At 37.2% G+C, this 125,676-nt stretch overlaps 4 protein-coding genes across 6 annotated transcripts in view; all 4 read right to left on the reverse strand.

Annotated features, from left to right (window-relative positions):
- Positions 1–14,685, reverse strand: part of LOC306869315 (cytosolic arginine sensor for mTORC1 subunit 1-like) — a gene marked incomplete at its 5' end in the record, with an annotated part of 15,904 nt that extends 1,219 nt beyond the window's left edge. The window contains 8 exons of the mRNA XM_079416017.1: positions 1,619–1,713; positions 2,676–2,758; positions 2,847–2,957; positions 3,346–3,469; positions 4,195–4,330; positions 5,802–5,995; positions 10,892–10,962; positions 14,573–14,685. Coding sequence (XP_079272143.1) covers positions 1,619–1,713; positions 2,676–2,758; positions 2,847–2,957; positions 3,346–3,469; positions 4,195–4,330; positions 5,802–5,995; positions 10,892–10,962; positions 14,573–14,685 — 927 coding nt within the window. The remainder of the gene's footprint in view (positions 1–1,618; positions 1,714–2,675; positions 2,759–2,846; positions 2,958–3,345; positions 3,470–4,194; positions 4,331–5,801; positions 5,996–10,891; positions 10,963–14,572) is intronic.
- Positions 14,686–16,635: 1,950 nt separating this feature from the next.
- LOC306869384 (protein NipSnap homolog 1-like) lies at positions 16,636–21,633 on the reverse strand. The gene is made up of 10 exons (XM_079416146.1): positions 21,072–21,633; positions 20,655–20,782; positions 20,174–20,219; positions 19,765–19,859; positions 19,183–19,253; positions 18,966–19,106; positions 18,264–18,295; positions 18,073–18,167; positions 17,886–17,969; positions 16,636–17,049 (listed from the first exon to the last, which is right to left on the reverse strand). The coding sequence occupies exons 1-10, from the start codon at positions 21,149–21,151 to the stop codon at positions 16,985–16,987; spliced, it is 837 nt and encodes a 278-aa protein (XP_079272272.1). The 5' UTR covers positions 21,152–21,633; the 3' UTR covers positions 16,636–16,984.
- A 2,779-nt stretch (positions 21,634–24,412) lies between these two features.
- LOC306870506 (uncharacterized protein) lies at positions 24,413–40,747 on the reverse strand (the record flags this gene model as incomplete). The annotated part of the gene is made up of 10 exons (XM_079417814.1): positions 24,413–24,526; positions 24,608–24,703; positions 24,849–24,927; positions 25,273–25,388; positions 25,766–25,875; positions 31,812–32,018; positions 33,858–33,990; positions 34,846–34,988; positions 36,202–36,310; positions 40,589–40,747. The coding sequence occupies 10 exons, from the start codon at positions 40,745–40,747 to the stop codon at positions 24,413–24,415; spliced, it is 1,266 nt and encodes a 421-aa protein (XP_079273940.1).
- Positions 40,748–50,083: 9,336 nt separating this feature from the next.
- Positions 50,084–104,799, reverse strand: nos1 (nitric oxide synthase 1 (neuronal); the record flags this gene model as incomplete). 3 transcript variants are annotated; one of them, XM_079417562.1, is made up of 27 exons in its annotated part: positions 50,084–50,206; positions 50,563–50,757; positions 51,050–51,198; positions 51,626–51,747; positions 51,838–51,925; positions 54,176–54,386; positions 56,424–56,593; positions 60,164–60,357; positions 62,233–62,311; positions 62,806–62,944; positions 63,882–64,056; positions 65,542–65,658; positions 65,893–65,951; positions 66,206–66,310; positions 68,799–68,943; positions 71,363–71,448; positions 73,667–73,861; positions 75,368–75,469; positions 76,210–76,384; positions 78,103–78,242; positions 78,562–78,703; positions 89,097–89,188; positions 89,347–89,509; positions 90,051–90,196; positions 93,422–93,553; positions 101,082–101,208; positions 104,093–104,799. In XM_079417562.1, 27 exons carry the CDS (start codon positions 104,797–104,799, stop codon positions 50,084–50,086), a joined length of 4,278 nt encoding a protein of 1,425 aa, XP_079273688.1. The 3 variants fall into 3 exon arrangements, with proteins under 3 accessions (XP_079273688.1, XP_079273687.1, XP_079273686.1); XM_079417561.1 differs by having other exon boundaries at positions 93,422–93,556; XM_079417560.1 differs by having other exon boundaries at positions 93,422–93,559.
- Positions 104,800–125,676: the final 20,877 nt, after the last annotated feature.

Below are 125,676 nucleotides of genomic sequence, written 5' to 3' on the forward strand. Positions count from 1 at the left end.
TATATATATATATATATATATATATATATATATATATATATATATATATATATATATATATATATATATATATATATATATATATATATTTTTTTTTATAATTTATTTTATTGATTTATTTTAAAATTGTAATCCAGATTTCATAATCAAATTCCAAGAATTAAGTACTTGTAATTAATTACATTACTCTTTAAAATACTTAATTTAATGTAACTTTTTTAACTGTACATGATGCATCACGATTATATATTATGCAAACATTGCTTTGACCCAAAATGTTTTCTTGAAGCCCCCCCTAAATTTATTTAAATAATTTAACAACACATTCCAGACCTGCAAACTCAGAGAAAAAAAGGTGACAGTGTTGGGGGGGGGGGGGCGAGGCCGACACTGTGAACTCAAGTAAGTGATAGGCGCATGACACTAAAATAAGAAAACAACAAAAGAACCAAAACACAAATTATATTATACTGAAAAACCATTTATTTTTTCCTTCTTAGCCTGGACAAGGGTTTCACAAACACACACGCACGCAAACGCCATGGAGGGAAACTGAAAAACATTCATTGTCTTTCATGAAAAACATACTGAAAAATAGTATGTTTTACTGAACTTAGCCTGGAGTCAATGAGTCCTCCTCATTCAGCTCCCTCATTCTAACTGTAACATCTTATATCAGTTTCTGTGAGGATGTGCGCATTCCTAATCTAACCTAAGGACTCATCTAACCTACAACAACGACAAACCATGGTTCACTGCAAAACTCAGACAGCTCCGTCAGGCCAAAGAAGATGCTTACAGAAAGGGGTATAAAGTCTTGTATAAACATTCAAAACTATGAGAAATAAGTTAAGTCAAAAGTAATCAGAATACATTATCTGAAATGTGTAAACTAAAAGATTTGTTTACTAATTACAATTTTAGCTATGCAATTTGCAATCAATAATGGACTACAATTTGTAAGTAATCCACCCTGCACTGTGAATTGCCAATATAGGGCTGCACAAATATTGGGGAAAAAATAGTGTTCTTATTTTGTCATTGTGATCGCGATTTGAACTGCAATGTTGTGATTCACCAATCAAGTATTCCAGGGAGTCTTGTAAGACAGCTCATTTTAAAATTAAATGATAACGATGATCTAATGATGAGGAAGAACGATCCACTGACCAATAGGGAACCAAAGAGTTTCTGCTAAATCACTTGACAGTTTCCAGGAAAAAAGGAAAGGAATAGGAAGCAAGGACAACCAGATGATCTGATTTCACATGACATCATGGAAATAAAGAGAGGCGGTGTTGTGAAATCGTCCAATCAGATCATATTCTGGAATTCTTCTGTTTCCTATCCTTCTGTTGCTCAGAGTCACAAATATCACAAATGATTCAAATGTATTAAATATAAATGCGGTAGACAAGACAACATCTACAGACTGAATATCAGCAGATCATTATCACAAAAAAATGCACCGGGTGATCAGGGACTTTTATTACCCTGAACCTGTGTATTCATTGCATTTAATGTGGTTTTTGCAGTACATTATTAATGCCCTGTCGACTATTACACAGAGCTAAAATTTTATGTTTGTAAAAATAAATAAGGGGGCAAAATGACTTACCAAAGCATGATCAAAGCTGAAGGTGCTAATGTAATAAGCTGATATATCACTTCCTGCAAGAGGCTGAGAGATCTGAGCGACTATCCCACATTCATCTGAAAGAAATAAATAAAACAAGACAGAGAGAGTGAGATAATGGCAAATAAGTGGGAGAGATGTGACTTTCTGATTCAATCTGTTGTGTTTGTTCACTCATCTATCACTCAGTTGAATAGATTTCGCTGTTGTATGGACTAGTGATTGGATCAGACAGAAAAACATTAAAGGAGCTATTTCTATATACAGTACATAAGCATCCTAACTGTAACAGAACCTCACACAAGTGACTGATTTTAAATGCTATACATAGTCAGTAGCTATGTAACAGACCAAAAAATGCTCCAAAATGTACATGGGAGACTCAAGTAGGCCAGAAATTCCCAATTTTTTTTGTCAGCCGAATATTTACTTGACATCTCCCTTGAATCTCAAGTTAATATTTCAATCATTAAACAACACATTTGCATGTTCATGGTTCTCTAATGTTGGTTAATGGTCACATGATAAGCATGTAAACAAATAAAACATTTAATCTTTTTTAGTAGATATTTTTCCTTTAACTCTAAAAATAATAATAATAAATAAAAAAACAAATATTGGTTATTCAATCATTTTATTTAAATTAAATGACCTTTTATTTAATATTAAAAATTATTTTAATTATTAGAATTGGAACTAAATTACATTAAAATAATATGAATATTTAAATACATAAAGCACTGAGTAACATTTATTAATTAGGATTAAGTTTAGGGTTTGGTTTACATTTGTAATTGTGCATAATTTACTGTTATTAACAAGGTAAGCACATGTAATCCTGTAACCTTGAAAGATCACATTTTTCTATTGATACCATGTAATGCTGAATGAATCACAAGTATATTTATTATTTTAATTCCTGGGGTTTTTTCCTTCGTTTTTTTTCTATTGCTTGCTGCAATAGATTCTGGCATGGCTAAATGATACATGCTGCATTCAAATGACCAAAAGATGGTATCTGAAGGTGAATGACGCTCACCGAAGCCGAGAGGCTGCCCTCCTATTCTCACCATCCTCCAGAGCTCACCAGAGGAGCTGGTGAAGAGAAGATCAGCGGGGAATCTGACAGACAAACATATTTTCATATTTAAATCAGCAACTTGCAAAGCTTTGATATGATGATGTGCCCATTACTCTGTGAGGGTCTTACTGTCTCTGTGCTTCTGTGTCCATCACCAAAGAAACATATCCTTCAATCAGAGAAAAGGAGAAGAACTTGATGCATTCCATGGCCTGATCAACACTGGTGCCCTCTTTAGGACTGTAGGAGAAAAACACGTCCAATTAATTAACAAACATACTATTTAACCTATTGTTATAATTTAATATGCATAGGGAAATAACTGCACATGCAAACAACCACCAAAAAAAAAAAAAATCCTTTAATTGCAATTTATAAGAGACACTGAATTATATTTAGAAGTACTAGTTTTACCTCTTATTTCTTCCTACTGAGAAAACAAATTGTATTTAAAAAAAAACAAAAGTCACATAGTTCACCCCATCTTTCCCCTAAAGTGTAATGTGAAATATTAAAACAGTATTGTTCAGCTAAGGGTGGTGCTGAAGAGGAAATACAAAACTCAAAGCAGTGAAAACTGAGATGCAGACAGCATCACTGCATGAGTTTGCAGCAGCAGGTTTCATACCTGTTAGAATAAAACAGAACGTCTATGAGGGTGGTGGCGATCGCTGGCAGTGTGTCCGGATCCAAGCTCATTACACAAAACTGATTCTCCGGAATCAGCACTGGATGAACTGTTGCATGTGGAACTGAACACACACACACACACACAAACAAAATAACAGTTTAAAATGGGAAAAACTATACTACTACTTGGACTACTAAAACTTGTTTTGTGGTATTGAATTTAATAATGTGTCGATGCAAAACACTGGAAATATAATCAATTATAACACACTACAAAGTGTTAATACCATCAGATAGTGTATTCATAGATGGACTATTCTTAAAATATCAATTTCACATATTATGGCCTTTTCAAAATCCCATTACATTAATTCAAATGTTGTGGGTCAGTTTTTTTTTTTTTTTTTCAAGAATTAACACTTATTCAGCAAGGATACCTTGGCTTAAATTGATCAAAAGTGACATTTTAGATTAAAAAATTCAGTTTCAAATAAATGCTGTTCATCTATGAACTTTCTATTCATTAAAGAATCCTGGAAAAAATATAATCGCTTTAAATATTGATAATAAAGAGTGTAATAATAATAATAATAAATGTTTTGTTAGCAGCAAATCAGCATATTAGAATGATTTCTGAAGGATCATGTGACACTGAAGACTGAGTAATGATGTTGAAAATTCAGATTTGATCACAGAAATAAATTACATTTTAAAATATATTCAAATAGAAAACAGTTACTTTAAATTGTAATAATATAACACAACATTAATGTTTATTAAATATATGCAGCCTTGGAGAGACTTCATACCGACTCCAAACATTTTTTTTCTTTCACTGCTGTCTCACCCTCTCTGCCGTTTCGCTGAAGGCCGTTGCAGGCGTCCTGACTGTGGACCGGCACCGACTCTCCTCCCTCCTCTCTGAAAATATTAAACTCCTCCACCAGAGTCTCCACCACCACCGACAGGTCCTTCTCTCGCACCTACAACACAAACATCCCATTTAGCATGTTAATAACTTACATTTTTATACAAATCACCTAGCATGTTTGTTCTATACTTTACTTATATATTGTTACTGCATTTTTAATATATGTTAGCAGCACTTGTTCCCAAACAACAACACCGCAAATGCAATACATTAATCAAACAGTTATGAATGTTTTTGTTGTAGCACCCCCTATGGGGGACTATTTGGTGTGCACCTTTAGTGTGTGGTTTCCTTGCACAAAATTTTTGTAAAGTTTGGACTTTGCATTCAAGAAATATTATTCAATTAGTCAGTATTAGGCCAGTTTCATTGTACACTTTAACTGGTTTAATTTTAAGTTATTTAATCAGATATTTTTACAAACAAAACTTCATGCAAAGAAAAGTTGCATGTAGGCTTTCCTGTAGCTCAAATAGTAGAGCATGGCGCTAGCAACGCCAAGGTCATGGGTTCGTTTCCCAGGGAAAGCAAGAGCTGATAAAATGTAAAAACTGTAACTTGAATGCAAATGTAAGTCGCTTTTGTCTGCTAAATGCATAAATATAAAATTTCATTAAACTGGAGTCAGGGTTGGCAGGTTTTCACAACAAAATCTGCCCAATTGCTACTCAAAACTAGCCCAAATCTAGCCCAATCGCATTTCGAGGGGGTCCCCTGGTAAAAATCATCCACGTTATTGGGGATTCAACCTGTGGCTACAGTGTTAAAGTAGCTCAATTCTGCGGGAAAACCGTGGACTTGGTAACACTGCCGGCATTCGAAGTATACATACAAAGTATTTCTAGAAATGTAGCTTAATGTGCCCCTATTATGGATTTTTGAAAATTGCCTTTCATGCAGTGTGTAACATGTGAACTAGTCTATGTGAATGAAAACATCCTGCAGAGTTTTAAATCTGAAAGTGCTCCGGGTATAAAGTTATTGTCTCTCAAATCAAAAGATTTGACTCTGAATCATTGAAGTTGTTTTTAAAACGACTTCCAAGCTGTTTCCTGTTGATGTCAACATGAAACATTAGCATATTGCCCGCCCACTTGTTGACCTGGGAAACTTGATTTTTGTATTGGTCTGAATGAAAATGCAAATTCATTCTTTGCCACTAGGTGCCACTTTTGGAGGTTAGAAATAGCGTTTTCCCCAGGTAACGGCTGTACACAAAGCAGCACTGAGCTCACAAACACTGCTTTAAATGAAATCGACCAATCACTGCAGATTAGCGTCACGCAAAGGAGGGGTTTGGAAAAATTAATCGTTTAGCGAATCGTTTGGGAGTCATTGAGCAAATAAGGTATAAATAAATGCCTATTATATGAAAATGAAAGTGTTTTTTGACCTTGCATGCATGTGAACCTGTTGTTGGGGACTTCCAAAACCAAAATATGAACCTTTCATAACCCATAATAGGGGCACTTTAAATTAGATATGTGTGTCAGTGATCACAGAAACACAGCAGACTCGTTTACCAGAATAAAGTCGGTTTGATAGGTGGAGAGCATGAAGACGGACACATGCTGCTCGGCCAATGGAGCGATAACGGATTTGGCAATCTTGGTGACGCCCACGGCCTGTGAGCTGCTGGAGGCGTTGCCATTGGAGACGACATTGAGCGGGAGCCAAGTGGAGCCCTCCACCTGCAAGTGTTCAGACGGCTGGAGATCTGGAGGAAGAGAACGTGATAAAGAGGACATACAGGAGACTGTGTCAATATATAAATATACCAGTTTTAAACTGGTGTTCATTTCCTTAACATTTTACAACATATTTGCAGAAAAACGTCAACTGAGAAACTCATCCTGCACTGTTTGTGCTACAGACTTGAACTGGTTGTTGAGGAGAGGTGTGCTATTACTTTTCTAAGTGATCAAACTTGCGATTTTCACCTGGTAGTTCATAATACCTGGCATTGAAAGAGGAGCCACCATTAGGTTTGAGAAAAAATATATACATTGATTCAGAAAGGATGTATTCATTTGATCAAAACTGACAGTAGAGACATTTATAGTGTTTCCAAAAAAAAAAAAAGTATATTTGAAATAAAACGCTGTTCTTTCAAACTTTCTAATTACTAAAAGAATCTTGAAAAAAGTATTGCAGTTTCCACAAAAATATTTGTTTTTCCACAAAAATAAAATTTTTCAAACAGTTATTTGAAATTGTTATAATCTCACAATTAACTAAATTAAAACAAAAAAAACTGTGAAAAAAAACTTTGAACTGTTTTGCACAAGCAAAGCGCAGTCATTTTCTTCAGATAATGCAAAAATATAGTTGCATTACGCTGCAACAAAACACCTATTAGACTTATATATTTAACCACAGAGCAAAACAGGAAGTTGCCTTTAAAAGCTGATTCTGTTAACACTAACAAATCCGGACTCTATAATTATTCACAGAATTACAGCAGGAAGTTTCAAATGTCTTTGTGGGCAGGCTTGCCACTTTGAGAGTATAAGAGTTCAGAAGTTAGCAGGGTCCTTCTATAACCCATTAACACCTAGTTGAACACAGCACAAAGCTAGCAATGAAAAACTCAAATCATATGTTTTGGACATGTACACCTCTTAAAATGAGACAAAACATCTGGTTTTCATATCAGAACACCTGCAAACTTACACTATCCAAAACGTTGTGTCTACATAGTTATTTTACCCTTCCTGTGGATTATGAGAAGAGGAAAGCCGTTTTGCTCTAGAGTGGCAGGGATTTGACAGCATAGAAGAAACAGCTGTTTGGGTCAGGGACAGAGGACAGGGCTACGGAGAGCCTCTACAATAACAGCCGTGAACTCAATGTACCATCCCACCTGTCCTCTGATCTATGCTCTACATAATAGAGAAATAAATGTTTTTCTCAAATACACATTGGCCACAATTATTGGCACCCTAGAAATTCTTATGAGTAAAATATCTCTGAAGTATATCCCCCCCATTCATATTCACAATTTTGAGCAGTCCAGGGTGATTATGAACATGAAATGATCCAGCCATGGTTTCCTGTTTCACAGAAATATAAATAGAAGGGAAAACAAAGCCCAAATTCCCTTAATCATCCATTACAATGAGAAATACCAAAGAATATATTTCTGATGTGCAGCAAAAGATAATTGAGCTTCACAAATTAGTGAAGTGGCTTTAAGAAAAAAGCGAAAGCAGTGAAAATTCCCATTTCCACCATCAGGGAAATAATTAAGAATTTCCAATCAACAGAAAATGTTACGAAACTGCCCGGAAGAGGACGTGTGTCTATATCGTCCTAATGCACGGTGAGAAGGAGAGTTTGAGTGGCTAAAGACTCTCCATGGACCACAGCTGGAGAATTGCAGAAAATAGTCTCGGGGTCAGAAAACCTAAAAAAAAAAATTGTGTCAAACAGCACCTACATCACCACATGTTGTTTGGGAGGGTTTCAAGAAAAAATTCTCCTAGCTCATCCAAAAACAAACTCCCGCATATTCAATTATCAGACACGTCTGGAACTTCAAATGGGACTGGCTTCTATGGTCAGATGAAACTAAAAAATGAGCTTTTTAGCAGCAAACACTCAAGATGGGTTTGGTGAACACGGGGATAAAAAGTACCCCATGTGTACAATGAAATATACTGCTGTATTTTTAAATGTTGTGGGCCTATATTTCTGCTGGAGGTCCTGGACATCTTTAGACACATGGCATCATGGATTCTATCAAATACCAACAGATACAAAAAAAAATCTATAAGTGACTGACTCTTATAATGGGCCATGTTCTTCTAACCGGACAATAATCCAAATACAAACCTCAAAAACAACACAAAAATGGGTCACTGAGCACAAAACCAAGCTTCTGCTGGCCATTCCAGTCCTCTAACCTGAACCCTGTAGAAAATGAGTGAGGTGAACTGAAGAGAAGAAGCACCAACAAGGAGCTGTGAATCTGAAGGATCTGGAGAGATTCTGGATGAAGGAATGGTCTCTGATCTCTTGTCAGGTGTTCTCTAACCTCATCAGGCATTATAGGAGAAAATGTAGAGCTGTTAAACTGGCAAATGAAGGTTTCAAAAAGTATTGAATAAAAGGGTGCCGTTAATTGTGGCCAATGTGTATTAGAGAAAAACATTTATTTCATAATGATATTTCCTCCCATTTTAAATTCTTATCCAATGAAAGGTTATATTTTTGTGATTTTTTTAAATAAAATATCAAAAGGATTAACAATGCAGATTGATTTTCACTTTGATCATATTTACAACATTTGACCAACGTGCCAACATTTTTGGCCACGACATACATTTATTTATTTATTTAGTCATTTAGCAGACGCTTTTATCCAAAGCGACTTACAAATGAGGACATAAGAAGCAATCAAAGCCAACAAAAGAGCAACAACGTGCAAGTGCTATTACAAGTCTTGGTTAGCCTAACGCAGTACAGATAATTATTATTATTATTTATTTTTTAGTTTTTACATACAATATTAATTATTATTATAATTCGATTTAAAATGATTTATATGTAATAATTGTAACTGCATTTAATTTTTTTTTTTTTTATATATAATTTTATTTTTAATCAAATAAATGCAGCCTTGGTGAGCACCAGAAAATAATAAATAAAAACCTTACTCCAAAATTTAGAATAATATTATATTATTATATGTTAAACAAAATTATACGGAGCTGAAAGAAATATATTTATAATTTGTATTAAATGTTTTCTATAAATAATTATATGATCAATTATTTGGTTTTTAAAGAATTTAGGCTTACTTGATACAAAAATTGTTTTATTAATATATATAAAATACGGAAGAAAAAAAATTGTATTGCTTGAAATACATACAGCAGAATTTTGAAAAATAAAACTTATGTACCAAGTCTTGATAAAACGTCACAAATTTCCATATTTTTCATATTTCAGTGCAGTTTCAAGCAATAAATGGATCAAATAAAGAGTAATTTACATTGTTGGCATTACATTTAACCAATCATGCAAATATGCAATAAGAATGTTAACCCAGGTTTTGGGAATGTACAATGTGAAACATCAGATTCTAAATCTCCAGGAACAATTGTATAGGGTGACAACTAGGGATGCAACGATTATAGATTTTGCTGGTACGATTATTGTCTGATGAATAATCACGGTTTTACGATTATGACGATTATTAGGCATTTATTCATTTCCCAACATTAATAATGTATAAAATCACATGAACACTCTTTAGATGTTAAAGTGTTATTTATTGCTGGATTTTGAAACAGAAATAACACAGTAACCAACAATACAGCACAAAATAATAATAAACAACAAACAAACAAAAGTCCATCTCTCCCATTAGAATTAAAAAAGGTGACCGCTGCTCTGTAAACATCCATGACAGTATTTATCTTTTGAAAATAATGAACGAAAGAACAATAGGTAGGTCCCATTTGTTACCATTAGTTAAAGCAGGTTAACATTAACTAAAAATGTGCAATAGATAATTGTTGCAGTAGTTAATATTCTTTGTTAATGTTGATTAATAAAAAATGTTAGTTAATGTTAGCTCCATTGAATTATATTAAGACAACTTTTGATTTTATGATTTATTATTAAAAGTTTAAATTAAGATAGCATTATTAATAAATCTAAATTCTCTATTATAGATCAGTGGATGGGCCATGTTTTAGCTTAGAAAAAATGTTTGAAAATAAATAGATCATTAAGTCTTTAAGTAAGAGTTATTTGATGCTATTGTGAAGACTAAAGCGAATATAAATATCTAAATGACTGCGAGTGTGAAACATTATTTACACAGTTTTAGGAAAGTAGCGCAGCTGATTTGTTTACTGGGTTACCGGGGTAACGGCAGCGCCCTCTAGTGGCGAATGTGCGTCATTCAGCGCGTTTTCACTTTAACTCGCTCAGCTTTTCTTCTCATCTGTGCTCATTTAAATTAAACCGTAGCCTTTTTAAAGTTCTAAAGTAATCATATGAGGCTGCATCACAATTTTTCCATAAATAAACAGAATAAATTAATACGTTTGTTATAGGCTACTGTATAAGTTAGGCTGTTTTGTATTTTGTTTTGTATTCGCACTTGTGCTCCTAAATACATTTTCCAGTTCGCACACATCTATTTTTAGTCGCAAATGCGAGTGAAATGCTCGCACTGTCGAGCCCTGCACACTACTATCGACAGGCATTTCTTTGGTGGAAATAAAGCTTCGCTGTTTAGTCCCTCTGTCATTAATCTAATGCGTGTAGTAGCCTTCGTGTCTCTGATAAGCACGTAATTTTAAGCTGGTGCACCACTAGTGTGACTGTTTTCATTTTGCACAAGCTGCAACAGGTCAGCTCCGTGCAACAGAAACACTCGGTTTTGTGGAACCTTTACGATTAATTAACCGTGACGTTTTAAAGCGCGGCTAATCGCGGAACCGGTTAATCGCTGCATCCCTAGTGACAAGACAACATAGCTATAAATAAAATTATATAATTCCCAGTATATTCCATGAAAATGTGTGTCATTATCAAATGAACAGAGAAGAGCCTCAGGACAGCAGTTCATGTGTGTGTGTGTGTAAGTGTGTTTTACCTTTAAATCCCTCCTCATCGAGGACAACCGTGTAATTTTCCGGAGTCTCTGTGAGACTGAAAAATTTGCATCTGTGAGAGAAAGAGAAAAGGCACAGGAGAGAAGGAAAATAAACAGAGGGGGAGAGAAAGAAACAAAACCAAACAGACATATCAGACATTGCATAATGGGATGGAGAGAGAAACCACATCAAACCCCTCTGCAGAAAAAGTGAATGTCATTTTCTCTTTCACTTGAACTTGGAGCCAACATCTGAAATCCATTCATATGATGCTGCATTCCGGTTTGCTGTGATTGATAGATTTGATGTGCTCAATGTGCATGTTAAAAAGGGAAAAGTTTGTGTGAATTGGTTTCTTTACAACAGGTTTGACCCAAATTCTTTAGGAGCCGGTCCAGGAACCCAGAACAACATGCTCCACTTCATTCAGTCTTGTCTATTGTCTAAGAGACACAGAGCTGAGAAGCAGCAGCAAATGAGAATCATGGGAAAAGAACTGTTGCGCAGTTTGGGCAAATGAAGTCCAGACTGGTTTACTTAATTTCATCTACCAGCATCAAAACGACTAAAAGATGAAGATTAGTTATGTATCATGGACCATGTAGTCTAACTACATTAATTATAGGTTAATAATAAAAATACACTACTGTTCAAAAGTATGGGGTTGGTGAGTTTATGTTTTTGAATGAAGTCTTTTCTGCTCACCAAGGCTGCATTTATTTGATCAAAAATACAGTAATATTGTAAAATATTATTATAGTTAAAAAAAAATTTTTTTTAATTTAAATATATTTTAAAATGTAAATAATTTGTGTGATGCAAAGTTGAATTAGAAAGCACTAAAAACTCAATCAGGCATTGAGACTCCAGTACTTATCTTTGTAGTAGTCCGCTAACAACGAGCACTTTCTAACTTTCACTTAACTACTGCAGTTGAGGGAGACTCCGCAGCCGTTATCTGAAGGAAGAGCTGTGATACTGTACTGGCACTCTGGCAGCCACACACAGGTCTTCATTCACACAGCTGAATCCTGTGCTGTCTGCAACTCAGCACAATACAATCCACACCCCAGCGACTGAGCACATCAATCCAAGGGCCGACCAGAAGGGAAATAATACACCCCCAACCTCAGAGCTAATTCAGCACAGCAGCATTGTGTCAGCTAGTCTCACACTTCCTAACAACATCTAGACAGAGCTCCCAGGGTTCAACCTCCTGTAAGCGCTCCAAAGCCTTCTGGAAAACTGAGAAATATAGGAGTGGTGTTAAACCAACATCCTCCAGAATGGTGAGAAAAGGGAGAGAACTAGGTTCACTGTATTAGTGCACTCTATTCCAAGTCAGAAAATTGATTTCTGTGAGGAAAAAATTAAGTGACAAGGTCTTCTGTGAGAAGAAAATTTAAGTCGTTATTTACCAATAAATCTTTACGTCAACTCTAACTGTCCTAGGTACGTTCATTATACACACACACACACACACAAACACACACACACACACACACACACACACACACAAACACAAACACAAACACGTTTGTTTCTGTGAATTGTGGGGACTTTCCATAGACTTCAATTACTTTTATACTGACCAAATTATATTTTTGTATTCCCTAATCCAACCCTAAGCCTGTTTGCAGTGTTACACTTTCAGATAAACATAATTTACTATTTTTACCATTTTTTTTTCCCTCGTGGGGACCCCAGGCCGGTCCCCACAATGTCAAGAAATATTCAGGTTTTACTATCCTTGAGGGGACATGTGGCCCCCCACAATGTAGCATAAACAAGTACACACACACACCTGCACAATTTGTGGAAAAAAAAAAAAAACGTGCAATTGTGAAAAAAAATAAATACAAATCTAGATGTGCTTGTCTGTAAAATGTTGTAGTGGTAATGATCATAATAATTATTATTATTATAAACTACTATTGCTTAAGTGACAAATAAAATAAATAACTAAATAAAAAATAATATTTCACTGTAAAAAAAAATATATAAATTTTACAACTGTACATTTACAATAATAACTGTGTTCATCTTAATTTTCAAATGTTAAACCAGCTAACTTTTATTTTGACAGAAAACCACAGGGAGCCATATCATAATTTAGTTTATTTCGATTAATCAACCATGCATCCTTAAAAGATTATATCTATGTAAAATATTTCATCTTAATTAGCTTATATGGTTGATTTTTGCATTTGTACGGCTTCAGTTGCTCCTGATTTTTTTCATAAATTTAAAATAAATTTCAGTACCCAAGTTATTGAAGAATCAAAATTTGTTGGTAAAATTTTTTTTTTAATTTGCATTCTCCAAATGAATCATTGAATCATTCTCTTGAGTGAGATATTTAAGGACTCCGTTCACAAAACCATGTCGAATAACTTTTGAATAAACTTTTTCTGAATAAAATTGTGATCCGAGTTCACCTCAACTTTTATGACTTCAATGGTGCTTTTTTTTCATCTTGAAAGACCATTATTCAAAATTTCTCCACTGAGTTCAACATAAAAAGTAAGTCATAGCCTACAGGTTTATGACAACAATAGTACAAATGGTGACAGAGTCAAAACAAGCAGATGCAGTAATAATTTTCCAGATGAGATCTTGTTGTGTTTGTGTGAGTACGCCTTATGTCCTTTAAAAGCACAACTGAAAAATGAAATTTGTCGCTTACTTAGGCTAAGTTTAGGCGATACTCTTTAACACATCATGCTTGGTGTCATGATATCAAAACGGACATGGCAAGTTTGAATATGCTCATGTATGAAGAGTATCTGAGAGCTACAGAGGAAACAAAGATTCAGTCTGTTCCTCACTCAAAAGATATTGTATTATTTCAGACAATTTTGAATATAGCTCATTGTTTTTTTATTAGACTATAAATAATCTTTTGTTTTTATATTAATTATAACCCTAACTTTTATTTAAATGTTAAAATACAGAGTATAACTGAACACATTACCAGTATTTATCTGTAAAAAAAACAACGAGGGATCTCAGTGAGGGTGATGGCATTAAACAAAACATTATGGCCTACTAACAAGTCAACAACCAACATGGGTTATTTAATTACCAGTTATATCTAAAGTGAAGGGTGGCCAATAAATTATGATATAGCCAATGCCAACACAGAATTTAATGTCAGCAAATAGGACACACAGAAAATTACTTAAATATCTTTATTTACCAAAAACGCAATGTGCTTTCTTTAGTTAAATTATTAGCTAAATTATGCAATATTTAGTTTTTATCTAATGAAAAAAAAAAAATCCATACATTTTTAAGTTTGTCGATTATTTTGGGGGCAACTGTATATGCAATGAAAAAAGTGCAACTTTGTAATTTTAGTGTTTTTATAGTTTTTTACTTTGTCCCATGTTAACGTAAACGCATAGCTGAAGCAAAGAAATTAGTGACTTTTATGAAAAACAGCCTGCTTTAATGCAGTTTCGAGTGTAATTTTAAGAATAAGTTAGTGCACGATCTGACATTCTTTGGTCATTTATCATTTCTACAAACTAACCAAAACAGGGTGATGCTCTTACTTTGCAGTTGGACACATTGTAAACAAGCACGCTATAAACTTGGATTGGTGTCTTAAGAGTCATTGCACCATCACGCGCGTAAAAACATGTTTGCAAACTCATACAGGCGTTGACTGATCTTACCTCGTCCTGTTTCTGAGAAATATCAGTTTGATTAGGGGGTGTGTGTACTGCTGAAGCCCCGTTTTGCTTATTGATGTGACCCGTAATTTATGGTCCAAGATGTGCAGGTCCATCGTTTACTGGTCCTCCAGGAAGACGGCGTGAAAATGTGTTGTATGCAGCGCAGGTGGGCGCGTTAAATAACGCAACGCGAGACCCCTGTGCTACCACCTAAAACGCTTACATTGGCCACGCGCTGCTGGGAGAGATTCGATGTAATTCGATTCGAGAACTAATAATTGGAAAGTGCATCTAAAATTCTGTATGCAATGGGAATTTTTGTAGATTAAAAATAGTTTTTAATCTCTTATGTTCAAGAATTAACAATTATATTTTAAAAGACATTTTATGAACAAATCCATATGAAGTCATCACAAGTGATCGTGATAAGGCGAATCTGAGCAGCGCTGAGTAAAGTAACAGACATCACGCGACAACGCCGCTTATAGTTCGCTTCAGCAAATATTAAAGGCAGTCATTTACACCAGAAAATGGCACGGAGAGAAACTGACAAAACATTGATTGTAATTCGGACTCGGAGAATATGACTTAAAAATCCATCGAATCTGAAAACATATACGTCGTGAAGCCCCACCCACTTTGGAAACCATCGTTTCACGCTTAATGCCATTCTACCAGTTTATTGAACAGCAGACGGCCCAGTTGTGACACACGCCCCCTTGCTCTTAAAGGGACAGAAGCATTTATGATGAGTCGGTTTCACAAACAAAACAGCTTAAGAGGGCCATGAACTGTTAATTTGATGACAGTGAAAATATCACTGTATTTAAATGAATTAAAATATTAATTAAAATAAGGTCTTAGTTATATCAAATCGTCCAAATAATGTTTTTGGCATTTATGTAATATCATTGCCATCAAATTAATGTGATAGTTCACCCAAAAATGAAAATTCTGTCATTAATTCCTCACCCTCGTGTCGTTCCAAACCTGTAAGACCTTTGTTCATCTTCGAAACACAAATTAAGATATTTTTGATGAAATCCGAGAGCTTTCTGACCCTCCCATAGACAGAAAGGGTCCTACCCCGATCGAGGCACAGAAACGTTATAAAGGACATTGTTAAAATAATCCATGTGACATCAGTGGTTCAACCGTAATTTTACAAAGCTATGAGAATATTTTTGTGTGCAAAGAAAACAAAAATAATGACTTTATTCAACAATTCGTCTCCTCCACGTCACCCTGGCGCCATTTTGGACTGTATCATGAAGCATGCGCATGCTATGATCTAACAACATATGCGTGTGGTACTGCTGACACAGAACAGGCCTCGTTTACGTTCAGATCAAAGTACACGCATACGTTGTTTACGTTAAGATCATAGCATGCGCATGCGTCATGAATAACAATTTTTTCTTTGCGCACAAAAACTATTCTCGTAGCTTCGTAAAATTACATTTGAACCGCTGATGTCACATGGGCAATTTTAACGATGCCCTTACTACATTTCTGGGCCTTGATTGTGGTAGGACCCTTGCTGTCTATGGGAGGGTCAGAAAGCTCTCGGATTTCATCAAAAATATCTTAATTTGTGTTCCGAAGATGAACGAAGGTCTTACAGGTTTGGAACGACACGAGGGTGAGGAATTAATGACAGAATTGTCATTTTTTGGGTGAACTATCCCTTTAAGTCGATGGGGAAGTCGTGGCCTAATGGTTAGAGAGTCGGACTCGTAATCCAAAGGTTGCGGGTTCAAGTCTCGGTCCGGCAGGGATTGTAGGTGGGGGGAGTGAATGTCCAGCGCTCTCTCCACCCTCAATACCACGACTGAGGTGCCCTTGAGCAAGGCACCGAACCCCCAACTGCTCCCCGCAGCATAAATGGCTGCCCACTGCTCCGGGTGTGTGTTCACGGTGTGTGTGTGTTCACTGCTGTGTGTGTGCACGATGGATGGGTTAAATGCAGAGCACGAATTCCAAGTATGGGTCACCATACTTGGCAGTATGTCACTTCACTTCACTTAAGCAATTGTAAAGTATTCTTCAATAGGCAACCAGCTACACTTGCAAGTTTTTATGTACAGTGAAAATGGCCATGGTAACATCAAGTATTATTAAATCAAAATAATTTATTATGGTGTAATAAGAGACTACAAATCAACAGAAATTAACACGACAACACAGAAGTCTGTCATTGTAGCTCTCAGATTGGCTTCAACACTGACACAGTTTTGCCTTCTTGCAGACTTTAGGTCCAGCTCTACTCTAACACAACTGCCTGTCTACTTCAAGAGGACCTGAAGACCTTGATCATCTGCTTCAGATGTGTTTGAGTAAAGTCAGAACTAAACAGTAGATCTCCTGGTGGATAGTGTATTTATCATCATCACAGGTGAAACACTGTTGATTTTACTGCAGAGGTGAATGTTCCATGGGAATCATAATTCTCGATTCCATCTTTTGGATAAAAGGCACTGTCAAAAACAGAAATAAACAAGTTTGAATGTATTGTACAGTTGTACTGAAATCCACCAGATGGCACCGTTTACAAAGAGAACACTTTGATTGTGCTTTGAATTGCTTACTATTTCTGCATTACTCTAGCACATTTTGTTGGAATACCCTGAATTTCCAAATTTCCCTTTTGACTCATTTGATCAGACTGCCATAAGTTAACACATTTTTACAGAATTTAAAATAGCATTTTTTTTTTATTTCGGAGATAAGTGGATGACATTTGCTGAATTAAAAAATGTGGCAATGAAGGATAGCACAGTTGGAAACATTTATGGTTATGATTTACGGTTGCTTATTAAAATATAATCTCCTGTTCAAAAGTTTGACAGTATGTAAGACTTTGTAATACAATTTGTAAAAGTAGTCTCTAATGGCAGAAAATACAATATAAACAGTAATATTGTAAAATCTTATTCCAATTTTAAATAAACTATTTTTTTTATTTACCAAATTCTTCAGTGTCACATGATCCTTCAGAAATTATTTCAATATGCTGATTTGCTGCTCAAGAAAGTTATTACTATGTAGAAAACAATTGTGCTACCTAATATTTTTGTGGAAAATGTGACTTATCAGAATTATATGATGAAATTCAAAAGAACAGCATATTATTTGAAACAGAATGTGTTTAACATATTTGAAAGCATTTGAATGGTAGTGTATAAGGTGCTTTAAAAAAACGATATGTGCACATACTTTTTTAAACAAACAGGCATTATAAAGTATATTATGCCGTAATAATCAATACACCAATATTGAATTCCAAAAACCTGCTATCTTTGTTTTTACTCACTTGTATAGTGCACATTGGCATCCCAGCCCTCTTTTAACCAAGCAGCATTTCTGGTCTCTTCTCTGGACTGCAGGTCTTTATAGGCTAAAGCACATTAACAATATTCAGTACAATTGAGAGATTTTAAAGCACTTAATAAAATGCAATGATCAGAAGAAGATGTGAGCTCAGTTAAGGATTTTCTTACCCCATAAATGATGAACAACATACAATTCACCGATCTGCGTGAAGAAGCCGCCCACTGCTTCATTGTTTTCCTGTCTATATTTGATTGCTCGAGCCCTGGAACATGATAAAATAGATTAAATATGCAACATGGTGATATAATATCAGTATTTTTTCCTTATGTTGAACTGTACAATTCACACACAAACTTACCAGTTATTTCCCCATTCGATCATTGTTCCAGGCTTGATTTAGAAATTTCAGGACAAACAAAACAGAAATAAGTTACAGGAAAAGCTGAAAATGTACTCACCCTCAGGCTATCCAAGGTGCGAATTTGTTTCTTCATCAGAACAGATTTGGAGAAATTTAGTATCACGTCACTTGCTCACCAATGGATCCTTTGCAGTGAATGGGTGCCGTCAGAATGAGTGTCCAAACACATCAATTAGGTGTCCATCACTTAAGCAAAAAGCTGCTCGTTTGTAAGAAACAAATCCATGATTAACATGTTTTTAACTCCAAACTGTTACTTCCTGCTAAAATATGAGTTTTCTATTCATAATAACTGATATCTCCAGTGAAAAAGTTATTTCTTCTGAATCAGGAGGGATCAAGCATCGCTCACAAGCCCAAAGCATTTTCAAACAAATGGATTTTGATGGGATAGGAAAACAGGGGATGGACTTTTTCACTGAAGGAAGCATTATCATGGCTGTTGAAACTCTCATTCTGACGGCACCCATTCACTGCAAAGAATCCATTGATGAGCAAGTGATATAATGCTAAATTTCTCCAAATCTGTTCCAACGACGAAAGAGCTCATCTTGGATGGCCTGAGGGTGAGTAAATTTACTTTTAAGCTGTCAAATAAGAAGGTGTATATTTAAAACAGAACAATTAAATGGTATTTACTACTAGTTGGTATGTTCTCAGTTCATAAATGTTGGGGCCGCTTCTGGGCGCAGGCTCGTTCCAGAAACTAAACTCCAGAAGAAGCTGGTTGCTTCGGGAGATCAACATTTTACTTCTCTCTTTTCGAAATGCAAGATACGCCTACACAGAAAACATTTTGATAAAGGACACAATACATAGATTCTAACATCGAAATTTTAAGAGATGTGTTAAATACCGTATTGCGGTTGAGTTTGCGCAAACAGTCTGTTAGAGCAGGATATCCACCAGAATACCTCCAGAGATGTACTACAAACCCAAAACAGCATGTGTCACTATAGTACTGTAAAATGATATATAAAATAGCTAACAGATATTTAAGCAAACCAAATCTGGTGCTTTAAAAATTCAGTAAGTAAACACTACTTTTCAAAGGTTCGGGGTCAGTAAGGTTTTTTTGAGAGAAATTCATATTTCATACATTGATCAAAAGTGACAAAGACATTTATAATGTTACAAATGATTTTTGTTTCAAATAAATTCTGTTCTCCACAATAATATTTAGTTGGAAAACTGAGCAGCATATCAGGATCATGTGACACTGAAGACTGGAGTAATGATGCAGCAAATTCATCTTTGCGTCACAGAAATAAATTGCATCTTAAAATGCATTCAAATAGAAAACCGTCATTTGAAATTGGAATAATATTTCATAACATTACTCTTTTTACTGTGTTTTTGAGCACATGAAAGCATAAGAGACTTTTTTCAAAAGCATTATAAAATACCATACTAACAATTATGTTGTTTTTCATCTCACCTGCTTGATCCTGTTCACCATACCAGGTGTTCCAGCTTCCAATGACTTCACATGGATAACTTGCATCACGATGAAGTTCTTTCTGTACCTCATCCCTTAAAATAGACAGTGAGAGCGATTTAGACAGTAGGAGTAATTTAGAAATAGTTCTTAATTTAAACTTGTTTTAAACAAACCACAAAAATAATATACAGTTAATAGGCTAAACATACATAAAATGGTTTAACATGCAGTTTGCATTCCTGTTTTGGGAAGCAGGACATGTCGGTACTATTGATAATAAATCACAATCACATAGGACAATCAAGGAACCAAAGTACATTACATTTAGACATGGCAGGCCTGCAAGTGTCATACTGAAATCAAGACTGCACTTTATCAGAAATTGCAAAATCAAAAGGGTGCTTACGACATTTTATTGTATGCCTCCATGCACTCTGGCTTGACGTTGTGAACTGAAAGAAAAAACAGGATTCGAAGATGTCAGGAAAGACAAACGGACCAGTATTTTGCAGTATTAAAAACATTTTTTCCTAGCTGTTCTACTGTAGTTGAAGTGAAATTCCTTGTGATTTTATCACTCAAATCAAGCGTTTATTGAAATATCACCCTCATTTTTCTAAACCCAATTTTCAATACCATTCTCCATACAGCTGGTCTCTTGAAAACAAAAGAATTCTACAAATAAACACTTTGCAGGCTGATTTATTAAAGCAATTAGTATAAAATAAACAGTTTAGGCTGTTTTCTGGGGGAAAACAACAAGCAAGCACATCATTCATGCATGCAGATATTTTTAGCAATTCCCATCAACTATTTTGCATGCACAATTTCTCCCAAGGCCTAAACATTTGAGCGCATCCTTGAAGGTTTTAGATGGATTGCCTCACACTGAATCTTGTAGAGGTTGCTGGTTTCTTTCTTGGAGAGCAGATTGGAGTGGGCATCTTTCCTGGCATCCACTTTGTGTGCAAACATGGAACTCAACCAGCCTTCATCACTTTTATTCGCAAAACCTCTAAAGATTCACAAGCAAAACTGTTTCAGCAAGTGTTTAATAAATATATAAGTGATGCATCACAAGCTGCAAAGCATAATATTATAGAAAGCTTGTACGCACATGGGTAGTTGATGTGACATTTCAGGCAGTGACAGCAAAGGCCGGCAGTGTGACATGCTAAATTTCCTCTTAAATAATTATTATGCATAGCCTACAGTTTTAATGGCTTAATGTTAACTTTTATAGCTTAATAGCCCATCTTCCCCTGCAGTGCATATGGTGTTCAAAAATTGCAAATGCATATTACCTGGCCAGCCATGTTGAATGCACCTTGTTAAGGAAATGCTGCTGCCTGTTGAGGATATGTAGAGACCGTGTTGTCGCCATTATTCTCTCGTGTTGTTTGTAGATTCGCGTCTATATGAAGTTGCAGGAGTTGCGACACGCGCTTGTCTGAGTTAATGTTTGACGCGCGCGAACAGTTGGACTTCAGCTTCATGTGCGCCTTTGATTCGTTAAAGTTCAGAAACTCATTTATCACGATGATTAATCTGTTGATATGGTCGCTGATGTAATTAAAAAACAGTCAAAGAAAACCAAAACTTTTCAAACAAGACTAAACAGGTTAGCTAGTTTCAGAGGGTTTTGGGGGAGGAAGCGAAGAAGAATGAAATCCGACAAAAATGAAATAGGCAACAACTTTTGCTGCCTAAATATTTAAATTAAAATCAGAATCATAAAGCTAGCCTTAAAAAATAATAAAAATATCTTAAAGGGAACCTATGCAAAACACACTTTTAAGTGAAGTGAAGTGACATACTGCCAAGTATGGTGACCCATACTCGGAATTCGTGCTCTGCATTTAACCCATCCAAAGTACACACACACACAGCAGTGAACACACACACACTGTGAACACACACCCTGAGCAGTGGGCAGCCATTTGTGCTGCGGCGCCCGGGGAGCAGTTGGGGGTTCGGTGCCTTGCTCAAGGGCACCTCAGTCGTGGTATTGAGGGTGGAGAGAGCGCTGGACATTCACTCCCCCCACCTACAATCCCTGCCGGCCCGAGACTCGAACCCGCAACCTTTGGATTACGAGTCCGACTCTAACCATTAGGCCATGACTTCCCTCAAAAGGTGTTTGAACACAGTTGTGTGGCTGCAGTGTGTGAAAACAACTAGCCAATGTTAAAAATCCACCAACTAATTTTTTTATAAAACCAATAAATCATGAACAGTCTCTCCAAACAAGCTGTTTTAGATTCTCCCTCTGTTCACGTCACTGAGGGGGAAAAGCGTGTGTGACGCTCTCTGCCCTATTAGCATAAACACAGCCCTATGTTTTGGGATGCACTAATGAACACAGGAGTCGCCATAATCTCCCCCCATCTGAGCCGCTGAGGACACTGTGGTTAAATTTAATTTTCGATGGAAATATCCCAGAAAAAAATCGGTAACGTCCCCTAAATGTTTAGGAATCAATACGTGCGCGAACGTCAGCTCCAGACAAAGTATAATGCGTTTGTTTTCCAAATTGCCTTTCTGAAAGAGCTTCTTGGCACGCTGTAAGGCTAATTGCTAAAGCTATTATTGTCTCTGCCTGTTTTCACTGCCGCTGCCTTCCCAGAATGATCGTGAATAGGAATGTGGTAGTTAAAAGTTGCATATGAAAGCAATGTTATGGAGTTATTTTACTGCCAAATGTCGAGAGCGCTTTTTTGTAGCGCGAAAGTAGATTAATTTAATGCGCGAGGGCGAATCACCATGCTCCCACACGGATTTCCTTTGCTCTCGCACAAAACCGGACTCTCGGATATACGCTTCTCTCGCACAGAGAGAGCGCGCGCACTTAAAACGTGTCTCCTCTCGCTCAAGTGTGCGTGTGCACGCTCAAACTTTGTCCTGTGCACTGGCGCATCTCTCCGTGCTCTTGCGCTAGATATGAATTATTTTCACACCTGGATTAAACGTCAAAAGTTATCAAGCAATCAGATTTTTCGACGACTGACCCGATGAAAATACTAGGCCTACGTGAAGAGGGAACTGATCCTGGAATTTCTCTACAATTTAATAATATTTAGTCATATCAAATAGGCTAATAATAAAATGTGACATTCTGTAGTTTTGTCTCATATTCATCTTTTAATCACATTTGTAAATGTCTTGACTCCACAGCCAACAGAGCAATTTTGTCTTTACTGTTCCAATACTTTTGGAGGGCACTGTATATAGCCTATATATATATATATATATATATATATATATATATATATATATATATACACATACATACATACAGGATTTATGCAAATCCGCGTGCGAGATATATTAATATTAATCTACTTTCGTGCTACAAAAATGTGCTCTCGACATTTGGCAGTAAAATAACACAAAAATGTGAGTCGATCGCTTGAAGTTGTCGAGCTCATAATAGTGGGACTTATAAAGTTTGTGATAGCATGAGACCAGCTATGTTGTTATTTTTATCTCGCCGTGCTCCCTGTCTGTGCAATTCATAAACGCGAATTTATTATCTACAGTATAATCAGATGACTGACTTTCAAACCGAGTATGTTTTCTGTAAAGAAATCAGGCTTGTACTAATAGGGGAACGTTTATTTGCAAAGGCTAGCACTGTTTTTGCCGGAGCATGAGCTCTTGAATCTCCGCCCTCTTCTCCGGGAGCACCAGCTCATTTGCATTAAAGCAACATACTCAAAAATAAACCGTTTTGGCTCACACCCTAAAAGTGACAATTTTAACAAGCTATAAAAATGTATCTGTGAGGTATATTAAGCTAAAATCTCACATACGCTCTGGGGACATCAGAGACTTATAATAGGTCCCCTTTAAACCAGCCTAAGCTGGTTTGCTGGTCCTAGCTGGTTTCTCATCAAGGGGTAGACCTATATAAACCCTAAATATTAAAAACATATATATTTGTAAGTGAATTATTAATATTTTTATACATTTCTATTTAGAATAAATGCTGTTCTTTTTAACTTTATCAAAATGTATAACATGGTTTCTACACAAAAATGAAGCTGCACAACTGTTTTCAACATTGATTTTTAATAATGCTTTTAAATAATATTCTGAAGGATCATATGTCACTGAAGACTGGACTAATGATGCTGAACATTCAGCTTTGCTTCACAGGAATACATCATGTTTTAAAATAGCCTATACTCAAATAGAAAACAGTTATTGTAAATTGTAATAATATTTACTGAATTGGTGATCAAATAAATGAATTAGACTCATTTTGAAAACATAAAACAAAATAAAAAAAATCTTACCTACCCCAAACTTTTAAGTGGTAGTGTAGTATAAAATAATTAGATCATTTCTGCTTGCTCCACACATCATCTCATCCACTTATTTTGTCAGTAATATTTTAAAGTCATGGTCACTAATGTCATCAAATCTTTTTCTAAACATTATCCTACCAAAGCGTTGTTCCCTTAACGCCGGAAACCATGATCCATCAACTATGACTTGATCCAATTTACCATGTGGAGGAGTGTGGAGCGAGATTCAAATCAGTTTAGAGTCTAGGTTTTATGCAAGTTCAGAAATACATTTGTAGTTCTACATGCCTACACGATTACAACTGAATTGTCCAGAATGTGTTTCTGAATAAAGCTCAGCTCTTTTTAAGCACTGCATTCATTTTTCCTCCATGTTTCACTTGAAGGTTTGGGAGTGTTTCTTTGGTGCTTTCGAATAAGTCTTCAAATTCCTGGTTCACGCAAATATCCTACGAGAAACTGAGGTTAGAGATACGCAAAACCAGTAACGAAAAGGAAGCATGAGAAATGAATGGGAAAGATTCACTCACAGAGAAGTCTAAGAACTCTACTGCAGATTCTGGGTTTGCCTGAACTGATTTTAAAATGGCGAAGCATCCCGCTGACTGCATTGGGTTCCTAGACATCTGGATCATACGGAAAACCAACAAAATTAGTCATAACAAAGATAGAAATGCCATAAATCTCTTGTGACGCAGACTTAAAAGTCTAAGCTTAAAAGCCATGCTTGCTTCAATAATTTCCTGCTGTTACTATTTTAATCTTTCGTACTTTGAGAATTCGTAGAGTCGTGTTCACTTTGAGGCCCAGCGTAAAATGGATGGCTCCTTCGAGCGGTATGCGATTATTGCTGCAGACAAAGAAAAAAAATATTTTAAGCAAGTATTTGAGGTACTTTTATTCTAGCTGTCAGTTTGTCGACTGTTTGCAAAGTCTGGTGTTTGTTGATTTCACCACTGCAAATAAATCATGAATAACTGTGCATTGTGAACATTCAAACTAATTTAGCAGACAAATGTTGAACAATTTCAACTGTCTAACATCTCATAATTACGGCAATAAATGAAGGACTGTGTACATGCAGAAAAGAATAGGTAAGGTGGCCCTACAAAACATTGACTCATAGGTGATGCATGTCCAGCTTTCCATAAATACAGTTACAGTATAATATATAATCATACCGTGACAACAGTACCTGATGTTCAGATCCTCCAGTGTATTGTTGTGTTTGAGTGCTTCCTCTAGAGCCACGGCTCCTTCTTTGCCCAGGCCGTTGTACGACAAATCTAAGGTCCGCAAGAAGATATTTCCCTTCAAAATCAAATTCAACAGAATGACTACAGTAACATATGTGCAGAATTTAAGTTTTTCAGAATTTTGAGGGATATTACTTATTTACATATTACTTGTTTAATTTTTCACCACACAGAGGCCAACTTTTAATTTGTTTATTCTTACAGTATTAGTTACAGTATGTTTTCACAGTTAAACTGTTTTATCTCAAAAGATGAAGTCAATTTTGATTCCTCATGATAAGACTCCTTTTACTGCATAAGAAGCTGGACCAAACAGCATTTTTTCTATATTTTGGTTGTTAAATCCTGACTTGATCAATGGATGTTAGGCCAAAGTAAGTTCTTACATGATTGAGTGATTCTGGCAGAGGATGGACTTTATTTTCCTCTTACCTCCAGGCCTTTAGCAAATGCAATGGCTCCTTTTCCTCGAATGCAGTTCCAAGCCAGATTGAGTGACTTCATTCCTGTGTTCTCGGCAATAGCAGCACCCAGGATGTCCCCTGAGGGATGGAAAAAGATGGAGAAGAGCAGCATAGGGGAGTTACTGATATTAATTCAGTGTATTATTGTGTCTCCCACTTACAATTTAATATCTGTATGATCTAACTGGATATTAACTAGTAATTTAGGCTAAAAATATAATGGTCCCTGTGTGAACAACTCTCTTTCTAAACATAATATAATATAATCAGAAAAAAACACATATCAAATTAAAATGGGGAATTTTTTTTGTGATGAATCTCATTTCCGACCATATTACATACAGTACACACATATATATATTGTGGAAACAATTCACAATATTACTGTTTTTACAGTAATTTTGATCAAATAAATGCAGCCATGGTGAGCATAAGAGACCTCTTTCAAAATTATTAAATAACTTCTTTCTGATCCCAAACTTTTGAACGGTTGTGTATTATGCATATAAATAGCATTTTCTGAAAAGCTCTTAGAAGAAATAAAAACCTCAATGAATATCATATTTGATATACATAACTGTATCAGGCCTTATTGACTGTATTTGCAATGGTCACCAGGGTAGCCTGCCAGGAATAAGCAAGCAGTGTATGATTATAAAAAGAAAGCCATCCCCATATGTAATATGAACAGAGATGTGCCAGCGGAATCTGTTAAGGATGTATGAATCATGGCAGGTCATGGAGGAGTTCCTCTTGATGATTATATGCAATATTTTATTGAGGTAATTTCCATATCTTCACACTCTGTCATTCATGCTGACAGCTATGGGGCTTTAGGGCTGTATTCTATATCCCTCATCATACTGGAGTTTCTGATCATTTGAGATCCAGCCCTCTGGATATAGCAAATATGAAGATATTGTGCTTGTGTTGAAGCAGAATATCATTTCCAATTTGCATTGCAGTTAAGAAGAGAGCACTTAGCTATAAAAAACAACATTATTTTGAAGAATTGCATTTCCATACTTTCCCACAGAAAGATATGAATAATCTCTGAGATGTGTTTGAAGACAACAGATTTGAAGGTTTTTATCAGCAGGTTTCATCACCGACCCATTTATCAAAGTATTAAAAATAACATTGTAGTTAAAGGTTTGTTTAAAAGCAAATTTATCACTTCTCAGTAGACATACAGTACTACATTGGACCATCTGTGTCCACGTAGCCTCATCAATACACCTCAAGCAATTTATCATTGACAGCAGAAATACAAATATGAGCACAGTAACTTATATTACACTGGATATTAAACAACAGTTCCGGTCTTTGGGTGTGTTTAACTCGCACGTTACATACAGCAGAGTGAGTCACTGAACGTTCACTGAACGTTCGAATCGTTCAAACAATGATTCATTCAAGAACAAAATGGGTAAACCACAGAATCATTCATTTAATCAATTGGTATAAAAAAAAGTTTCATTTAGCAACACCTGTTACTGTCACGAATCCGGTTCATGGCCTTCTGTCCGACTGCCACAAGACGTCGACTCTCCATCATTGACTCTCACACCACGCAGACTGTTACATGTCACTACAGTTCCCTATCACCCATTGCACTGATTACACACTCACAGCTGAATGCAACCACACATGCTTTATAGCCTTGGACATCCTCTTTCTCACTGCCGAGTATAGTTTAGCATATATACTCTTCTAGCGATAGCTACATTACGGAGCCATTCCAATTTTCCGGTCCTAGTTTCTAGTTCTAGTTTAAGTCTAGTCATTTTGTGTTGCCTTGTGGTCTGGTTCCTGATCTTCTGCCTGTGTATCTTGGATTAACCCTTTGCCTGCTGTTTTGGACTGTGTTTGCACCTCACCTGGACTATTGCTTGTGTTATTTGGATTACCCCTCATGTCAAGCCCTCTGGATATGGTTCACCGATCGTAGATCCACGCTAGCCCTAGGAATACTCTTTGCCTTCCCTGTGATGTACCTGTGTTATATGACCCTTGCCTGTTTCTTGACCACCCTGTTGTAAATAAAGCCTTGCACATGGATCCGCACGTCTCACATCTCATTCGCCCCGTAACAGAATACTCGGCCATACAAGGATCCGGCAGCTTTTCAAATGGACATTGGCCAGGTATGGACACCGCAAGAATATTATAAGCCCTTAAACAAGTCCTACGATCATTGGGAACTATATGTGAGAATTTTTTGCCATTGCTCATTATTCAGATTTACCAGACATTATTTTGATTGAGTTTTTCTGTGATGGCATTAATCAACCTCTTCAGTCTAATCTTAGACCGAGGGTCCGCGTTCATCACTGAGTTGTTTTTTGGACTTTGCTTTGTTGACTGTTGGCTCTCTATTCACTGTGGGTGTCGCAGAAGAGGAACGTGACACCGCATCTATGACTGAAATGGTGACTGCACCAGAGCACACTCACAAAATGGTGGTGACAGCGGAGCCTGATCGCAAAATGGTGGACACAACAGCACCCCGTCATGTCACAGCTGCCAATCCTGAGTCAGGCCAAGACACCGCCGATCTTCACGAATCCAGTCAAGTCACAGTTGATCTCCTGGAGTCCAGTCAAGTCACAGTTGATCTCCTGGAGTCCAGTCAAGTCACAGTTGATCTCCGGGACTCCAGTCAAGTCACAGTTAATCGTCCAGAGTCTCGTCACATCTCAGCTGATCGTCCAGAGTCTCGTCACGTCTCAGATGATCGTCCAGAGTCTCGTCACGTCTCAGATGATCGTCCAGAGTCCTGTCACTTCCTGTTTGTCACACCCAGATATTCAAGGTCAGTCCTCCGGTATCCCAGTCTGGTATCCAGTGTGAGGGATTCCTGAACTGATTCCCCTGTCTGAAGTGCTTCCCATGATGGAGATTGCTTTTTGGTGTGCTTGGGCTGCATCCAACACCACAGAACTTCCAGAGGTGGTGGCTGACACTGCAGAACCTCCTGAGGTAGTGGCGCTCGCTGCGGTGTTCCCCGAAGCAATGGTGCCTGCTGCAGTTTCTCCAGAGGTGGAGGCGCATGCTGCAGAACCTTCCGAAGCGGTGGTGCTCGCTTCAGCTCCTTGCGTGGTGGTGGCATCCAGCAATGCACTTTTAGCCTGTCATGTCACGGTCGAAGGAACCGTAGATGAACACTGTACCTGTCCTGTTAAGGATGATGTTAATGAACTCTACCTGTTTCCTGATGTTACTACTGCAGAACCTCCAGAGGTGACGGCATCTGCTGCAGAACCTCCAAAGGTGTCAGTGGTATCCATCTATGAACTCTCTGCCCGTCCTATCATGGCTATGGAGGCCGTCTGTGAATCCTCGCCCTGTCCTGTCACGGCTATGGAGGCCACCTGTGAATCCTCGTCCTGTCCGGTCATGGCTATGGAGGCCGTCTGTGATCTCTTTGCCTGTCCTGTCACGGCTATGGAGGCTGTCTATGAACTCTCTGCCTGTCCCGCCATGGCTACGGAGGCCACCTGTGAACTCTTGCCTTGCTCTGAACCGGCCGATGAGGCCATCTCCGAACTCTTGTCCTGTTCTGAATCAGCTATGGAGGCTGACATTGAACTGTCTGTCTTGCCAGTTTCTGTCACTGAATTGTCTGATTATCTGGTCTCAGTCAACAAACCTGATTTAGAACTTTCTGCCAGTCCTGTTTCAGTCCGTAAGTCTAAAGTTGGGCCATCTGTCTGTCCTATGTCAAGTAATATGTTTGAACAATGTCTGCCCTGTTTTAGTCAAGAAGTCTGTTGTTGAATCATTTGTCTGTCCAGTTCCTACTAATGAGTCTGAGGGTGAATTGTCAACCTGTCTAGTTCCAATCAATGGTTTTGATTTTGTGTTCGCACCTCACCTGGATTATTGCTTGTGTTATTTGGATTACCCCTCATGTCAAGCCCTCTGGATATGGTTCACCGATCGTAGATCCACGCTAGCCCTAGGAATACTCTTTGCCTTCCCTGTGATGTACCTGTATTATATGACCCTTGCCCGTTTCTTGACCACCCTGTTGTAAATAAAGCCTTGCACATGGATCCGCACGTCTCACGTCTCGTTCGCCCCATAACAGTTACTCAGAAATGGACAGTGCTGGGGACATTCTAAAATGCTTATCGTGAAAAACACTTAATGTGGCTTAATGTATTAAAACTGCGTTTTTAAAAGACCAAACTCAGTAAACACATTATTAATAAAGCATACAATGTACAGACTAGCAGGGTTCAGAATAAAAATGCAACCGTTATAAGGAAAACGCTTAACGTGGCTTAATGCATTAAAACAGTGTTTTTAAAAATACCAAACTCAATAAATATTACTAATAAATCATGATATGTACAGACAAGCAGATATGACTGCAATGCATTTAATTACACATTTAGCGTTTTCATCCCATACAAAAAAAAAAACTTTAAAAGGAAAAAGCTTAATGTGGCTTAATGCAATAAAATAGTGTTTTTTAAAAATACCAAAATCAATAAACATTATTAATAAATCATAATTAATAAATGATTAAGCCATGTTAAGCGTTTTCCTTATAACTGTTTTCTATGGGAAGAAAATACTTAATGCATAATTAAATGCGTTGCCTTCGCATTTTGGGCTAATCTGCTTGTCTGTACATAGTATGCTTTATTAATGTGTTTACGGAGTTTTTTTTTTAAAAACACTTTTTTAATGCATTAAGCCACGTTAAGCGTTTTTCACATTAAGTGTTTTAGAATGTCTCCAGTGCAGCCAATTTCAGAATTTTGTCATCAAATTTAGTAACTTTCTCACTTTCTCACTGCAACTTTGTTGCGGTGAATTTGTCCGCTATGTTTGTTTCGATTTTACAGCACATTTGGACCTAGTGATGTTACGTTTGAAGAGGAAAAAACAGAACATTTCACATTAAAGCAATGTACCAGATCGATTAGTTTTTGCCAAAAGCACGTAATTTATGATGCCCAAAGCTTTGTTTGCTTAAAAATGACATAGGGTAAACGTACCTATTAAGCTACTTGATGTCTTAACCAATTGATATGTTTGTTACTATATACTGTACCTCTTATAATTTCAAGTCAATCAGATCATTGCACGCTGAGATATGGGTCTCTATGTGTTCACACTGTCTGGCGGCCATTTTGAAAGCTGTCTAAAAACTTTCACCAAAAGAGGAGCCCCTTAAATGTGCATTTTTTAGATGTTTAAGCCTTTATTTATGATTGCTATAGGCATATGGCTTATATAGACCGATCAAAGATTTAATTTATGAATTTATGTTTCATTTACCATGGTGTACTGGCACTAAAATAAGTAAAACAAAGTATAAAAAAAATAAAAAGTTATTTCAATTAGCTATAGCTATTATTTCTCTAAAATAAAATAAAGAACAAGTTGAATATTCAAAAGTAAAACAGCAGCTCTCCATCCTTGCACCACTGAAGGCACCATCGCTGCACATTTATATTTTTTCCTTCATTTAAAAACATCACATTTTGCCATGCTATTTTTTCAGTTTCATAAATTTAATAAAGCGTTGAAGGTCTCCAATGGTTCCTGTCTAAGTACCCTGCCAGTTGAGAGTCACTGCACTGGGCAACTCATCCTTTGCTTCGTGAACTGAAACTAAATTATCCAAATTTGCGTCTAGACATTTTTATTATACTCTGTAGTGCTATAAAATCATCAGTATAATGAACTGCTCAAAGTAAGTGAAACAGACAGATTGTAATTGAATTCCCATTGTGCAATACGGCATTAAAGGTGAATGTTCTTTTTGTTATGCATGTGTTGGGTCAAATCTCAAGCGTTTTTTTTTCTAGTACTGTCCTACTAAGTGGCCATGAAACTGTAGTCTTCCAGTCCAACTGTTACACGTAACCATTCAACACGTGGCAGCCAAATGCCTCAAAAACCACTAAATGCCCCTCTAAAAGCAAAGTTGTTCAGAGGTCTGCAGTAATCAAGCGGTGAACCTTTCATCAGCAGCTTTTCACATCATCTCACACCTGCTATTTCTCCGAATCTGTTGTGACTCAGGTCGAGGTGCTGAAGTTTCTGGTTGCTGATCAGAGCTGGGGACAGGTGTCTGGCCGCTCGCTCGTCCAGATGGTTCCCGGAGAGGTTGAGAGAGAATAGGGTAGAGTTTTCCAACAGCATGCTGGACAGAGCCCTGGCTCCGTATTCACCCATCCGGTTTTCAGACAAATCAATTTCTGGGATGAAAAAAATAGGTTTTACAGTTCATATCTTGAGGGAGTGCTGCAAAACCAACCGTATCAACCAAACCAAATTAACCAAAATTCACAGTGAATGATGGCTAAAATGTGAATTTAAATTGTGGACTATGAACCTGTTTATATGTTGTTTTGAATTGGATATTATCTATTACATTATCACCAGCAGACTCTAGACATTTAAACCTCATTGTATGTGCTCAGATCAATGTAGGACAGCAACAGTTAGATATGACAAACTTTGATGTAGGCTTGACAAATCCTTTGTCTGAAAGTTTTAAATAACTTTTGAAGTTCTTCTACACAGAGAAGTCAGAGAAAGTCAATAAAACTTTGCTAGCATGATTTAACACATTGCTGGAATCACCATGTGATGTATTGCAATCTTCATAACAATAAACAGTCTGACTTGTGATGCAGCCTGAAATTAAACCACATCACATTGGTTTGTCTTGCCAGAGGAGAACTGCCGACTGAGCCTGGTTTTTTCCCCAGTTTTTTTTTCCTTCTCCTTTTTTGTCACTGATCGAGTTTGGGTTCCTTCCCACAGTCGCCTCAGGCATGCTTAGTTGTGGACACTTAATATTTAGCAATATTATTGAATTGAGTGTGCACCCTGCTGAAAAAACTAAAAACCATCACAGAAATTCTAATGGTTTCCACCACAAATACATTACAAACATTACAAACCATCAACTATTAAGCATTAAAACCATTAAAAAATGTTTCCTGTACCTTGTTTTGGGACTGTCACGGTCACCAGTTGAACTGCACTGCATTTCCCAGCATCCCTCTTGCCACTCACCTGCACTCCATCATAAATCACTCACACCTGACCTCTATCAGGGAATCCTCCTCACCTGTTGCTGCCAATCAAGCTCCCTATAAACAACACTCGATCCATACGCTCATTGTCTGGTCTCAAGATTACAAGCTCTTTGTCTGTCTTATCATGCACCTGCTGGATCCCGGTGACGCCGTAGATATCTTCCACCCATTGATCCTCCAAAAAGGGGAAGATAAGGACTGTTTATTGAACTTTGACATTGCCTTCAGTTTGTGAAATTAAAGAAGCTCTTACCTTACTCATCCTCATGCCTCTCCATCCAGTGTGTGACAGGGACATATTCCATTTAGTGGTTTTAACAAGCCACCAACAGAATAGACCCACAGGTTTCCATTAAAATCAATACAATTCCCCTTACAAACAGTAAAACCATAACAAATTCTGTAATGGTTTCTACTGTTTTTTCAGCAGATATGGATGAGAGCTGAACTGGGCTGGATGATGACATCACAGTTTTCTACAGGGCGGCTTTCTAGCTGAATTAGTCTTCTTTCATATTTGATGATCTTGTCATTGAACTGAATCAACACTGAACTGACCCCAGCTGAAAAACATGATACTACTGTATTTTTTTAGAGTTGCTTTGCAGCAGAATGTAATTAAAGTTTTTAGCATGTTGCTAGCATAATTTAGCACACTGATAGAATGATGCTTTGCTAGTATGTTTCTAGCATAAATTAGCATTGCATAGACATTTTCAACCCACCAAAGGAAGTCTCTGGAAATTCGGGCCTGTTTTGAAATAAGTATGTTGGCTTTGTTATGCCACCATAAAGAATCTTGCAAGATATTGCTTTCTAAAAGATTCCAGACTTGTCCAACCCCCATGTTCTTCTATAAAAAAAAACATGGCAAGACTGTCTCACAGAGGAGATCAAACAGACTTTCACACTACTTGTGAATCGCAAATAAAAGTCCAACAGAAAACAAGGCAGTACTGTGATGTTGTGTGTGGGACTGCAGGAAGTCACCTGTGATGTAGCAATTCTCTTTGAGCATATCAGCAATGGCAGCCCCGCCTATTCCCTCCATCCAATTATCTCGCAGATTGAGCTTCAGGATGGAGGTGTTGGTTACTAGGGAAATGGCCAGAGCTTTGGTACCCTGCAGAGGAAAGTTTTTAAGATGTTTATCATATCTTTTGTTATTCGTATAGAATGCAGCAGTCAGGCTCTGGGAGTAAAAATGGACCTACAGACCTACTGTGAGCTATAAAGGTTGTTAATTGATGGTATATGCTTTTGTTGTAGCCATCAGTCCGTATTATTCCAACTTCTTAATAAAACATTTGTTTAACTTTGAAATTCTTAGTGAAAATTACATTACCCATCATTCCGCAATACAATCTCCACCAATCAGACAACAGAATGACACCAGAAAAACTCTTATAGTGCTCATTAAGCACAATAAATGATGTAATAAAGTCTCTCAAACTACATAAATGTATGTATATATGTGCATATTTTACAGTGAATGTAAAATATATGGTTTCTATAGATATAATCAACATCTTTAAATCATTGGTTTTACATTTCGCCATCCTTAAATTAAATGTTATTCGCATTGGTTCAGGGGAAACTGGAAATTATTTTCCTTTGCATTTTTGAATAGTTATGTGTACTGGCGATAATATTGTCAAAAATATCTTCATTCTCATGGATTCGCAAAAACAAATAAAAACGCTGTATTATGCATGCAGGTCAGTAGATGGCGATATCACTTATACTACGCATCTGCGCGCAAACACTAACACTACTTATAGACTATCTCTAAAGATGTAATATGCGTGCTTGTGACAACCAATTCAAAAATTTGCATTTTCATAGTGTACATGGAGATGATAACGGTATCGTTTTCAAAAGTTTGCATTTAAAGGTTTAAAATGCATTAAAGGTTTTCTATCTTCAGTTGAAAACGGTGTCGAGTAAATGCATCCTAAATCGGTTTCTTTGCTCTCACCTGTGAGCCAAGGCCATAATGCATCATGTTGAGTTCACTCTGGTTCATATTTCGGAGGAAGTAGGATACTGGAATTACATTCAGCATCTTACAAGCCTCTCTGTAGCTTGACTGTCCTGTAGGGTCATATGCTCGTCTTTCATCTAGAACATAATCAGAATACCTCTAATTCTTTTGTTTGATAAAACAGCTCTTATGCACATAAATTATGCAAAACGTTATTGACAGCTGCAATCATGATACTATGTTAATTTCTCAATCTATACTGACAAACTCAAAATATTTAAAGTATAAAATCTATAATCCTATAATATTCTGGTGACTGTTCTTGTCCTGTTACTGCGGCCCGTTTCAATATATTTTCCATCTGAATTAATATGAATAATAATTATTATTATTATTTATAATGCTCTTTTCTCATACTAAAGTGCAAGAAATTTAAATATAATTGCAAAAGAATAAATGCAATAATAATAATAATAGAACGAAAACATTGAATAACTGTTTACAAAAGCAATAAAACATCTCAAGGAGGTACCATTCATGTCTGCCGCACAAACTGTATGAGACAAGTCATGCACTAAAATTTAAAATACAAGGTTAGAGTTTTGCTATTATCATTATGACTTATGAGTGAAACCAATAGTGATGCTTTCCTTAGCAAGCACAGTTAATCAATGCAGTCTATACAGAAGATAACCAATGTGCCGTATACTCACACATGCAACCTTTACAGCTCAAATGAGATGAACTGGTGTGGCTTTATAAACTAAATATGACAACAATGTATCATTGTTTCTCATTGAGATGCGCAATTATCATGAATGTGGAAAATTCCCAAGCCATTCATTAAGCTATGCGGAGGCAAACAGCAGTAATCTAGCAGATGGCTATCTCTAATAAGCTGAATAAACAGCCATCAGAGAGATAGTGAGAGATGGATGAAGCCGTGATTTATGTATATGTAGAGGAGTGTGTAGGTGTTTCGGTATCTGCAGAACAAGCAGGTGAAAAACGAGAGAGGGAGAGAGAGAGAGAGAGAGAGAGAGAGAGAAAGAGAAAGAGAGAGAGACCTGTCTGAAATTACAAGCATGACTCACAGCCGTTTGCCTGTTTTATTCCCCGTTGAGTGGCAACATCATATTCTGTGCCCCTTAGCTCTTTGACACCCTCTATCAGAATGTGCATCACCCACGTCCCCCCGTCGACCCACTCTCTCTATCTCTCTCTCTCTACACATATTCACACTTTCACTTTTAATAAAAACTCTCACCGTGAAATCTGTCGAGTTCCAGATCTGTGTCAAAATCACTGCGTCACTGTTAACACACTCTTCCTCTTGCTGCTCACCATTACCTGGATGGATACCTCCACCTTCATCAACCTCATCTTCTTCATTCATATGATCTTCATCCTGACGGGCCATTCTTGTCTTTTGATGCTGGCTGGGCGATCTAGACACTCTCTATGCGGAACAACGCAGAGCATACTCTGATGAGAATTCACCAGTTCACCAGAGTTTTGCAAAATGAACCCATTTAATTCCACCGGTCACAACAGTGAAAAAGGTTTTCATTTATAAAGCTCTAAAAATCTTACTGATGTTTTAGTGCACTTCCTGCAAATATAGAAAAAAAGGGCCTCGATTAAATTCGTGCAGTTTCACATGGTAAGTGCAAATTGTCACATGACCAGAGCAGTTTACTTCATGATGGCTGCGTTAAAGCTCCAAAACTAAAGGCTGGTATGTTTATGTTAACAAAGATATGACAAAATGTTTTGGTACAAATTATCTTTGAGGTGTCTAGTATTAATATATGAATTCATATATATATTCAGTTTTGTTGAGTGTGGTCATAGAATGAGTAAACATCTTGATGGTCACAATAGTAACCAGTGGTATAACAGTGAACTTGGGTATACAATATAAAATACAATTAGAGTTGTTACTGAAAATTACACTAAAATGTTGCAATGACAATATTGCACTAAATTGAAAGTTCTAATGTTACTGTCACACTTCACACGAAGTCAGGAAATCACGGAACAAGGAGACGAGCAATTCACAAAAACGAGAGTCTTTAATGTCCAACAGGGACCGTAGGAGACACAGGAACACATGGATAGACGTTTAGGACCGACAAACACTAACTAAATGGACAGGCTTATATACACAGGATAATTGGGGAAGAAGATGAAACACACCTGGAATCAAATCAACATGAGGGAGAATTTGGGTCACATGGAACACATGGGGAGCAAAACACAACAAAAACAGTCACAATCCTGACAGTTACAAATAAGTTACAATTTTAATGTTGTAATATTGGTAGCACTAAAATACAAATTTGATGATATGTTACAAAAAATCTATCTATCTATCTATCTATCTATCTATCTATCTATCTATCTATCTATCTATCTATCTATCTATCTATCTATCTATCTATCTATCTGTCTATCTGTCTGTCTGTCTGTCTGTCTGTCTGTCTGTCTGTCTGTCTGTCTATCTATCATCACGGAAAGCACTCGAGAAACTGTATCTCTTCCGCGGCTCGGCACGCTTTCAACTCGTTTTTTTTTTGTTTTAGTAAGAGCAAGAACCTGTACGACATTTGCGTTACATGATTTGGCTGATTTTTACGTAGAGAGCATGACAGTGCACCGCATTAAAAGAAATGATCATTCATGTTTTCATAACTGCTGGCCAAATTCAAAAACTAAGAAACTAAAACTAAAACATATTTGAGAGCAAGGGGGCCCCCTGGTGTTTCAGGGGCCTCCAAATCCAAAACAATGTATCTGTGGTGTCCTCTTTTTTTTTTTTTTGAAGTTGGAGAAAATCAAATATTCTATAAGGCTCATCTAGCCAGTTTAATAAAGCTTGGGGCCCTTTCAAGATCATGTTTCACTGCCGGACATAGACTGAATCTTAGTTCTAGCTTTTTTTTGTCTTCCTTTCAGTTAAACTCTATTGTATGATACTGATTGTGCATTTTCATTGTTTTCCTGTTCTGCTTTGTTTTCTTCTTTGTAACTTTGTCCAAAAACTCATAAATAAAAAATAAATAAATAAATAATGCCAGAATGGGAAATAATTTATAAGCCACCATTGGAGACATTCAATGGAGAATATTGCACGGTATTATTGCAGTAAATGCTTTTGTGTCTATTTTAAACTCTGAAGTTACTGATGCCTGTCCTTTTTGTAAGTGTAGAGAATTGGGTTTCATTGTTTTCTTAGATGTGAACGATTGATTTCATTATTTGTTTTTTGTTTTTAAAGAATTGTTTGATTTGCTGGGAGAAATTTTCTCTGATGTTTGTTTCATTTTTGGAGTGAAAATTGGGCAAAAGGAGAATAATATTTGTAAAAATTTTAATTATTTGTTGGGACAAGCTAAAATAACAATTTATGCAACAAGAAAAAGGAAAATGGAACAAAACAATAATCTTGATGCTCTTGATAGATCTATCTATCTATCTATCTATCTATCTATCTATCTATCTATCTGTAAAAAAAAATCTGTAAAATTTACGGTAAAAAACTGGCAGCTGTGGTTGCCAGAATTCTACCGTAAAAAATACGGTAGCAACGTTTTAGGTTTTACAGTTTTAAATTTACAGTTACAGTTTTAAATTTACAGTTAAATACCGTAATTTCATTAACTGATATAATCTTAATATACCAACCTATTAAAGTACTGTAATCCGTTTTGTTCCTTTGAAATATACTGATAACCACCAAATGCAGGTGATGATGAGAAAGTCACATGATGAGCCAATGCCCATCACAAGCAGCTTTTAAACAATAGCACATACAGAAGGTGCACAGTGTCATTCACACAAGCACTAAACACCATCATGATGAGACTCATTAAACTGAAATATGCTATATTAATTTAACAACATTAGATGTAACATACAACCCTAATAAACATAACTGATAAGAAAAAACTAAGAAGAAACATAGTTATTTCAAAGAAAAAACGTCAAATTCAAACAGAATTTGAAATGGAACGCAGGGAATTCTGGGAACGTCAGTTTACGTTTTTTCCCTGTAAATTTTACAGGAACTTTCCGTTAACCATGTAACAGGTTTTTACCGTAGCATTTTCACAGTTTTTTACCGTTAAAATCACTATCATTTTTTACAGTGATACTATCTATCTATCTATCTATCTATCTATCTATCTATCTATCTATCTATCTATCTATCTATCTATCTATCTATCTATCTATCTATCTATCTATCTATCTATCTATCTATCTATCTATCTATCTATCTATCTATCAGCCCAAAAACATTCAAACTTCAAAGGCTTTTTAAACATCTTTGAAAACTTTCAAACAAAAATTTGTCAAGCCAACATTCCATGGCTGTTTTGGCAAACTCTGCTAAGTTAAAAATTACACTTGAATTTCACACAATCTTACCATTCACAAGCCCTTTTACTTACAATGTGACATATTTCCAAGTGAAACATACTGTAAGGCACAAAAACCATAGGGAAGGACTTTATTTTATTTATCAGAAATTTATTGGATTTTGTAAACTGGTCACATACCAGAATGAAGCCAGATGGTTTGTGGTGAGGGGTTGCAAAGTTACTGTATGTGCCCACTTGTGCTGAGATGAGCGGGCGTTTACAATTCATTCTCTATGGGAGCTGAGCGACAGGCTCATGCGGGGGATTGACAGCAGAGCGAAGCAAGCAGTGAGAGCATCAAAAAGTTGAGACAACCTAAACTTTATACAATGACATGCAAAAAAATAAAATAAATAAATACATTTAAAAAAAATTAAAAAGACAGATCCGGGGCCCAATCACATTTCAATAATTTGATCAAAATGTAATGCTAGAGCAGGAGTTTTTTTTAAATGTTTTTAAAAGAAGTGTCTTGGGGTCACCAAGGCTGTGTTTATTTGATTAAAATTACAATAAAAACTGCAATATTGAATTTAAAATAACTCTTTTCTGTTTGAGAATATTTTAAAATTGAATTTATTCCTGTGATGCAAAGCTGAATTTCCAGCATCTTTACACTATATTCAGTGTCACATGATCCTACAAAAATCATTCTGATTTGCACAACAAACATTTCTCATTATCAATATTGAAAACAGTCATACTGCTTAATATATTTGTGGAAACCAGTTTTTCCAGGGTTTTTTTTTTTGTTTGTTTGTTTTGTTTTTTTTATAAATAGAAAGAACAATGTTAAATATAAATGTTTTGAGCAGTTTAGTACATCCTTGGACTTTATTTATTTAAAATTATTGACCTGAAACTTTTGAACAGTAGTATATTATTTTCTTCAGATTTCTGATACCATTTGGACACTTTTATGGTGGCTAGACTGTGGTTGGGTTAACAAACGTTAATTAAATATACACTTTATGTTTACTTTAGGCATTCAAAAATTAAGTTAGCATTTTTCCAACCAGAATCATGCATATTTATTGTACTGAAAATGTTCATAAACCACACTGATGACATTCACACTTCCCTTTTTTACATAGTTGGACACGTACCAAGAGATTTGGGATATCAGAAACCAGTGTTTAAAATATCATAGGCCAAACCCTATTCCTTCCCCAACCATAAAATCTGATTGGTTTAATAGATATGGAAAATAACTTTCTTCTTGGCTAAATGACATTAAGCCCACACATCCTCCTCATGTGTTTTCTATCACACAAGCATATGAAACTGCATAAAATCTGAGCCGGGACACTCACTTGGCCATCCACACTTCCTCTGCTGTAGAGACTCCTGGGTCTGCTGACCGGCCTGCTTGCGATTCCTCCCAAATCCTCTTTTTTTCCACCTTCATCTTCGTCATCTTCACAAACTGAAAGAAGAATACTCTCTTTTGTCACTTTTTTGCCCACTACCATTCTATATACGTCGTGTGAGTTTGTGATTGTTTGCAAAATTAATGTTGAGATTGCTTTGATCAAACTAAATCAAATTCGATTCACTCTGGTTTCCCGAGCCAGACAGGATCGATATCCCTAAATAAAATAAAATCTATGACAAAGCAAATCAGTGCAGTAGTGTCTCCTGTTGGCCCAGACTAACCTGCTCTGAGGGAAGGTTGTATTTGACCGACAGTCACTTTGACTAATTGCAGAGCTGTATTTTTGGAAGGCTCATCCAATCAGCTGGGGAGCCTGAACAGTGAGGGTGGGCTATTGTTCAGATCATTTGTTTTGTTGACTGGTTGCCATGGTGTCATTTCTTCTCTCATAAAGCTGCACTCAATCTGTTTCTGCAGTGAACGGTGAGAGAGAGAAACAATTATATAGAACAAAGAACATACATCTTTTTCTCTCACTACACAGTCAGTAGCTCTCTATAAAACCTTATAAAATATTTAAAGCTATTATAAAATTATATATAGTAATTATATGGCAATATCATATTCATATTTTTAGATTTCATTTTAATTTATTTTAGATTTAAATAAAAATAAAAAATAACCAGATGCTCTCTACACATAAATTGTGTGTGGGTGTGTGTATATATACAGTGGTGTGAAAAAGTGTTGGCCCCCTTCCTGATTTTTTATCCGAGTTCCAAGACATTCTGCTGAGCAAAAATAACATAAAGGCTCGTCTCAGTTTTGCCAGAAAACATCTTGATGATCCCCAAGACTTTTGGGAAAATACTCTGTGTACTGACTAGACAAAAGTTGAACTTTTTAGAAGGTGTGTGCCCCATTACATCTGGTGTAAAAGTAACACAGCATTTCAGAAAAAGAACATCATACCAACAGTAAAATATGGTGGTGGTAGTGTGATGGTCTGGGGCTGTTTTGCTGCTTCAGGACCTGGAAGACTTGCTGTGATAAATGGAACCATGAATTCAGCTGTCTACCAAAAAATCCTGAAAGACAACGTCTGGCCATCTGTTCGTGACCTCAAGCTGAAGCGAACTTGGGTTCTGCAGCAGGACAATGATCCAAAACACACCGGCAAATCCACCTCTGAATGGCTGAAGAAAAACTAAATGAAGACTTTGGAGTGGCCTAGTCAAATTCCTGACCTGAATCCTATTGAGATGCTGTGGCATGACCTTAAAAAGGCGGTTCATGCTCGAAAACGCTCCAATGTGGCTGAATTACAACAATTCTGCCAAGATGAGTGGGCCAAAATTCCTCCACAGCGCTGTAACAGACTCATTGCAAGTTATCGCAAACGCTTGATTGCAGTTGTTGCTGCTAAGGGTGGCCCAACCAGTTATTAGGTTTAGGGGGCAAGCACTTTTTCACACAGGGCCATGTGGGTTTGGATTTTGTTTTCCCTTCATAATAAAAAAATTCATTCAAAAACTGCATGTTGTGTTTACTTGTGTTATCTTTGATTAATATTTAAATTAGTTTGATGATCTGAAACATTAAAGTGTGACAAACATGCAAAAAAAATCAGGAAGGGGGCCAACACTTTTTCACACCACTGTATATATATATATATATATATATATATATATATATATATATATATATATATATATATAAATAAAACATTTAAATATGAATATAAATTATAAATGTAATATTGACATTACAAAATAAGTATATATATATAATCCGAATTCCAGAAACTTTGGGACGTTTTTAAAATTTGAATAAAATGAAAACTAAAAGAATTTAAAATCACATGAGCCAATATTTTATTCACAACAGAACATAGATAACAAAACAAATGTTTAAACTGATAAATTTTACAATTTTGTGCACAAAATTCAAGATTCAAGATTTTTATTTGACACACAATTAAAAATTAACTCATTTCAAATTTGATGGTCTCAAAATAGTTGGGACGGGGGCAGGTTTACCATGGTGTAGCATCTCAGTGCAGCATCGAGGTTATGAGTTTCTGGAGTTTTGGTGTTGGAATTTTGTCCCATTCTTGCCTGATATAGGTTTCCAGCTGCTGAAGAGTTGGTGGTCTTTGACATATTTTTTGTTTAATGATGCACCAAATGTCCTCTATAGGTGAAAGATCTGGACTGCTGGCAGGCCAATTCAGCACCCGGACTCTTCTACTACGAAGCCATGCTGTTGTAATAGCTGCAGTGTGTGGTTTTGCATTGTCCTGCTGAAATACACGTCATCTGGAGGGGAGCATATGTTGCTCTAAAACCTTTATATACCTTTCAGCATTCATAGTGCCTTCCAAAACATGCAAGCTGCCCATACCGTATGCACTTTTGCACCCCCACACCATCAGAGATGCTAGCTTTTGAACTGAACGCTGATAACACGCTGGAAGGACTCCCTCCTCTTTAGCCCGGAGGACACGGCGTCTGTGATTTCCAACAAGAATGTCAAATTTGGACTCCTCTGACCATAGAACATTTTCCATTTTGAAACAGTCCATTTTAAATGAGCCTTGGCTCACAGGACACGACGGGCCTTCTGGACCATGCTCACATATGGCTTTTTGCATGATAGAGCTTTAGTTGGCATGTGCAGATGGCACGGCGGATTGTGTTTACCGACAGTGATTTATGGAAGAATTCCTGGGCCCATTTAGTAATATCAATAACAGAATCATGCTGATGAGTGATGCAGTGTCGTCTGAGGGCCCGAAGACCACGGGCATCCAACAAAGGTCTTCAGCCTTGTCCCTTACGCACAAAGATTTCTCCAGTTTCTCTGAATCTTTTGATGATGTTATGCACTGTAGATGATGTGATTTGCAAAATCTTTGCAATTTGACGTTGAGGAGCATTTAAATTATTACACAATCTTTTTATGCACTCTTTCACAGATTGGAGAGCCTCTGTCCATCTTTACTTCTGAGAGACTCTGCCTCTAAGACATCCCTTTTTATAGCTAATCATGTTACAGACCTGATGCCAATTAACTTAATTAGTTGCTAGATGTTCTCCCAGCTTAATCTTTTCAAAATGTCTTGTTTTTTCAGCCCTTTGTTGCCCCCGTGCCAACTTTTTTGAGACCTGTAGCAGGCATCAAATTTGAAATGAGCTCATTTAGTGGATAAAAGTGTAAACTTTGTTTAAATATTTGTTATGTTCTATTGTGAATAAAATATTGACTCGTGTTTTGAAAGTCTTTTAGTTTTCATTTTATTCAAATTGAAAAAAGTCCCAACATTTCCGGAATTCGGGTTGTAAATATATATATATATATATATATATATATATATAGTACACACACACACATGAACATACATACATGCATATACTTATTTTGTAATGTAATGGCAATATTACATTTATATTCATATTTAATTATTTTTAGATATTATATATTTTAGATACACACACAAGTAATATATATGTATTTTGTATATCATTTCTGAAATATTTCATAAGAATTACCACTTACTTTCATTTACAGCATATTCTTAAATCATTTATTTTTAATCTAAAATGTAGGAAATATAAGTATATTTAGTATTTCTTTTGCAGAGTTCTAGCACATTTGACATTAAAAAAAAAAGTAAATAAATAATAAGATGATGTCTGCTACTCTTGCATGGAAACAGTCTCTCCATTGCTTCGGTTTCTCATAGTAATCCAATAGAAAAACCAAACTGACATTTCAATGAAACACACCATAATCTCCCGAGCCATGAAAGTGCAACCTCTGACCTCAAATTTTCCATTCACATATACTTTCATGCATTACAAATGTCTTAAATAAATTTTACAGTGCATATATTTGAACAATTTCTCACTTAGAAAGAATGGCAAAGAACTTCAAGTCTTGACATACAAATGTTTTTTATTATTAAGTAGATGCAAAGTTCTTGCAGTATATGCATTAAAATGGCAAATGTTTCAATGTTCGAAGTTCCACAATAGAAGATTCACAGCGGAAATTGATCGGAACAGTTTCTTTTAGCAGCAGCAAAGAACAAACACAAAAAAAGAAAAGAAAACCCCGTAAGCTTCTTCTTCTTCCAGTCACAGAGGAAGGACGCGATCACAACAGTTAAACAGACACAGGTTAAGAGAAAACAGGACGGTAACATCATGCATTCAGAACAATTCTTCAGGTTCCCCCAAACTAATTAGACATCATATTCACGTAAGATATTACAAGCAACTCAGAGGGACAAAACCAAATCAATACCCATAATCAAAATACATTCTTAAAAAATTCTCATACATATTTTATATTTAGATATTTACTGATTTTAATATATGCATGTGTGTGATTCTTTTTTGCCCGACTTTTTGTAATCACAGAGTTTAAACGGTGCAAAACCCAAATGTGGGGAGGGAAACATTCAGTGTTAACAGCGTACATACAACAAGAATATTCTCCTACAGAAAGACAACAGAAAACAAAGTCCCTCAAAATCAGATTACCTTATGTAATATTTTTCATGCCGGAGGCCACTCATAACTCAAAAGTTTTCAAAGCAAATCTGAAGCGAGCTAGGATCTAATTGAACGTACATTTCAGAAAGCAAAACAGTGACTTTTCTTAAAGGATTCATTCCCGGAAAACTATCCTTTCAAAGCCATCAAAAAGGCATTGCATGCAAAAATGAACTATGCGCCGCATTGATTTTTTGCTCGTTGTTGCAAGCGGTTACCCTTTAATACGAAACGACAATACAACGGTTGGTCTTCGATCTAAAGAAGAGATCCAGGTCTCCGTTTGGAGTCAAAGAGAAGGGTCGTCACAGCCGTGTCTCAGAGAAACAGGGAAAAAGGGAAAGAGGACGTAAAATAAACCAAAGCAGGTGCATCAACTCTTTCATTTTCAAGGATGTTTCATAAAAGAACCAACCTAGAGAGATTTTTCAGTCTCCTGAAAGTCTTTTCTTACAGTTAGCTCGAGATAAATGGATACTGAAAGATACTTAAAGGTGGTTTCATCTTAGTTTTTTATCAATCTTAAAGCCACTGTATGTAGTTTTGTGTATTTTTGCAGTATTTTGACTTTATCTGAGTTTATATCTCACAAATTTATAATTTGCAATTGTCAGATATAAACTCGCAACACTGAGGGAAAAAAGTGTGTGAAATTATGAAATAAAAAGTCGCAATTAACCTTTTATTTTTACTCCGCGATGGAAAACAAAACAGAATTGCACGATGAAAACTCAGAATTCTGAGAAAAAGGGCAGAATTGTGAATAAACTCAGGCCCCATTTACACTAGTGCATTTTCATTTTAAAACGCATAACTTTTGCTACGGTTACGCCTATCATTTACAGTACTCCGGCATTTTCGAGGTCGAATATGGAGACTTTTGAAAACGCTGCAGACCCCGTTTTAATTTGAAAACTCCAGGGTTGCGTTTCAGTGTAAACGGACCAAAACGGAGACTTTTGAAAACGATGGCGTGGCTGCCCACATTCGCACTGCGTATCCTTGATGACCGTGTAAACAATAACAGCTTTCCTGTAGCTCAAATAGTAGAGCATGGCAATAACAACGCCAAGGTCATGGGTTCGATTCCCAGGGAAAGCAAGAGCTGATAAAATGTAAAAACTGTAACTTGAATGTAACGTAAGTCGCTTTGGATAAAAGCGTCTGCTAAATGCGTAAATGTAATATCATGCTGATTGTTGTACCCATAGATATGTATGGGTAGATGCCTTAATCGACCGCTACCAGCATGTAGACGCGTCCATCATCAAAATAATAGGGAATCTACCTATATAAAACTATGGTTGTACCTGCATGAATGGTCATGTGACATGCATTTTTGGTTGTGTAGTGTAGACGGAGATCGTTTCTGAAACGCAGTGGAAATGTTTTAATTCTAAAACGCCGTTTTAAAGGGGTCCTATTATGCTTTTTCACTTTTTGAATGTTAGTCAATGTGTAGTGTGTATGTTTTGGGCTTAAAAAGATCTACAAAGTTACAAATCTCAAAGTCCACTCCAAAGGGAGATATTTTGTTTTTAAAAATCCCTTTTCAAGAACTACAACGAACGGCTCGTTTGGACTACAGCTTTGTTTTCCGGTGTTTGTGATATAACAAAGCGGCCCATTAGAATATCATTCAAATAAATCCCGCCTACGGAAATTTGAATGGTTGGCAGGTGGGGAGAACGGTTGGTTGAGCACTGCACGTTTCAAAATCGAAAGCCGGTGCTGGTGTTTTTATATCACTGTATTTCTGATGGAAACAGACTGTCTTCAGAAAGTTTTGGATGTCATTTTCATTTAACTTGCATGTAATGTCTGATAAAGCAGCGTTTGTGAGCGGAGCGCTGCTTTGTGTACAGCGTTACCGGGGAAAAGCTTCGATCTCTCCCGCTCCAAGAGCGCCTCCTGCTGGAAGAGAATGAATTTGCATATATATGCCGCCACAAATAGTGTAAGTCTGTGAGACTATGGTATAAATAAATTCAACTGTATAACAGTTTCACTGCAATTCATGTTATAATGTTAGAATTAAAGAATAAGCATAATACATATTACCATTGCACTTATCTGTACAAAGCAAATGCAGTTATTTTTAAGCTGTTGTTGACATCCTATGTAAAACGTGATTTAGCCAAAAAAAACAACAAAAAAACACCAACAATAACGTTACCATTTTAATATGTCTGACAATATCCGTGCTTGCAAAGGTTTTGCGCGATCCTCGTTCAATATTATCGGGGTCTGAACTGATATGGCAATATTGATGAACTTGCTGTTTTGGCGAGGGGCGGGGCAATACTGAAACACTGTCTAAACTGTTCGCCAATCACAACGCACTGAGACAGCTAACCAATCACAACACATTTCATTTTTCAGAAGGCGGGCCTTCATCAAACCCGGAACTAATTGAGTCATTTGTGCCAGGCTGGGGAGAAAGGTATTGTTATAATGTAAATTATGTGAAAAATAATGTGATTTTCGAACCACCAAGCATAAGAGCCTGCTCTAGTACAACCCCAAAACAAAATCAAGACTTTGTAAAAGAGCATAATAGGACCCCTTTAAAACGAAAACGCGCTAGAATAAATGGGGCCTCAGTAAACTCATGTACAATTGCGATATATAATCTCAGAATTGTGAAAGGTATACGCAGAGTTGTAAGAAAAAAATAGCAAGATAGAAACTAAGAAGAATTTTGACGTAAACCTGGAATTGCGAGAAAAAAAATATATATATAATTGAATTATAAGTTTATATCGCATTTCTTTATCTTTCCAAAATTGCAAGAAACAAAGTATAAATTATGAGATTACAACATTGCAATGTCCTTTTTTATGTACTGAGGGTTTTTTTTATTTATGAAATGGGATCTTAACCCACTTTTAAGGCCAAGGACAGCGTGAATTGGTCTGCTTAAAGAGGTCTATGTTTGGTTCTTTTAAACAGATTCACCTTCTGTAAACACGAGCATGTCCTCTCTTTTTAGCATGGATAGAGACTTGGTCTTTCATCAAAACATGCACAATAACCCCGAGCCTCACTATCCAAACCGCAAACTTCCCATCTCTTAATAGTAAAGTCAATATCTACGCATGTTGTACATGAGGAAAACCACTGATCTTGCTTACACTTAAAAAAAGGCAGGCCATGTCTAAGTGCAAGCAGCCCATTAGTCAGGACAAAGCATAAAGACACATAAAAAAGTGCATTCAGAAATTCAAGTGAAAGGTATTAATGCAGATTTTGATCATAGAGATACACATCAAACAAGACCTAGCAAAGAAAATGAAATATTCCATAAAAAATAAAATAAAATAAAAACTGACAAAAAAAAAAACAAGAAAAAAATAATTTTTAACAGACAAACTTGGCACAGTTTTCGCGAATCATGGTTGGTGTCCCATCATGCTTCTGGTTGGCTGATTAGAGCATGAGCAAAAAACAGTGATATATGGACGGAAAATGTGACTATGGACAAAACACCCTGTAAAACGAAGAAAATAAAGATTAGATGAGATACAAATAGAGAAAAAGGGTTGAAATAGTATACATACATATATATATATATATATATATATATATATATATATATATATATATACATATAATAATTGCAATAATAATAATAATAATACATTTACATAATTAAATGCTGAAATTATTTAAATATTTGCATAAGCAAATATGTATTTACATAAATCTATTCCACAATGTATACATGCTCATAATTCACTATATTTATTTATTAAGTTAATGCACTTAATTTTTTTCAAGATTTAGAATACTGTTCAAAGGTTTGGGTTCTGTAATATTTTTATTACTGAAAGAAAGAAATACTTAATTATTCAGCAAGGATGCACTTAACTGATCAAAGTGACAGGCGTTTGCATTATACTTCTTGAGCAGCAAATCAGCATATTATGATTTCAGAAAGATCATGTGACACTGAAGTAATGATGCTGAAAAGTCAGCTTTACATCACAGGAATATATTATATTTTAAAATATATTCAAATGGAAGACAGTTATTTTAAATCATAAAAATATTTTACAACATAGCTGTTTTTGCTATATTTTTAATCAAATAAATGCAGCCTTGGTGAGCATAAGAGGCTTCTTTCAAAAGCACTTTTTGAAAACATTACCAACCTCAAACTTTTGAACAGTAGTGTATTTTTCCTATTTCATGCCATTTGTCATTTACATAAGTAAATGTGGGCTGTAATTGCAATTAATTTGATTAATTAATCTGCACATCATGTAACTAATTCCATTAAACACAGTAAGCAATTAACAGCTCAAAAATAAACACCTTTCATGCTTAATGTACGTAATTAAGCTCACATTTCGTAACGTTATGCATTAATTGCAACATTTCATGTTGATATTTAATTATTTCGTGATATATAATGTTGCCCACTATCCAACAGAGTACCAGCTGACAAATGGCGAGGGACCGTGAGGTAGCTCTCGTCCTCCAACAAAAGGACTTTCATCATAAAACATCAAAATAAGTGACACCTCTCACAGGAACTACGGTGGCCATCCGGCAAAAGGGACAGTTAAGCGAGCACTACGGTTAAAGCACTTCTGTCCCTACCTCCGCTCTCACAGCGAGTGTGCGATGAACAAGCTCTTATCTGTGAGAGCACAAACAGAGAATAGCACAGCCACTCTCTTCTCACTAATCCTGTTACGCTGCAGCCTCTTCTCAGCCTCCGTCTCTATGGTTACGGCTGGCATTCAGTGATGCTGGTCCAGAGGCTGTATCTACAGTAATCTACACGGCATAAGGTCCTCCTACAAGCATGGATAACCCAAGGCGACTCAAGGAGAGAGGAGGACGGATGGAGAATAAGCAAACAGGACTTACTCATCCGTGTCTTTCTTGCTCTCTTCGATGTATGCAATAGACTCCGACCTTAGACGGTTGGTGACCTCGTAAGTGCGCAGGGTTACACCAAAGATGTCCTCGTGATATCGATTCTCATCCTTCAATGAGAAAGAGGAAAACACAGTTTGAAAAAGTAACTGGAACTTCTCAGGTGACCTTCTATTGCACACAAAGGATCAGTTTTAAATAAATGACCTAAAGGAGCCACTAAATACAGTATAAAGTTTGAAAAAAAAAACATTAATCAAAAATACATAGAGACCTTGTACTTGATTTACCTTTACACATGAAAGTAGAAAATAACTAAAAAGCACCTTTTTATTCTATATATAATAAAAATATATACGTAGAAAGAAATATATAAACTAAACTAAACAAAGGCTCATTTTTAAAAAAGCGGCTGAATAGCACCACTAACTACAGTCTGAAGTTTGGAAAAAAAGTGGGATCTAACCCTTAGTTTGCTGATATAGAAGCCAGCATCTTCCAGAGACATGTTTCCATGCAGTTTAAAGATCTGCTGGACTGTTTTCAGTACGTCTCCAGCCATGGTGACATCTCCACAGACGTAGATATGCCCTCCTTCTTCTCGCAGATATTTGTACACCGTTTCAGACAGCTGCTCGCGAAGCACATCCTGGACGTATTTCTGAGAGGATGAGTTGAAAAAAATAAAAAACTGTGAGGTAAATGACTAAATAGATGTCTATGAGCCACATGGCATGGTTCCGCTGTTATTTGATCAGTAAGAAATTCTTTGCCTTGCTCGCTGAATTAAAAAAAAAAAAGGAAAATCAAAGACTTTCTTCACAAAGGTCCATTTTTAATTTCCTATTAATCTCTATGATTCACTTGAGCAGCTAGCTAAACCTTTGCTATTGCTGGATCATAAATGGATTTAAAATATCCTCTCTTTTATTGCCAAGGCATCATATTCTAACCTTTGGTCTCCCAGGCTCTCTGGAGTATGCGGTGTAAAGCTCTTTAAACACTTCCTTGTTCTTGGCCTGGATGGTCTCTTCCTTGTAAATGTGGTCAATCTGTGACTGCCGACAACCGAAAACCAAGATCATGGGGCATGCCTTGATTCCTGATTAAATAAAACATGCCAAAATTAAGATTTAACTCAACAACAAATGCCAAAATATATTAGTGATAGTGTAAGTACATGTAAGTTTGTTAATTGTATCCAAATTGTTATTGTAAAAAATTTTATTAAATAAAAAATCAGTCAGAAAATGTCACTGAATTTGAAAAAACTAAATCAAACAATGCTAGACCTTTCTCAGATCTGGACATTTAAATTAAACATTTAAATTTGAGTTTCAAGTAAGTTTCAAGCAAGTACAAGCAACTGAATTACATAAAATAAAAACTTTAGATGGATGGATACATACATTTTTTATTACTCTACAATTGACTCGACAAAGCAAATTGATCAAACAAATGACACTTTCCTTTCTCAGAACTGTAAATTTAAATGCACAATTTAAAATCAGAAGCAACCAAAAGCCTACCCTTGTTTTCAATATCATACAGTCTCTGTTGCCAGAAGCTTCTGAATGGAGCAATTCCAGTGCCTGGACCAATCAGAATACACGGAACCTGGCTGTCTTTTGGCATACGGAACGTCGGAGCCCTGAAACAGATAATACATCCTTTGATTTCATCAAATTCACAAGAAAACTACCATCAGTGGACATATTTGAGAAGTATATAAATGCTTTACCCTCTGACAAAGCACGGCACCATATCGCCTTCTTCCAAGCTATTGAGCCAGGAGGAACACACTCCGTGGTGCACAGGACCTTCTCCATCTAGCCGGAAAAAAACACATAATCCTTTAACCTGACACTCTCTGACACCGATCTAACGCCTAGCAATTTAGCACTGTGCAGGGCTGACATCACTTGCTTCAAATGGAATGAAATTGCTATATTTTAGCTGTCAATTACACCATTATGCAAATAATTACATGTTTACAATGCATTTAAAATGTGATCACAGTTTCTCTTTCACACATGTTAACTAGAAAGACTTAACAGCAAATGAGCAGATCTAGAATTAATTTGATCATTTAATTTTCATGTAGTCCCTGTCTTTAAAATAAATGAGCAGCTATTAGATGAACAGTCAGAATCAGACTAATACCACAGACAACCAGCCCAGTTTCTCTTTCGACAATACAGATTATTCACAATTCATTAGGCACTTCAGTCAAATTGCTAATTAAGTTCATAGTCTCTTATTAAGCACCCAATTATTCACACCATACCGCTGAGTTTTCAGGCCGTATGTCATTGTAACTGTTGAAAGTGAGAGGCTGTTTAGCGTGACTCTCACAGTTTGAGATGAGTGATAGAGAAGCACTGGAAATGTTTTTAACACTTTGAAGTGGATAACATCGATTAAACAGCATCAGGTCCTGTTTACACCTGCTTTGAACATCTGGTGTTGAAGTGATAGGCAGAGACGCATTAACGTTGGTATGCTGGTACAAGCAGCATCTCAAACATGTCTCCAGTGACCATTACCAGTGATTTCATCAAAGAGAAGGTTTCTGAATTAAAGACTTCTAAGATCACTTACTACATCACTCAATCCCTGCATATTGTTCAAGCAAAATAAAGCAAAAATACTATTATTCACAAGTTTGTGGTTGGTAAGTCTCTTATGCTCACCAAGGCTACATTTATTTGATTAAAATGTAATTTTTTAACATATTATTTTGCTAATTTTTCAGCATCATTACTCCAGTATTCAGTGTCACATGGTCCTTGAGAAATCATTCTAAGATTTTTATTTGCTGTTGAAAGCAGATGTGCTGATTAATGTGGTGATTCCATATGATATAATATGGAAAATGTGATGTATTTTGTTCAGGATTCTTAGATGAAATTCTTAGGTTCTTCTTAGAAAGTTAAAAATAAAAGCATTTATTTGAAAGAACATCTGAAGTCTTTTGTAATAAATGTCTTTGTTCACTTTTGAAGTGTAAATTTAATCTGCCTTTGATGAAAAAAGTATGAATAAAAAAAAAAAACGTTTGAATGGCAGTGTATATTATTAATTTTCATATCAGTTTTTTTGTTGTTGTTGTTGAAGCATGAGATGTCTTCAATTAAAAAAACTATTCTGTATAATTTTTTATAGAGTTTATTACTATCAATTCTTTTAGAACTGATATTATGTTTATTTACCAATTTACTTAAACTTACTATAAACATAAATTACCCTCATGTATATTACATGAGATAAAAAATGATATGCGAAATATAATCATATGTGTCATGCAAAGAATTATGGGAATGTCCTTTTTGCTGTTTTATATATATATATATATATACATATATGTGACTGCTGTCAAATGATTAATCGTGATTAATCGTATCCAAAATAAAAGTTTTTTTTTACATAATATATGTGTGTATACTGTGTATATTTATTATGTATATGTATATATAAATAGACAGATGTGCATGTACATATTTAACAAAAATATGTTGTTTATATATTACATATATTTATATATAATATAAAATATAAGAATATGAACATATAAATGCATAAATGTGTAAATATTCTCAAAATATATACTGTATGTGTGTGTATTTATCTATACATAATAAATATTCACAGTATACACACATATTATGTAAACAAAAACTTTTATTTTAGATGCGATTAATCGCGATTAATCATTTGACAGCACTATATATATATATATATATATATATATATATATATATATATATATATATATATATATATAGTAATTTATATACTGTAGTAATCCATAGTTTTAATTAGCAAAAGAACATAAATGTGACAGTATTTTACAGTAAAATTACATATAATGCGATACATATACAGTTTTTCACCATATAGGGTATAAGGTAACTTACAGTTACCAATTAACAGGTTTTTACTTTAGCATCTTTACAGTCTTTCTGTAAAAAATATTTTTTCTGTACTGATATAAAGCTCATATTCAAATGAAACATAACTAAGAGTTCAATTAAGAGCTATGAAAGAGCATTGTCTTAGTAATCTGCTGTTTTCTTTACCTTTGGGCCGATAGGACACCACTGCCACAGTGAGGTGTATCTCTCCTGGATGGAGGTCTGGAGAAGAGCTGATGGAGTAGTATCGTGGCTGTAGGAGGGGCAGCTGGGTCAAGAGAAGGGTGGAGGGGATCTGGAGTGATGGGAACTCCTCCAACACCTCCACTATGGTAGGGTTATTGTACCACTTCCACTCCTCATACTCCTGCAAACCCTGAGGAGACACAGAATGAAGCATATAACATCATGACGTTCCCAGTAGGTCGGGTTTGGCACATGAGCTCTGGATGAATGGCAATCGCTCAAAACATTCTGCAAGCACCTTGTGCCGTGAACTGATATTAAGACGCGAGTAAAAAAAAAACCTGTCAACACTATAATTTGCATAAATGTGTTAGTCATGTGAACGTAAAAAGGAGCCAGAAAGGTCGTTTCAGATCTCTCCTTAAAGAGAAAATTCTGTCACCGTTGACTCACCATTATGCACCTCCATTTTTCGAACATAAAAGTCCAGGCTGTTCTCTCATATACAACAAAGTAGAGAATTACTAGAGCTGTCAAGCTACAAAAAAGGGTCATCAAAAAGCAGTTTATACTTCCTTTTTCTGATCCTTTTTTTGTACCATATAGACTATGTGCTCTGTTTTCTGACTTTCAACTATAACTTCAAGAAAAGCAAAACACTACCGTTACTACCTTATTGTTTTTGACAATGCATCTCTGAATTTATGAATTTTAGTTGGAGAAAAACCTGAACATTGTGATTATAACTAAATGGTACACAGAAAACTCAATGGCAAGGACCTTTATGGTTGTAAATCTGAAAAGCTGATGAAAATTAATTTTAGAAATGAGTAGTTTTATTCAGCAAGGACACTAAATTGATCAAAAGTGACATCAAAGACATATATTATTTTACAAAATATTTCCATTTCAAATAGATGCTGTTCTTTTAAACTTTTCATTCATCAAAGAATCCTGAAATAAAAATGTATCACAGTATCCATAAAAATATGAACTATTTTCAGTAATGATAATAATAACAAAATCCATCTGTCTAGAACAAATCAGCATAATAAAACTATTTCTGAAGACTGGAGCGATGACTGCTGAAAATTCAGCTTGGTCATCACAGAAATAAATTTAAAAAAATATTAAAATAGGAAAAAGTCCCTTTAAATCGTAATAATATTTGACTGTTTTTACTGATTAAATAAAAGTAACTTTGGTGAGCATAAGAGACTTCTTTTAAAAATATTAAAAAACTTACCAAACCCAATGTTTTAAATGGAAAGGGAAAAAGGAAGTGGTGTGTGGCCAAGTATGGTGACCCATACTCGGAATTTGTGCTCTGCATTTAACCCATCCAAGTGTACACACAGTAGTGAACATACACCCGGAGCAGTGGGCAGCCAATGCTGTGGTGCCTGGGGAGCAGTTGGGGGTTCAGTGCCTTGCTCAAGGGTCTCACCTCAGTCGTGGTATTGAGGGTGGAGAGAGTGTTGGTTATTCACTCCCACCACCTGTAATCCCTGCTGGGCCTGAGACTCGAACCCACGACCTTCGGGTTACAAGTCCAACTCTCTATCCATTAGGCCACGATGAAAACATTTTTTTTTTTTTTTTTTTTTTTTTAAAGGAAATGGTAGAGTAGTCCAAACAAATGTTTAAAATATACAAAATTATAATTTTAAACAAGCAGAGAGAAACTGTGGGAAGTTGCTATTCTCACTGAAGTGAACTCAGCTAAAAGAAAGTCCGCAAAGAATGTTTCAATGTCCCTCTGTCTTTCCTCTCTAGTTCACACCATTCCTTCATCAGAATCATTTGAACCAGAAAGGATGACTCACTAACTAAGCAGCCATTTTTAGCAACATTACGAAAAATTGCACGGAGTGTTTCAGTGGGAGGCAATGAAAGAGAAATATTTCCATGTCTTGGTGTTGACACTGAAAAGCTTGTGTGTGAGTGCAAAACAGGCATGGGAGGGGGAAAAAGGAAGTAGGGAGGAGGGGGTTGATTTTCAGAGCTAATAAGTTATCAAACTGAGAAAATTAGCACCGATTTGAGGCGGAAAAGGCAGGAACGCATGTGGCGACGTGACGCCTTTTGTCTTATATAGAAGAAGTGGGTGAAAATGAGTCTTAGATCATTACTGAGCTTTAGCACGGCTTGTATTGATGCAAATAAATGTCTTACATGATAATTAGGGAAATGCATGAGTGTATGCAGTTATTCAGTGTCTTCTTACCTTGCTGAGCACCTCTAGTCTCTTTCTCTGTTTCTCATTAGTCGCTAGAGGAGCAAACTGTTGCAGTAGCACGGGACTTGGAGGGGTGGTTATGTCCAGGAAGTATTTGAAAGCCTGATAGATGGTACAGGGCGGTATACGACTCTCGTCTGTCCAGTTACTTATCACACCTGCAGAAGATAAAGAGCTTCTGATTTGTTAAGAATGCAGATATGAACTAGATTTTTTGGTTTAATCCTTATTGAACCAGTGATTTACTCATGTTTTGACTAGCAGCAGATACAGTTGAGGTCAAAAGTTTACATCCCCCTTTCAGAATCTGCAAAATGTTAATTATTTTTTTTGCCAAAATAATAGGGATCATACAGAATGCATGTTATTGTTTATTTAGTACTGACCTGAATAAGATATTTCACATAAAACATGTTTACATGTAGTCCACAATAGAAAATAAGAGTTGAATTCGTAAAAATGACCCTAAAAATTATTCTTAATACTGTGTTGTTACCTCAATGATCCACAGCTGTGTTTTTTTGTTTCGTGATAGTTGTTCGTGAGTCCCTTGTTTGTCCTGAACAGTTAAACTGCCTGCTGTTCTTCAGAAAAAAATCATTCAGGTCCCACAAATTCTTTGGTTTTCCAGCATTTTTGTGTATTTGAACCCTTTCCAACACCGACTGTGTGATTTTGAGATCAATATTTTCACACTGAGGACAACTGAGGGACTCATATGCAACTATTACAGAAGGTTCAAACTCTCACTGATGGTCCAGAAGGAAAAAACATGCATTAAGAGCAGGGGGGTGAAAACTTCAACTTTGAATTTGAAGATCAGGGTAAATTTAACTTATTTTGTCTTCTGGGAAACATGTAACTATCTTCTATAGCCTCTGAAGGGCAGTACTAAATGAAAAATATGATATTTAGGTTAAATAAGAAAAATTTACACATCTCAATTCTGTTCAAAAGTTTTCACCCCCTGACAGTATTAAATAAACAATAACATGCATTTTGTATCATCCTTCTTATTTTGGTAAAATAATTAACATTTTGCAGATTCTGAAAAGGGGATGTAAACTTTTGACCTCAACTGTATGTTCAACGCTATTTCACGGCAATTCGTACATGTTTTACGAGGTGGCTAATTCTTACAAATTTGTATGACCTCACTCGTACGATTTAGTACGATTTGTGGTTTAGGGGCGGGGTTAGGAGTAAGTAATTCGTACAAATTCATACGAATTGGCAACTTGTAAAATATGTACGAATTGCCGTGAGATTGGGCTGGTATGTTACATGGAGGTTTTTTTTTTTTTTTGCAGTGATACCTCGAACCATCATTCTATGTTTCCCAAAAAAGCTTTCAATGAATGGTTCTTCAAAAAAGCATTTTTTTGTTTTTAGTGTGAAGAATGTTTTATAATCTAAAGAACATATAGAACCTTTTATGCTTCTGTTGAAGGTTCTTCATGGAACCTTAGATGGCAATAAAGAACCAAAATTGTAGATTGCTTAATGGATAGAAAATACATTTTCTGTCATTATTTACTCACTCCCATTTCAAACACGTCTTTCTTCAGTGGAAGTCCTCTTAATAAAAAATTAAGGCGACATGCATTGATATTAAGCTCCAAAGATAACAAAAGAAGCACGATAAAAGATGTCAATATGACATGTGCACATGATAGATTTGTGTGAGGAAAATTCTGAAATTTACCTGAAAATCTGGCCTTTTTCTCTCAAATATCACTCAATTTTACATATTCCTCTCATATTAAACTGGTATATGCCTTCTGAGGACCTGAAATATCAAGTACAAGTCATTTGGACTTGATATTTTTTCATGTGTTAAGGCACATTTTCTTTGCCATTTGTATCCCATGGAAGAAAGTAAGTCATATGGGTTTGGAACGACATGTGGATGAGTAAATAATGAGTTTTTATTTTCGGGTGAACTGTACACTTATAATGTGCCCAAGGCATCTTATTTTGATAAAATACCTCTTTTGTCCACAATAATTCAAGCTTCATCTGTAAAGATTGTCAGATAAAGTAGAAAGAGTTGCAGCAACCTCATTTTCCCTCTCTAAAGGTCACTGACCAGTTTTCAGTCATCCTGACATATTTCTCAACAAGGGAAGGTGAGAAATCTCACTTGAGCTAACCTTTTTAAAAGACAAGTAGGTCCTATCATTAAAACTGATAGACTGTACATTTCCTCTCAGTACCATCAAACGTGTACAGCTCCGCAAAAAAGATATGCAGTGTCTTTAACACCATAAAAAAGGGAAATCCTTCAGAACCACAAGCAAAGAATTGCCATGACATTGTTATAAGCATCCAGAGCGATTTCTGAAAACGTTTGCTCCGCTCGCTCATTTTAGTACTGACAGTATGAAAACAAAAAGCAAAAATAGTTTCAATGCAAGACAACTGTGAAACAGTTTTATGTTCACAGAGGCAAGATAAGCGTCCTTATATGATGATGAAAAACCTCAACAAAAGAGAACAAACAGAATGTAATGGCTCAAATGGAAAAATGGAACAGCGCCTCAAGCACTAGAGATGAAACCCTGATTGAAAGCACATCGTTTAGAATCAAAAATGTTTTTGATTCAGTCAGATTTGTAATGAAATCAAACAATAGCATGACAGCATCAAAATCTGTCTCTGTGGGTGAAGCTCTGGATGCCAAAATTTTCTATTTAATCTAAATATCTTTGTCATAGATCATAATGAAGCCAGAGCAGATAAATCCTGTAACAGTAAATCAAGCAATTAAGTGGTCATGTGGTTTTAAATGGTGTGTTTACAGTTGAATAATAATTTGAATTCAGTATGCAAATGTTGCAACGTGTGCAAATTAACATGCAGACTGCACTGATAACTATCAAGGATCAGCATATTATAAAAACCTAACAATGCAAAAGAATTGCATTTACATGAGATTTGAATTTATTTTTGCATGCAAACATTAAATAAGATGGTGAAATTAAAGAAAGATCTTTTTTTTTTTAATAGTTTTTTAACGGTTTACATGCATTCATATGACACATTGTCGGGTGAGTAGTGACCAATTAGTGCAAGCTTGTTTAATCTTAAAAAATAAAAAATTAATTAATATATAAAATATAGTATTAAATTTATAATATATACATTTTATAAAACTATATACTCGGTAAGTGTTTAAATATAGCATCCAAGTGGAAACTATGGTTGCCATTGTCATTTTTTGTAAGTGTTAAAAAGTGAAAGCTAGCTCACTTTCCAGTAAACGTGACATGACCAGCACTATGGACCAGGTTACCCTGATTCTCGGCTCATCATGAACACCAGAATACCTAATGAACACAATGTTCGGCAGGCAATGGCGTATCCAGAAAGCCTTTCTTCTGTGTTCACAAAATCATGTTTGATTGGTCTGGCAGACTTGAATGGATGAAATACTAGAGGTATCACGTCTTTTCCTCTGTATGTCAGTTTCAGATTATTTTTATGTAGATGCTGTCACTTTCCATAAGAAACCAAAGCAGATATTTGATAGACAAGTTATTTTGGAAAGTTGCTTTTCATTTGTTGACATCTGCAAGAAATGAGTAACCATTTAAGCCTATAAAATTCTATGACGCTAGAATGTTATTTTGTAATACTTTTTTGCATATCAAATAATTTTTTTAAATATTTTGGATTAGTTTCAGACTATTATTATGATAACAAATAAAAAAAAAAGTCATAGTTACCCAACGCTGTGTTTCTTTCTACCAAGAACTCCACTTTCACAATTTGATTGACAGGTGGTGCATCCTCCAGTTTCTCGATCAGAGTCGTAACTAGAACTTCATTGTTGCCAGGAAAAACACCTAAATGGTCACCAGGCAAGTATTTCAGGCTCTCGTGGTTGTTGGCATCAAGACGCACAAATATAGTCGATCGGCTAGTAGACAGGAAGTAAGAAAACATGTTAATATGAAACAGTTGCAGTCATTCTTAAAAGGATTATAAAAGATATATTCATACACAAGAGAAATTGACCCTTTGATAAGCTTTTCCCACATTGGGTATTTTTGGTAGAATAGGCTGGAATGAAGTGTGACATTGCAAAGCATTTTATCTGCCATTTTTATGTTAAATTTAAAAGTAACATTATAAAAACTCAAGATAAAAATTATAAATTAAAATTAACTTTATGTTATTGATATTAATGTAGTTACAAGCAAATGTATTTTCTGTTACAGATTTTCTTAACGTCTCAGGGTTCAATACAGTATTTTACCACATATATATATATATATATATATATATATATATATATATATATATATATTAGTGCTGTCAATCGATTAATTTTTTTAATTAATCACACATTTTTCTGAAATTAATCGTGATTAATTCCACCTAACATTAAAGTTTTTAAATATACTTTTATATTACAATAATTTTACATTCAATCTTCAAATTAATGTACAAACAACATAAAGACAGTATATATTTTTTAAATATTTGTTTAATGGCAGCTTTTTTTATGACTGGAGGCCAGTATCACTGATACAATACTGATTTCTCTATCAAATTAACCATTGACTATAGCCATTCAACATTACAGTATAACTGAGAGCTATCAATTTGAAAATGTATTAGACTTTAAAAAAATTACTTCTAATTTAAGTGAATTTAAAACAATCTTCACATAAACCCATTATAATAAATGTCATATTTACCTGTGCCCTTCAGCAGAAATTTAAAGAAATTGAAATTGAAGTTATCAAACACTAAATTCTAAATGAATCCTTAAAGCTATAAAAGTAATTGTTTCCTCTTTTTTTCTTTGTTCTTTGATTACAGCAGCTGGTTATTAAGTTATTTTGGCTGTTATTTCTTTATTTCTGCTGAACATGACGCGGATGCATCATATTTTCTCTCAACTATACCTTTTTGACTCACGTCAGGTCTTAAAATGTCTATTAATGAGCTGACGAGTTGAATCGAGTGTGTCAGATGAGGGAGACAGTGCTGGGCTGCTCCAGGACAGTTTTGAAAACCATTTCAGTTCTTAAATCTGACTCATATGAAATATATTACATGCATGCACAGTTTTAAGGCAGCTTTCATCGCCTTTTTGGTAACTTCATGACTTAACTGACCACGACATTGCGTGCACGTAGTTTATTTCGCACATTGATATGAAAGGATACAGGCTACAGAGCGCGCTGGCGCCTTTGTGCGAAGATCACACGCTACGTACAGTACAGTTTCCGCGCTCGTTTGACTCATGCCTTCCGCTGAAGTAAAGTGGAGCGCGCCTCTGAAACATCTCCAGTTTGATGTGGTCGTAAAGACGTTCTGTGACTGAATAAATACACTTCTTATCAAGAGAAAAAGTGACAGAAGCAGCAGTTGTGAGTGGAGTGGCCAACCCTAGGCCCCGCCCCTGCGTTAATTGCGTAAAATATTTTTAACGCGTTAAACTGAAAAAATGTATCGCCTGCGTTAACGCGCTAATTTTATTATATATATATATATATATATATATATATATATACGTATACATGTTTTGATGTTCTAAACTGAATTGTACAGAAATGTAAATATATATATATATATATATATATATATATATATATTCTGTATAATTCAGTTTAGAACCATCAAAACACACAAATCCTACATAGACATACATTAGAGAATGGTGGCAGATTGCTAAGGTGATTGGTCACAAATGTTTTTAAGGCAGAACTTGTTGTCAAAGACTTTAGTGAGAATGTAAATCTGAGAAAATCTGAAATTAGACAGAATATTAACAAAAACATACTTCGATCTGGCACTTTGTAGGTTCTGTCTCATCAGAAATTTGGCCCCGTAAACTTTCTTCTTGTGGATGCTGAAAAGCGCTGAGAGTGGACACAGAAACCAATCAACAGTTAAAACATGCTGTGTGAAATTAGACCAAATAAAACATCAAAAGGCAATTTAGCGGCTCTACAACTTGATTTGCTATAAAACTCACGATGGAGCCGAGCCGCCCATTTCAAGATCATTTCGAGGACTTTAGATGCAATGGTAAAAAGTCTGTGATATAGGAAATCAGGCTCGGAAGCCCTAAATGCATTGTTTACACTTTCATCAATTGAATAAGGAAGTGTTTACAATCCTCTGGGTAATGCTTACACTGCGCTGAGATGATCCATGTCAAGCTAATGAGCCACTAAAATGACAGTCCCTTCAAGAGTCAATTGGTATGCATCATAAATTTTGAGGTGATAAAAAGCTTGGCCATTCACAAGGGTAGACTTTAAGTATCATTTAATTTGATAAAAGCTTATTGGCTTTCTGAAATGATGAGTCATTCCTTGATGAATGGAAGGTACTTAGAGCAGCAATGTACCTTGCGTTAGTGTCGGTGCCTCCGCCGTGTATGTCATCCGGAACTTGCTTTTCTTCCAGCTACGATCATTGCTAATCAAGGAATCGTTCGCTTTCTCAATATTAACATCGTCGCCAACACAGAATACGTCGCAGGCAGCCTGGGATAAAAAGGATAAAAACTCATTCTTAACAACATTTTATGATGCTAAATCATAAGTATAAGAAATATTCAGTGTAAATATTTTTAAAAATGTATAAATAAAAATATAATATTAAAAAAGTATAAATGCAGCAGAATAAATATACAAATTAAAGCATTTAAAAAAAATAAAAATAAAAGGTATATGCACAGTACCAGAAATATACAATGAAAATGTTTTTTTTTAGCCTTAAAGAACGTCCTAATTCAAAAAATGTAAATTAAAATAGACATTAAATTGTTTAAAATCTTTAAATTAAAACAACAAAGAAATCATTAAAGAGTATACATGCAGTAAATGTTTTTTTAGCCTTAAAATTTTTTAAATTTAATAAATAAATAATAATAATACTAATAAATTAGAAAAGTTCAGTACAAGAAATATACACTAAATAGTTTAGGCCTAAAATGTGTAAATTTAAATAATTATAATAAAAAAATAATAAAATGTAAATAAATAAAAAAATATTAATACAGTACAACTAAATCAACCTGACTACACCAACTAAATGGCTCTTTAATATAATAGTTGATGCAATTTAAATTTTGCCATTATTTACATATTTTATTTTATATACAAAAACATTTAACTAAAAATAACGAAAAATATATTTTTTTCAAATATAAAGTCCAAAAAAGACCAAAGGAAGTATCGTAACAGTAATCTATTACTCTTTGTGCAGTATGTTCTTGTACTCATCTGAAGTGATATAACTTTGTGTAAAGAACAATCCAAAATATAAGTCCTTCTTGCAAATCTAAACTTAATAGCTAATATAATATTAATTTTGATTAATTTTAATAGGTTATAAAAACTATTTCCTGCAGTGTAGTTCATTTTAAAAACAATACATGCAAAGTATTGACTGTAGCCCACTACTCGCTTATGGCAGTACCTTGAAGACCTTCTTGGCCCATGTTCTGAAGGATTCCTCTTGGCCGCAGAGTTCATCTCCCTCTCCCATGCGCAGGATTCGTTCCCCACCGAGCTCTTCGAACAGCGTGTCCACTGCGTGGGCAAACGCACAGAAGTGTGGGTATGCCCGAGAGCCAAGGCCAAACACAGAGAATCTGCATGGGAGAAACAGAGTGTTGAAAACACTTTAAGCACATGAACACAAACAAATAGAGGTACCGTATATACAAAACGAAGCGTATTATAAGAGTGGGACGGTTGTGGACATCAAGCCAGGGGCTGTGAGCTTTGATCCTGAAACTATGAAAACTAAACAAGGATGAAATTCAAGGCCAGAGAGGATGTTACGCAAGCATGTGCACATGCATACGCACAAAGCTCACAAGTCAGAGTTGATTTGCAAAAAGTGTGAAATTTCTTTTGATTGCTTTAGGATGGGATTTCTTTTCAAACTAAACTTCTTTTAGATGGTTGTTCTCTGTTCTTTTGCTCTTTGTATTTTTAGTTTTCAAGAAGTTGATGAAATTCAATTTAAGCCAGAGGGACCACAAAGACCAAATACACACACACACATACTGTACATAAAGACACAGGAGAATATCATAAAAAAGTCACCACAAAATCAAAAGAAAAAATACAATAGAATATTAGAAAATAAGTAAATATATTTTGCATAAAGAAATTAATTTTAAGAAATGTAGGGATTTTTTTAAACCATTAATAATTTGTGCATTGAAACATTTTCCCTCATTGTAAAAAAAAATATATGATTATTAAATCAGGGCAGCTTATGTTTTTATTGAACTCATCGAAATAAGTTGAGAAATGTTAGCTTTTTATATGAAATTCAACTTGATTTTTTAAGTCAATTTAATGCAATTTAAGTTGAAATGACAACCAGGTTATTATACATAAGAATTTAAGGCAGCAACTGAAATTAAATATTTAAGTTAAAATAGATGGAAATTTTCTAGTGCTGAATTACCATAATTATTTCTTTATTGTTTGTCATTGAACTCATGTATCAATTAAAGCCATTTTAAGTCCTTTTGCATTAAAAAGTTTTTGTATTGTGGCATAATTTATATAACATAACAAAATCACCCACAAAATAATTGATTTTTGATTGAAAGCCAGAGGGACCATACAGACACTAGAAGAAACCAAAGAGAAGAAAATGATAAAAACAAGTTCAAATCCCCACAAAATCAAAGGGAAAAAAATTGCTAAAGAAAATAAGAAAACAAGTAAATATATTATCCATAAAGATAATTAATTTTATGAAATTTAGGTCTGTTTTAGGACCGTTAAGAGACACTTTGCCTGAATTACTGTAATGTAATTTTATTTAGTTATTGTTCGTCTTTCACTGAAATCAGTTATCAATTAAAGCTAGTTCAATACAAATTTACATAAAAAAATATATATATATATATTATTTATAATAATATGAGAATCTGGGAGGAAATGTGTTTAATTGTGTAAAAATCTTTGCATTGTGGCATAATTTAATAAATATCTTTAAAAAAATGACAAAACCTTCTTTTTCCCCTCTTTTAATTTTGAGGTGGAATAACCCAGACATGTTTTTAAAAAGTTTAATAGTTTAATATTTTCTCCAAATACAGGCAGTACAGTACCTGACATTAGCAAGTGGTCCAGTGCTCTCAAAGTTGGCTTTGGATTCAGGTTCGTCGCTGGAGGATTTGCGGGTATCAGAATATGAAGAGACGCTGTTAAAACGCACCTTGTACGTCCTGAGGGACAGAAAAAGAGATTTTTTGTGTGTATGTTTATGTGAATGGTTCCAGCGTATAGAAGAGAGAAGAAATGCATGTTACGTGTCAGTGTGTGTGCCTGTTGCATATATGTTAGACTCTGTGTAGGTGTGTGAACTGAAACACTGAAAAAAATTAATTATGGGAAAGCAGATGGGTGGGAGGACGAGAAGAAAATCACTCGCTTGCATCTCCACTCGCGCACACACTCACTTTCTGTCCTCTACGCTGGTGGTGGGATGTCTCATCTCCATCAGTGTCGCACCAAATTTCTGTAGAGTGGAAAAGGGGAGAAAGAAAAACAGGAGAGAAGTTACTGGCCCTTCCCACGCATGTTTTCAATCACAAATTCAACCAGGACCTGCCAGCATAATGCAGGTTCTCCATTGTACAGGATATGTGTGAAGTCCTTTATCATCATGATGAGAACATTCTGTTGTGTTGTGAAGTGTTGACAATTTGATTCAAAGCAAAACAAAATGATTGATGTGCTCATTGAAAGCAAACTTCTACTTTAATAACTCACCTCTCCGTTTTCAGGAGGGTCCCCATTGCCGAACGTACTTGTCACCACTAACACAAGTGTCTCGTGTTCCAAGTCGACGGTGTCATATTCATCCATGGACATCACCTGCAGAATCAAATAATACAGCATAATACATATCACAACTCGCTTGTGCTGCTACATGTACGTGATATTATAACCTCAGTACCAACATCATCCATCTAAATAGTTGTATAAGTCCTATTCTTGTTGTTTATTAGTTTATTGTTGTTTTATGATTATGATCCATTTTTTGAGATTTAGACATAAGAGAGAGGAGACCATGGGGAGAGTCAGGGAATGTGACTGGAACATTATTCAGTATTATTTCAGTATTTTTTTCACATTATAGCATGGGATTTTTGGGGCAATGCGATTATTAAATATACTGTCATTGTCAGACGGAAACCTCAACATTTTTTTTTTATTGGTCACTCTTTATGTTTTGAGTGTAGGTTTTGCAAACATTTACCCAATGAAAAGTATTAAAAAGAGCTTGTGAATGAATCTTGTAACTCCATTGGATCCTACAACTATCAGCAAAACCTCATAGCTCCACCACGCTTTTTGGCAATGAAAGGTTAAATAAAGAACTTCTTTCTTGAATTACTATTGAGTTTTATTTATTAAAGGTGGGGTATGCATTTTTTCAAAAACGCTTTAGAAAACGTCGGGGCAGAGTACCAAAACAACCTTGTAGCCAATCAGCAGTAAGGGGCGTGTCTACTCATGATGTGGGGGAGAGAGCGCTCAGTGCACATGACAGACTTTAGCCGAGCCGTTCGACGTTAGAAATATAGAGATGGCAGATAAAAAGCAAAAGAGGAAAACATCTCCAGAACAAAAGAAGGCTTACACCTTGTCTACACCAGTTGTCGTGACACTGGTGATGTTGAAAATCATTTGAAATTTGTGTCAATACGTCATAAATAGAACGCAGCAGCAGTTTACTGTCGGGATCCAGTGTAGACAGCATTATTAGTGAGTTCTACAGTATTATTCTACAGTATTACACGTCCGGTGTAGACACGGTGTTACAATAAAGCAAGAAGTAGGACCCGTGTAAATATCAGATCAGCTTTCCAGTGCTGGAGAGAACTTAAGGAGCGGGACGGCCTGCGATCGGACGCCAAGGTTGCTTTGTTTCTTCTCGATAGGTGAGTAACATTGGTTTTGCTTTGTATCACAGAACTAATCGTTGCCTGGGTTGTTGTACGTATGTGTGGGGCGGAGCTATCAAAATAGGGCTAGGGGCATGTTTGTTTTGGTGATTTGAAATATCAACATTGGCTAGCAGAAATCACTTACCCCACATTTAAAGAAACAATCTATAATGTCTATAAAGGCTAATGTTTTGTATATTTGAGGAGCAGGGAAGATTGTCTTTGTTCAGCTTTTGCCGTCTAATCATGTCTTATACAGCCTTTGCATAGCACTTCATCTTTTATGGGCCAGTAACTTCTCTCCTGTTTTTCTTTCTCCCCTTTTCCACTCTACAGAAATTTAGTGTGGCACTGATGGAGATGAGACATCCCACCACCAGCTATGACAACTAAAGTAGGGACCCAAGCCTTGTCTGACACTCAGAATATTACACTTGTGGATATGGACTTTCTTGACTTGGGCCAATAAGCAACTACCTAAAACACCCAAAGATCACAGTGGCCACTTTTGCACCAGCAAGCATGTAATCTAGTTATTTGTAATGTTAGTGAAAACATATATAACGCTTCATCCACTAGACATAGCCATTTTGGTGTGATTGGTTTTTCTGTCTCATTTGTAGGCCAGGAGCAAAAGTTTGGATATTAGATCAGCGTTTGGAGAGATTTTAGGCAATGTTTTCGAGTGTGAAAAACCACACAATGTGCATCAAGAATGGGAAGCACGTTATCTCTTGATCCTAACGTACCGCCAAAAGGGGTGTAGAGGTAATGAACAGTTTGTACGTCGCCTAACAAGCAGCTAATGCTCCATGATACAATTAACAGAAAAGACGCATCAGTGCATGTGGCAGGGCAAACGCCTTCAGGACATGAGGAGAGAGAGAGAAGCGGTAAATCTGCGTCATCTGCATGTAAATCACGTAATAACAAGCGCACATGAACGAGATTGATTATTCTGCTAGATTATTAAAATAACTTTGCATTTAACTGCTATCCCAAGGCAAAATACGTGATCAACTCAAAACTTTTATGAGTGTAACGGGATCCTATCTTAACCTACAACTTAATTCCTGGGTGAGTTGATTCTTGGCATTTGATGGCATTGGAGGAAAATAAATTGTGGCAAAAGACGCATCTGTGTAAGCCATCGCATAGCAAGCCTTGGTGTGAAAATAGCTTTCTCACTCTGCAATCTGCAGTCTTGAATTGAAAGGGAGATTTTGGTTGTGAAACTAAGAGGATACATGTGTCTTACGTCAATATTCTTTGTCATTTTGTTTACATCAATGTTTAAGTGCAAATCCACTGAAGGCAGGCATTCATTGGGGATGAATAGGAGATGGGAAGGGTTTTAAGAATCACGTACAAATGTCAATCTATTATGTGCCGTTCAAGAACAACGGGCTTACCTTGGCATCAAACGCATGCTTGAAAATCTCACAGAGCGTTTTTGCATAGTCCTGCGATTTCCCAGTTTCTGTGGCGAACAAGATGGTGGCTTTGACTCTCTTGGCCATGGCTTGTCCCATGAGTTTGGCAGAAAATTTCACAGCCCTGCAAATTGCACACAAACATGTCAGATGCAAGAAGAATTTCTGCAATAAATTTATTGAATTGAACTAAATCAACACTGAACTTCCTGACACTACAGGGTCTCGGCAGAGTTTTTAAAATCAAATTTAAGGCTTTTTAAGATCTTTTTTTCTTCAGAACCAACTGTTACAAGCTCAAAATAAACCATGCATCTTAAAATATTATACTTTATGAAACAGGCACAAGTTCAACTGAAAAACAGGGTTACTGCAAGTTTAAAATTTGAAGAAATGTTTTATTCAATATATACATATGTACTGATGTTGGTTCATGTACCAATATATCAATACATATGTCGAGCGATAGTAGATTTCGCTGATATAATAATGATGTGTGGAAAGACAGATTACAGATTATTGTGCCGATACTAATAAAACCTATATACTGAATATGTGAAATCTTTCGTTCCTGTGATGGGCGGCCCAGGGAGAAGTCACAAGAATTTACATTGAAATAAATAATACCGTAATAAATAATACGGTTTATTGTGTATCTAAATGCCCATAATAACAAGGGGAAAGTAAACATAATGTGGGACTTTTAATTATAAACAAGCCTGGAATATGAAGAGACTCTTATTTTGAGGTTCAAAAAACACATTATTTCCACATACTGTACATTATTGTTGCTCCTCTATGCGTCGATTTATACAAAGCTCATCGTTCTGAGAAGCGAGGCGTGCTCTGATTGGCCAGCATGAGACGGAAATGTTAAGCCCCTCACCGTATTGTAATACCGTGTCCCGGCGCGACGACACAAAAAACAATAAAACCCATTATATACAAGGTATTTTTTGCATCCAGTGGGGACATAATTACTGATTATAATGACTTATACTGTCTTTTTACGCAGTGTGATGCAACATTACCATGTCTGCATTTGTGATCGGAGAAACGACAAACAACAGGCACTACTCTACACTGCTCAAACCTCGCGTTTGAATCGTCAGTGGCAAATTCTTTAAATAACAAAACGTACTTACAGGCTGTGCGTCAAAAGCGCCAGACTGTCCTTGCAAAGTTGGAATTGCCCCACTTTATAGAAACAGCCTTGGTGCAAGCCAGCATAGTAGGTTACTCTTCCAGCTTCAGGAAATAGTCCTCCGTAAAATGCGCTGCACACTCGAATATTTGCGTTGAACAGTGTTGTAAAAACAACTTAACCACTGATTTCTAGTTGTGTCATCTTTTGGAAGCCCAAACAAAGTACTTTCGCATTCACAACAAAACACAGCATCTCCAGGACATGGCGCCGGTGTTGTGCCCATTTTCAACTCCCCTTGTTGAAATTGCTACCTGACTGCCTAATCCTAACCCCACCCCTTATGCTAACCCCTCCCACACACCTAAGCCTAAACCTACCATTACTAGGGGGTTAATAATATGGCGGGGGTCAGATCCGCCTTCTTTCTTTGCGCATACGTTTGGGCAGTGTTATGCAAATTTCCCCACACTGTGATGTAGACATGTGGGGGCATGTTTGAATGAACCGTTTTAGGTGGGCGTGGTCGAGTCTTAACTTTTATAAAGAATATCTCTTTGGTTTTGAGACTTTAGTCCTTGCAAATTCAGGGATCTTATCTATGCACAAACAGCTTGTAACACACCAAAGAGAAAGGAAAACTTGATATCACATCATATGACGCCTTTAAGACTTTTCTTGTAACATGCAAGATATTAAAGTCTTTTTATGACCTTTAATTTGGTCTAAATGAATTTAAGACATTTGAAGGACTCAAGGGTATCCTGAACCTTTGTCTTTTTAGAGATGATTTACAGCAGAATATGAATTTGTTCTTGAAGTATGCATAATTGATTCTGTTATTTTGCTGTTTATTACTGTGAAGCTGCTTTGAAAAAATCTGTATTGTACAAAGCACTATATAAATAAAGGCGACTTGACTAAAAAATCTCATCGATTATGACAATGTGCAACAGCGTTCCTGAAAATTATCTCTTCCACCACCTCTCAGCGAGAGTTCAACACGCTGACAGACACTTTCCCCTCATTTCCGAGACCACAATCACATAAACGTCGCTACAGTATATCCTGCGGGCAATTACTGTAATAGCTCAGAGGCTGAACGATGAAGGGACACTGAAAGAAACCTGATTACACCCGAGTGTGATTCAGTGAGTTAGACTCACTCTATTCTCAGCATAATAACGAGGAAAATATGGTGGAAAGCACGCTTAAACAGCCATTAACACAACAGCCTGCTGAAGTTCCCGGGCTAGGGGTTATAATTACAACAAAAGGCTGGCAAAGATGTTGAGCGCTGCAGACGGCCAGCCTTCATAAGCGCCATACAGGTTAAACTCAATGTACACTTTGTGCTTGAGACAAAAACAAACAGGTCTCGAGCTCTTCACCCACTCACTTGGCAAGTTTCTTGAATCCAATTGTTCTTTTCTTTGTAGGCGTTCCATTCACCCCCTTCCACACATGAGTGTTCCACGGGTCAGGCTGGACAGTGAAAGAAAGAGAGAGTGAGACAAAGTAACAGAGCATATTTCAGTAATGAGAAATACAGGCTGATTGTGATCAAGTGATTGTAGTCTGAGTTCTGCAAAACCCAGAAACTCCTAAAACCCAGAAATTGAATTGTATATTTACTATTTTACCATTTAAAACCAAACCAGTTTAATTAATTAATTTGTTACATTTATATAGCGCTTTTCTGGGTACTCAAAGCGCTTTACATAGAAGGGGGGGAATCTCCTCAAACACCACCAATGTGCAGCATCCACCTGGATGATGCGACGGCAGCCATATTGCGCCAGAACACCCAACACACACCAGCTTACTAGTGGAGAGGAGACAGAGTGATGAAGCCAATCAGTGTATGGGGATGATTAGGAGGCCATGATGGTCAGAGGCCAATGAAGAAATTTTAATGGGATTTTTAATGACCACAGAGAGTCAGGACCGCGGTTTAACGTCTCATCTGAAGGACGGTGCTTTTTAGAGTATAGTGTCCCCGTCACTACACTGGGGCGTTAGGACCCACACAGACTGCAGGGTGAGCAACCCCCTGCTGGCCTCACTAACACCTCTTCCAACAGCAACCTAGTTTTCCCAGGAGGTCTCCCATACAGGTACTGACCAGGCTCAACCCTGCTTAGCTTCAGTGGGTAATCAGTCTCGGGCTGCAGGGTGATATGGCTGCTGGTTTAAAAGTTTACTTTTGTGAAATGATTTGCTTGAAATGTGTTTGTGCTTCTTTCTTTTTAATAGATGCTACCTTGTTTACCTTACTTTGCGCAATTACATCCATGTATATTTTGCTATTTAAATTAAACATGGATGATAAATTAGGCTCAAAAAGTATATTTATGATTGTTCTCATTAGTGAAAATCAAAATCTTGATATTACTTCAATGTAGTGCTGCCAAACGATTAATTGTGATTAATCGCATCCAAATAAAAGTTTTTGTTTACATAATATGTGTTTGTGTACTTTGTATATTTATTATGTACGTATATATAAAAGCACACACATACAGTATATATTTTGAAAATATTTACATTAAAATATTAATATTCAAATAATTTATATTATATATTTGATATATAAACATAACATATTTTTCTTAAATATATGTATGCATGTGTTTGTATTTATATATACATAATAAATATACATTAGGTGTGTAACAATACGCGTATTTGTATTGAACCATTCAGTACAAGGCTTTCGGTTCGGTACGCATTACAAACCGAATGATTCGTTGGACTAATCCTATTACGTTTGGAAAATAAAAGCTTAAAGTGTGTGAAATATTAGTGCCACTGCGCTCAACACCGCAGCCCAAACGACGCAACTAACATGCTGTCTACCCAGTGATAACCTCCCCTTGCTGGGGTGCGTCGAAAGATGAAAATCTTGTATCGACGATAGCCAGAGATATTGTCAAAAACATCTTATTGGCAATATTAAGAGGATTTGGCACTTCCAATTAATGTAGGCCTGTTACATTCTTATTTTTATTAGGCCTATTATTATTATGAAGTTACTTTTATTATTAAATTAAAAAAGTAGCTACAATTAATTTGCCCCGCAATAATTAACGCATAACTGACGCGCTGCGAGGATAAGATTATATTTACTCCTCAATTAAAATGTCTTTTAAAAAGGTCTTTTAAAACAGGTCTATTTGGGAATAAATGAAAACAGCTATAGGCTATATCGTTATCAGCATATGTTGAAGTAGGTTCATCTCTCTTTGTCTCTGAGAGAATATGCGGCGTCAGATGCCGAAAGCTCCATCCTTACGTTTTTACTTTCACTTTCTGCTTATAGTGAATTGACTGAGATTAAGACGTTCATCGGCATAAATCTTGCGCAAAGTTTGCACGAGTGCAAACCCTGCTGCAAACGCATGCTTGTGTGATATCCATTGGCTCGCCTTCATGGTTTAAAACAGACATATTTCCAACATTGCGATGTAACCAATTGCCCCGCCCCCCCGTATCGTAAACGTACCGAACAGTGACACCACTGTGTCATATCGAACCGAACCGTGAATTTTGCGAACCGTTACACCCCTAATATACACAGTACACACATATATATTATGTGAACAAAAACTTTTATTTTGGATACGATTAATTGCGATTAATCGTTTGACAGCACTATGTAAACTGTAAACTGTGTTCAATGTAAACTGGACAAAAGACATACCTGGTACTCAAAAGAAGGTGTGAGGCGATAGTTGAGCATTTCCTGGTGGAAAACAGGTGTAATGCTGCCTGACATGGGCGGCACTATCCAAACCCAGTCACCCGGACAGCCTCCCCTCACTCTGTACTCATTCTCCATGTGCTTCATGAAGGATTCGGTGGCTGAGTGATGGTCTACTATGGTAACCTTTGACATCTACAAAGGAAAAATTGGAAAGAGTGAAACCAGATCAGAGAGTAAAACTAAGATTAAATTCAGCTTGTGAAGATAATCAACCAGTATGGTCTTTCTGAAGCTGGTAAAGCTAGTCAAACAGCGCCTCATGCAAAAGCACAACATCTAAACCGTAAAAACTGATTCTTAAAACATATTTTCTTGTTGACTACAGTTTTTGGGTTTACTTACTATTCTAAAGTATTGGTTTTGACAAATATATTGTTGTCAAAAGTAATATAATTTACAATTATTATATGTTCTCTAATAGAATCATAAAGAATAGAATCAATAAAATGTCAATGATTGATAAAGAAAATGTCCATTATATATCCCAAATTGCGTGTGTGTGTGTGTGTTTTTTTTTATCTGACACAAGTCCAGTGTGTTTTCCCAGCATACAAACAGCAACAATTGTGCGCATTGTTATTTTCAAATGCATTTTATCTTATGATGCTTAATGCATCATGTTGACGTAAGTCAATACAACCTGCAATTAAATCCACAGATTGGCTTGTATTGCAGCACATCTAGTTTTCCAAGTAGATTTAATTGTTATCTGCCATTGTTTTGACTCCATCCGCAATTATGAAAGATAAGAAAACTGAGCACAGCTACTTACTAACGTCTAATTAGTTTATCAGTGTTGAAACGGCTCCGTAAAAGCCTTTTAGCAAGAAATAAGGTCTTGTGGGTAAACAAACTGCAGGGGGTGTGCAATAAATATCAATAAAAAATGTTTCCTCAGTCACAGGAGCTTTCAGTTAAATGTCCTAGGTGCTTAACTCTAATAAATAGAACAGAAGGGATTCAGGCTTTTGATTTGTGAAAGCCTGTTTATGCTTTGTCTTTATGAATGCTGCATAAATGTGAACGCAGGGATTTGCTTTTAGGCTCTGGGAGAAGCTGTGTAAAGAGATGAACTGAAAAATTGAGATACTGGCAAAAATAAAATAAACGTGACTGAAAATAAGACTAGTGTAAGATTACATGTGAGTGAACCTCACAAAGCTTGTCAAAAACATGTCTGGGTTGCGTTTGACAACAAAAGAAAAAAAAAAGAATTAGAAATTACATTTTGTATAAAGTTTGTGTTTTTAAGGGCTTATTTTTAGTGTTGTGACGTTATTTACAGTATATGACAAATTAGCACATCTCCACATCTAATTATTATTATTAGAGTAAAAAAATTTAAAAAGTAAAAAAATTATTTATATTGTGGTTGTATTTATTGCACTCTTGTAATTTATACTGATTATGATTTTATTTATTACAGTATATGTATGTGTGTGTTTATTTAATTATTTATTTAATTAATTGTTTATTTTTTGCTACTATCAAAAATATTGACATAATCAGACTTAAATTTGATTAAAATAAAGCCACATTGTCTAAACTCTAAATGTTAGTAAAATAGGCTGTATTTTAAGATTTTGACTTTTTTTATTATTATCATTAAATTCACCCATCCATGTGTGTTCACCCCACCTGGAAACTATAGAGGACCGCGATGTTGATTTCCACCAGTGCCTGGTCCTTCCACAAGGATGAAGTCTTCCTCGTGTCCAGCCCCATCATTGTAGCTACTTCCTGAAATGAAGAGAATTAATCATCATGTACAGATAGACTATTCATACTGTATTCTCTCAGGATCCGAACTAAGGTTAATAGAACTGTCACTCATGATCTGCCTCTATAGATCAGGAAGATCTGGAGCCACCATAAGACTTTCTAAATACATTCTATAGTCAAAATATTGGACACACTTGACATGAATATGCCGTAAAAACCTTCTGAAAGCTGATACTTTATTGTTTTTAAATTATATTTGCAGATATATAAAATCTGATGGGATTGTAATAACATGAAGGTGAGTGAATGATTTTATATAGATTATTAGAATATATTTGAGATATATATTTATATGTAGTAAAGCAAACTGATTATATAGGCCAGTTGAAACTGTTAGTGAATTTATTTTGTAGTATAAAGGGAGTGTGAAGGAGAGAGTGTAATACTGAATGAGTAACATAATGATGATTAAAAACAGCATGTTTATGAATTAAAATCTGCATAAATTAAAGAGAGCAATTCAAAACAGGATAAACAATGCGTAATATACCGTATAATCAACTTAATCCATTGTAACGGCTCATCAAACACAAACGTGTCATTCCTAATTTCCTGTTGGTGTACAATGTCTAATGCATATGCATGACATTTATAATGATCAAATGTAATGCAGTCTGGCTTCATACTGTGGTAATGCAGTGAAAAAAGTACAACTTCTTAATGGTGCAGGGGTGATTTATGGCTGTCTGGTATGGTACCTCAAGTATGTTGTATCGAGAGCTGTCGCAGAAGTCTCTAACACCGATCTCGGTCCCCATGTACCAGCCGCTGAAGGGGCAGGCTGTGAACTCCAGTCCCCCGATCTCTAACAGCATGCTAGACACTGCAGGAAGGCCGTACCACTTTAAATTCAGCTCCTTAAACCATTCGAACCTGGACAGACACAAACAGAAGAACGGTCAATATTGAACCCAACGCAGGGAGAAAAGTTAAATGTGTAAATGTTTTTCAGCGAAAGCTTCTTGAGGTTTATTTGCATAAAATAATGTAGTCAGTAGAATATCTTGGCACATGCAGATGTACACCATTAAGCTTTTAGAGTATTCCGTTTACAGTTTCCATCATAATTTCTCTGTAAGTAAATGTGCACATAGTGATCACTGCCAAAACTGTCATTATCTCTAAACCGGCACCTGCAGGTTTCTCAGGTGTTGCGCTAAGAGGCCAAATCCGCCTCCGTCTGTTATTAAAGCTGAAAACACAAGTACTCTGGTGGAATGGCTGATCCATGCAGAAGTTTTCACACAATTATTGCACTAAACATGGCGCCCATTATTGTCGCAGCATAATACCAGCATTTTCCCCCCAAAGAAACAATATGTAAATGCATCTCCTCTATTTACATAATGTTTATTTGGCTAGTCATTTCTTTGAGCAGTTTGAGGCAAACTTTCAATAACGGGCATTATGTCAATTCAGGTAAAAGTTAAATGCTGAAAATTGTTGTTTTGTTATGCTAACCATCTTATAATTGTTGTTTTTCTATTAGTGTTTCAAGGCTGTGGACATTTCCAACCTGATCTCATGGGAAAACAACTATTTTATGATTTCATATGTATGAAATAAAAATTATTTTTTAGAAAAATAGTAAGCATGAAGGTCTACCCCTAAACATAACCCCAACTGAAGATTGAGTAGACTGTACAAATATGTATAAATGAGATCATGCAAATTCAAACAAATTATTAGGCCAAATTGTATAATAGTTATGAATTGCCATGAGATGCCATTTCCTTAGAATGTTTGACTTGTGCAGTTTGACTTCATAATGGTAAAATTAGCCATCCACACACTGAATTCAAGGTTTACTTCAAAATCCTCAAAAACGCCCTATCGCAGAGTGGTACACAATATGCATTACTACATTTACTGATTTCTTGAATAAGAGGAGCACCATGGTCATTTTCATTTACACTTAAAAAAGCTGTTTATTTTTGCACATGGGCAGTGTATGAGCAAGTGTTCTGTTTTACTTTACCCACTTGCTAGAACATATAGCTGAAAATGATTTTGTTTATATTATTTAGTTTCATTCAGTTTAATTGCATATGTCCACTTTTACTCTTTGATGAGAAGTTTAACTTTTGCATGACTCTTGAGTTAGTAGCTATCAATGCTTAATTTAATGGCAACTCATGCTAAATTCTTTTCAACGCTGATTAATTAAAAAAGATATAGATGCATGATGGACGATTCACTCTTATCTAGACCTGTGACACACAGAGTATCTCAGGACACAAGTATCTGATCATCTGAGACACATCAGTGTCAAACTGACAGCATTAAACAAGCAAATTGAGGCAGGATCTGGAAAAAGGGCAAGTTTTATGCCAAATTAGCCCACGTTCCTGAATGTACGTGCAAAAGCTCTCAGCTTGAGTTCTCTGTTGCTATGCATCCTGAAGCTCTGCACATTACAGCCTCTCTAATATGCGATTTCCCTTCGGTATGTACAATTATTAGAATCTGGGTGGATGAACATTTGAGGTGCAAAGTGTTTTAAGAACTGGTGTGATTCAGTAATGTTTCTACACAAGTTTGATGAGCATCAAACAGTCTGAACACTCTACAATATGTTTGGTTGCTCTTACTTTGGATGTGTGATGGGAACCTCAAGCACGAGATCATCAGGAATCTCAAAAAGCTCTGGATCGTTCCCATTGGCTTGGAGAAGAAGGGGCAAAACATCAAAGCGGCTTTTTGGAGCTTTCCATCCTTGCTGAATACAGATCTACAAGTCAAAAACAAACATGTTTGCTAATGACCATCTTGGACCTGCTAAAGACTTCTTTAGGTCAGCTAGAAACCAGCAACCAGGTTCCAAAACACAGACTCCAGCTTAAGCTGGATTTTGCATTGCCCCAAAACAACTCAAACACAATTAACAATGTTCGATTAAACAAACATCAACCCAGTGATAACAAGAAATGCCTATGATGTCCCAAAATATGTTTTTTATCAATCAGTTTGACTCTTTATTTTTCTATGTGCTTTTTTGATGCCTGTGACTCTGACAATCAAAGCTATTGCAATGTAGCTTCCCATCTCACCTCTGTAAGCTCCACTGAAGCCGGATCTCCGAGAATTGACCCATCAGGCTGCTTGTAGCCTGCGTACCGGATCAACTGGCTGTTCCAAACCCGGAAGTCATGCTTCCCGTCTGTCCTCTGGGGGAAGATGGTAATAGCCGATCTGCACATCAGAGACAAGGGGTAATGCTGAGATCCCTCTGGTGGATTCATACTTCAAATTCTCTAAAACAGGCAGTTTTACAGACTCCATAAAATCAGACTTGTGTGACTCTGAATCCATGTCTGTTAAATCAAACCAGTTTTATATGTATAGTACTTTTCACAGTACACATTGTTTCAAAGCTGCTACACAGTTGCATACAGCAGATTAGGGCTCAGCAATAATTTAGTGTGTATTTTGCAACAATATAAACAAGCAGTTATGATCCTAAGTACATATACTTACATACATACACACACATATAGTGAGAAAGAGACAGAGAGAGAAAGAGCTGTGCGATAGTTTGCATTTTGCAACAATATTAACTAGGGATCTCCCGAGCCGATCTCAAGGATCGGGATCGGGGCCGATTAAGCATTTTTTTTGACTGATCGGTATCGGCTTTCCTAAGCCCGAGCCACAGGTGATTCTATAGCTGTCATGCCTGTGTTGTACAATAGGTGGTGTTATGCGCTTTCAACACTCCATCACCATTAAAAGGAAAAGAAGACACTCAAATGTGGGTGCGTGGTTCACGAGAACAATGAGATCTGTTCTAGCGCGTCACACTCCTTTAAGATTCCGTGTTAAGCGTATTTGATGTTCACTTCATGTAAGGAATCACTCTACAGTAATTTATTTACTATTTATTTTATCTGCCATCAGACTATCTGAGACGTCATTGTCATAATGTGTTGTTATGGGTTGCGTATTGCTTTGAACTTTACTGATAGACTGGCATTCGTGAACTTTATGCTCTCTAACCTTATCTCATCTTTTTTTCCCCTTTATGTTGCAGTTATTCTGCTTATTTTACATATAAAATACAATAAGTTTCAATACAATCAGTAGTCCCATACTAATAGTCTAATCACAGTCTGTTCACCATGTCTATCATTGTAACATGTTTACATCTACCAATGTCTTTCTACAGTGTTTGCATATACAGAGAGATAGTGTGTTTTATTATTTAGAAATATATTTACTGAGAAAAACGGTGACATGTTCAATACTTATTTTACCCGTTGTATAACTAAGTCCAACTTTATTTGCATGCATAGGGTAACCTCTAATAAAATCAATATATACAGATAAAATAAAATAATAGTATTATAAAATAAGTATTGAATGATTCTAAAGATGCTGCTGACATGAAATTTTCACCCGATGTCGGTAACAACCCAAGTAATCCATGCATACAAAGAAAACAAAACAAATAAGTTCAGAAATTAAGTTCCCTATCTGTCGGTCACTACGAGTTATGTCGTGACGACATAGGGGATTTACTTGGAAGCCCCAATCATCTCTGACTTAAGAGAAAACGCCAATGAAATTGGCTAGTGGATTTTGCATACCTGAGCCACTCCCCGTGCATACGGGTATAAAAGGGCGACAGGTGCATCCACTCATCCGATTTTTGCTTCGGAGCCGAGTGGATGAACGTGTTGATCTCCACAAAGCCATTCATCATCTGTCTGGAAGCTGTTCTGGTTGGCGTTACGGTGCGAACAGCGGTGTCCTGTCTGCAGCGATTCCCCTGGGCACTTCAACTGAAAGAGCAAATTTCCTAAAAGAGCAAATCATGGTCGGTTCACGTCTTTTTAAAGACGCTGTTCCGGCCGTGTCCTCTTGGTTGCGGTCGTTTCCTGTCCTCCGTAAACAGCCACGATCGTTGTCTTCAGTGTCTGGGGCTCCAGCACGCTGAAGCTGCGTTCGTGGATGGTTTATGCGTTCATTGAGCGTGTAACCATAGCAGCGCTGCGATCGCGCCTCTCTCTCCTCATGGGGATGGGAGGGGCCCCCTCTGTCACTACCCGCGCTGGCTTCTCTGCCACGAGCAGAGAACCATCGGCTAGTGCTCTGGGCGATCTGAGGGTTACAGTGAGAGCCTTCCGCCGGGCCAGTCCCCACGGACCTTTCACTCCTCCTGCAGCAGCTGTTCTGTGCGGCTCCCCGGTGATTCTGCTGTGCCGTCTCACGGCGTGCCCAGCAGTTTCATTCGGCGCGCCGATAGAGGATTAGATGTCGATCGCGGCATCGGGGGATGGGCAATCGTCCTCTGAGGATGAAGGTTCGGCGCAGCTGCGGGGTTCGCGGCCGCCGCCGAATCGGACCCAGAGTTGACGGCCGTGCTTTCCCGGGCCGCCGCGAGATCGGGCTGGAGGCGTGCACACCTCTCAGTCCTGAGCCCTCGCGGTGAGATGATTGGCTCCTCGGCAGAGGCTGTGGCTCGCGACCACGCCCTGCCCTGGTTCCTTTCTTCCCGGAAGTGCACGAGGAGCTGATGAAGTCGTGGACGGCCCCTTTTTACGGCCAGAAGCGGCGCGTCTGCCTCCTCCATCCTCGCTACCCTCGATGGCGGGGCGGCTAAGGGTGACGCTGACATTCCCCAGGTGGAGAGAGCGGTCGCGGTGCACTTGTGCCCGCGAAACGCCGCCACTTAGGGGAGTCGTTCGCGCCTCCCGTCCAAAGCCTATAGGCTGATGGCCGTTCTCGGCCAAAGCTTATAGTGCTGCGGGCCAGGCCGCCCCTGCCCTGCATGCCACGGCTATCCTGCGAGTACACAGGCCAAGGCATTAAATGCACGAGGGTAGTACCAACCCGAGGTTGACGCAGGAGCTGCGCTCAGCGACTGGCCTTGCCCTACGGGCAACGGAAGTCACAGCGCAGTGCCTCGGGAAGGCGATGTGCACACACTTGTGGTCCAAGAGTGCCGTCTGTGGCTCAGCCTGTGGAGAGGGGCGAAGTCGACAAAGTACACTTTCTCGAACGCTCTTGTCTCCCAGGCTGGACTGTTCGGCGACACTGTCGAGGACTGTGCCCAGCAGTTCTCGGCAGTACTGCAGCAGACCGAGGCCGTCCAGCACATCTTGCCCCGGCGTGATGCACCGCTCCGCCACAGGGCAAGCCCCAGTCTGCTGGTCACCGTGGGCGCCCTCCTGTGTCCCTTTGAGCTGCTCCGCCTTGTGCTGGGGCGTCGAGCCTCTTGCAGGAGCGTGGCGCCCCCCCCCCCGTGTTCCAACTGGCCCCGATATCGTCCAAGGAGGCGATAAAACGGCCCTGACACGGGCAACCCGGAGGTGTGGGAAACTGCTCTATCTCAGGAGATGGCGGGATCAGCGCCGCTCCTTCCCCCGAAGGAGGGTTGGGGGGAGAATCATTCATTCTGTTCCGCCGCTGGCTCAAGAAAGCCAGCGGTACCCACTTTGTCAAAAGAAGAGCAATTTCCTTTTTCCCCGGGTTATCAGGTTCGCGGGTTGACAGCGCGCGACGCACTGCCTCCTCACTCTCGCCCGCGACCCATCTTGCCAGCGGCCAAGAGAGTGCGGTTCGGGGACGCAGTGCCTCCCCACGCACCTCTAGCCAGTCCCCTTTGGGACCTAGGGAGTTCGGTAAGGATGCTTCAGAACGCGCTGCCTTCTGTACTATCCAGCCCTACTCCTCTGCGCTGCACCACCGCAGGTACGTCGATTGTGCCGTTGGAGCCCCTTGCACGGCGTCTGGAAGCGTGGCTTGCGCTGCCCAGCCCATCTCGGTGGCTCACGCGCACAATTCGACTCGGCTATGCGATTCAGTTCGCCAGGCGACCTCCCAAGTTCAGCTGCGTTCTCGAGACCTCAGTGGTAGCTCGGAACGTTCCTGTCTTGCGCGAGGAGATTGCTGTCCTCCTGGCAAAGGATGCAATCGAGCCGGTCCCTCCAGCCGAGATGAGGCAGGGGTTTTACAGCCCTTACTTCATCGTACCCAAGAAAGGCGGTGGTCTTCGACCAATCCTGGGGTGCAATCCCCAGGATTGGTTTGCAGCGATTGACCTGAAGGATGCTTACTGTCATGTTTCGATCCTTCCGCGACACAGACCGTTCCTACGGTTTGCGTCCGAAGGTCGGGCATGGCAGTACAAGGTCCTCCCCTTCGGGCTCTCCCTGTCTCCCCGTGTCTTCACGAAGGGCGTTGAAGGCGCCCTTGCCCCGCTACGGGAAGTGGGCGTCAGGGTCCTCAACTACCTCGACGACTGGCTCATTCTGGCCCAGTCCCGAGAGCAGTTGTGCGATCACAGGGAGCTGGTGTTACGGCACCTCAGCCAGTTGGGGCTTCGGGTCAACTGGGAAAGGAGCAAGCTCTCCCCTGGGCAGAGAATCTCTTTTCTCGGTGTGGAGTTAGACTCGGTGAGTAGGACGGCGCGCCTCATGGACGAGCGCGCCCAATCAGTGCTGAACTGCCTGAGTTCCTTCAGAGGCAGGACTGTGGTGCCACTGAAACAGTTTCAGAGGCTCCTGGGGCATATGGCATCCGCAGCTGCGGTCACGCCGCTCGGATTGCTTCATATGAGACCACTTCAGCACTGGTTGCACTCCCGAGTCCTGAGGTGGGCATGGCGCCGCGGTTCACTTCGGGTGAGTATCACGCGCGAGTGTTGCCGCTCCTTCAGCCCCTGGACGGACCGTGCTTTTCTACGGGCCGGGGTGCCCTTAGAACAAGTGTCCTGGCATGTTGTTGTCACAACAGATGCCTCCAGTACGGGCTAGGGCGCTACATGCAACGGGCAGGCAGCCTCGGGGCTCTGGACAGGGCCTCGACTGCTTTGGCATATCAATTGCCTGGAGCTGTTGGCAGTGCATCTGGCCTTGCGGCAGTTTCGGCCACTGCTGCTAGGCAAGCATGTGTTGGTCCGCATGGACAACACTGCGGCTGTGTTGTACATCAACCGGCCGGGAGGTGTACGATCACGCCGCATGTCACAGCTCGCCCGCCATCTCCTCCTCTGGAGTCACACGCAGCTCAGGTCGCTGCGCGCTGTCCACATTCCGGGGGAGCTCAATCGTGCGGCCGATGCGCTCTCACGACAGCTCACTTTCTCGGAGAGTGGCGACTCCATCCCGAGACGATCCGGCTGATCTGGAGTCGATTCGGGGAAGCTCAGGTAGACCTGTTTGCTTCCCGCGAGTCCTCCCACTGCCAGCTATATTCTCCCTGACCGAGGGGCACGGACGCACTGGCACACAGCTGGCCTCGGGCTTTACGCAAGTATGCATTTCCCCCAGTGAGCCTACTCGCACAGACACTGTGCAAGGTCAGGGAGGACGAGGAGCAGGTCCTGCTGGTCGCGCCGTATTGGCCCACCCGGACCTGGTTTCCGGAACTCATTCTCCTCGCGACAGCCCCTCCCTGGCGTATCCCTCTGAGGAAGGAACTCCTTTCTCAGGGGCTCGGCACCATATGGCACCCGCGTCCAGATCTGTGGAACCTCCAGGTGTGGCTCCTGGACGGGACGCGGCAGACTTAAGTGGTCTACCACAGGCCGTGGTAGACACCATCACTCAGGCTAGAGCTCCTTCAACAAGGCAAGCCTATGCTCTGAAGTGGAGTCTGTTCGCGAACTGGTGTTCTTCTCGCCGGGAAGACCCCCGAAGATGCACGATTGGAGTAGTGCTTTCTTTCCTGCAAGAAAGGTTGGAGCGTAGGCTGTCACCCTCCACCTTGAAGGTGTATGTGGCTGCTATCGCGGCCCATCACGATGCAGTGGACGGCCGGTCCGTGGGAAAGCATGATCTCATCGTGAGGTTCCTGAGGGGTGCCAGGAGGTTGAATCCGCCTAGGCCACCCCTGATGCCCTCCTGGGACCTCTCTATCGTCCTGGCGGGACTTCAGAGGGGTCCCTTTGAGCCGCTGGACTCAGTCGAGCTGAAATTCCTGTCGGCTAAGACAGCGCTCCTGACCGCGCTCACTTCCATCAAGAGGGTCGGGGACCTCCAAGCATTTTCGGTGAGCGAAGAGTGCCTTGTGTTCGGGCCGGACTACTCTCACGTTGTCCTGAGACCCCGGCCGGGATACGTGCCCAAGGTTCCCACCACGCCCTTCCGTGATCAGGTGGTGAACCTGCAAGCACTGCCTTCGGAGGAGGCAGATCCAGTCTTGGCGTTGCTGTGTCCCGTAAGAGCATTGCGCATATACGTGGACCGCACCCGGAGCTTCAGAAGCTCTGAGCAGCTCTTTGTCTGCCACGGAGGTCAGCAGAAAGGGAAGGCTGTCTCCAAGCAGAGGTTGGCCCACTGGATAGTGGAGGCCATCGCCTTGGCGTACCAATCCCAAGGCGAGCCGTGCCCCCTTGGGGTGAGGGCTCACTCCACACGGAGTGTTGCCTCCTCCTATGCGTTGTCGCACGGCGCCTCTTTGGCAGACAGCTGTAGAGCTGCGGGCTGGGCGACAACGAACACCTTCGCGAGATTTTACAGTCTCCGCGTGGAGCCAGTCTCTTCCCGTGTGTTGGGTAACAGGTAAGTGGCGGGAAGAGTTGGCCGGTGTCACGCTTGCTGCGCCATTCCCCCTCACCCGGGGATACGAGCGCCTGTTTTCCTCCTCCAGTTCAGTTCCCCGGACGGCGAACCCTGGTGGAGACCTCCAGCACCCCCGGCAGTCAGACTGGGCGGAGCAGTCTGACGCCAGGCCCAGTACTGGTGCTAGCTCGCCCGGGTCTCCGGTCAGCCCCTGTACTCGGCTAGGTGTCCGTATGGCCTGATTCCCTTCGGGTAATCCCACACGTGTATTCATCCACGGTACGGTTTCCCTCACGGTAAACCCGTGTCTTCCCTTTGGCAGAGCTCTGTCAGGCCCTGCTGGCAGCCCTCCTCCCTACTCCTAGGTAGGATCTGCCCCAGGGTCCAGTCGTATGTAGTACTGCCCCAGGCCTGGGTCAGTCCATATCAGTGTCTCCACATGTTACCTCCCTTCGGGCAGGATGTGGCCTCCGTAGCGCCCTTCTCCGGAAGGCTCGCTTCCCCGTCGTTACCGCCAAGCTGTAACAACAAATAGGAAAGACTTGAAGCAGTCTTTCATAGAAGGTCAAAATCCCTTCCGATTTCTTGGGGAAAGGAACAGCGGCTTGGCTATCTCCAGCAGCAATGTACTCAGTGGTCCCTGCGGGCACCAAGGTTAGCGAATTTGCGCTGGGGCGATGGGAAGGTTGCGACCTTCGCATGGCATTTGTCTGTCACGCACTAGCTTGGCAACATTTGCATGCATAAGGTCGTGACGGGGTTCAGGTTGTGGCGCTTTCCATATGACCCCTATGTCGTCACGACATAACTCGTAGTGACCGACAGATAGGGAACGTCTCGGTTACGTACGTAACCCTCGTTCCCTGATGGAGGGAACGGAGACGTTATGTCCCCATGCCACAATCTTGAACCATCGCTGGTTGCCAGGGACACGTTCTCGGCTCCTCAGCGGGTAAAACCGGATGAGTGGATGCAGCTGTCGCCCTTTTATACCCGTATGCACGGGGAGTGGCTCAGGTATGCAAAATCCACTAGCCAATTTCATTGGCGTTTTCTCTTAAGTCAGAGATGATTGGGGCTTCCAAGTAAATCCCCTATGTCGTCACGACATAACGTCTCCGTTCCCTCCATCAGGGAACGAGGGTTACGTACGTAACCGAGACGTTATGTGTAATCAAATGGAATGACAGGGGAAAAGTATTGAACTACTGAAATTTATTTAATACTTCGTACAAAAGACTTTGTTGGTAATGACAGCTTCAAGATGCCTCCTGTATGGATAGTGGCATATATTGCTCAGGTGTGATTTTGGCCCCTTCTTCCACACAAACAGTCTTCAAATCTTGAAGGTTCTGTGGGCCTTTTCTATGAACTCTGATCTTTAGTTCTTATTTTCTATTGGATTCAAGTCAGGTGATTGGCTGCGCCATTCTAGCAGCTTTATTTTCTTTCTCTGAAACCAACTGAGGGTTTCCTTTGCTGTGTTTGGGATCATTGTCTTGCTGAAATGTCCACCCTTGTTTCATCTTCATCATCCTGGTGTTGGGAATGAACCAGCTAATATTAATTTCAACTGACAAGGGGCAGGATTGCGTTCTAATTACTGATAGATTTCAGCTGGTGTCTTGGCTTTCCATGGCTTTTTGCACCTCCCTTTCTTCATGTGTTCAATACTTTTTCCCTGTGTCATTCCATTTTATTACACATAACTTAATTTCTGAACTTATTTGTTTTGTTTTCTTTGTATGTATGGATTACTTGGGTTGTTATTGACAACTGGTGAAAATTTCATGTGACGTGTTCAATACTTATTTTACCCGCTGTATATCAAACTTTATATAGAGCTGTGTGATTATAGTTTGCGATGATATAAACAGTTGCGCGGCTGTGGTTTGTTACATATGCAGGTAAAGTTGGATGCACTATATATCCATCTTTAAATATATCACTGTTAGTCATGCTATTGCACTATTTAAAGCTTTTAAAACTTCTTAAAAACGTACATTTAAAATGTACAGTAATTCACTTCTGGAAAAAAATATATTGATAATTAAGTTTGTTAGTATGGGTGTTCAGAATTGTTTGTTCAGCAAAATGCTGCCATTGATATAAAACTGGAATGCTAATGAATAGCGCAGTTCAGATATGAAAGAACTGGAGAAATGAAAGGTAGCCAATCAAATCTTGCTGGTCTTAAATGGTTTCTAAGTCTGGTCGTGCTAGTTTTAGAGGAGTTTTGGACACTTTTCAGCTAAGGAAACCAGCTCAGCTTAGCTAAAATGGCTTGGTCAGGCTATAGGAGAACATCCTAAAAACCTAAAATATTCAACTGCAATATAAGCTAAAGCAGTACAATCAATTTTGAACTAATATCAGAACCTAGACAAATAATTCACAAACGATGATCAAAATGCTTCAAATAAGATATTTTGTTCATTGAACTAAAATCACTGGTTCAAAATGACACAACATCAAAGTATTACTTTTTCAAAATGCAAGTGACACATTACATCTGATTTGAGTGTTCATTTCATTACAATGATCTAACTATCAATTGATACAACTGCTCAAAGTGCTGAGTAACTGTTGCATAACTCTTTTGATGCATAGATATTTTATGGAAAATGATGGACAATATTACACGTTTAGATTATGAAAGTGAAGCAACTGAGGACTGAGGATGTTCAGGTATGATCAATTGTTGATATTTCCAAAAATTCTATATCATTGTTATGAGTATTTGTTTTTCCTACAGTAAATGTCTTTTTAGAGGGTGACAGAGCTGGATGGTAATGAAAACCATTCATATTTTTGGTTGAGACAGGCTTTAACCTGCGAAGACATGGAGGAGAGGTTGAGAGCCCAGCGGTTAAGAAACGGGGCCCAGAATGATGTTCTCTGTGGGGCCTGGCCACCCCCCACTGAACGTAATTTTGAGGGGCCTCATAGCAAAATCAGTGCAATGGGCCCAGAATTCCTAGCAGAGACACTGAGTGCAATCATGGTTTCAGGCCCACCTTGTATTTACCCCCATACTTCCCTTTCCTTACTGTAACCCAACTGAGGAATTTTTCTCCACATGGAGGTGGAAGGTTTACGATAGGCACCCTCACAAACAAGTCTCTTTTGACATCACAGGAGACCAATGTCAGGCCTATATTTGCCACGCCAGACCATTTTTTTCCAAGATGTTTAGTTAATGAAAACATCCATTGTGATGTGGATGAGAACCAGTGGCCAAATCCACAAGACAAGGCTGATGAAAGCATAGAAGCGTAGTGAGGAACACTCATATTTTACAGTGACAGGGCAATGCTATGTAATTAACTTTACCCTTCAGTTGCTGATCTTAGCTGGTTTAACCAGTGTTTTTTTTTTTTTTTAGCTGGGTTAAGCTAATTATATAGAATTACAATCCAAAATTGGTAATTATATAATACGGTTTATCATTTTAGGTGCTTTTGAAATAAAACTGCCCCGTCTGTTCCATAAGCAAACATAATTGTGCTTCATTGCTGAAAATACATCAACAATATGCTAAGAGCATGAAGTGTCAGTCCAACTAATCTAAATAAAAAGTCCCGTCACTCTCGAAATACAACTCTGCAGGAAATTTGGGTCACCAGCCTGTTTGAAAAAGCGCCGAGGAGCTTTTCTTGTTGTCTTGATTTGTTTATGTGCAGAAAAAGAGTGTAGGAGACCTCTGACGTTTATTCTGGCAGGTCCTGATGATGTAAGAAGCAAGCGCGGGGGCTTTTGACTGTATTAGAGCATTTCTTCTCTTCTTGTTTTAATTTTCCCTTTCCTCACCCCTCTCTCAGGCTCTAATCATTCTGTTAGACTGACGCTAATTAAACAGAGCAGAGAGTAAGTGTCATGTATGATTAGCTTTGTAACGTGGCAGTGGTGCCGGCGCTCGGCAATGCTGTGGCAGGTGCTATACTGAGGGCTGTGGAGCAAGGTGACAAAGAGAGAAAGGGAACACACACTTTGACAGGGAAGAAGGCAAGTCGCAGAGAAAAGGAGATGCAGAAAAACACAGTAAGAGAAAGGAGCTGGTGAAAAATGGCCACACTAACCTGAGGTTTCCTTTGTTGGTGGCATATTTGATGTGATTGCAGATGTAATTAAACATTCCATGAGCGGTTGTGCAGTCTCGAGCATCGAACACCTCCAAGTTTTCAAGAAGAGAAATTCCTTATTAGGACACTTTTTCTTCTCATTATCACTGCATTTCAATAGGCATCACACATGGTTTGATGAAGGATGGATTTTTGGACGAAAAATCATGTAATAATGTAAAAAAAACAAAAATAAAATACACAATACCTGTAGTTTGGACCACTGGATCCGTCCCACACAGCGAGCTGCATTTCTCCATGCATGTTTGGCCCCATAGATCAGCTCTGTGTCCTTCAGTTGATATGTTCCAGAAGTTCCTATCTCTTTTTTAACCTCTTCTAGCCGGTCAACATGTGCCTTTGAGCCGCATCTGTTCAGACCGAAGCCAAACATATAAACGCACATTTAGAATCTTTTCTCTACAATTAGCTAGTAATGTACTGCAAAATAAATACATAAATTAAATTTATATTTTTGTTGTGAAAAAATAAATGCATAAATTAATTTAAGGTAAGAGAATATATACTACATCTTGAATTAAGTGTACTTCTTTTACTTAAAATGACCCGTTTTAAAGCAAAAATTTAACCAAATTTAGTGAGCTTTAAGAAAAAATGGCAATGGAGTAAGAACAATAAACTTAATTCATAATATATTCTCAGCATAATCTTATTAAAAAAAAAGTCATTTTAAATCTAAAAGTAATCTTTCTTATTTTGTTTTGTTTGTCAAAGAAATTATTTTATATTATTTTTTAATATAAAAACTAAAATAGAAAATATATAACCATCCATCTTTAGTGCAAAAAATAAAACTATGTACAGTATAAAAAATATATTTTAATTTTTTTGCAGTGGTGTAGGATGTTTACAAATGAAACAGTGTGCATTAGATTTAAATTGTTCTCCTGCCTTTTGATTGACGTGTAGTACTGGTCAATAAAATCTGTTGCAAGCGGTAGCAGTTCGTCTTTTCTTCGTACTTCATCTGGTTTGCGACTGGACTGGTTTGGCACCATAACAGAGCCTATACAAACATTCTCAGTGCAGATTGGCACCTGCAAACAAAAAGCAACCAGCACAATAAGAAGACTGAGTGTGCAAATCCAAACATGCTAGAAACTTTCAGAACTGAAGGTCTATACAGAAAAATAAAATGATGACATTAAGTACTTCATTTAATTACCATCGTATCAAAATGTCATGAAATTTAAGGGGAAGCAAACATACATCCAAATAGTATTTTTAGTGCTTTTTTCTTAAAATTGTAGGTTACCTGTATAAAAGCGTATATGCAAAAGATATATAAAACAAAATTATGGCATTTTCTGGTAAGTTCATCCAGATCACTCAAAATATGGGGGGTGGGTTGTGCCAGCGGTGACATTTCTGCAAAATAATACTATTGTGATTCTGGCACATTTATCACCACTTTCACTTTTTTGGTGAGTAGCGCAAAACGATTAATGCTCTGTCACCTTTGAAAATGACACAGCACCTACATTAAACCAACCCAATAGCATTAACAAAAGCTTACATGAGATAAAAACACACAAACAAATTTTATCTTGCTTTTACAAATCTTTGAGCTCTTTTATTGTGACTCATGGTTCACTGGTACAGAAGTGCAATGTTGTACCAGGTGAGCTACAGAGCAAGTTTACATCAGAAAAGCCGTACATCTGGAGATGGTTATGTGATGCATACATGAATTAGTTTACAAATTACTTTGGCAAATGTGCTTTGATGTCATAACGTAACGTGAAAATAAGTCTTCATTGATCGATTTTGCAACATTGCAACCTATTAAAAATGTTTCTAGAAATGAAAAATGCGAATGTGTCGCTGACATGCTGCAAAACTTAAATGTCACGCAATAAGACACTTTCTTTTTAAGTTGGGAATGTTACATATCATATTCTAATGTTATTGCAGGTGTGTGAAATTTATTGTATATATGTTTCATGATCATACTCCTGGAAAACTAATGAAAAACATGTTGTTGAAAACATCCAATGGCTGGATAAGTGGCAGGCTTCATCAGAGCCTGATAAGAAGAAGCAAAGAGACAAACGGAAGTCGCTCATTGCCTTGAGGAAAATACTCATATGGTCACTATAATAAGATTAGATTTGAAGTGCACTGTCACTTTCTGTAGCTGCTAATATGCTCGCTGGATTAGGGGTGGAAATGCAAAGACAGAGCTGAAAAATAACAACAAGCCTGTCCAAGCTAGTGCTGTTAATTAAGGACTGGCTTGTTTTAATACCCCAAACTGCCCTTTCAGTCTGGTGAAGCATTTAAACCATGACTGACCTATAACCCTCGACAGTTTCAGAGTAGCCCAGCCAAAAATAACCAAAGTCTTAATATGATTGAAATACAGAACTGAAATTAAATATAAAGTAACACTGTTGTTCACTACCCATATTAAAAGATCTGACATTGTCTTCAAACCGCATTAATTTTTCAAAAATGATCTGTCTCCAGCATAACTTATAACTTACCCATGTATCCCATCTGTGGCATGTACTGGGACACCTGTGTGACTTTAACTACCCAAACAAGCATTTATACTAATGGGGCTTAGCACAAGAATGTTAAAAATAAAATAAAGACGTTCATTAGATTCCTCACATTCACCCACCATAAGGGACTGTGAATGCAGTCTTGCAGCTGTAATATTCTGTAGAGTTGGAGATGCAACCCAAAAATCCTTCAGAATGTGATATATTATAAATCATACCATCTGTAATTAGCATCAATTAGCATGCAAAGCCAGCCTTTCATGAAAGTGCACAGAACTTCATAACCCCCTCTTGGAAAGATGATTCAGATTTAGAGAGATGTCGAGAGTTCAGCAAACATGTTGTCATACAGACTAGTGTCTACGTTGAGAGACGAAGGCTAATTTTAAACCTCAGCTCATTCATGACATATAGATCCTACAGGAGCAGCAAAATTGGAAGCAAATGCTTATAGCAAAAGTCAGTTCTAGTTCTGTATCATGTCAAAATTACCATAATTATGAGTTTTGGGCACGTAAAATAGCTCATATGTTGTTGAATTCTCCCACTAAACTGTTGCGGCATAATGTAAAAACAACCAAGATGGCAGCAGCTAAAGCTACTTTGCTGGCAACCTCTGTTTTATATGGCATTTAAATATAGCCAGTCTATTTTTCAAGAAGTGAATTAAGGTAGCCTTTTTCGGTCATTACCAACAAAGCCGCACTTGGATCCATTTTGCCATTACGAGTGTTGCCATAGAAACAATTCATTCTTGTGTCTGTGAACAGGAGTAGAATCTCAGAGTTGTCATTTTGTAATTACGGTAATTCCGACACAACATCAACGCCGCATGAACCTTTGACACTGAGCCATTAGTGATTTTTTTTTTTTCTTGTTGTCGTCGTATTACTTTTGAAACACCTGAATAAGCAATGAAATAATTATTTTGATGACAAAAACTGTATTAAGTTGCTTCAGAGACTAAAAAATGTACTGAACAAATAACTGAAAAAAACAATGGTAGCTAGAACAATGGTGTTTTTTGGAATTGTACATGGAAATATGGTATTTTTAAGTACTTTCAACCATGCAAATACATAGCATGAAATGACAGAAAGCGGAAGTTCCTCTTCATCAAGCAATCGTTCAAAGTTTGGATTGACAAATCTTTGAATCAAAATGAATTTCTTACACTTAAATTGCATTCAAAACAAACTGATACCTCAGTACTATTCAAATTCAGAAAAAATGTAGCAGCAATGGTGCATTACAGATAAAACATTACTTTAAAAAATATTATTACATTTTAAAATTAACAATAAGTTTAATAAATTCTGTTGGAGTATTAGTTACTGATTGTTCATGTTTACTAACATTACACTAAAAAATGGGGTAGGATTGAAGCGATTTGCTCTTAAATTGCTAGTAAATCTTTTTAAATAATTGCGTATTGCGTAAAGTATTAAAAGCTGAAATACTGTTTTCTTGCAAAACATACTCTAATAATCTTTATGTAAAACTTCAAAAATCATTTTTAGAGCATAATATGAATAAATGAAAACTTAATGTAAAGTATTACCACAAATAAATTTAAAGTCATTTTTAATTCAGTACTGAATGGCGCACAAACCAAATAGTTTTACCACAGTATCACCACTACTTCTTTGTAAGGGCTCTGCGGTGTCAGTAATGGCAAAGATGATATTTCTTCATTACGCTCAACTAAATGTAGTTCATACATATAAGCCTACCTTGAATCAACATCAAACATACCTTGCTGGAGCTGAGATGTAAATTATCATTGTATAAAGCTCCAGTTTCCCAGTTCTTCACTTTCATGAATCTGGGGCACTTGGTGGGACTTCCATTCTGCACAGTCTTAGTGGGGGAAGCTCTCCCATGGGACTGCGGCTGTGGAGGAACAAACATTACACCTCATTAATAGCAACTCGCCTCAAATTTGTCCATCAGCAAACACTTTTATCCAAAATGGCTCCCTGTACACTAATTACAGGAACAATTCTCACAACAATTTGCAGGAACATTTTGGTTATCAACACAGACATTTAACCTTCATTATTACACTCTTAATGGTTCCTAAAGGGGTTTTTCACAGTAATGACACAGAAGAACCATTTGTGGTTTCCTAAAGAACCTTTCAGTAAACAGTTCTTAAAAGAAATATTTTTCTAGAACATTTTAATTACCTAAAGAACGCTTTTCCGCTATAAAGAACCTACTGTGCAATGGAAAGTTTCCAGTGATGTTAAATATCCTTCATGGAACCGTAGGTTCCAATAAGGAACATTTGCTTTTAAAAGTATATAGGGACGCTATCTCACGGCAATTCGTACGTATTTTACGAGGTGGCTAATTTGTACAAATTCGTACAACCTCACTCGTACGATTTAGTACGATTTGTCTAAACCCCAGTGATGGGTAGATTTAGGGGCTGGGTTAGGTGTAGGTCATTCGTACAAATTCATACGAATTGGCATTTGGCAACTCATAAAATACGTACGATTTAGCAAAAATCGTATGAATTTGTACAAGTGAGTGTATGAATTAGCCACCTCGTAAAATATGTACGAATTGGCATGAGATTGGGCTGGCCATTTAGTTCTCAAAACAATAGTTTGTTATGATTTTATGTTTGATAGTTTCTAAGAATCCCCAACATCTGAGTGAAGATAAATTATAATTGACCGTTCCCAGGGAGCTTGATTGACAAGCAATCTGATCAATCAGAGCGCAGATGTTATGTGCCGCCGCTGGTATCCGCCATCTTGCCCGACAGCTACGGTCGGTCTCCATAGAAATCCATGTCAAAACGAGGTAAAAAAGATTGACTGAATTGAAACTTTTTCAATTTAACTAAATATAAAAATGTGTGGAGGGTTAAGCTGTGCTGTTGTTGGCTGCCACAGCAATGTCAATAAGCTAAGGAATTCCTTTAAAGGGGTCATCGGATGTTTGAATTGAAATGTGTGTTGGCAGTGTGTGTACACAACCACCATATAACGATAAAAATCCACCCAGTGCTTTTTTTTTTAATCTCGATAAATCCAAACCCCTTTCTCATATAAAGCCGATCTCAGATTCTTACCAGAATTATGTAGTTCTGCACAGGCCCCTCCCACGATTGTTGATTGACAGTGGCGTCAGTCTTTGTTTTTATCACAGCTCTGCCCTGAGTGAGCTGTCATGAGTCCGCCATTGTTTCGACGCGGAGCAGTTGTAGACAAGAATATTTCCTATGCGATTGATGTGTTTTGTTGTTGGATGTAATAATGAAAATAGCAGTCGTCATTTACTCCCGACATCTGAGCCGCTGAAGACGCAGTAGATTACATTTGTTTTTGAAGGGAATGCTCCCCTGATCTACCTAAATGTGTCTATATTTGCGTGAATCATTTGTGATCCAGCTTCACCCACATAAGAAGTGAGTATAAGGGTTTTTTTTATGAATCTTTGCAAATCGCCTTTCCTAATAATGTGCTAGTTAGCCAGTTTCACAATGAATGCGGCTAAAGTTTACAGTCTCTCAGAGAGCGGCTCGGGAGAGAGGGGTGGGGTGAGCAGAGCTCATTTGCATTTAAAGGAACATGCAACAAAACGGCTTGCTGTAAACAGAGCTGTTTTTGACAAGTTAAAATGGGTATTGTTTTACACTACCACTGAGAAATGTTAACCAAAGTATGTTATAGACTTTTCATTAAGACCCTAAAGAATCATATCAAACTGGAAAATGGGCATCCGATGACCCCTTTAAAGTACTTGTTTTGTGTACCAGAAAATCTGTCATGTCCCGCACTGTATGCATGGCTTGCAGCGCTTAAGTTAAAATACTAAGTGTTAAATAATAAAAAAACATGTGCTCTTTTCATTCTGTGGACAAAACCCAGTGAACTTCACCCCGATCGGAAGCTGTATATGCATATGTGTGCTCATCTGTTTTTAGTGCAGAAACAGAATACTTTCTGATGTTTATTTATGTTCATTTAGTGCTTTACGTAAATATGAAAAGATGATCGGTTCACGTGTTTGAACTGAGGCAATACAGTCATCTGTCACAACACATTAAAGAGCCACAAAACAGTATTTCACGAGTTCACCCTTATATCTGATTGAGCAAACAGTAAGCATATTTTGGCGTGCTGTCCTGGGGGAGGGCTGAGAACTCAGAGAACTCCCCCTATCCCTAGTATGGGACGAAAATAAATTAAGAGTGAGGAGTTGGGGTGGAGGAGGGATGCCGGAAACCTGTCATAGAATAGAAGTATATATATATATATATATATATATATATATATATATATATATGTATATATATATATATATATATATATATATATATATATATATATATATATACGTATCGTGCTAGTTAGGATGATTAGCTAAACGAGTTATACCTGTGCCAATTTGGTTGATTAATCTGATTGTGCTCCTCTCGAGCCTTGTTAATAAAACATAATTTATTTGAATTTCTTGACAAAAAATTACCAAATTTGAAAGCTGAGAGTCCTGAGATCTTGTTTCATACCAGAAGTAACCTACTCTGTCTTGTCTGTCAACGCAATGTCATGTTGCGATGTATTTTTCACTGCGTGAGAACATGATGTTCAGTGTGTGAGAGCGGCAATGTTTGTCGGAGATGGCAACAGTAACTAAGGTGGGTGGGTCTTTGCGAACGGTCAATTGACAGCAATGAACTTTCTTTGCAAAGTTCTTTATTCTTATGTAGCTATTTTAACAACTAGGAAAAGGTAAAGGAATGCATGACTTACTCAAAGGTGTCAATGGGATAATCAGCACTATTAAGCGAAGTTCTAATTGAGCTTTGATTTTCAGAGAGAATAGAATACTCTCAATGACTTGCCATTCAAAAGATGAGTGTAATTTGCCACATGTACAAATGTATCAGAAGTTGACATCGTTAATCCAACAGAAATCAATCTAGCAGCCATTATATTCCTTATGAAGACCCAGTTCACAGGCCGACAGTTTCGGCACCACATCACTCGTATAATTGTGGTGGTTTCTGATGGTATGAATGCAAACTTCAATATCAGCCATGGCCCATTATGTTCGCTGTCCCCAGGAAGAATAGTGGGCGTCCTTCTCCTCAATCGATTTGATTCTCCTCAGAAGACAGATCAGTCCTTCTCTGTCTCTGGCTACACAACACACGCAACGTACACGATTATTATCTCAAAGCCACCACGCTGCACTCGGCTGGCAAGAAATGCGCCGCACTCATGTTTACGCATGTGAGACATCTGAGGCAGAACGGATGAGAAGAACTGTCTTGTCACAAGTGAAATATGAAGACAAAAGGCGGATATGATACACCCTTACATATACGAGTGTACACTGTGACAGGAAGGCAGTGCGAAAAAGAAAAGGTGTAAAATTGAAAAAGCAAACTTCAACTGAAAGGGTTTTGTAAGGATTCTGTGTACATGACAGCATGGCCCCGGGCAACAACTGACACACACACACACACACACACACACACCCAACCACGTGTGTGAACGGGGTGGAATAATCGGCAACATCATCGACACTTCGAGACCACTTACCCACACTGAAGCGCTTCAGAAACAAGCACTCGACACACTCACGCAGCATTCACAGCCCACCAGAACCCACCTTCGCTGCTGCACCTCTTTATTCAACTTAGTGCTCGACAACGGGCACTGCGGGGGAAACTGCTTTGTCTACGTCTCATCCTTCTCACCACAGCTGTATTAACACAAGCTATATTATGTAAAAGAGTAACACGAGCTGATTTGACAAACTCATTTTCACAAGCTGCTAATAAATAAAACATTTTGGAATGACTAATAAGATGAAAAGATTGTGTTTCCATGGATGTCATGGCAATTGTCTGCATAAATACCTACTGTAATACTGGCTTTATTTACTTAATATGGCTAGACAGTTACTAGAACTTTGCTTAGGTGTTTTTTGTTTATTTTTTACAGTCATCAGGGAGTTCCTATGTTGTTGAAGTGGAATTACTATGGTTGCTAAATCTATAGATGTTAATCAGATTAGATGCTGTATTGCCATATAAACCAAAGACGGGATAAACTTAGTCTTTACACTAAAACGCACTGTTTAAAGATCATAGATCATGTCAGTTTGACAACCCACAACTTTCAAAACCGTCTTATGGAAATACTGAAAGATTAAAAAAAATACCACGAAACTGCCTCGTTTTCAATTCTGTCAAAAAAAGAAATATGGCGCTATACCCTGGTCTAATGGTTTGACAATATCAATTTCTTGGTTTTAATCTATGCTCATTTTGATGAACCAACTGATTCTATAATCCAAATAATCAATCTTTTGGGCAAATCTATGCTCTTTTCAGTTAATGCTTGAACAAAAATTTACCAAACATTACTTGTAGCTCACCTCCCGTCCAATAAATCACACTTTGTGCTTTTTTACTTTTTCTCCTACTAAATTACATCTACTACTAAAATACATTCAAAATGATTGCATCACCAATCATGAATATCTAAATATATTTAGATATTCATTTAGATATTAATATTTAAAATATGAGCATGAGTTGTGATCACAATATAGCATTTCTAAATAATTTATACTACATATTGGCTATTTTTAATAACATAATAACAATAACAACAACAACAAGAATAAGAATAATGAGACAAATTTATATTTTGAAATGTAATTTAAGTCACTTTGGATGGAAGCATCTGTCAAATGCATAAATGTAAAATTGAACTTCAGCAAGTAAATGAATGTTTAGATGATCAAGTGTGCATCTGCTCGAAAATACAGCCTCTGACGTGGTAAATAATAACAGAAGGTTTTTTTATGGGTGCTGTGCAGTAAGATAGCTAATGATGAATATGCATTTAGCATCATAACAATTTGAAATAATATATTTTTGAACTAGTGGAATGCTCTTTTGACATTAGCATCCAGGAGAGGAACTATCTGTTCTATAATTGAACTAAAAAGGGGCATGAGATTAATAAAAAATATACAGTAGATGGTTAAATAGTATTGCTTGTTTTTCATGCAGAGCTTCAAAGACAGCAACATCATTGTTTAATGATGTTAGCAGCTCATCTGTCCGACTGCTTCGCACCACTTCTACTGTCTGAGCGACCCTTATTAGAGCTTAAATTATGCAGGGCGCTGCTGTTAGCCTTGGAAAACTCAGCACATTTCTAAAAAACCTCAACCCCATCAGGCAGACGGAAAGGTTATTATCATCTCAAGCATTTCAAATCATCGCACCTGCTTTGCTTTAGCGGGTTTGCAATCACTAAAGCAATGAAACATGCATTCGGTCTCGTGTTAGCAAGGTTAGCTTTCCAAAGTACAAACACTTCTTAAGAAAACAAGCTGTTCCATTTGCAGCTCAATATAGAAATGTAAAACAAGTTTAAAATGGACCAAAGCAAGCTTATAAGAACACTCACTTATCATCATCTCAGCAGCAGGAATATTCTGTGTGTCTTACAGCATGTTGAGAATGTTCTAGGCATGCTCTAGCAAATTCATTAACATTGTCAGTGAGAATATGCTAAAAGTGCAAAATTATAGAGTAGCCAAGGTCTCAAACTGTCAGACTGAAGTGAAGATTTGAAGGTGCAAGAGAATGTGTTATTTCCCTTTAGCCTTTGCAGATAATGTCATATCTGGCTGGCCATTTAAGGTCAATGTGATTGAAATAACACTAACACATATAAATGTATACAGCATTGAAATTCATCTGTCCTAAATGATATGGAAGATTAGATTTAGTGCATCATAGTATGTTTTTTTTTTAAGTATGCTGAAAGTGTACACAATGTCTAAACAGTAAGATTTTTGGTAGTGTGTATCCATACACAGTATTTTTCCATACATTTTTCGTATAGGGATTTTTAAAAAGTCTTTGTTTAAAGCATTAAAAGCCATGAACCAAGCCAACTGATAAAGAGGTGAAATCTAGGGTGACCACATATCCTGTTTTTCTCTGAGATGTCCTGGCCAGGGTTTCTAAATTGCCAAATGTGATTGGGTTTTGCCTTTATATCTCCCCATTCTGACTCTTCTTCTCAGAATTGCGAGTTTGAGAAAAAAAGTAAAAATGGTTAGGTTAAAATGTCACAATTACGGTTTATATTTTGTGGAGGATATAAATCATACAAACAAATGTTACACTAGGGAACTTGCCACATAACTATATTATACATTAGATGTCGTCTGATTGGCTGTGATTGTGCAGCAGCTTTGCACTTATTGCGGATAGACAAATTAGTTGTTGTTGGAAACTTGTTGCCTGGTTAGGACATGCTGTAAGGGTTCATATATCATCTCAACAGTCATTGCATCTTTCTGTCACACAAATAATGTCAGAGATTGTGCACAACAATAACATATTGCCTTGGTTTAATGTTCTTGTCTTTCTATTTCTCTTGTACTCTCTCACTCTCCCCCTCCTCGTCTTGCTCACTGATGATTAATCATCCACCAGACACTGTATTACACTAAGCATAGAGAGAGAAAAAGAGAACAACTCTGTCTTGGACCACACAGCTGCATCCATTCATTCCTCTGCTTTCTTGGATCGCCTCCATCCATCCGGTTTCTTTCAGAAGGATAATGCGTCACAAGAGGCCAGATGAGAGAGTCATGTGCTGATGTGAAATGTAAGCACTGCTACCCCCACAACCAGGACTGTAGTAACACATGCTACACCAGCACTGAGCTGGCAGGTACAGAGAAAGCCATGTGACAGGCACTAGAGAGAGGCTTTCATATGGTTACTTGCAAGTAAGCCCTACTTGAAATATTAAACTTGCAGCCTCCACTTAAATCTTATTTTGTAGATCATTTGTCTATTCAAAAGTTTGAGGTTGGTAAGATGTTTTTGAAAAAAGTCAGTGCTGCATTTATTCAGTTAAAATGTTGTAAAATTATATTGTGAAATAGTATTATAATTTAACATGTAAAAATGTCCATGTGAATATATTAAAATGTACTTGCAAAGCTTCATTTTCAGCATCATTACTCCAGTCTTCAATGTCACATGGTTTTCTATTTTGGTTTTTCATTTTGATTTACATATATAAACACCAATGCATTTAGTTGTATTTTATTAGTAGTAGTTAGCATAGTTTTACCCTGCATTTCATGATCCATGACAATTTACACTTTAGTACAGTTCTTCTAAAGAAATAGAGAATAAAAAGTTTGTAGAACTATGTCCTGTAATTCTTTTTAAGAGTAGGACATTGAAAATCTGCCAGCTGTCAAGCAGATCAGGCCATATTAACAGTAAAGAACAGCTTCAATATTTCTGTACTTGCACCTTTAAAAAAGAAATAATGCTAGATTACTGACTCACTCACAGTCCTTCAAAGCCACACGTAAAGCCATTTAGACTGTATTTTACCTTGTCACTCTCTGAGTAAGGGTTGTTAAGCACCGTAGGCATGTTGTCCTTTCTCCAGAGGTCATCAAACACTCTGTCGTTATCCGACGCCAGCTGGGCGTTCTGTCCATTTTCCACACCAAGGTCTCTGAAAGTCACAAACAGCTCAAACATCAGCCAGAAGAAAACAGGTCTAGATGTATGTACAATGACTAAAAAACATTCAATTATATAATTTTTTGTCTACTGTAGGTTTATTACTTTGCACACTTTTACGTTTATGATATAAACAGAATTAGTAAAATAAAAAAAAAAATCTGTCATAATTAACATGCCTCAGATTCTGTCCGTAGAGCATAACTTCAATTTCTGTAAAACATTAATATCTCAAGGCTACCAATGTGCACTTCGTCTTTTAAATTATATAGTAAATCACCTCAATTCCATTCATACTCAAGTTATTCCATATTCAGATTTCACTAGTGCCCAGATACTCAAACAATAAACTATGCTTTCCGAAGTAATGTATAATTAAAAAGTGTAAACAATCACTTACAGAGTTTTTTTTTAACTAGCTGATGTTGATGGGACTAATAGTAAGAGAAGTGAGAGAAGCTTGATTTGTTTTGGATGAAACGCTGCCATCTCTGCTCACCAGTCGGAGTAATATTACAGAAAAGAAATCTGGTGTGTACTTTTTCAAATAATAAAAAACTAATCAGTTTTCTGTAATGAGGCTTTTACAGAATGGACATTTATTTGATCTTCACAGTATGAAGATGGTAACTCTCATTCAGTTAAACAATATGACTACTATTTTATATTATTATGACAAAACTACAGTGGTTAGGCTGTAACAAATAATTTAGGTAGAATTAATTAAACCAAGTGGAATACTGTGAAAACTGGGTTGTAATCATAAAATTACAGTAATATTCATGTCTATATTTATCCATTCTGTTATTAATGTTGCAGGAAGCTTCTCGCACTGCCTGTTAGTATTTCCTGTTCACTAAAGCATAATATGAACATTCAACGCAAGAGTAATCTCAAAAAGACTGAATGGAATAAAATACATTCTGAACAGATTCACTCACTGACAGCTCACCAAGTAAACACAAGATGCACTTATCATAAAGAATATGCATTTAGAAAACTGACCTTTCTCAGAAAACCTTGTTTTTGAGGCATGAATATTGAGCAAATATGTCTACATTCTCGGTTGAGTGATTTGTAAATCATATTCCCAAATAAATGAAAACGGGAGACAGACTGGGGCTAGTTGTCACACAGACTTTAGATAATTCATCCACACTAATGGTGGCAATGCTTAACAGATTTGTTTGTAGTAAAGACTTTTTCATCATAAGACAATCTACATTGAAAAATAATCATTGGAATAAATAGTGTGACTAAACCCATTCTCCACCACTAGAAAACTAGACTCTATTGTATTATTTTGATCATGCTTAACATCCTATTTGCACTGGGAGTAAATAAAGAGTTTTCTTTTTAATTTAAAAGGTAAAACTGATTCTAAGAACTGTATGTCTTCTGGATGTGTTTAATGTTTACAACATTAATCCAATAATGTTTTTGAAAGAACTCTTCCCTTAGGTCAATAGTGCTCATGTAATTTGCTGTAGTGTTGTCATTACTCATGCGCTACCACTTGAAGCTTTTAGAACATGATCTTTCTGGGAACAAGTAATGTTAAGTCATGTTAGTGGACTCTTTTAAATGCCAGTGGTGAATTTAAATCCAAAATGGAGAATGCGTTTATAACCTATATTTGCACATATATTAAAAAGTTTGTTTAACTCCAAACAATGTGATTCAGAGCTTAGTGATTTACTGGAATGCCATATATATTGTACCCTAGAGAAAATGTAATTGTTTAATTTAATGCTTTCAGTAAGGCAATTACATATAGTTAAATACCTAAATCAGATTCCAATGTGCAGACCATATGAACAGACTAATTGAAGCCACAACAGGCACCAGATAATGAGATCACAAAGGGGAAATGACTAACTTGTAGTCTTATTTCTCGAATGTTAACCTGATTTATAAACTATACATTTAAAAACAATTAACAAGAATGACAGAGTGAGGTCCACGAATTAGCCACCTTGTAAAATATGTACAAATTGGTCGTGAGATAGCATTGGTTCTGAAGATTAATGAAGGTCTTACAGGTTTAGAACGACATGAGGGTGAGTAATTAATGACAGAATTTTCATTTTTTGGGTGAATGATCCTTTTAAGCTTGATAACACTTCAATGTTAATCTACTGTTTTCAAATACATTTTATCATCTGCCCAGGAAAAATCATAAACTTGAATGGTAAAAATTGAAACGCCATTCATGTCAGAATGAGATATGTGCTGAAAATGTATTTACTTAGTGTGCATTTAAACTTTAATATTTTAAATTTCATTATTTAAAAAATATATATATAATGGAGATTGAAAAACTTAGACTTTGGAAATTAAGTTGAGTTTGGAAATTAAATTCTGGTAAATGGAACTAAAAGGTCTATCGCATTTGAAAGTAGCATACCACGTAAACCGAAACCCTAGCCTAAAAGCAAGACAAATGCTGGATAAAATGCATTTGCTGAAGCAACTATTCCATTTTAGCTATTTATCATGACTTGTTTTTCACGGGTCTCATACCCGAGCACTCCACATTGCAAGTGCTAGGCTGTACCAGGTGAGCTACTGAGCAAGTTTACAGTGAAAGAAAAGTAACATAAAAGGAGCTGGTTATGTGATGCAGATGTCAAAATCTATTAGTTTATAATACACTATGGTAAAAGCCTTTTGCGTTCATAACATAGTATTGCGGGGAAGAACTGCACAAAAATAACTCTTTATTAATTGATTATTTGTTCTTGCGATCATAATTTGTGTGAAATGAATAAACTCTGTTGGTGGTTTACTGCCATTAGTGTTTATTTCAGTTGGAACCTGCAGAGAGTTGTATGTATTGGTATGTTTTTGGAGGTTTGCACTAAGACATCACTCACCTCTCCACCTGCACTTCAACATCCTTCCTCTCTACGACTCTCTGACCTTCTCCATTCAGCTCTTTTTTGCTGTTCTTGATGAGCTTCAGCACTGGCTCGATCTCCTTCAGCAGGTCATTGTTCTCCTCCACCCCGTTGATGAGAAGGGCTGAATGGCCTCCTTCTCTGAGCAGAGAGTCCTGGGCCAGCAGGGGAATCAGGGGTTTGCTCTCCCGTGGGTCTTTCCTGGGAGGAGAGGAAGAGGACAGGTTCTCTATGGCCCTGAGCTCTTTGGTCATGTTGGGGCTGAGGGGCGAACATTGTTCACACGGCCTGCTCTGAACGGGCATAACGGGCCTGGTGACGCGAACCGTTTTGTGTTTCCCATCACTGCTCAGTGTGGTCTCCAGGTGAGTGGTGAAGCCCTCGGGTCCGCGGAGGATGAGGACGGCGTGGCTCTCGGGTGACACATTCTTCAGGGTCTCGAGCGCACGTTCGTAGCTCAGGTCCACCAAAGGCTTGTTGTTCACGGCTAGGACGATGTCACCGACTTGGACCAGCCCACATTCCTCCGCTGCCCCACCCCGGATGAGGTCAGAGACGATGACGGGCGGCTTGCACACACGTTGTTTGACCAGAAAGCCCAACCCACCGATCTTTCTTTTTAAGAGGCGCACTGAGATGATGTTGGGCTGCAGCTGACACACGCTAGGCTCAGATTCCTGCATTGTGTCTTGCTGTGCGTCAGATCTGCGATTGAGTTAAATGTGACAAAGGAGAGCGACATGTCAGATGTGTCAGCAGGCGAAGACGTGAAGAAATGCAAGACAATACAGACTAGCAAGATTCACTTTTTCATTCTACTAATGGCATCCTGTGACATTTAAGGAAATATTCAGACTGTTAATTAAGTCTAACTACGTCAGTAGTAAAAATTGGTTTAAAGGAACAGTTTGAACAAAAATAATTGATTCTAAACGTGTATGCTGTCATTTTTCCATGGAACAACAAAAAAAAAAAAAACTGTATAAAAGTAGTCCATATGTTTAATGCTCTATATTCAATGCTTTTAAAGTCTGATTTGTGAATGAACAGTTATTTTTCAATGAACTGTTGATCTGAATCACAAAATTGATCTGGTTTAAATCACTGGTTCTTGAATTATAAGCTCACTGGAGGGGAAGATTATCTGAAAGTTCATTAGTCACTATTAAATTTCAGTTTATTTCTCATACAAAACTATCATACAGCTTCAGACAGAGCATACTGTGAGATTCTTCCAAATTCTGTTGTTGTGTTCCACAGAAATATAACAACAGCATACAGGCTTGAAACGACATGAGTGTGAGTAAATAATGACAGAATTTTATTGTTTGGATGAATTATTGCTTGACTTTGAATGCATGACATTATTTGTAAGAAAGAGTCATTCAGTTGAAACCCTCACAATATTTTTTGTTAATAATTTCAATGATTGAGTGGTGACTCATATCACAGTGTACAAGCTGTGAGCGTAGATTTCAATTCACTCTTTCCTTTCTGTTGACAAGCCAGTAGCATTTCCTCCATGTGCATCACGCTCAGTCTCAACTGAACGTTCATGTAAGAAACACTTATAATCTACAGTCCTCCTGCATCTCGCCTTTCTTGGCAGCATGAAACGCATATGGCCTTGTGTGAACAACTATTGTCCAGCTCTATCAAAATGCAACTACTAATTCAGATTTAGTGTCATGGAGAGAATCATTACAACTTCAGGGACTGTTTTGTAATAAAGAGTAAGCAAAGGCACAGCTAATAACTTTCAATTGCACTGCATGATATTCACAGCGTGATCTATTAGTGTCTTGTTTACAATACACTAACATTTAATAACTAATTATTTGTGAATGATAAAATAAAAGTGCATTTGTTATAAATTACACTGAAATCACATTGAGAAAATTATGCATGTCAAAGCTCTTAGGCACATTACATTCCTCATTCAGTATTGACATTTTGGTGGCAGTGAAAATGTGCTTCAGTGGTGTTATTAATTTAAAATATTATTTCACATGACTAAATCAACATCGATAAAAGCAATTTATCTGCCAGATCTGGTAGAAATAGCTCCTGCTTTTCCAAACAGACATTTATTGGTGAATCTTGAGATATTGTTCTAACAATAAAATGCATTACAAAGACATATGATATAATATCTCCCCTCATTTTTAAGTAAGCTTTTTTTTATTATCAGAAACCGGTGCTTTACACACACATTGTGTGGTCATTTTATATTTAATAATGCTAAATTAATTTAGTATGAAATCAGTTACACGTTAGAATATAATGATTAGGTAAATCTGAAGTAGGCTACAGATATTAAAATAAAAAAGTGTGAATAAACATTACACAGAGTGCATGCTTCAAACCAGTGTAAGTTGCCTTTTCTTATTGTAGAACGATTAAAACATGTTGACAATTCTCAAAATTGGGCAAAAACTTCACTTACACAAACTCCTATTTCAAAACAAACAAAAACACATGTGCATCAACTACTGTCTGTATGCAGGAGTTATCAGAAGCACTGACCTGCAGCCATGCATGCATGTTCAACAGGACACACCAGTTGCTCCTGAGCATGCACTTCCACATGCCCATTTCACAAAGCCTCGTCGTTATATACAGCATGCATTTCCCAAAACATGGGAAGTAATGCTGAAATATAGCTACTTTTGACAGTAAAAAAAAAAAAAAAGCAACGCAACTTACCTCTCCACTTTGAAAAGCTGTAAATATCGCCTAAAACAGTGTGGTTATCCCCTTGCCAATATTCCGATGAAAGGTTTCGACTTTTCTCCTGGTTTCCCACTCAGTAGACGCGTGGCATGTCTGAGCCAGCCGCTGTATAAACACGCAGCGCGTGAGAAGCTGTGCTCTCCTGCCGCTCCGCTCCGGTACGGGAGCATTTATTCCGAGCGCACTGCTGTCGTTCTGTCATCCATCCCTCCCGACGCTCTGCCTCCCTCAATGGGAGGGTTTTACAACACCACAGCTCTGGCATCTATGGGAATGAGTGATATTTGCACACTAAGATTTGCACATCTTTATATTAAACAAGATTATGCGTAGAAACATCTAAAATTAAAGCAGAAATGAACATTTCTATATTTGAAACAAGGGGAACCGGGGAGGATTTTAAAACCATCAGTTTCAGTTTCACCTAAAAATCACTATAATATACATGACCAGCTGTAAGTAATAAGATAAAGTGGAGTAGAACATTATAGCATTTAGCGGACTATATCAGTTTCTGCTTTGATTTTGATTTATTATTATTATTATTATTATATATTTTTTTTTTTGCCTATGCATTTTGCAGTTTTATTTATTTATTTATTTATTTGTTTTTGGATTGGTTGATTAATTGCATTTTTAAATTTCGAATGCTTTCCTGTTTTCTATTGCTTTAACTCTGGTGGCGTGTATATTGTATTATTTATTGTATTGTTTATTTGTGGAATTATTAAATATAGTAATTTTCCATCAAAAACATATAGCCCAACAAATCACCAGATACTGCAACAAAATGTTACATCACTCCATGATTTACCTTGTACTTGAAAAAGAGAGCAATTGATGCATGTTTCAGCATTTTTAAATATTAAATTAAATTAATAAGTAAAATCAATGTTTTGGTGTCAGAGATCAATGCTGAATCAACATGCAACATGAGTATCATGTTGATCAAAATATGTTTTATTTTTCATTAGGCTTTCATTTAAAAAATAGATGTTTGGTTAACTAAGCAGATGAATTGTTAAATGTATCCAAAAAATTAAAATAAAAAGGCTCAATGGCCATTATAAACCACACAATCCTGTATTATGCTGTAAACAACAGCTATCTGCCAGCAAGAATGTCTTTATCTGTGTGGACCTTCAAAGATTTGTGTCAGAGGTTTCCTACATGGTCAAGCAGCAGAAAACAGGATTACTCTCTAATCTATAACAGATTAAGTAAATATAATATATCAGTTCAGCACTGAACTAAAAGGTTTAACCTCAGGCTACTAAAAGCTCTAGCGCAAATTATACATAATGAATAATAATTATACACATTGCATTATGAAGTTTAATCTGCCAAAATATTATCTTGAGTATACAACTTTATTTTTGAAACACCCACACAATGCACAACGGCATGTTTTCATTGAATAAGAGGTTAAACACTAGGTCATCTAAAGTTTTTTTTTTCTTTTTTCTCCCCTCTTTCTGTGTGGTCCACTAAATAAACCTCTCGATGCAGCATGACAAACTGAATCCAGTCATCGGAACCAGTCATAATGAATTTGAATGAAGGTTTTTGGTGTGAGCGCCAGCCATGCATACATTGCAAGCTAGATGTTTTTCAGAAGCCCTAATGTTATTTTACAATGTGTCATTCAGACGGACTGTTCATTTAAACAGGCAGCATAAACAGACAAATATGAATTTGTGCCGCAGGTGGGGAGACATGTTTAACAAACTCCAGACTGACCACAGACTCACATATTTATTAAACAAGACCATATTATAAACTAAATTTAAAATAAGAAATAATGTGCATTATCAATGCATGCAGTTTGAAAGAGTAATACAGAGAAAAAATAGTCAGTTATGAAACAGTTTTTCAAATATTGCAAATGAAAGTAGACTTGTGAGACCATTGAATGATTTATTTGTGCATTTATTTGTTAATTCATTCATTAACACCATATCAGCAGCAACGTCTATATTCATGTCAAAAAGCAACAATATTTGCAAAATACAAAAATATACATATACTGCTAATAACAGCAACAACAACATTTATACAGAATCATTTTTAATAATAATATTCAATAAAAACATTAGAATCAAATGTTTTTAATAAAAATAAAAAAAACATTGCAATTAAAATCTGAATAAAAACGTTGCTAACATCATTTAAAAATTGACTTTCTATTAGAATATGTTTAAAACTCTTTTGAAATTCTTACATAAATCACAAACTGGTTTCTCTTCTTCTTTCAATAAATATGAATGAGTGAGTCTTTAGTATCCAATTCAACATCTCATATATACAACCTGATTATATCTATTCTCAAAATAATAACAATAACTAACTTCTTGATTGGGTTTGATGTTTTACTCATCTATGAAAATTCAAAATTACATTTAAAGGCACCTCATCACGTTGAGCTATTACCTTTTTTTTATTCAAACACACAAATAAACAGGAAAAATGTGAGAGGATTCTGCTGTGCACGAGCAAGTGCATGGGAGATTTTCAATCTGTGACGTGAACAAATGCAAACACACACACACACAGCCTGCCGGCCTGGTCGAGCCATTATGTCAGTCACTTCCGACTTGAGTGCTGCCATCTGCCCCCTAATGAAACCGTGCACTGTGGCTCATCACACACACATACACACTTTCTTCATACACCCATCTAATTCAAACACACACACACACACACACACAGACAGAAGCAGCAAACAAACACTTACACATGAACTCTCTCAATGAAAGCTGCAGAAATTCAAGTCTTTCAGCAAAATTACAAAAGTTACTATTTTGGCATTTCTTTTTATAGCCATCTTTTCAACTTTCTGGGGGATTGTGGGTAGTGCTACATTGCAACACATTGCCAGCTCTTGTTTGTGTAAAGTATATAAAATTAGATCACACACCATAGTCCCATAAAATAGAATTTCTTCTCTTTTTGTCTCAGCTTTCACACAGGTAAACATACACACACAAATGCAACAATATTTTATTTGCTTAGGTATGACCAAAACATAATCACTTCTGTCTGATTTTACCTCTGGTTGCCATGGAAACTTTTTCATTGTTGGTTATGTCGTTCTTTCTCATACAGAGTCAATCTTCAACACAGCAGATTTCCAGTTTGTAGAACAAACTATTATTTTGATTCTGATTACTTTTTAGAGTATTTTCTATTTAGAGAGTTTTCATTGACGGGGAGATCACAAACAAACAATAAATATAAAAATGAGCCACTAACCAAATTGTCCAATTGCATGACTCGTTTTACTTTTTTTCTCTAAATAAAAGCAAATTACATACCACAATGTTTTTAGAGAAAATGCTTATATTTTGTATTCTTTTCCAATTGAATATAAATGATTTCTTTGGAAATTATATTATCAGTACATTCATTTCAAAAAGCATTTTGTGTTTTGTTTGAAACAAGAAAATCTGAACAATTTGACCAATTTGTATATCACAAAATGTCTTAAATTTTATTTTCTCTTAATTGTTTTTTTATCTCTAAAATTAAATGGGGGGAAAATTTGTGTGGTCTTAAACTTTACACTTTTATATTTATATATGAATATACTACAAATACAGTATCTCACAGAAGTGAGTACACCCCTCACATTTTTGTAAATATTTTATTATAACTTTTCATGTGACAACACTGAAGAAATGACACTTTGCTACAATGTAAAGTAGTGAGTGTACGGCTTGTATAACCATGTAAATTTGCTGTCCCCTCAAAATAACTCAACACACAGCCATTAATGTCTAAACCGATGGCCACAAAAGTGAGTACACCCCTAAGTGAAAATGTCCAAATTGGGACCAATTAGCCATTTTCTCTCCCCGGTGTCATGTGACTCGTTAGTGTTACAAGGTCTCAGGTGTGAATGGGGAGCAGGTGTGTTAAATTTGGTGTTATCGCTCTCACTCTCTCATACTGGTCACTGGAAGTTAAACATGACACCTCATGGCAAAGAACTCTGAGGATCTGAAAAAAAATAATTGTTGCTCTACATAAAGATGGCGTAGGCTATAAGAAGATTGCCAAGACCCTGAAACTGAGCTGCAGCACGGTGGCCAAGACCATACAGCGGTTTAACAGGACAGGTTCCACTCAGAACAACCTTCGCCATGGTCGACCAAAAAAGTTGAGTGCATGTGCTCAGCGTCATATCCAAAGGTTGTGTTTGGGGAATAGACCTATGAGTGCTGCCAGCATTGCTGCAGAGGTTGAAGGGGTGGGGGGTCAGCATGTCAGTGCTCAGACCATACGCCACACACTGCATCAAATTGGTCTGCATGGCTGTCGTCCCAGAAGGAAGACTCTTCTAAAGATGATGCACAAGAAAGCCCGCAAACAGTTTGCTGAAGACAAGCAGACTAAGGACATAGATTACTGGAACCATGTCCTGTGGTCTGATGAGACCAAGATAAACTTATTTGGTTCAGATGGTGTCAAGCGTGTGTGGCGGCAACCAGGTGAGGAGTACACAGACAAGTTTGTCTTGCCTACACTCAAGCATGGTAGTGGGAGTGTCATGGTCTGGGCTGCATGAGTGCTGCTGGCACTGGGGAGCTACAGTTCATTGAGGGAACTATGAATGCCAACATGTACTGTGACATACTGAAGCAGAGACTGGGCTGCAGGGCAGTATTCCAACATGATAACGACCCCAGACACACCTCCAAGACGACCACTGCCTTGCTAAAGAAGCTGAGGGTAAAGGTGATGGACTGGCCACGCATGTCTCCAGACCTAAACCCTATTAAGAATCTGTGGGGCATCCTCAAATGGAAGGTGGAGGAGCGCAAGGTCTTTAACATCCACCAGCTCAGTTATGTCGTCATGGAGTGGAAGAGGACTCCAGTGGCAACCTGTGAAGCTCTGGTGAACTCCATGCCCAAGAGGGTTAAGGCAGTGCTGGAAAATAATGGTGGCCACACAAAATATTGACACTTTGGGCCCAATTTGGACATTTTCACTCAGGGGTGTACTCACTTTTGTGGCCAGAGGTTTAGACATTAATGGCTGTGTTGAGTTATTTTGAGGGGACAGCAAATTTACACTGTTATACAAGCTGTACACTCACTAATTTACATTGCAGCAAAGTGTCATTTCTTCAGTGTTGTCACATGAAAATATATAATAAAATATTTACAAAAGTGAGGGGTGTACTCACTTCTGTGAGATACTGTAAATGTAAACCTGTGAAGGGTGATAGCAGTGATTATTAAGCATAATTCTGATACTATTATAGTTAGTAATATTTTTTATTAGTAATAGTAGTAGCAGTAGTAGCTGTTGTTGCTTTCATTTTATTTCGGTTTTAGTTATTTTAGTACATCAGGTTAAACTTAAAAAAAGAAATACTGCCTTGGCAACTAGGCAAAATGAAATGAGTTATATATATACTGTATATATATATAATTTTAATTTCAGTTAATGTTAATTTATTTATGGTTTTAGTTTAGGTTATAGGTGACTATAATAACACTAGACATTTTTTTAAAAGACCAACATTAAACCTAATACAGCATGGGAATGGTTCTCTTTCTGTTTTTTAGTCTGTCCAAAGAAGCTGCATGAAGTTAAATTATAACATTTCACACAACAAATCTAAGACAGCAGCCATCTGACGTCATACCCGGTTTTATCTGACAAAACTCGGGTAGATTTGTGACAGGTCAGCTGAATCTCAGGTATAAGTTGACTGTATGTTTGTGATAAATGTGACAGATGTTGCCTGTAATCATATTCTCATTGTCATGTCAGGCATGAGAAGAACTGCAGCATGTCTCCAGGACCTCTATCTATATATATATATATATATATAAAAAACTGTTTATATTCCACTCTCGCGTGTCTGACCCCTTAAACATTATGAAGCTACAGCTGTCAGGCCTCTACAACCGATTCATGCAGAAATGTAGGAAGGTATACGGTATTTATATCATGACATTTTTATCTTTAAAAGTTATGTTTTACCTCAAACACATGTTCTAACCAGGCAAACAGGGATATGACAGGCTACAGTACAACTGAGCAATAAGCAATGAATCTATAAAGGGTCAAGCAATCTCTTCCTCTCCCAAGTTTTGCTTTAACGATCCCACAAATGATGAACAGGGCATGTGGATTGGGCAAACCATATGTGTAAACCATACATCAAAAAATAGTATTGTCACGGTGACAAGTATTTATTCAAAATATGAATATTTTGGAACAATATAATATACAAAACAAATATTATAATTTTTTATCAATTTAATTTATCCTTGTTGAACAAAAATATTAATTTTTTTTTTTTTTAAAACACTAACACTAAAATAAAGAAAAAAATAAGAACTTAAATTATGTACGAGTTAACAATTAAGAAAACACCAGAATCAAGTGATTCTGGACAGAAAAATTCCTTTATATGAATTCCAAATAGATTTGTGCTTTTCAAGGGCACCTCAAGAAGGGAAACTTGCTCAAAAGTGATCAACTGAAAGCTTTCACCAACAGCCTATTCTCAAGGCCGTTCAATGATCACTTTAGCTGTCCTAATGATTCATTTTGAAACATGAGGAAATTAATTTTTATTTTCTGGGAATTTAAAAAACTTAATTGCTTTTGTATAGCAAGGACTATATATTCTGTAATATTTACAGTGCTAATTAAAATATATGTGAATTTAAAAAAAAACACACACACACACACACAAAGAGCCCTTTAACACATATTTTCTGATGTTATCAATAGTGCCTGACATGCATCAAAACGGCCACATATGAGACTATATATACCATTCATAATATTACATTCAAGTGGCCATACAGATTTCTTTTTGTATGGAACTGTTCTTCCTTGCAGTTACTGTTACGGAGCCGACGAGACATGAGGCAAGCGGATCCATTTGCAGAGCTTTATTAAAAGGCATGGTCATCAAACAGACATGGGTCAAACATAGGCAAACAGGTATATAAATGGCAAGACAAAGAGTAGTACTAGGGCAAGCGTGGGTCTTCGATCGGCGAACAATATCCAACAGGGGCAAGGCAAGAGAGATAATCCAGGTACACAGCAATAATCCAAATGAGGTGCAAACAAAGTCCGAATGGCAAGGCAAAGGGTTAATCCAGGAAACACGGGCAGGTATCAAACACAAGAAAACTAACAAGGCAAGACTATAACAACTGAGTGGGCTCTGTAGAGTAGCTATCGCTAGGATATATGCTAAACCAGGGCTGTCCAAACTCGGTCCTGGAGGGCCGGTGTCCTGCAGAGTTTAGCTCCAACCCTAATTAAACACACCTGAAGCAGCTATTCAAGCTCTTACTAGGCATACTAGAAACATCCATGCAAGTGTGTTGAGGCAAGTTGGAGCTAAACTTTGCAGGACACCGGCCCTCCAGGACCGAGTTTGGACAGCCCTGTGCTAAACAATACTCGGCAGAGAGGAAGAGGAAATCCATGGTTTATGTAGGGTGTGTGATCAGTGCAATCAGCTGTGTGTCGTCAGTGCAATGGATGATGGGAATTGTAGTCTGAGGTGGCGTGCAACAGTTAGTGTAGTGCAAGAGTCCATGTGGTGAGCGAGTGACCTCTGGTGGTGAGTTAACGGAAGTTCATAGACCAGATTCATGACAGTTACCACCATACTACATTTCACTCACGGCCTTGTGGAAGAGCCTTTCATGAAAGGATTTAGTTGCAATTATTTGGAACAAGGGCCCTTCGAATGTACAAAAATGGCATTTCTCCATCGTCAAGCTCAAAAGCACAATCCATAAATTAAATTTCACTAGTATAAAATGCTGCTTTGTCAGTGTATTAAATATTATTCATCTTCTGATTAGCTGCAGTTCATTGCAGTAAAGTAATAGTTCACCCAAAAACAAAAATTTGCTAAAGATGTACTCACCCAATTGTTTAGAGGAAAACAATTGAAGTCTTGCAGGTCAACCAAGATATAGATGAGTTTGTTTCTTCATCAGAAGAGATTTGGAGAATGGGTGCCGTCAGAATGAGAGTCCAAACAGCTGATAAAAATATCACAATAATCCACAAGTAATCCACCCCACTCCAGTCCATCCATAAACAAACCCCTCATTAAGATGTTTTGTTGCTTCCGGCCCAAATACGAGTCCTCTATCCATAAAATGGCTCTCTCAAGTGAAAAAGTCATCATCTGATTCAGGAGAGAAATATACAAATATGAAATATTATTGATTATGGACTGGTATTTTGGCCAGTTTTTAAGTTTAAATGCCTTAATAATTGATTTATTTCTTACAAATATGCAGCGTTTCACTTCACAAGATGTTAATTGATGGACTGGATTACTTGTGGATTATTGTGATGTTTTTATCAGCTGTTTGGACTCTCATTCTGACGGCACCCATTCACTGCAGAGGATCCATTGGTGAGCAAGTGAAGTAATGCTACATTTCTTCAAATCTGTTCCAATGAAGAAACAAACTCATCTACATCTTGGATGGCCCGAGAGTGAGTACTTTTTCTGGCTATTTTTGTTTTTGGGTGAACTATTTATTTAACTACAAACATGTTTCACTAAGACTTAATTTTTGGAAAGTATGTCTGCTGTTCTATCATTAAATTTTTTTAACTTTTAAAGTGTACTTTCTTTAAAACAAGTGGCATTTGGTTTGACATTTTAACTAATGTAATGACATTCTACCAGGCTTAAGTGTGTTAAGATGTTCAGGGCCCACCTCTGGGCCACAACCTTGCTTAACTTCTGGCCCAGTTCTGGCTGGGTCCCCAGCCCAAAAGTGGCCCACACACTGAAAACAAACTCAAACAATTTCCTCTGGCCCAGATGCAGCCCACACCCTGTAAAATGACTTATTTATTGACGTGGCCCAGATCTGGCCCGCATACTCAAGTGTCGGCAAGTAAGTTTGGCATAGAGTAAAATTTCACCACTAGATGGTGGGCCAGAACATAGTCAAAGGATAATTTAACAAATTAATTGATGAAAAATGCAACTAGAGTTGCCTGTGACATACTGTTACAGTGTCTTTTGTGACTGTGAGCTGTTACTCTGTGTTAAATCCTGTGATAGGACAGTCATTAACAAAATGTCACATTTGTGTGGCGGTGACAGGCTATGTGAGCGGAGTGGAGTGTCAACAATTTTCTCCTCCGCGCTCCGGGCATTTAATAATAGTTACTATATAATAGTTACTATTATAACTATTATATGTCTTCTTTTTATTTAAAAAAACACACACATTTGACCCTCTATCAATTGCATATTTATTCTCTAACTACTAGTTTTTTCTTGTAAAACTAACACTAGCTTTCGTTTACTAAAATCTACTTGTTTCTTATATAAAAAAAAAAACCAAACAAAAAAAAAAAAACTAGGTTTCTTTTTTCTATATTCTATCTACTCGTTTTCTTTAAAAAAAACAACAACAACATTACTACATGTACTGCGTTAGGCTAACCAAGACTTGCATGCTGTTGCTCTTTTATTGGGTTTGATTGCTTCTAATGTCCTCATTTGTAAGTCGCTTTGGATAAAAGCGTCTGCTAAATGACTAAATGTAAATGTAATTAAAAAAAAAAACGTGTGTCAATTCAGTTCAGTTCTTATCAAATGGCGTCAGTGCAGTCAAGTCAATAATATTGCTGAATATTAGGTGTCTTCAACTAAGCAAGACAAAAGGCAACAGTGACAAGGAACCCAAACCCAAACAAGACCAGGCTCAGTCAGGAAACCAGTTCTCCTCTGGCCAAACGAATGAACGTGGTGTGATTTAGGTCGTCCTTTTCGGAACCTTCAGGCAATACGACCAGACGCAGATTGCTGCGACTATTGCGATCCTGTAAGTCCACAACCTTTTGCTCGAGCGCGGCAATGTGCCTATTGTGATCTGCGACAACTTTCTTTTGTTCTCTCATCTCCCCTGTAAGAAGATCCAGTTTAGAGCATAGCGACTGAACAACTGACATGTGAGAAGCGAACTCGTTCCGCATCGCTGTCAACTTGGTTCTTAGAACGTCCTCAAAGTTTGTAACAGTGTTCGCCTTCTTGTCCATCATATCGCTTGAGTTCGGTGACTTGGATTTCTTCTTAATCGGAGAAGCCGACAACTCCTGATGTTTACGACTGCATGCCATCAGGTAAAGCACCACCAATGAATAAAACTTAAAACAAAACTAAAAAATCAGCAAAAAGAGGCCAAACTTACAGAGCTCTACTCGAGTGCGACTAGGTTCATGAGCATGTCACGTGACTCAATTATACGACTAGATCTGACATTGCGGAATTCTTGAAGGATAATGCACCTTTTCTGCCAAACGAGGTAACATTAGGTTTAGACATTTTATTGTCTTGGTTATGTTAAGCACACACACACACACACACACGAGAAGTTAATTCGGTAACGTTACTGGCACGCTGAACAAGGCGAATGCCGCTTCAGACAGTTCTCTCGCACTTACACGGACAAAAGCACACAAAATGATGTAAAAATGACAATTTTTGGCTAGTGACAGTCTTAAAAAGTTCAAATGTCTTGACTGATGTAAAGAGTTGGGATGTGTCAGATGTGCGTCGATGTGAGTCATGTTTTAAAGGGACAGCAGTTCATGACATTCATGGTGTTTCTTTTGTTTTCTTTTCTAATGACAGGTCATTATTGCTGCTGTATTGTGCATCCCAAGCACCCCCTGCATTTTTATCATGGGTTTGTATTCTGTTTTGTTTATTAAAGCTACAGTTTTTATTTATGGAAGGATATGGGTAGCAAAATTCAATCTGAAATGTAAAATGCAATATGTAAAATGGCAATGTATTTCTGTATTTAAATTGACATTTTCCCATGCACGTGTGCAATATTTAGTGCAAAATGAAAATGAAAATTCAATTATATAATTTACATTTGCCATTTCTTACATATAAGACTTACATATAAGACGTTTCAATTGCATTTTCATTCAATACCCCGCTATGGATGTAAAGTCAATGTGGATTTGAAATGCATTTGAAAATGCAACACGCCCCTGACCTCTCAATCGTTAGGCTCAGCAACAGGACGCACAATAGGTCAATATTCACCGTCAACCAAGCACTTTCCACATTGACTTAAACTATATTCATTGCGGGGTATTAAATGAAAATGCTATTGAAACGTCTTATATGTAAGAGTCAGTGCATTTACGAAAAATGAAAGACATTTAAATCACCATTTTGCTACACTTTTGCTGCACCTTTGGCTCAGAATGCATCCTCAAATTCTCACTGCATTTTACTACAATTATCACGTGATATCATGATGAAAATGCAATCCCAAGTGTCCTAATGCATTTAGGAAAAACAGCATGTAAATTATAATTTTGCTACAGTTTTTGCTTGGACATGTTAAACATATCTAATCAATTTGGGTAATACATTTTAGTTTTAATTTTGCAACTTATAAAGTGTTAAAATATGTTTTTAATTTGCATATTAAAACTAGTGTAGAAAATGGCAAATGTAAATTATATAACTGAATTTTAATTTTCATTTGCACAGAAACGTAGTATAAGGACATCGTTAAAACAGTCCATCTGCCATCAGTGGTTCAATCTGAACTTTGAAGCGACGAGAATACTTTTTGTACACAAAGAAAATAAAAATAACTTTATTCAACAAGTCGTTATTAAACAAAAACAGTTTATCCGTGTTGTGCGGCTGACACAGAACATGCACAGAACAGCATACGCAGTTTGTGTTCAGCAGATATTCTCCAAAATGGCGCTACTGTGACGCAGATGCGACGAATTGTTGAATAAAGTGGTTATTTTTATTTTCTTTGCATACAAAAAGTATTCTTGTCACTTCATAAAGTTCTGATTGAACCACTGATGGCAGAAGTACTTTTTTTACGATGCTTTTCATACTTTTCTGGGTCAAAATATTTTAAATTGTGTTCCGAAGACGAACAAAGATTTTATGGGTTTGGAACGACATGGGGGTAAGTGATTAATGACAAAATTTTCATTTTGGGGTGGAGTAATGAGTAAGATCACATAACAGATACAATTGGAGACCACTGGAAATGCAAGTTTAGCATTTTATAATCAATGTTTGAACTGGAATTGATAATTCAATCTCAACCTGTTCTGCACGTTACTCTGTACTTCACTTTCATTAATTTAATTTCTCGTCATTTCCAGTCTTCCTGTGAAGAAATCCTGAACGAGGGTCAAAGGTTCAGATGAAGGGAACTCCAAGACTCATGTATGAACAACTTCGAGAACATGGAACTTGGACTGAACATGCAGCAAAAGAAGAAAAATAAAGTAGTTTCCCCAAGCTGGCAGATGGCAAGAGATAATAAAAGCAGACAAACACTTGGGCCCCTCTCTTAATTTAGATTAAGTCTTGCTTAGTGAAGTGACATTCAGTCACTTTATACTTTAGTGCATACTGTATACTTTAATTCAGCAAGGACTGATTAATTAGTCATCAAAACAGTCAGTAAAGATATTCACTGTTACAAAAGATTTATATATTTTTTATATTTCTTTTGAACTTTATATTCATCAAAGGATCTTGAAAAAATGTTTCACATTTTCCACAAAAATATTAAGCGGTGTCTTTTTTAACATTGATAATAATAAGAAATGTTAGAATGATTTCTGGAGGGTCATGTGACACTGAAGACTTGCTGAAAATTCTGATTTGCATCACAGGTATACTGTATATTTTTTATTTATTATTCAATATGTAAATACTGTTAATCTGGCTGGCCAGACCAGCACACCAGTGTATTATGGTGAAAATCCTGACACAAAATATGACTAAAGGAACTGAACATCATACACTGAACAACTGAAAACATATAACTCTGCATAGGCCAAAAGAAAGAAGTTACTCACTTGTCACAAGTAAACCACTACATGTAACCACACAATTAATCCTTTATATGAAGAATTAAATTACATTTATAATAGTTAATAAATTATGCACACAATGGCAGTACAAAAAAACAAGTCTTACCTTATGATGAAACCCCGCAGGTCCTTGTACATGAACAATGTTGATATCTAAAATGGATCCGCACATGCAAAAATTAATTCATGTATATGTAAAGGCAAGCATTTTTACAGACACAGATTATTGGATTGCAATCTTATACTGTATATTTATGGATTTCGTGCTTTTTAGCAGTGTTGTTTATATCCAACTGTACAAGCAAGTCTTCATGCACATTGTAAAAATCTATAATTTGATGTTTTAGCACCCTTATTTTTATATTCTTGTTAAATACTGCACATTTCAGATGCTTCAATGACCTTACAATCCCTGAAATGATGGTGCCTACAGAAGAAGCCCTGAGTGCAAAGTGCAAAAGAATTTTGAAGTGCCTTCCTGAATCTGCTTTAGCACAGAACATTACAGAATTGACAATATTTGTTCCATATATATAACATTTCTTTTCTTTTTTCTTCATGAAAATTAATTTACTAGATTTTTGGCTAACAATGAGCATGCAGTGTCATCCTTAGCCACTAGGGGCGCATTTATATGTTTTCTTCTTTGTAAAAAGCCCTCGGCTCTAAGTTTCCCTTCAGTTCAGGGCTTCCATAAAAAGTTAGATGCGAATAAATTGTGCCGTGAAAACCAGGAATGAGTAACACTGGTATAATAGTGTAGTATACTAACAAATTATATTCTCTGACAAGGTTGATCCAGGTTTTTTTATACATCTAGTATATGTATATGTTTATATATGCTATGTTGGCATTGCTTGCTTAATTTCTGGCACAAATGAGACTTACGAAATAAATCATGTAATATAGAAAAGCAAGCATCAGCACTTCTATTTTATCAATATGCAGAGGGCCAGTTCATCACCAGTTCAATATGACGTGGCCTTTCTTTTTGAAGGGCCTCTTGGTTTTGTTCCTACTGCTTCCTCAGATAATGGCTGCGATTGTAATTTTGTCTGAGCTCAAAAGGGCAAGCCTGGCATTTGGTGTAATACATGTTGCAGAATAGCAATTATATTTGTATTTGGGTTTAAAAATAGGTTTCATGCACACACTGGACATGTGTATACCCAAATTCAAGAGACAATAGAGTACCACTCCTGTCGCAGCATTGCATTTCTTAATACCTTATGGAGTCAAATGACTTTTAAATACTGTATATTAAGATAGACTTCAGTATTTTGAAATACATTAAATCAATATTTCTCTTGCTTCATCCATCATTTGGATGGATTTATTTTTTTCACATAGATAGCCGCATTATTTTATTGGATTGGCTTATCTATGAAGGATTCACTGAATGTGGCCAAAACATTGCTGATATGACTTGTAAGATCCAGTAGTTTTTGTCTGGATAGTTAGTATAGAGTAGCTATATCACAAGGTAGAAAGTTCCCTGTCAGCGAGATTAAGGGTTTTATGACAGGTACAAGACAAGTTTAACCAGACTGCCAGTATGTTTGAACAGTAAACTTTAGTATCCTGTGATTATTTTCTGACTTTCTGCTCTTTCAAAATGATGATGCTCCATGTTAGCACAGGGTTGCATCACTTTGCGTTTCAGATTGTAGAGAGAGCAAAGAGTCGTAAGTTAATCACAGCATTCTGAAATATATCATGAGAACATTCAGTGGCTCAGAGCAAGCTACAAAGCATAAAATTAAAACATGTTGGCAGGGCACGTTCTCTATTCATGTCTTTGACAGCATGCAGTTCCTTTGCTTGAACACTTAACGAGATTTAATTACTGTATATGCAGCCTGATCCAAATTCAGTTGAAGCCCGCACATACCACATAATTACATTGCTTCAGATATTATATACTGCTGTAAATTTCATTTTAAGTGACTTTTAGGACAGAAAATTCAAAATTTGAACATGATTATTTGCAACCAGAGAGTATATGATATGTTATAGTATTAAACATTTATTTAATAATTCATTTATTTATTCCGTACTTCCTAGTTGTCAAATATTAGTTTTGTGCTTGACATGTCCATAGCTAATAAGCTTAATTGCAGATGTCAGAAAATCTCAAGCAGTATGTCTTTGCAGATGCCACTTGGTTTGATATTTGTTTGCATAACATAGTGACATTTAGACATTTATAGGTGTCCAAATACTTTTTGGGTTCACTGTACTTAGATATATTAGATATATTATCTGATCATTTGAAATGGCAGTTTTCAGATCCACAATTTGTCCTCCTTTTCCTGCATCTGACTATTGCAAAGCCTTTTATGGACAAAGGAAACACAACAAAGGGATTCTCTTGTGATTTGTGAGAGGAAATGTGCAATATGGCGAAGTCCCCTAATATGCATAATATTACAGAAACACATGCAAATTGACTGAATCGTGTGCATAAATATCAGAGTCAAAAAGAGATTTGCTGGGGAAAATTGTTTTTGGTTTTTTATAAAGTTAGCCAACAGGCAAAATAACCTCAATGTCTGTTCATTCAAAATGAAACCATGTGGCCCTGGTCATTTTCACAGGAATTATGTTGCATTAACGATCTAATTTCAAAATCAGAACAAGGACGGAAATTTGGAAGATTAATAATAACTGGAGGCAAGTTATGACTCACACCCCTTACTGAGCCACAACGGTTAACCTGCACCACTTTCCTTTTTTCTCGTCTCTCTTTTGCTCAAAATGTATTCCTGACAGGATATCATATCCAGTGCCTGAACAAAAAAGGTGGCTAACTTTACCCCAGACCATGCAAAGTTTGCAAAACCCTTTCATTATCTGCCCAATGTGACATATAGTTGGTTGAATGCTTGCTTTTTCAAGGATACTCTCTTTCTCATATCTGTGTGTTGAAGTCATGCAAAAACATTATTCATCGCTGGTTTTGATAAATAAGTCTTTATTTCTGAGGGCAAAAGTAGAACCTGACCAAAAGCGGCACAACAAAAACACATATTTGGTAACCAGGCCTGCAGCGCTCCAGAGCTGACATTCATGACATCTGCTATTACAAGAGTAGAAAAACGATAGAAATATCACTGTACAAAATGTACATAGCATTTGTCCTCATTTTTTGCACAATATGTGATTTTCATTCACAATGTTTTGTAAAAGGAAACTCCACGAGAAGGTGAAATGTGTGGTAAAGGAGTTTGGAGCACAGTTTAATTTTGAGATCATGAATCATTAAGAATGGCTATTAATCATTATTAATGACAAACATGAAACAAAAATAAAACAGCAGATGAAAAAAAAAGAAAGGCTTCTGTGAAAATTTGAAGTGCATTTGCTGATGAGTCCTGAAACATTTTGTAAGTGTAATGTAATTTTTTATGACTTAATTTTAGGCTCATTACGTATATTGTAATTATGAAATAAATATTACCGCACTTGTGTATTTACAGTATGTGCTACGAGCTTAAAGCAAGTATTTCATAGTTCAGTGATACATATATATATATATATATATATATATATATATATACTTACATCAGTAATCCATTTAAATGCATATTAATTATAAATATCTAAAATAGAATTTAATAAAGATTTCTGGCATAGTCACAGACAACATGATCTGCCCACCTCTAATCTGATTGGCTGGCCTGTGCAACTTCTGATAGGTCGGTCAAACGCTCTATTCCTGTTTAAGTGGGCGGTTCTTGGCCAGACTACAAGATTTCTAAATTTACCTCCAAAAAATGAAAACTTGCTGAAACTGTCTTCACCCTCAGGCCGTCCAAGATGTAGATGAGTTTGTTTGTTCATGGGAACAGATTTGGAGAAATGTAGCTTTACATCACTTGCTCACCAATGGATCTTCTGCAGTGAATGGGTGCCGTCAGAACGAGAGCTCAAACAGCTGATAAAAACATCACAATAATCCACAAGTAATCCACATGCCTCTAATCCATCAATTAATATCTGGTGAAATCTATAATTAAAGTGTTTTTACTTTAAAATGTACTTTTAAATGTTTTTACTTTAAAAAGCCAAAATACAATTCCATAATCCATAATAATGCTTCTAGTGAAAACGTCCATCCCCTGTTGTCCTCAAAATCATAATCCACCAACATATTTGTTTAAAAGTGTTTTACTGTTTGACTTTGTTTTTATTGGATAAAGCAATATCATGGATAGAGGACTCAGTAACTTGAAATGCGGATTGATGGATTCGTGGAAATGCCCTTTTTGGAAAAATACGCTTTTTGCTTCACAATTTGTTAACCGATGGACTGGAGTGGTGCGGATTACTTGTGAATCATTGTGATGTTTTTATCAGCTGTTTGGACTCTCATTCTGACGGCACCCATTCACTGCAGATGATCCACTGGTGATGTAATGCTACATTTCTCCAAATCTGAGTTTGAAGAAACAAAATCATCTACATCTTGGATGGCATGAGGGAGAGTAAATTTTCAGCAAAATTAATTTTTTGGTGAACTATTCTTTTGAATACATTGTGCGCAATAATTGATGGTGCATCTCTTTGCAATGATGTTGATTTATATGAATTGATTCCTTTCATTATTTTTTGTGTGCAGCATAAGGGATTCTGGGATACATTCAAGGTTCTCACACCAGCAACTTTTTCTGTCTGCCACTGGACAAATACAGCCATAAAGGGTCACAGTAAGAATCTGCTCATGAATGGCAAGTATTTACTGATAATAATTCGCAAACTCTTGGGCAGACTGGCACTGTGTACACAGGGAGGCCACAGGGCATATTTCAGAATACTGATTGATGGGAAATCTTCAGTAAAGTCTGGTTTAATTCATTACTTAAATCACATTCAACAGAACGGGTCACAAGAAATGAAATGTAAATAACTGTAATGAACTGATTAAAGAAAAACAAAGATTTCTCCCTGCGCAGATTCTAGGAAACGTTCAGAAAGCTAATCAGAGTATGATGATATCCGAAGCGTCTTACAAATGAGTGCCATGAGAGAGATGGAATGTATCAGAGGTGAAGATTGTTAATGAATTCTCTTGCTCACAGGGTTGTTTGGTCTAATTATCTGGAATGTGAATTATTTGGTAATTATCAAAGCAGCAAATCACTCGCCTACGTTGAAAATTACATGAAAATGTGCCTCAAAGCAGGGAGCGTTGAAAAATTAAAAATTCTGTGTTGGTTAACTACTTGTGGAATTATGAAATCAGCTGTTATGTATGGGGGGGGGGCTTCTTTTATGCCATAACGTGATGGTAAACACGTCCCGTCATAAGTAATTAAGTGCTTTGCATTTTAATCAGATGCTTCTGAGAGGCATGTTTACTGTGCAGCGGGTTCAGGTTATTGTTGGCAACGGGCTTTCATTTAATGCAACACAGCTCAATCAACCCATCTTCCTGCTCTATGAATGCTAATGATTACACTCACGCTGTCAGAAAACAAAGCTTAAAACTTCATACATTAAGAACATTATACTTTCAATATTGCTTATCAGACCATTAGTCAATGTGCATACAACATATTTCTATGTGAATGTACATGAACTACTGATCTGTGTATGGCATGCATTTTAAGAATGCATGAAAAAGTCAGTGTTGAAGTGTGGTTACATTTACCATTTGTCTGTGACATTTCATGGTCAAATTCAATTCAGTTCAATAGGAATCTGTGCAACTGAGAGTTTTGTGTAAGGGTGAAAAAGTTCCCTATGCAGATTTTGCTCACATTCATCAGAAAGCAGCTTGATTTGAAAATTACTTCTGTGTAAGCCATGTTTCTTACATTGATACACTACTGACAATGGAAAATGGACCATTTTTGGGCACAGAATTTTGCTAATTTGACTTCACCTTTAGGGTTGTGTTGATGGTTGCTATGCAGTTG

Source organism: Barbus barbus (assembly GCF_936440315.1).
Source record: "Barbus barbus genome assembly, chromosome: 5".
Classification (NCBI taxonomy): domain Eukaryota; kingdom Metazoa; phylum Chordata; class Actinopteri; order Cypriniformes; family Cyprinidae; genus Barbus; species Barbus barbus.

What these genes read in the sequence shown, in the direction of transcription:
- LOC306869384 (XM_079416146.1), bottom strand. Translation starts at nt 21,151, where the DNA reads ATGGCGACAACACGGTCTCTACATATCCTCAACAGGCAGCAGCATTTC. An exon ending in TGTTGTTCATCATTTATGGG is followed by an intron (nt 17,970 to 18,072) that starts GTAAGAAAATCC and finishes AATGTGCTTTAG; the next exon opens with CCTATAAAGACCTGCAGTCC. An exon ending in TGCCAATGTGCACTATACAA is followed by an intron (nt 17,050 to 17,885) that starts GTGAGTAAAAAC and finishes TGTTTTTGACAG; the next exon opens with TGCCTTTTATCCAAAAGATG.